The following is a 144,179-nucleotide window of genomic DNA, read 5'->3' on the forward strand; positions in this document are numbered from 1 at the left end:
CTCTGCAATGAAGAAAGTTATCCTCGGCTTGGCCAATATAGAAGCAGGTTTTGACGAGGTGGAAGAAGCCGACGTCACACAACTTCTACAAACTCACGGAGAAGAGCTAACCAATGAAGATCTGAAGCAACCAGAGATAATGATATTCAATTATTTGTTTAAAATTATTTAAAACTTCGCACTTTTTCAAGAACACAAGTACAATATTAAGCGGGCACCGACTGCACAAGTATATTTTGCTATCAATTATATTCCGGAATATATTCAAACATGAAAGTTTTCCGTTTGTTGGATTCTTGTATCGGGTTCTGAGAACTTTTTTAAACTCCCCACCGAGAACACAGTCTGTGAGTGAGAAGTTTCCGGTAAAAACCATCTTTTTCTTCATCATGATGGACATCTATCTATAATTCCAGCAGAGTGTGTGTGTGTGTGTGTGTGTGTGTGTGTGTGTGTGTGTGTGTGTGTGTGTGTGTGTGTGTGTGTGTGTGTGTGTGTGTGTGTGTGTGTGTGTGTGTGTGACCGCTGTTTCTCGACAACCACTGGTCCGATCTAATTGAAACTTGCCAGGTATATTGCTGGGGACCTGAGTATGTGCCTTTTCAAGGTTTGATATTAATCGGATAAGTGGTTCCCAAGTTATGGCCATTTGTTTACCAAACCAAGGACACGTTGCTGCATAGGCGTGGCCGATGGGGGAAAGGGCGCCATTTAGTTAACAGTGACAGGACACGTTGCTTGGTGTTTTGCACCCAGCGCGTTCCCCATTACGGGTTACAACGTACGGACTTCCAGATTGTGATGACGTACTGTATTCTAATAATTTCTCGATTTCTTATGTGCATTTTTGATAAACACAATGCCCCAATCCAGTCGTCATTTACGAGAGGGAAGGAATGGCCTGTGTTGTTCTTTGAAAGTTTTTTTTTTTTTTTTTTTTTTTGCATGTACGGCCACGCACGTACGGCCACGCGAGAGCAAAGTAACGGCCTGTGTGGTTGTTGTTTCTGGCACGTGGTTTGAAATGTTTTTTTTTTGGTTTTTTTTTGCATGTACGGCCACGCACGTAGGGGAACGCACTAGTTTATCTATCTACAATTCCAGCAATGTGCGTGTGCGTGTGACCGCTGTTTCTCGACAACCACTGGTCCGATCTAATTGAAACTTGCCAGGTATATTGCTGGGGACCTGAGTATGTGCCTTTTCAAGCTTTGATATTAATCGGCCAAGTGGTTCCCAAGTTATGGCCATTTATTTACCGACCAATGAAAGGACACGTTGCTGCGTAGGCCGGTGCACGGCCGGCCGACGATGACGTCACGTGCCGTGCCGGTTATGATGGGGATCGGTGCCTTAGTTACCGTGGCGTAGAAGTGGCAATGGTCAATAGCAGCGAATGTCATGGCAAGCAAAGACAGGGAGGTAAATTTGATTTTAATTTGGATATTAATTAACTCTGTGTGTGAAAGTATCACAGCAGTTGTTACTTCCAATGCAAGCGATAATTCGTGGAATGCATGTGAACATTCCGTACGGGCACGCACCACTTCCGGATAGTGAGGACACTGTATTCTAATAATTTCTCGATTTCTTATGCGCATTTATAGATAAACACAATGCCCCAATCCAGTCGACGAGAGCGAAGGAATGGGCTGTGTGGTTGTTTGAAAGTTTTTTTTTCTCTCTCTCTTCTCTTCTCTTATCTTTGTGTTTTTCCTTGTGATGACATTGCGAAAAGGCAAAATACGTTGGCGCTAATTGAATATATAATTGGCCATTAAAAATAAATTGCGAATAATCGTAACTGCGATATGCGAACTTCTGGACAGTAAGGATTTACTGTATTCGAATAATTTCTCGATTTCTTATGCGCATTTATAGCGAACGCAGTGAGCTTCATACTTAACACGTGCACATGAGAGAATAGGAAACAACAACACAATACCCCCTGACGATTTGGAATCGTGTCATTAGCCATGACCCTTTTGCTTCCGGTTGTTTTTAAACGCTGTGCGGTGTATAAACACGATTGGGTTTTATTTCTATCTTGTGAATATTACTTAACTCGGGGCACATGAGAGAATAGGAAACAACAACAACACAATACCCCCTGACGATTTGGAATCCGTGTTGTTGGCTATGACCCTTTTGTTTCCGGTTTTTTTTAAACGCTGTGCGGCGTATAAACACGATTGGGTTTTATTTCTATCTTGTGAATATTACTTCACGCGTGCACATGAGAGAATAGGAAACAACAACACAATACCCTGGCAATTTGGAATCCGTGTTGTTGGCTATGACCCTTTTGCTTCCGTTTTTTTTTGCTTCTGGTTATTTTTTGTTTCCGGTTTTTGTCATGGGGAATGATGCATGCCGGGAGATAAAGGCATCGTCGGAGACATGAAAGATCCAAATAATATCAGACATGGTGTATATTTCCTCCACTGATTTTAATAAAGATATCTCCCGCATTATCAAAAAATAATTTTTAATCGTGATTTACATTATTTCATCGCTGATCCTGAATCCAGGCCGAAGTAACCGGAAATTGCGTATACAGTTGTGAACAAGTTATAGGTTAAGTCAGAAGCGAATGTAAGAAGAATACTACGTTCACTTGTAGTATTTTTTTTATATGAGATCCTGTTCTAGGCGGTGTAGTTGTCGTTGTGGAGGCAATGTTGAGGAATTTTTTTTTTTCTTTCAGATGAGATCCTGTTCTCGGCAGTGTAGTTGTTGTGAAGGTAATGTTGAGGTAATAGGTAAAGTCAGAAGCGAATGTAAGAAGAATACTACGTTCACTTGTAGTATTTTTTTTAGATGAGATCCTGTTCTAGGCGGTGTAGTTGTCGTTGTGAAGGCAATGTTGAGGAATTTTTTTTTTCTTTCAGATGAGATCCTGTTCTCGGCGGTGTAGTGAAGGTAATGTTGAGGTAATAGGTAAAGTCAGAAGCGAATGTAAGAAGAATTCTACATTCGCTTCTAGACTTTGCCTATTCCATATTAGTGAACGCAGTGAGCTTCATACTTAACGCGTGCACATGAGAGAATAGGAAACAACAACAACAACAACAACACAATATCCCTGGCAATTTGGAATCTGTGTCATTGGCGATGACCCTTTTGCTTCCGGTTTTTTTAAAACGCTGTGCGGTGTAGAAACACGATTGGGTTTTATTTCTATCTTGTGAATATTACTTAACGCGTGCACATGAGAGAATAGGAAACAACAACACAATACCCTGGCAATTTGGAATCCGTGTTGTTGGCTATGACCCTTTTGCTTCCGTTTTTTTTTTTTGCTTATGTTTTTTTTTGTTTCCGGTTTTTGTCATGGGGAATGATGCATGCCGGGAGATAAAGGCATCGTCGGAGACATGAAAGATCCAAATAATATCAGACATGGTTTATATTTCCTCCACTGATTTTAATAAAGATATCTCCCGCATTATCAAAAAATAATTTTTAATCGTGATTTACATTATTTCATCGCTGATCCTGAATCCAGGCCGAAGTAACCAGAAATTGCGTATACAGTTGTGAACAAGTTATAGGTAAAGTCAGAAGCGAATGTAAGAAGAATACTACGTTCGCTTGTAGTATTTTTTTACATGAGATCCTGTTCTAGGCGGTGTAGTTGTCGTTGCGAAGGTAATGTTGAGGTAATATTTATTTTTTTAGATGAGATCCTGTTCTAGGCGGTGTAGTTGTCATTGTGAAGGTAATGTTGAGGTAATATTAATTTTTTTAGATGAGATCCTGTTCTAGGCGGTGTAGTTGTCATTGTGAAGGTAATGTTGAGGATTTTTTTTTTCTTTCAGATGAGATCCTGTTCTCGGTGGTGTAGTTGTTGTTGTGAAGGTAATGTTGAGGTAATATTAATTTTTTTAGATGAGATCCTGTTCTCGGCGGTGTCGTTGTCATTGTGAAGGTAATGTTAAGGTAATATTAATTTTTTTATATGAGATCCTGTTCTAGGTGGTGTAGTTGTTGTTGTGAAGGTAATGTTGAGGTAATATTTCTTTTTTTAGATGAGATCCTGTTCTATGTGGTGTAGTTCTCGTTGTGAAGGTAATGTTGAGGTAATATTTATTTCTTCAGATGAGATCCTGTTCTATGCGGTGTTGTTGTTGTTGTGAAGGTAATGTTGAGGTAATATTAATTTTTTTAGATGAGATCCTGTTCTAGGCGGTGTAGTTGTCATTGTGAAGGTAATGTTGAGGATTTTTTTTTCTTTCAGATGAGATCCTGTTCTCGGTGGTGTAGTTGTTGTTGTGAAGGTAATGTTGAGGTAATATTAATTTTTTTAGATGAGATCCTGTTCTCGGCGGTGTCGTTGTCATTGTGAAGGTAATGTTGAGGTAATATTAATTTTTTTATATGAGATCCTGTTCTAGGTGGTGTAGTTGTTGTTGTGAAGGTAATGTTGAGGTAATATTTCTTTTTTTAGATGAGATCCTGTTCTATGTGGTGTAGTTCTCGTTGTGAAGGTAATGTTGAGGTAATATTTATTTCGTCAGATGAGATCCTGTTCTAGACGGTGGTGTTGTTGTTGTTGTGAAGGTAATGTTGAGGTAATATTAATTTTTTGCAGATGAGATCCTGTTCTATGTGGTGTAGTTCTCATTGTGAAGGTTATGTTGAGGATTTTTTTTTTTCAGATGAGATACTGTTCTCGGCGGTGTTGTTGTTGTTGTGAAGGTAATGTTGAGGTAATATTAATTTTTTTTAGATGAGATCCTGTTCTCGGCGGTGTAGTTGTTGTTGTGAAGGTAATGTTAAGGTAATATTTATTTTTTCAGATGAGATCCTGTTCTTGGCGGTGTAGTTGTTGTTGTGACGGTGATGTTAAGGTAATATTTATTTTTTCAGATGAGATCCTGTTCTAGGCGGTGTAGTTGTTGTTGTGAAGGTAATGTGAAGGTAATATTTATTTTTTCATAGCAAAAAGACTTTAATTTGATATATTTAAGAAGCGAATGTAAGAAGAATTCGACGTTCGCTTCTAGGCTTTGCCTATTCTATATTAGATAAACACAATGCCCCAATCCAGTCGTCGTTTACGAGAGCGAAGGAGCGGCCTGTGTGGTTGTTTGACAGTTTTTTAATTTTTTTTTTTGCACGTTCGGCCACGCGAGAGCGAAGGAACGGCCTGTGTGTTTGTTTGTGGCACGCGGTTTGAAAGTTGTTTTTTTTCCATGCACGGCCACACACGTATGGGCATACACTGGTATCATCAACACGCTTAACGGACACCTTCCGTGACGTAATTTGCGGCACCGGTAAAAACATGCGTGTGCTCGACGTTATGGAGCTGTGAGCCAGAGCTCGTACCCGAAACACGGTCCGATCCGCAAACTGACCCTCACTTACTATGAGCTCGTCAAGCCTCGAGCGACCAAGCACACACAACTCGTCGCCGAAAGTCCCGTTCGCTCCTCACTTGGCCCCTTGCGTCCCCGGGATCAAGGATTCCTTTTGCTCCATCGACGAACCGCTTGAACAACACGAGAACGCAAAAGGAGGAAACATGGAAATCACATGAAAACGAGCGGATGGATGCACAGAAAGGCGACGAGGAACAGTCGTCGAGAGGAATAACATGAGGACGAGGAATACATATATATAGGGAGCGAGAGGGAGAGTGTTGGGTAATGTGAGGAGATGACGTTTCACTGAGACGGAGAGAAGAAGAACACAAGGGGAGCCGATCAGCGCTCCCACAGCACGAACAATGGCCGTCGGGATTCCGGGTCAGAGGTAGTTTTAATAATCGTTGTTTTTGTCGTCGCAATGTATTTAAAATCGACATTATATTATTTCATGATATTTCGATACGTTTCAGGGGTTAAAGGCCGTTTGTCGAAAACGTTTTCAATCGGGGAATGGTTATGGTTTCCTGACGAGACCGGGTTAAAAGTACGTCATGACGTTGATCGACGTCACGGGTTAAAAAAGTACGTCATGACGTTGATTGACGTCACGGGTTAATGTACGTCTTGACGTTGATTGACGTCACGGGTTAAAATTACGTCATGACGTTGATTGACGTCACGGGTTAAAATTACGTCATGACGTTGATCGACGTTGCGGGTTAAAAGTACGTCATGACGTTGATCGACGTCACCGAGTATAAATAAATGAATAAATTCCTCTGTGTGGGATTGCCTGATGTTGTGAAATTACTGACGGGAGGGTGGAAAGCCGTGTTTGGATTCCCGAAAGATGACTGATTTCATTCAGGGGGAACGAAAACGTTAAATTATGCAGCAACTCAGTTTGGAAACGAGCAAGATGTCGGGCTTCGCTGAGGGAAACCATTTCCAAGTGTGACGTTTGCAAGGCCAGAACCAGAAGTTCCTTTAACAGTCGAGAACCGCAAAAAAAAAGACGGACGTTCTCGAAACTTCTTCCAAACATTGATAATTGTCTTTATTTACAGCAATATTCATGAAAAATACTTTTATTTTAAATATTAAAGGTTGTGGAGGTGCAGTGGGAGAAGCTAGTGGTGGAGGTGCAGTAAAAGAAGCCAGTGGTGGAGGTGCAGTGAGAGAAGCCAGTGGTGGAGGTGCAGTAAAAGAAGCCAGCGGTGGAGGTGCAGTGAGAGAAGCCAGCGGTGGAGGTGCAGTGAGAGAAGCCAGTGGTGGAGGTGCAGTGGCAGAAGCCAGTGGTGGATGTGCAGTGGCAGAAGACAGTGGTGGATGTGCAGTGGGAGAAGACAGTGGTGGATGTGCAGTGGGAGAAGCCAGTGGTGGATGTGCAGTGGGAGAAGCCAGTGGTGGATGTGCAGTGGGAGAAGCCAGTGGTGCATGTGCAGTGGGAGAAGCCAGTGGTGCATGTGCAGTAAAAGAAGCCAGTGGTGGATGTGCAGTGGGAGAAGCCAGTGGTGGATGTGCAGTGGCAGAAGCCAGTGGTGCATGTGCAGTAAAAGAAGCCAGTGGTGCATGTGCAGTAAAAGAAGCCAGTGGTGGATGTACAGTGAGAGAAGCCAGTGGTGGATGTGCAGTGAGAGAAGCCAGTGGTGGATGTGCAGTGAGAGAAGCCAGTGGTGGATGTGCAGTAAAAGAAGCCAGTGGTGGAGGTGTAGTGGGAGAAGCCAGTGGTGGATGTGCAGTGGGAGAAGCCAGTGGTGGATGTGCAGTGGGAGAAGCCAGTGGTGGAGGTGTAGTGGGAGAAGCCAGTGGTGGAGGTGTAGTGGGAGAAGCCAGTGGTGGAGGTGTAGTGGGAGAAGCCAGTGGTGGATGTGCAGTGGGAGAAGCCAGTGGTGCATGTGCAGTAAAAGAAGCCAGTGGTGGATGTGCAGTGGGAGAAGCCAGTGGTGGATGTGCAGTGGCAGAAGCCAGTGGTGGAGGTGCAGTGGGAGAAGCCAGTGGTGGAGGTGTAGTGGGAAAAGCCAGTGGTGGCTGTGCAGTGGCAGAAGCCAGTGGTGCATGTGCAGCAAAAGAAGCCATGGGTGGAGGTGCAGTGAGAGAAGCCAGTGGTGGAGGTGCAGTGGGAGAAGCCAGTGGTGGATGTGCAGTGGGAGAAGCCAGTGGTGGATGTGCAGTGGGAGAAGCCAGTGGTGGATGTGCAGTGGCAGAAGCCAGTGGTGGAGGTGCAGTGGGAGAAGCCAGTGGTGGATGTGCAGTGGGAGAAGCCAGTGGTGGATGTGCAGTAAAAGAAGCCAGTGGTGGAGGTGTAGTGGGAGAAGCCAGTGGTGGATGTGCAGTGGGAGAAGCCAGTGGTGGAGGTGTAGTGGGAGAAGCCGGTGGTGGAGGTGTAGTGGGAGAAGCCAGTGGTGGATGTGCAGTGGGAGAAGCCAGTGGTGGAGGTGTAGTGGGAGAAGCCAGTGGTGGAGGTGTAGTGGGAGAAGCCAGTGGTGGATGTGCAGTGGGAGAAGCCAGTGGTGCATGTGCAATAAAATAAGCCAGTGGTGGAGGTGCAGTGGGAGAAGCCAATGGTGGATGTGCAGTGGGAGAAGCCAGTGGTGGATGTGCAGTGGGAGAAGCCAGTGGTGGAGGTGCAGTGGGAGAAGCCAGTGGTGGAGGTGCAGTGGGAGAAGCCAGTGGTGGAGGTGCAGTGGGAGAAGCCAGTGGTGGAGGTGCAGTGGGAGAAGCCAGTGGTGGAGGTGCAGTGGGAGAAGCCAGTGGTGGAGGTGCAGTGGGAGAAGACAGTGGTGGAGATGCAGTGGGAGAAGCCAGTGGTGGAGGTGCAGTGGGAGAAGACAGTGGTGGAGATGCAGTGGGAGAAGCCAGTGGTGGATGTGCAGTGGGAGAAGCCAGTGGTGAATGTGCAGTAAAAGAAGCCAGTAGTGGAGATGCAGTGGGTGCAGGCAGTAGTGGATGTGCAGTGGGTACAGGCAGTCGACGATGTGCAGAAATAGAAATAGGTAGAAATGAGGTGTGGGAGTTTTTTTTGGGTGATGAGACAATTAAATCTGAAGATTCTTCATTCTGCAGGAAGACCTAACAGGCTTTAAAGTGTGTGTGGGTGTGTGTGTGTGGGTGTGTGTGTGTGGGTGTGTGGCATGTGTGTGTGTGGGGGGGGTGTTTGTGTGTGTATGTGTGTGGGGAGGGGGTGTGTTTGTGTGTGTGTGTGGGGGGGGGTGTTTGTGTGTGTGTGTGGATGTGTGTGTGTGTGTGGGTGTGTGGTATGTGTGTGTGTGGTGTGTGTGGTGTGTGTGTGGTGTGTGTGTGTATGTGTGTGTGTGTGTGGAGGGGTGTGTTTGTGTGTGTGTGTGTGTGTGTGTGTGGGGGGTGTGTCTGTGTGTGTGTGTGTGTGTGTGTGTGTGTGTGTGTGTGTGTGTGTGGAGGGGGTGTGTTTGTGTGTGTGTGTGTGTGTGTGTGTGTGTGGATGTGTTTGTGTGTGTGTGTGTGTATGTGTGTGTGGAGGGGGTGGTGTGTGTGTGTGTGTGTGTGTGTGTGTGTGTGTGTGTGTGTGTGTGTGTGTGTGTGTGTGTGTGTGTGTGTGTGTGTGTGTGTGTGTGTGTGTGTGTGTGTGTTAAACAAAAACAAACTGCAATCAAGATACAGAGACATTGTTACAATGGGGAAGGCACAAGTACATGACCAGGAACACACACTTGACTATTTTGACGAAATAAATAAAATACTTCGATTCAATAACCGATCCAAAGCTAATTTTTACCTCCATCATTGAAGATGGAAGGAGGTCATGTTTTCACCCGTGTCTGTTTGTTTGTCTGTTTGTGTTCAGGATATCTCTAAACGTTGTGGACGGATTCGGACGAAACTTGCTGGACATGTTCGTTTGTGACAAGGACGAATTCATTCGATTTTGTTGAAGGTCTGAATCCGGATCCAGAAACGATAACTTTTTAATCTTAAACGTGATTCTTCACCATTGTGAGATTGGGCCAAAAACGATGTGTCGCATGATATTTCAAAAAAAACCTCTTGCCCCCGATATGTTCTACTGCATGTGTGGGCAACGAATCAGCCAATGGCCATATATGGCCATTTCCCAAAAATGTGTGGCCAACTCGTTGAATCATCAATCATGTGTTTTTGTTTTGCGCTGGATTACAAGGTTTTATCTGAAATGGTTTGGCCATGTAACTCACCAAAGACAAAATCTCCCGTTAGCTCATAATATAATGCATGGAAGAGTGGTGACGTTTGCTGACTATAAAGCTACATTCATCATGGCGACAAAAAACCCAGAAGAAATAGTTTGCGGATGCAGAATTAGGGCAAGAAATCATCATCTCAGTGATGGAAATTTTGCTGCAGGACTATTAAAACAAAAGTGAAAGCCAACATAATGCAGAAGGTGCAAAAACCTTCCACTAAGTCGGAGAATGATTGTTCGAAGAATTCAGGATTTGGCTGTTAATTTGGAAAATCAGTTGTGTGATCAATTGAAAAAGGGTGTCCGTTATTCGTTAGCGTTGGACGAGTCAACAGATGTCAGCGACACTGCGCAGCTTGTTTTCTGGATTTGATGTGTGTCAAGTGACCTCACAATACGCAAAGAAATGCTGGCGATTTGTGCTCCGAGAGGCCAAACATATGGGATTGATTTGCTCAACACTTTCCTGGAGGTAGCGAAAAAAATTGACCAAGTTGGTTTCAATCACAACAGATGGGGCACCAGCAATGACTGGCAAAAAAAAAATCAGGGTTCGATGCGCTTCTGTATAACTACTTGAAAGATCTTGGCAGCATTGTTTCCAGCGGTACCCTGCCATCCTTCCACTGCATACTTCATCAAGAAAGTCTCTGTGCACAAATGTCTATAAATCTCGACTTGATGAATACAGTGCTGTCATTAAAATCGTCAATTACCGGAGCAGCAACAGACCTCTTGTTCATTGACAGTTCATACAATCACTCAAGGAATTGGATGACTGCGATTTCGAGGAAGTCGTTTACTATACGAATATACGATGGCTAAGTCATGCCTGATGTTAGCTGACTGGTTAGGGTGGTGGGCTTTGGATCCTCGGGTCCTAATCCTAAGTTCAAATCCTGCTTGGCTGTTAAATTAATACCAGCTGGGGTTGGCTCAGCCTGTCATCATTCTGAGGTCAGCAAAATGAGTACCAGCTTGCTGGGATGATTGAGCCATTTGAGTATCCTGTGTCAGAGTGGTGACCTGTCCAAGATTGTGCCCAATAGCCCAGCAGACTGCTTTGGCAGCACTGCTGCTCCACACAGAGTATGGTCCTGATGGATAGATGGATGGATGGATGGATGGCTGAGTCTTATACCTGCAAATTCATGAGTTTCTGGTGGAAAAAGGGCAGGCTGAAAGGTTTTCAGGTATTGAGAGTAAAGGATGGTTTATAATTGATCTTGACTGTCATTAAAAACCTGAAAAAAAAATTTGCAATTTTTTTTTTCTGTTTTCTTAATAGTGTGGCCATTTGTGTGATCAACTGGGCACATCTATGGCCAGGAAAAAAATTGGTTGCCCACCCCTGTTCTACTGGATCAGGCATTGCGTGGCAGAGGTATGCGCTCTTCCAAGTGCCCTTCTAGTTTTTAACCTGTGACTTGTCTCAGGTCTGCAAGAGTTCAGTGCTGATGCTGCTGCTGCTGTTGTTGTTGTTGTGGTTCTTGTTGTGGTCGATTTTTGAAATGTGCAACCATTGGTCGGACAGCTTCCGCACCACACCCACATTGGTCACTTGACTCCACCCACCATGGCACACAGACAAATTGATATGGCCACCATCATGGTTTTCTGGTGAGCCTAACACATTCGAGGTATGAAGCAAGCTCAGGTGCAACTACTTTCCTTGAGTTTGGCCAGCCTTTCCCGATGTGGGCACGCTGCAGACACAATTCCGGGCAGGTTTCACAGGCAGCAGAGAACTCGGTTACAGACAAAGCAGTCAGGGCAGCCAAATAGAGGCAATCAGCTCAGGTTCATCCTCTACGTCACAACTGGTAGGCAGAGGCAGTCTCGACAGACAGTCTGCAGTGCAATTTTGTTTCCCAGGGCGATACGTCACATCATAAGAGAAGCAAAGGAAGTCGAACAGACCATCTGGCGATTCACAGTCCAGCACAACCGATGCCTTTTGGAGCCAACAGTGTGGTTAGTGCTTGGTGGTCAGTTCGAAGGGTGAAGTGACGTCCCCAGAGGTACGTCCTCCACTTTTCCACAGCCCAGACGCAGGCTAGAGCTTCCTTCTCAACTGTCGAGTATTTCCTTTCAGCAGGAGACAATGTGCGGGACGTAAAAGCCACTGTGCACTCAGTATTGTCAGAGTGCAGCTGAGTTAACACCCCCTCACCCTACTGAGCCTGAAGTCATATGGCATCCGTTGAAACAAATGTGGGCAGGTTTGGATTGAAAAGAGCAAGAGCAGGGCTCTCGACAATCAGTGTCTTCAAAGCAGTGAAACTCCGCTCAGCTACAGCAGTCTAGGTAAACTTTACGTCACTCCCAGATCGAAGCAGTGTGCGAATTGGTTCAATAACAGTGGCATAGTTTGGTGAGAATTTACTGTACCAAGAGGTAAGTCTCAAAAAGGAGCGCAAAGAAATAATGTCGAGAGGAGCGGGTGCCTCAACTATGGCTTCAATGTGGTCAAAATCAGGAAGGAGACCATCTTTTGAAATGAAATGTCCCAGAAAACATAGGCTGGTTTGATTGAATGAACACTTTTGAGTGTTGAGTTTTAGTCCTCTCAGTTCAGCAAAAAGTTCCTCCATGTGAGACAATGGGTGACAGTCCATGATTATTACTTTGTTGGGCTCCTGGAGATCAACACACATCCAAATCCCCCAGATTTCTCATGAACGATAACTGTTGGAGAAACCCAGGGAGAGGAATCAACTTTCTCAATTATACCCATCTCTAGCAGTTGTTTCAATTCATCTGAGACGGCTCGTCTCACAAAGAGTGGAAGCCATCATAATTGTTGTTGTACAGGAGCAGCATCATTTCGGACTTTAACCTTATGGACGAAGCCTTTTGCACATCCCCCAGGTGTATGCATTTCAAGTACAGGAACGCTTCGTTCTGAGGTTAGCACAGAATCACCTACAATGTGACATCGCAACGCTTTGATCAAGTCCATCGTTAGCAGTGGTGAACCACAATTAAGTCTGTAAAATATGGCCGGAGCCGTAACACCATCATGAAAAAGGGTGACATGTAGACATCCCAGTACAGGTACTGTAAGTCATCTTTTGAGTAAGTGACTACTTTGACACGACTGTTAGTCAAAGGGCAATCGGCAAAATGTCTCTGGTGCAGCTGTTTTGGCAGAATCGAAACTGAGAAGCCAGTATCCACGGCGAGTTCTACGTTGCAGGTATGCCCAGTAGGTGCCCTAATTTGTATATTACAGAGAATTTTGTCCTTTGTAGGGACAACATCATTCAGGTAAAGTACGGTCAGTTCAGGAACTAAAACCTCATGTACCTCTTTCTGAGCAGAGCGGTAGACTTTTGGGACGCGTCCCACTTTCCCACATGCATGATATTTCGCCTTTGAAGCAGGGCAAGAAGGCGCATTCACTAGGTGGTTTGCAGTCCCACAATCTGCAGCGGGAACGGTGAGTTTTCGTGGATGAAGCATCTGCAGAACGTGTTAAAGGTGAAGTCGCAGAATGGAATTCCTTCTGATGAGCGGAGTTGATCGCTTGCACTGAAGCTGTATCGGACAGCAAGGTTGCATTCAGCAGTTAACTGCTTTTGTCAAGGTAAGCTGCGGCTCTCACAGCAGTCTTTTCACGAATTCTGTTGTTTGAAACACATTCCGCCAGTTGATCACGGAGAATCTCCTCCTCCATTCCTCTGAAATCACAAGAGGCAGATAGTTTGCATAAGACCACAATGACAGTCTCAGCAGACCTCTGAGCCCTCTGACAGAACTTGTGGCATTCAACAACCACATTGATGTGTGGTATGAAGTGCTTTTCTAAAGCAGCGACAGCAGCCCCATAAGTACTACCTGTGTCCGGAAAGTTGTAAAAACGTCGTTGTCCCTCCGTCTCCAAGCAATGAAACAGGACGACATGCTTTCGGCTCACAGACCAGACCTTACCAGTGGCATCCATTACAAGCATGTAGTTCTCAAACATTTTCTGCCAAGTAGGGAACAGATAGGAGATTTGCCCACGCAGGGCAGAAACGGTGCATAAAAGGGAACAGAAACGGACATCCTGGTCGCCAAAATTGTTGCATTTTGAGAAGAATCAGGTTCGGACCACACGAGTACAACAACACGCCTTATTCCATCTCTGCCATATCGCTCTAACCTCTTCTCCCTCACCCAATACCATATCACATTGTGAAACGCCCTCAAACGTCCAACGTGAAATTAGCATTTTCATCATAATCAGGACACAACAGAAGTGATAATCCCAGTGATAAGACTCAGCTTTATCATGAGAGATTCCAATAATCTTAAAGGCCTTGGTTTCCACGGCGTCGAGCTGAGCAATATGCGAGGCAGGGGAGCCAGGCCAGAAAGGAACAGTACTCCATCAAGCTGTCGATGAAAGCCTTGTTGGTGGATTGGAGTTCAGATATGCCAAGGAAGGACTTTGTATGAAGGAGGATGCCCATTTGGCGGTTGGGTTTGGAGGCCAACTTTGAAGTGGGATTTTCCCCAAGAAAGATCATGGCCGATAGTGAGAACCAGGAGATTGAATGACTCTATTTCCTCAAGATAATTATTTAGAAAGTAGACGGGAGGGTTTGCCAGATGGTCTTTTCAGAGAGAGATAGTGAGTGAGAAATGTTAGGATTGAAAGACATATTCCAAGTGCTTGACCAGATTGTGATTATGTCAAGGTCTGAAGAAAGGGAAGAGGCTGCAGTCTGCTTGTCTGAAGAATGAGCGATGTCAGAGCGAGGTTGGAGTCATCAGAAAATAGATAAACAGGATTTTCTTGTGAGTCAGTGAGATCATGAAGCCTGGTGTTGGCTTAGTGGTTCGGGTGGCGGCTTGGGATCCAAGGGTCCTGAGTTCAAGCCCTGTTGGCTGCTGAATTAAAATACACCAGGAGGTTGACTCAGCCTGGCATCCTTCCGAGGTCGGCAAAATGAGTACCAGTGTACTGGAAAGGGGGACACTGCATCAGCGACATAGCCGTGTCCCAACCAATGATGCAACCAGCAGCCACACAGAGAGAGAGAAGAGAGAGAGAGAGGAGAAGAGAGAGAGAGAGAGGAGAAGAGAGAGAGAGAGAGGAGAAGAGAGAGAGAGAGGAGAAGAAGAGAGAGAGAGAGAGAGAGAGAGAGAAGAGAGAGAGAGAGAGAGAGAGAGAGAGAGAGAGAGAGAGAGAAGAGAGAGAGAGAGAGAGAGAGAGAGAAGAGAGAGAGAGAGAGAGAGAGAGAGAGAGAGAGAGAGAGAGAGAGAGAGAAGAGAGAGAGAGAGAGAGAGAGAGAGAAGAGAGAGAGAGAAGAGAGAGAGAGAGAGAGAGAGAGAGAAGAGAGAGAGAGAAGAGAGAGAGAGAGAGAGAGAGAGAGAAGAGAGAGAGAGAGAGAGAGAGAGAGAGAGAAGAGAGAGAGAAGAGAGAGAGAGAGAGAGAGAGAGAGAGAGAGAGAGAGAGAGAGAGAGAGAGAGAGAGAGAGAGAGAGAGAGAGAGAGAGAGAGAGAGAGAGAGAGAGAGAGAGAGAGAGAGAGAGAGAGAGAGAGAGAGAGAGAGAGAGAGAGAGAGAGAGAGAGAGAGAGAGAGAGAGAGAGAGAGAGAGAGAGAGAGAGAGAGAGAGAGAGAGAGAGAGAGAGAGAGAGAGAGAGAGAGAGAGAGAGAGAGAGAGAGAGAGAGAGAGATATATATATATATATATATATATATATATATATATATATATATATATATATATATATATATATATATATATATATATATATATATATATATATATATATATATATATATATATATATATATATATATATATATATCATTGATGAACATCAGGAATAGGACTGCACCCAGAACACTGCCTTGGGGCACTCCAGCTTTGATAAGGAGAGGAGATGAAATGATTCCATTGAGTGCCACACGTTGGCTACAAGAATAGAGGAAGTCAGTAAGTCATGTGTGCAGTTGGCCTTGGATTCTACAGGCAGAGAGTTTGGAGAGTACAGTGGGATGCCAGACTGTATCAAAAGCACGATATATGTCCAGAGAGATGGCCCTGATCTCGTGTCTGAAACTGAGGGCTTCCATCCATTGTTGGGTGAGTAGAAGCAGCATGTCCAAGGTGGAATGACCCAGTCTGAAATCAAATTGGTGATCTGAGATGGGGTTGTTTGAGAAAAGGAAATATTTCATATCAATTGTGATGATGGATTCCACGACCTTGCTGATGATTGGAAGTAAGCTGATTGGTTTGTAGTTAAAGGGATCCGTTTTTGCACTTTTTTATGTGGTGCAGTGATGTTCGCTGATTTCCAAGCAGATGGAAGATGACCTAATGCAAATGATAGGGTGAAAATGGCAGAGAGTGGATTTGCAAGAGCATCAGAGCAGGTTTTAATGACACATGAGCTGATGCCATTCGGTCCAGTGGCAGAGTCAGAGTCGAGGGTTGAAAGAACCTTCTCCACCTTCTCAGGTGCAAAAGACACAGAATCTTGCAGCAGTTGGGTACGACAGGGAAGGATGGGTACCGAGAGTGCAGGAGTGGTTGAGGGCACAAGATTTGAAAGCAAACACAGAATTGAGGCAGTCGGCTTTCTCACGAGCAGAGTCGGCTGCGGTGCCATTTGAAGAGAGGGAAGAGGTGGAAGAGGAACATATATTGGAGACAGACTTAACAAGGTACCACCAGGTTTTAGAGGAGGGAGACAAGTTTGAAAGTTCATTCTTGAGTTTGGACAGATGTTGTTTTCTGTACGATGACAGATGTTGTTTCCTGCAATGTATGAGGATGATTCCCCAAGCATCTCATAAGATGATCACCATCATCTTCTCGGCTGACGTCTGAGTCTGAATGCTTTCACTGTGTCACCTGCTTTTTCATTTCTACATTTAAGAAAGGCAACCATGTTTCATCCATAGTCACAACAGTGTTTCACAAACTGCTCCCCCCACTGGTCTCAACCTCCCCTCTCCCCACCCCGACTCATTGTGTTCTTGTTCACTGTGTTCTCAGAAATGGAGATATGTATGGATTTTGGTCGTCCATGATCACTCACAGACACTTGACTTTTTGAGACCGGTGTACAAAATCTCTCCCACGGAACCATTTTATATCCCAGCGGTCATGGCAATTTCTTCCACTGTTAATCCAATATTGCTGATCAGCAATTCATCGACATGTTGAATGTTTCTCATTGAACGATCATTGAACATTCCCACATTCAGGAATTATGAATTTGCAGATCTTCACATTTGAACACACGTGGTATGTGGTAGGTAACACACCTTTCAAGGCAATTCTTCATGTTTCCGCATGTCTTTAGAACAAAACAGCTGACCTGAGATTTCCTCTTTTGCCAGCCAATCCGTAGGTGAAACTTGACCTCATGGGTGTATGTGGTTCCTTTTATCTCTGTTCAGAAAACGTTCCAGATTGTTACATCCCCTCTCCCCCACCACCCCCACATTATTACTCTGACATAAGTGGAATGTCCCAGGTGGGGAGAGCACCGTCCATGAGTCTCTATCTAACTCGTTCATTCCTTCAAGTCCTCCTGAGGAACTGCATTTGCCCACCTTCCAGAATACAATGAATGGACTTTACCACTTGTTGATTTCAATTACCCACAGGTCTTCATGGTTCGGTTCAAACGAGACTCCTAAAAAGACAAAAATATTTGACAATCTCATTTCAGCAAGTACATGAATAAGTTACAAAAAGTCATTTATATATGTTTATATACTGTATCACGTACCGAGTCAAAAGGCACTGACTATTAACACTGCATACTTTATTTTAGGAGAAAAGTTTGTCAATGGCTTTGGATAATTCTCTTCTTATTTTGATGCCAATCAACATTTTCAAAGAGCCTTGAGCCTGAGTTATCATGGCCTGGTAAAGCAATGGAATCACAGTTGGCGAACACCTGTTTGATCCCATTGGGTTTATCTTTTACCAGAGCAATTATAGAGACATTTTGATCGACTATATAAGAATAATTCGTTCAAGGGGTCCTCGACAGTTGTTTTTTGAAAACTTCTCGGTCTTCCATATACCTGGGCGTTCATTCTTTGCTCGTGATCATGTTTTTACTTTTTTGTTTGCCATTGGTTGCGGCAATGTTCACCACGCTGCAAGGTAAGTGAGGATTTGCACGCGTGGAAAGCAATTTGTTTGTTGGTTTGTGCTCGTATACTGAGGGCGATGGCATTCTCAAGAAATAATCATGTGCTTTTGCAGCTAATGAAGTTTGCTATGAACACCTTGGATGCTTCTCTGACGATTACCCATATTCTGGGACTGAACAAAGACCGATTGCCAAGCTCCCCTGGCCACCGGAGAAAATCAACACTCGGTTTTTGCTGTTTACTCGTCAAAACCAAAATGCCTGGCAGGTGCGGAAACAACTCTACTCCTTATAAGCCTCGTAACCACTAAACTATCCCATCCACACTACCAGAACTTTTACCCTTGCCAGAGCCAGAGGAGAGGGTATTGCATTTGGGTCCGTTTTTTTTTCTTTGTTTGTTTGTCGTTTGTTTGTCCACACAGAACATGAGTGTTTTTTTTTTTTTTTTTTTTTTTTTTTTTTTGTATACCTTGGTCGAGGCTCGTATGAGAGCTAACACACAACTCACAGTTTTTCTCGGATTGAGACGAAATTTTCACCATTGGAGTGACGACTCATGTAGAATGTTTTAATGATAATTATGATGCCATCACAAGGTCATGTGATGTGGCAGACATGTTGGAAAAAAAAAAGAAGAAAAACTTTGGAACTCTGTGTCTCCAAAACTGCACCAAGGGAAAAATTGAAACTTGGCACATGGCAAGTATTTCTTGTGGGGAATAAGTGTGATTTTTATGTCATTGGTGCCTTCGCTACGTCATTATTGCATACATAGAACGCTACATCCGATCAGTATGAAAAATTTTGAGGGACATCTCGGGATAAATTGGTCCACAGAAAAAACATTGATGATGTCTTCGGTCACGTGGTTTGGCAGCCATATTTATTATTTTTATTTTTTTTTAAACCTTCAAAAATCTTCTTCTCTGAAACGGCTGAACAGATCGAGGCGAAACTTCACAAGTACGACCGTCTATCCATGAGGAACAAAAAGTTCACACATATGACATCTTAGGTCACATGGTTTGGCAGCTATATTGGATTTACTCTAAAACCTATAAAAAAAATCTTCTGCAAAATCGGCTGGTTAGATCGAGGGGAAACTTCACACAAATGTTCCCCAAGCCTTGGGGATACCAGGGTATTCACAATTAATTGATAGGTCACATGGTCTGGCAGCCATATTGGATTGAACAAAAATCTTTAAAAATTTATTTCTCTTAAACCACTTCATCAATCGAAATGAAACTTCACAATTATGATCTCGTAGTGATGTGGAATATACGTTTTAAATTTCAATCTGATCGGACGCATGGTGTGGCAGACAGAATTTTTTTCTTTTATTTTTGATCTGGGTTCTTTTTCTTTTTCTTTTGAATAAGGCTCACTTGGCTGCACCTGGATGGGTTTGAGGGCAGATGAGTCGCAGCTGAAACCTGAATCTTATCCAGGTTCCTCCTGATGACTCCATCTTTGCTTTTTGCTTGCTTGGGTTCCTTCTGATGACTCCAATGCAGGACTGGACCTATTTTGTCTTCCATTTTATTTAAATTTAATTTATATTAATCCCATTCAGAATTCAATTGAATAATAATAAATGCCATGGGTCAGGGTCAAGTGCCCGTTCAAAGCAGGATGTCTTCCTTCCTCACTCCCCCACCCCGCCTCACTCCCCCTCCTTCTTCACTCCCCACCCCTCCTTCCTCGCTCCCACACCCCTCCTCGGATTCCCTCCCTCTTCTCTCCATCCCCTCACTCGACCGTCCCTCCTCTCTCCTTCCCCTCCTTCTTACTCCCCCCCCTCCCTCCTTAATACCCCTGTCAGCGAAGCAACAGGTTGAATTTACCAGTTGAATAATAATAAACACCTTGGGTCAGGGTCAAGTGTCCAATCAAAGTGGGGTTGCATCAAAACGGGACGTCTTGGGAGCCGATCATCACTGCCAGCAGTTATAAAATGGCACTTCTCGTTATGTCCATTATTAATTACATAATACACCAGTACACAAACACCACACAAAATACACCACACAAAACTACACAAAACAAGTCATGGCGAGGGTCTCCAATCTCTGATTGCTCTTTTTCTTGTTTTTATCTGCAATTTTTATGTTTTCACATTTTTTTCTTTCAATTTCACACCTCTTTCAATGCAGTTCCTCTGAAAATATTATATTTAAAATACATGTGTTACATTTCACAGTCAACATCATGATTTCCCTTTATGACTGAAGACAGACATGTGACATGTGAAAAATGAACAATCTAGGTATGTGAAGTTTTTATAGTGTCGGAACGACTAACTAAAGAACTCCACTTTGAGATGGCAATCATCTTTCCCGCGCTTTCGAAGAAAAGCGGGAATATTGTGATTGCCTCCGCCGTCCGTCCGTCCGTCCGTACATCTGTCTGTCTTACCCCGTAACTCCTCCTACCCTGTAACTCCTGTAACCTGTAACTGAAGCTGTATGCATGAAGCAGTATGTTTGAAATAGAAACTTGAAACTTTGGGACAGAGTACATATATGTATGGGGAAGTGCACAACACTTTCGGATTTTTGATATGACCCCTCGGGGCCAGGCCAGAGGGGTTGGGGTCATGGGGGTCGATTAAAAAAAATTTTGTCTTATAGCTTTTTAAATCAAACATATTCATGAGTTATACATTTAACAACATATTTTTTTTAAACACATGATGATCGGAGGGTGCTTGGGAGGTAGGGGGTGCTTAGCGGATAGGGGGTCAAAATAGCTCCTCCTACACTGTTTGAGATAGGAACTTGAAACTTTGGGACATAGTAGAAATATGTATGGGGAAGTGCACAACACTGTCGGATTTTTGATATGACCCCTAGGAGCCGGGCCAGAGGAGGTGGGGTCATGGGGGCTGATTTTTTTTTGTGTATTTACCATTGTACATGGTAAATTCTTTTATAAAGAACTTGCTTATGTGGCCCCCATGAGTGACAGTCACAGGTTTTACTGTATTTATCTAATTGATTATGAATAATTATAATTAATATTATACACAGTTCATTCCTATGATTAAATTGATGCACAGTTCTATATTGCTGGACAGTGTTAAATTAATGTTTCATGAAATGTTCATATGCTTGCAATGACTTCTCATTTCGTAAACATAGTAAGTCTTTGGTCATAAAGCACATCAAATAGAAAAGAATAGTCAATCCATTTTGCAAGATAAAATTTCACCTTGTATTAATGGGACAAAGGAGTGCACGCAGGAATATGCGATGGTGTGCCATCGACAACGTAGTTCTAGTTGTAACCTGGTGTCAATGCATATAAACTTTTCTGAAGTATTGCTGAAACTTTTCGTCCTAACCTGATCTGTGTTCTTGGTAATCTGATGGCAGATCAATACATTAATGAGATCTTACAGTGACATGTTGCTCACACTGGCAGTCCAGCAACAATAATGTTCCTGTTCACATGGCCATTCGAACAAGGAACATTCTTGTCACTGTCAATGTTAATGTAATGATACCCTGGCCTGCCATCTCGCCAGATGTAAATCCAATTGAACATCTCTGGGATATCAATGATCATTGCGTTTGAATATTGCCAAGGCAGTCACAGACCACAGACCAATATCCCAATGTGACAATAAAAATGTTTATTTTGAAGGAGGCCTAAGTCAGTCTCTCCGTCCGTCTGTGTGTAACATTCTAATCCTTCCATTGGTTGAACAGTTCACCTGACTCCACCCACAATTTCAACAATTTTAATCAAATAACTGACCAAATACACCACCAGAGTATAAGGAGGAACCCAAACAGATAAAGACAGAGTCATCAGGAAGAACCTGGATAGGATTCGGGTTTCGGCTGCAACTCCTCCACCCACAAATCCATCCAGGCGCAGCCAAGTGAACCTTACAAAAGCTATTTGCAAGATTCACCCCTCCATAGACAAAGAAAAAGAAAGAAAGAGAGATGGAGGACAAGAGTAAACCATGCACACGAATAGAAAGTGCACACACACACATATTATTATTCTTTCACACAACTTCCAATGCTACGGAAACCTGTTTCCACGAAAACCAACCAAACTTAAACAAGAGATTACAATGACATCGAAAACATTCTCACATGACCTCATCAAACTATTAGTACAATAACCCCTCTCTAACATCATGGATTACATACCGGGCGTAGTGGCGTGCGCCTGTAATCCGGCTACTCGGAGGCTTGGGTTGGAGGATCGCTTGAGGACGGGAGCTCTGCACTGGGCCGAGCTATGAGAGGGTGTAGAGCAGCCTGGAATCATGGCGAAACCCAATCCTTATCCCTGTGACGTAAGAGGCGACCAGGGTTGCGTCAGGAAGGGCATCCGGCGTAAAACCGATGCCAAATCAGTATGCTGATCATAACGGATGATCCGCTATGGCGACCCCTAACGGGAGGAGCCGAAAGACGAACAACAACAACATCATGGATTACATCTTCTTAGCACGAACCACAAAATAATCCTTAACAGAACAAATTCTAGCAAATGTAATAAGCTGAGAAGAAAACACATTGTAGCCTATCTTAACCAGTACATCACAAATCGGAAAAATATACAAAACAATAGGAAATCTAAAATAGTCAACTTTATGATATATATTTGTACTGAAACAATTATTTCCAACTCCATTAACACATCCAGATATGCCACGACACTGTCATCATTACTACTCTTATCTGTTTTTAGGATTCCTGGATAAATCCTATGAATCGACCTTTCAAAGAAATCGACCTTTTCGACCTTTTCTAATTATCACATAAATATCATCAATATAATGACATGTTGAAGATAACATTTCAGCTAAGCCTAACTTCTTCTCCTTCATCAACTTCTGCACAAATGAAAACTTACAATAAACAAGGAAAATGTCCGCTATAGGGGACTGCACGTCCCTCCCATTGGAATGCCTTTTATTTGTTGAAATATTTTCTGACCAAAAAACACAAAAGTATTTTACAAAATAAAATTAACAGCATCCTTAAATTTTTGTTGGTCAAAACAATTAAAACCCATATATTATTTCTTAGAAAAGAATGACTGAACAAACCTAATATATAAAAATTTATTATGAGAGCTAAAACTTTACAAATAACACCAAAGAGTGCATCCTTAACCAGTGCTGAATCAATCTAAATTTGAATACAAGGTAGAAAAACCCAAAACATCAACAGATTTAATATTGAGAATCTAATCCTATCTTAGAACTCTAAAGTGGAACTAATACTCCAGAAAGTGTTACGACCAGAATTCTTACGAATTGCTAAACAGTATTTTCTAAATTTCTCCATAACCACTCGTAAACCTGAATTAATCATCATTGACAATTGTTTCAAGGTACATTACTGAGCTCCCGCTATAAAGCTAAACTTATATGGGGTTTTATGAAGCTTAGGGATCCAGAAAAATATGGGAAATCCATAAATTTACCTCCTTACATTTAATGTTAAAATTATTACCCAAAACTTCCTGATGCTCAGCGATAATGTCTTGGAGAGGCTTTTGATATGGAGCATATATGCTATTTCCTATACTTGTAAAAGTAACTCCATCAATACCTAACTCCATTAATAAAACCTCAATGTATAACTACTTACAAACCACCACAAAAATTATAAGCTACTTTATCTGCTGGAGCTAAAACATACTTTTCATGCAAATCCTGAACATCTTTATGAACATTAAGCTTACTCAATAATGGTTTTGACAAATCCGGAGGAAACAAACCTCGACAACTAAAAAACTTAATTCTGTTGTCCAAAATTTCCACAACCAGATCACACCATGTACTAAAACCATTTTCAGATAACTTAAACTTTTTACACATTTTACTAACAAAATGAGAAACAGAATCAACTAGAAGGGCACTCAGTAGAGCGCATACCTCCGCCATGCAATGCCTGATCCATGAAAACATATCAGGCCCAGTAAATTTTTGAAATATGATGCGATATATCGTTTTTGGCCCGATCTCTCAATGGTGAAGAATCACTTTAAAAATCAAATAATTCTTGTATCCAGATCTGGATTCGGATCTTCACCAAAATCAAATCAATTTGTCTTTGCCACACCTTCAAACTCTCCCCCAAATTTTTGTGAATCCGTCCACAATTTTTTGAGATATCCTGCTATATATCAGTTTATCCTGATCTCTCAATGGTGAAGAATCACTTAAAAATTCTAGTAGTCGAATGCAGATCTGGACGTTCACCAAAATCTAATCAGTTCGTCCTTGTCACACATCCAACCTGTCCACAAATTTTAATCCGGGTCTGTCCGCAACTTTTTGAGATATCCTGCACAAAAACAAACAGACAGACAAACAAGCAGACAGAAAGGGGTTAAAACATAACCTCCTTCACCTTCGGTGGCAGAGGTAACAAGAGAAGATATAATACTCCATGGCTGTATTCCATCTCTATCTCCATGGCTGAGTCACTGGTTCCCCATATTTGATTCCCATTTTCATAAGATCCCCGATATCACTATATATTTGTTGTTTTTGTGTTTCCATGGCACGAACGCGGCCGGTTTCGTGTCCGGGTTGGGCATGATGAGGTGTTGGATGTGCGAGTGTCTGGGTTCTCGTTGAGTGTTGTGCATGTGTGGATGTGGTGTTTGGGATTGAGTGTTGTTTGTTGCTCACTTTATCCAGCAGTTTGCACCATCCAGTTTTCGCTATTTGCATCAGAGGTGTGTATTGTGTGGGTATGTATTGTGTCAGGAGACGGTGAACTATAGGTTTGCTGTCCGTCCGTCTGTCCTTCACACCTGTGGTTATTCTGAAGCTGTACGCATGTTTTTGCTTCATGTATGTACAGTGGAGAATTTAAAATATCACATCGGGAGGGGACATTTATTGCAAAGGAATACTCGCTCTTGTAATGAATGGCTTAGCTTATATACAGTGCCTAAAGAAAGTCTACACCCCCTTTCAAAATTTTCACCTTTTGTTGCCTTATAGCCTGGAATTAAGTTTAATTAAACCAGACTTTTCCCACCTTTATTTACATATCATAACCCACAACTTCCTTGTGAAAAAAAATTTCTACAAATTTCAGAAAATTAATTAAAAATACAAAACGAGAATATCTTGGTTGGATAAGTATCTTGGTTGGAATATCACCCCCCCCCCCATATAATAGCAATTTTAAATTTGCTCAGGTGTAACCAATCAACTTCAAAATGACACACCAGGTTAATTGCTCACCACTTGTGTTAAATTGTAGTGATTCTGATTATTGCAGAATAAAATCTGCTGTTCCTGTAGGTTTCCTCTGCTGGGTAGTGCATTTCACAGCAAAGATTCAACCATGATCACCAAGGAGCTTTCAAAAGTCTTCTGGGAAAAAGTGGTGGAAAAGCACAGATCAGGGGATGGGTATAAAATATTTCAAAGGCCTTGAATATCCCTTGGAGCACAGTCAAGACAAACATTAAGAAGTAGAAGGCGTATGGTACCACCAATACCCTGTCTAGATCAGGCTGTTCTTCCAAACTGAATGACCAAATAAGGAGACTGATTATAGAGGCTACCAAGAGGCCAATGGCAACTTTGAAAGAGCTACAAGCCATTTTGGCAGACTGGTCACTATGTGCATTTGACAACAATATCTCAAGCAGTCCACAAGTCTGGTCAGTACGGTAGGGTGGCAAGAAGGAAGCCATTACACAAAAAAGCCCACCTTGAGTCCCGTTTGAGGTATGCAAAAAAACACTCCAGAGATTCTGAAGCCAAGTGACAAAAAGTTTAGTGGTCTGATGAAACCAAGATGGAACTTTTTGGCCGAAATGCAAAACGTTATGTTTGGCAGAGACCAAACACAGCACGTCACCCAAAGAACACCATCCCTACTGTGAAGCATGATGGTGGCAGCATCATGTTATGGGGATGTTTCTCATCAGCAAGGACTGGGGCATTTGTCAGGATAGAAGGGAAAATGAATAAAGCAAAAGAGAGAAAAATCCTCGAGGAAAACCTGCTGCCCTCTGCAAAAAGCTGAAATTGGGATGGAAGCTCACCTTTCAGCATGATAATGACTCGAAGCACACAGCTAAAGCTACACTGGAATGGCTAAGGCCGAAGTCACATTTGCTCTACGGCGAGGATACGGCGGCCGTACGCCCTCTGAATTGAGAGAAACGTGCGGCGGCCGCAGAGTTTCTACGGTGGCCTCAGGGTGGCCCTACGTCGTTTGGCTATCTTTTACAGGCCGTAAGGTCGCCGTGGAATTGTAACGGGGAGTTATAACTTTTTTTCATTTCTACGTTCGCCGTAGTAATTCGACAAGCCGAAAAAAAAAACTGGTAAAAAAATATAAAATTAACCCATTTGTTACCGTCCGTCTGGCTGCACATTCGCCTTAGGGCCCCCTGCGGTCCCCCTGCGGTCGCCTTGCGGGCACCTTGCGGGCACCTTGCGTCTGCCTTGAAAATTCTATGGCCGCCGCAGGAACGCCCTCAGGTCACCGTGCGACATGAAATCAAAGACCGTACGGCAACCCCACGTTTTCGGTCTCCACAATTTATAAATACGCCGTGCAGTCCCCGAAAAATAAAAACATATGTGACTGCTGCATTGTGTGACCGTGGAAATACTGCGGCCGCCGTATAATTGGTAGTGGCCGTAGATTTTGGAGACCCCACGGCCGCCGTGGCAAATGTGACTTCGGCCTAAGGGACAATAAGATAAATGTCCTTGAGTGGCCCAGTCAGAGCCCCCGACCGAAATCCAATCGAAAATCTGTGGCATGACTTGAAGATTTCTGTCCATCAACACTCCCCATGGAACTCGACTAAGCTTGAACAGTTTTGTACAGAAGAATGGGCAAATATTGCAATCTGGGTACAGGAATTCCACAATTTTAAATGGGTACAGAAGAACGGACAATCAGAAATCAATAAAAGATTAAAAAAAAAAAATTTGATTTCTGGTTGGGACCAGTTTATCATTCCACAGCTGTATTGGAACACTGACTGGTACTGCGAGTTGGTTTTCGGCTTTGATTTTGTTTCTTGGAGAGAGATACGTTTTCAGGATCAGCTTCATTCTGCATAGGTATTCTTTGGTGTTTGTTTTGTGTATTTGTTTGTGACATATTTGGTGACCCTCTTCTACTCCAAGATATTTGAATGATGCTTCGTTTTCTTACTGCTTTATTGTTGTTTTAAGGTCGTTTTATGTTGTCCGTTTTTGTTGGTTTACCTTGTACAAATGTGCACTTGGTGCACTTATCGAGTCCAAATTCTATTGGAATGTCCTCACAGCACCGTTTTACTAGTTTTAGCTGTTCTGTCAATTTTGTCACTCGGTGCAAAGAACTTGAAATCATCCATGTATAGTATGCGTGTTACTTTTCCTGTTTCTTTGGGTGTTCTTCTATTGGTTGTTAGAGTGTATCCGTGTCCTTGTTTGTTGACGAGGTTACTCAGTGTGTCCAGAGCCAGACAAAACAAGAGGGGGGGGGGGAAGACTGTCTCCCTGGAAGATCCCACGCCGCATCTTCACATCTGGTATTTCGATATTTCCTTCTGAGTGCTCTAATATCAATGTGATATTCCAGAGCTCCATTGCTTTCTCAATCAGTTTGATTATTTGGGGATTTCTTTGGTATATTTGCATTCATTTTATCATTCACGAATGTTGGACACTGTTGAAAGCTTTCTTGTAGTCCATCTTATTGTGTGTGTGTGTGTGTGTGTGTGTGTGTGTGTGTGTGTGTGTGTGTGTGTGTGTGTGTGTGTGTGTGTGTGTGTGGCATGTTTTTTGTGGAGTTTTACTGGAGCTATCTGATGTGGAGTGTGACACACTGAAATGATCATCATGATCTCATGAGTTTATTAAGCAAGTTAACTATAAAGAATCCGGAAGAATTCCCATTTTGAGAAGTTTAATATGTCCTTCCATGGCACGGCATTCTAATAGCAAAATAAATAACAAAAAGAATGATAACATTGTCCCAAAGCATTTATTAATACTTATAATATTAACAACAATAATAGCAGTCACATCATTTGGCAATAATAATAATAATAATAATAATAATAATAATAATAATAACAACAAATGCATAATTCCTGCCCTGGCCCAAGCACATCTGGGCTTGGTGAAAGTCAAGCTAATGCTCAAGCAGTACAGCAAGCAGGTAAGTATACAACAAGGTCATGAAGACCAATGAAAATTTGTCCAATGGACCAATGAGCCCACTACTACTGATTAAAAGAAACAATCAGTCAATTAAAAATTCCCAAATTAAAGAGCACACATGCCACCGATATCAATGCAGCTATGAATTAACTCACGACTTTCAGGGTGGTAACTTATCTCAGGTAACCAGTTCATAAAACTAACTTCAGCAGGTTACAAATGGCTGTCTCTGAGACACCAGTAAAGGCCCTGTCACACCTTGACGATTTAGCCAGCGTATGCCGACGTATGAAAAATTGTCTAAAACGCTGGCACACGTCGAATACGTTATGGGTAAGTTTGGTATACGTCGTAGTATGCTGGCATACGTCGTAGTACGCCGAGCTGTCGACAAATTTTAACATGCTTGAAATTTTTCGACGTATGCCAGCGTATGACTCACACGTTCCGCATAAGCTGGCCATAAGTTGAAGGCACGTTACGCGATCGTTGACACACGTCGACACACGTTACTTGTAAGTTACTCATAAGTCGAAACACGTCGAGGTAATGTTTAGCGTCAGTGTTTCAGACTCCATGTTTTTTTTTTGTTTGTTTGTTTTTTTGTTCTTCGGTATGAGGGTGATGTTGACACTTCGATTTATAGTGCGGTTATAATATAATATAATTAATAGGCTGCCGCTCAACGACTTAAATCATAACCGCACTAGAAATCGAAGTGTCAACATCACCGTCATGCCGAAGAACAAAAAAAAAAAAATCATGGAGTCTGGAACATTGATGGATTCCTCCTGTGTGAACCCCATTTTTATATACGAATTCCCCTAAACGCTGCCAATACGCCATTATACGGTAGCTGTAAGTTAGTAACACGTTCAGTAAGTTCTGTGGTTGTCCGGAAGACGTCAAATACATCTACATACGTCAATGGGCGTTGGAGATACGTTACACATAGGTTCAAAGCACGTTACTCATAGGTTCAAAGCATGTTACTCGGGTACGTTAGAAAAGGTTAGAAATAAGTTTCGGGTATGCTAAACATTACCTCGACGTGTTTCGACTGATGAGTAACTTACAAGTAACGTGTGTCGACGTGTGTCAACGATCGCGTAACGTGCCTACAACTTATACCAGCGTATGCAGAATGTGTGCGTCATACGCTGGATACGTCGAAAATTTTTCAACATGCTGAAAATTTGTTGACATACTCGGCATACTATGACGTATGCCAGCGTGCTTCAGCGTGCTCTTAACGTATACAAAACTTACCCATAACGTATTCGACGTGTGCCAACGTATTCAGCAAATTTTTCATACGTCGGCATATGTTGGCATACGTTGGCATACGTTGGCTAAAACGTCAAGGTGTGACAGCGGCTTGACACTTCGATGTCTAGTGCGGTTATGATTTGAATGGTCGAGCTGCAGCCTTTTAATAGGATACGCCACGTGATCGTTGGCGATACGCTGCCGCGCGCTATGCATAAGTTAGACTATCGTTGGGCATAGGTTCTGAACGCCGCCAACATGCTCAGCATTCGTTGGTATAAGTTATCTATATGTTATCGAAACGTTCTGTGTACGTTACTAATACGTTATGAATACGTCCAACTCGTTATGAATACGTCCAAAACTGGAAAAAAAACATCAATAGTTCAGAGTACGCCAGCGTTTTACATACATTTTGATACCTTGCCATACGCTGGCTAAAACGTCAAGGTGTGACAGGGCCTTAAGGCAGTAGATTCGTCGAGTTCTGACCAGTCGATAAGAGGAGCTAGCTTTGTGGGGTGATGCTGTGTCTTGTCAAGGCTTTGGAGTCACAGAACCAATCTTGATTTGCATTCAACACTTCCCTCTTTGCTGGTAGAGCTGGATTTTAAAATGCAGTTTGCCAGGAAGTACTGCACTCAGGTACTGCTGCTCTCTGATCCCATGTCCCACTCCTGAAGCTGCAAGGCGAGCTGCCCATTATTTACAATCGGAGCTTGAAGGTCAGTGTGGGATCTGGTGTTGAACGCATCCAGATGTTTTCATTCCAACATCCACTGCAGAGGTCTGTTGCCATGGTTCAGTTCTGATGCACCCCAACATAATTTTATAAGCAACTATAATAATTATTTTACCCCTTACATAATTATTTAATGTGGGAATACAGTTATCAAACCATTCAGTCAAAGCCTTGGCAATGTTTGGTGCGATCTGACCACAACTTTCTTCAAAGCACATTCAAATTCCTATCCTCGGTGCCCAGCCCCGCATTACAAGAAATTGCCTTTCAACACAGTTGGACTGAACTGAACAATTAACTTTAACCTGCTTTTTAACCACATTTTAAGTACCTTTTACCTACAGCTCAAGTATGTGTTATAATGATCCATAACAATGTAGAAAGGGCAGGTGAGGCTTTCCACCTTGTTCAGGAGTTCAGAGAGAAGTGGTTCCCAAACTTTTTTGTCAATGACCCAAAATTTGAAATCGGTCGCCTCACAACTTAAATGGTGCCAGTACCTACTTGGTACCGGTACCTACAATAACAAAAATTGTCGGAGAAAACGCTTTCGACGTGAATAGAAAACCATCAAAAACTGGCATTTTGAGGGTTTCCTTTTCAAGTTTGGGTTGCAACCCTGGGGTTGGGAACCCCCTGATCTATGAGGACAACTCCAAAATCAAAACCTGCATCCTTTCAGCTGATTGAATTTGTGGCACACGTTGCACTAGTGTAGCATTAGCTTCCTCGGAGAGGAGAGTGGGAGAGGCTCTGCACAAACCTCATCCACTTAATTACACTCAATGTGCAGGCTGTTCAGTAAATCAAATCAACCAACAAATCAGACCACAAAGGTCTGTGGTGATGGGGAAGTGGTGAAGTGGGCAGGTAGAGGATGCTACCTGCAGTCTTCAGTCACAACCTTGCACATAGCGTAGCCTCAGGGTGGTGGTCACTCTCCTCAGATCGGGGCAGATATGGAGTTCATATCCTCTTAAGGTGACAGATTAGACATTTTGAGGTGCAGTGCTGCTCTTCCCCAATTTGGGGAAGGGGAAGAAAAGGAACATTAAACACAGCCGCCTTCCTTGCATATACCTTCCAGCTCACTGTTCCTGGCTGGTCATCCAATCACTGCGGTCAAAATTGAAGAAAACTCAAACTCAAAGGCTAACTAACCACTGTATGACACTCGGCTCATGGAATGTTAGAACACTTTTAGATAATAATTCAAGACCTAAGAATGGAATAGCCCTCATAGCCAAAACGCTGGCCAGGTATAATATTGATGTAGCCACCCAAAGTGAAACAAGGCTTGCAGAGGAGTCTCAGATTGAGGAAGCAGGTGCAGGTTGCACATTCTACCGGATTGGCAAGTCCAAAGACCAGCCTCAACAGTTAGGCATGGCCTTTGTTATCCGATCTGAATTGGTACGTAAACTCGACTCATGGTATCAATGGTACTTCGAATGAATCTTGCTGAAAACCAGTATGTAACACTCATCAGCGCATATGCACCAATGATGATACACACAAACGAGGTCAAAAAAGTATTCTACAATGATCTCAGCAGGATCATCAGAGGACTACCTCATTAGGACAAACTCATCATCCTTGTGTGTATCCACCCCTGTCTGTTTCTTGGCAAAAGTATTTCGAAAAATATTTCGCTAAGTATGTTGTTCTGTTGCATCTGTTTGTCACACAATTTTTGTCCACAATTTCGAAGCAATCGTTCTGAAATGTTTTTGTGTTTGTTGGTGACCGGCCAAGGACAGCAACACACATTTTTGATCAGGATCCAGATACTATAATTTTTAAGTGATTCCTCACCATTGATGGATAAGACCACCAATGATATTGAGCATGACATCACAAAACGTTGTGGATAGGTTATGACAAAATTTGGTGGAGGAGCTGGGTCGGTGACAAGAATAAGCTGATTAGATGTTGATTAAGGTCTGGATGGAGATCCGACTCATCAGTGGGATAGAAAACATAAACTGTTCAGCCTGGTGGAGGTATGTGTCCAACTGAGTGCCATTCCAATTACCTCTGCCACCAGATGTGGGTGGAGGTTATGTGTTCACCCCTGTCTGTCTGTTTGTCTGTGAACAGGATATCTCAAAAAGTTGTGAGCGGTTTCGGACGAAAGTTTGGTGGACAGGTTGTGGTGTGTCACAAGGAAGAAATGATTCGATTTTGGTGAAGATCTGGTTCTGGATCTGGATACAAGCTTTTAAAAAACGTTTTAAGCGATTCTTCACTATTGAGAGATGGGGCCAAAGACGATAGAGAGCATGATATTTCGAAAAGTTGTGCACAGATTGAAGCAAGATGCACGAGTTGTTTAGGCGACAAGAACAAGGTGATTAGATATTGGTTTAGGTCCTGATGCAGATCCGGCGTACCAGTGGGATACAAAAGAAACTGTTCACCTTGGTGGAGGTATGCACTCTACCAAGTGCCGTTCCAGTTGTAACTGTTTTTTATTGTCTGATGGGAACAAAAAACTGCTATTCTTCATTAATATGTTGAATTAATACCTCGTTTAAAAAAAAAATTTTGGACTCTTTTGCAGCAAATTGAAGCACGAAATCCTGGCACCATCAACTCCTCTAACTTTGAAGAAACAAGACAAACAGCATTTGTTGTGCATGGATTCATTGACAAAGGGGATGAATCATGGTTGGAGGACATATGTAGGGTAAGAATCCTTGAGTAAAAAAAAAACAAACAAGAAGCTAATGTCAGAATTGTTTAAGCTTGAAAAAATGTAATTGGGGAAGAAGGTGGGAGGATGTTGAGTGCCGGTAAACTGGCATCTGGAGAGTGAGAAAGTTCTTCAGACTCAATGAATCCAAGAATAAAATGAAGTGAAGTATGTATATGAGAAACAAGTGATGAAGCAGGGTAAAGATAATATAATTTTAATTCTCCGAGAGCATATGGATGGAATATTGTGTGCTCATCTTTAAGAAAAGTAATGTCGATCAGATTGTGTCAATCTATTGCTTCTGTTCACTAAATTATTTGAAAATTTTGCGTGTCCATTAACACTGCAACTGTAGGTTCCGTATAGTGTCATATATATGCTTTTGTGTTACTCGTTTAGGCAATCCAAAAGGATATGTGGTTACCATGTACTGCTGATTTATTCTTATTCTGCACCCTTTGTTCTTATCCATCTCTACATCTATCTTCACTCACTGTCTACCTTCCTCGCTCCCTTCAATTCATCCTCTTTCCATCCTTTATTCCAATAATCACAGCTACTTACAATTAGTCTACGAGGTCTTTGTCCATAATTTACTGCATCAAAGTTATCTTTGTTGTAATTGTAGAACAAGACATAAAGGGTATCCTCATTACTGGGAGCATCATTGATCCTTTCAATGGGGTGGTTGATGCTGACATGTTAATGATTATCTGATCCTGCTTTGTATCTCTTCCAGGCAATGTTTTCTCGGGATGATGTGAACTGCATTTGTGTGGATTGGGTGGGTGGATCTCGTACATGGTATAGCCAGGCTGTCAACAACCTAAGAGTGGTTGCTGCAGAGGCTGCTTTCTTAATTTCAGTATTGCAGGTGAGCTATTCCTAGTTCTTTCAACACAATGAAATGTCATCTTTGTTTTTTTTTTAAATGAAACTTGTTTCTGTTTTTAATAGCTGTTAATATGACCATTATGTACAAATTCATGAAACAGTGCTCTTTTTGTCTGATATTATGCTATAATGCTGCACCAACGGGATGGTATATTTTTATTTTTGGAGAAAATGATCAATATTGTACAATCACATTAACTACTATGTATTTATTGGTAATTTGGTAACTGGATAACCAAACATCATGAAATATTGGCACATCATTGATCGGATATTGAGTTATAAAACTGTTATACATATATGGAAAGGAAGAATCATTTTTTGCTATTCTGGTGGTAAAGTCAAAACTTTTTTCTTTTTCGAGCAGTCCAGTGCAGCTCTATAATTTTGTTCAATAACACCATGAAGATCGATTCCAAAGTGAGCCCCAGTCACATGGACAGCATCATGCATATCATCCCTTTTCCATTAATAAATATTAGTTTCTACTTATCAACAAGGAAGTAAATTCTGAACATGTGGAATGTAATCTGGTTCCGTATCAATAAATGCGTTTTTTGGCAGAAGCTTATTTATTTGTACTGCCTTATCCAAATATATTTATTCAGACCGTTCCGGATAAGCCGGAGAGAGACACCATAACAACGCACTCATAGTTATCTCCACCACCCAAGGTGGAAGGAGGCTATGATTTCACCCCTGTCTGTCTGTTTGTGACTTGGTGAAAATTGTTTTTTTGACAAGTATGTTGGTCTGTTGCGTTTGTCTGTTTGTCACAGGATTTTGGCCACAGTTTTCAAGCAATCATTCTAAAAAAAAAAAAATCTGTTTGTGCAGGTGACCGGCTAAGGACAGCAACGCTTGATTTTGGTGAAGATCCGAATCCGGATCTAGATCTGAGAATTTTTAAAGTGATTCTTCACCATTGAGAGAACTTGGGCCAAAAACAATATATAGCACAATATCTCAAAAAGTTGTGGACGGACTCGGACGAAACTTGGTGGACACATCGGGTGTGTGACAAGGAAGAATTGGTTCAATTTTGCTGAAGATCCGAATCTGGATCTAATTATTTTTTAAGTGATTTTTCATCATTGAGAGATACGGCTAATTTAACCAATATATTGTCGCGTCCAGGGGGTTAAGTTAATTATCCCAATCTCCCGACCCAGTTGTCATGGACGGGGCAGTTAACACCGACCTGGATGTATAGCTGAACGATTTCCCTTGGATATTATGGCGTGCGTGGGATGGGAGGCAGTGAAGCACGTACCAGAGGCGTTCACCAGGATGGAAGCACAAGGGTTTATACTCAAACCCGTAACGAATAGACAAACACAAGCAAATTTAATAAATAAGGGTTTAATGAACATAAATAAAATATTTATAATGGAAATAACTCAAAGCATGATAATAAAAACGTGAAGTAAACTAAACCTAAATTTGAGACGTCTTCACACAGATACAGAGACAGGCAAGGGCAAAGATAAAATCAAAGAAAATCCTCCCTTTATTCTGGCACTTAGCTGTGTGTCCAGTGATGATCTTTTAGGAGCTTGGTGATCGAACTGCATAGTTACTGCATCGGAAACCGCACCCAAAATGGCGCCAAGGCGCTCTTTGCGTGGGAAACGTACATGAGGTAATTTGTGTGGCGGTATTCAACGCCAGCGCTCACCAACCGCCGTACAGTCTTTTCACAAACGAACTTGCCACACCATTCCTCTCTAAGCACCAGGTCTGCTCACAACCATGGCCTGCCTTCTTCCTTGAACATGCAATGGGATAACGCCAAGTTATCACTTATCGGCTACAATCTTTAGATATTGATGATCCTTTTAACAGTCGTTTTGGTTGTTTTACACTGAATAAAAAAGTTATAGGGCATGGTGTTTGTGAATATCAGACTTCCGAAGACGTCTTTAGGCTTAGCATAGCACCAAAATGGCGGATATATGATTTTCCTGCTTACAATTGTGGGTGGAGTCAGGCCAGCTATCCAGCCAATGGGTTTTGACTGGAAAGCTTCAGACGCATGCAGCCTAATTATGTTTTTAAGTTATAGTGATGTTTTTGATTTTATGAAAAAAAGTTTAAATGCAAAATACTATTACAGTTCATAAAAGGTTGTGTGATAGTCTTCATTTTTAGCTCGCCTGTTCGAAGATCAGAGAGCTATAGCAATACCCCCGGCATGAGCGTGAGCGTGAAAATGTTAAAAGTTTTTGGTGCAAGTTATTTCCTTTCTAATGTTTTTATCTACCACACTATTTTTTACTGATTACAATACATAAATACATATATTGCTTTAAAATTATTTGGATCAGACCACTGCAATGCTTTATAAAAAATATTATTAGACTAATCTTTGAGCGTCAGCGTGAGCGTGAAAATGTTAAAGTTTTTGGTGCAAGTTATTTCCTTTAGAATGTTTTTATCTACCACACTATTTTTTTACTGATTACAATATACAAATACATATATTGCTTTAAAATTATTTGGATCAGACTTCACTGCAATGCTTTATAAAAAATATTATTAGACGAGTCTTTTAAAAACAGAAAACGATAAATGTATAAACAGGCGAGCATTGGGTGGCTTTGACACCACTCTGGTTATGTGTTGTGGGCAGGATACATACGGATATACTGCAGATCAAATATATCTGGTAGGACACAGCTTGGGTGCTCATATTGCTGGAGAAATAGGAAAACGCATTCCTGGTATAAAGAGAATCACAGGTAAGCCTCTTGATCCGACTATGTTAAATGAGGCAATTCTCTGTATGTATGTATGTACATCTGAAAATCATAGGTCAAAAACAGGGCTGGCCCGATCTGCATCAAATTTGCACATGTTAGGAGTACCCAGCGTTAAGTCGTAGATGTAAGAATGTAAATTCCAACTCAGTCGCAATCTGTAAACAAGAAAAACAGAGAACTGCCCACTACTAAATGCAATGCTAGTTTTGTGACTGCTCTTAGTGCACAGAGTAGATTCCCTCAAAATTTTGAGCTGGCAATCTATGCTGTTTTTTTTTTATTATCATTATTTTTTACAGGATCTGAGTCTTGTAGTGGAGCTGCCACATACACATTTCACACACATGGACATACAAACAAATACACGAGACACAACACAGGACTGTTGGATGAGACAAACAGCCACTGAATTTGGAGGAAGTGCCGTCACTTCCCAGGGCACTCTGGATTAAGTGAAGCCACAACAATGGCACCACCTTTCTCACCACACTCAGCTGTACATTTCCTCTTCCTCATGGATGTCAACCTATGGGGATTGTCCATGCCCTTTCAAATGCTGAGCGTGGTCGAGCAAGGAAGCAGCATTTACCCTTTTTAAAGTCATTGATACGACTCAGCTGGAGTTTGAACCACCGACCTCCCAGACTCGGAGCAGACCTTTAACCATTACACCACAGTTTTGTCGGATAATATCTAAATCTCCACCCCCAAACTGTTATGCAATCTTGAACCCATGTGCAGCTTCACAGTCATGATCCCATCTCACCATATAGGTGTTGGACCCTAACTCCAAGTTGATACTATCTGCAGGCATTGAGAAGCAACTGAGAGATGCCTGGTGAATCGCGTAGAAATCATCAAAATCATGACAGCAGTGTGCCTTTCAGCATTAATGATGAGGACACCAAGAAGAAGAGACATGATTAAGAAGAATAAAAATAGGACTGTGCATCCTGAAGCTCATCTAGATCAGGAGCAAATCACTCAAAGACCTACCCTACACCCTGATTTTTTGTTTTATGCCATGAACAAACTTTGGTACATCAAGGGTGATGAAGGTTGTGGTCAAGTTTCATCGACATTGTGTGTGTAGTTTCGGAGAAGAGAGCAAATACCTATTTTGAGGGGTCAACCCCCTCCCCCACCCTCGTAGACACCCTTAATGAGCGCAGATTTTGATATGGTCAATACACCTTCGTTCGACATCAGATATGAAGCTTGTGGCCAAGTTTCAACAACATCATGTGTTTGGTTCCAGCGATAATGACAAGTATTTACGGACTGACTGGCTGACTGACTCACCTACAGACACTGCTCAATCACATAAGCTCACCGGACTAAAGTCCAGGTGAGCTAAAAATTAAATAAAATTCAATTATGTTCTCAATTTTCAACTCAAAAATATATTTTTTGTGCTAACTGTATGTGCATGCAAGCACGTGTTTATACAGGTATAGGGCATTCAAAATGTTATATGAATGAGAGGCTCAGAATATTGCAAGACATACCAACTTTTCAAACTTTCCAATATCAAAGAAAAAAAAAATCAAAACGAAATAAATACTCCCTTATTAATTATAATCAGCCTCTTCCCTCTCTTCAGACCATGATAGAATCACAAGATAGTCAAACACTTGGAATATTTTCAATCCTGACATATCTCACACTCTCACTTTGTTTCTCCAAAAATACCATCTAGCAAACCCTCCCATATACTTCATTAACAATCCCCAGTCACTCAAACTTTTGGGTCGCACTCAGCCATGATCTTTCTTGGGTAAACCACTTATCAAAGGTGGCCTCCAAAGCCAGTCGCCGACTGGGCATCCTCTGTCATGCAAAGTCCTTCCTCGGTACACTTGATCTCTTATCCACCTACAAGGCCTTCGTCTGCAGTTTGATGAAGTGCTGCTCTCCCCTCTATGGCTGGCACCCCATCTCACCTTGCTCAGCTTGATGCCATCAAAACCAAGGCATTTAAGATCATTGGAATATCCCACGATGAAGCAGAGTATGTGGGCCGATTGTTTTCACATGGCAGACAGGTACGTGGTCGTTCTGTCTTCTCGCACCTCCTTTCTGGTCTTGTACCCTCTGCTCTTCCCATGCTTTGTCCGCCCTAGGTTTCTACAGGCCACATGCGATCCACCAGCAACCCTCTTCTGGTGAAAGTCCCAAAATCTAGAATCACTGTCACCTCCACTCATTCGTTCCTCTTTTTTTCCCCACCTGTGGAACCAACTTACACATTCTCTTGAATGTCATTCTTCCCTCCAGGTATTCAAGACAGCTGTTCACAACAATCTCAGATCATCCATCCCCCATCCAAAATCAAGATAATTTCTACCCCAAGTAACCCTCGCATGTCCATCTCTTTCCACGGTTCCAGTTTTGCCGACCTGAGAATTTGCTTCTGCATCCACCTTGTTCATCTCATGCATTCTCCAAACATCCATCCATTGGGACCATACTCTGTGCAGAGCTTTGGTGCTGCCTAAGCAGTCTCCTTGACTATTGGGCACAATCCTGAACAGGTCACCACTCCGGCACAGTATACCAGCAAGCTGGCACTCATTTTGCCAACCTCAGAAGGATGACAGGCAGAGTCAACCCCACCTGGTATTAATTCAACAGCCGAGGGGGATTTGAACTCAGGATCCGAGGATCCCAAGCCCACCACCCAAACCAGCATCCTCCCCTACCACTCATTCTTCCTCACATCTCTTATTTGTCCAAGTCTCCCTCTATTTTGTCTCTCAACCCTGCTGTTGGTGTGTCCCCCCCCCCCTCTCTCTCTTTCTGCTGTTCCTTTTGTTCTGTTATGTCTTGATCCATTTTATCTGTGAGCTCCTTCATGAGCCTTGACATTGTATCCAAACAAAAACCCAAAACCAAAACACTTCTATTTTGGAAAAAAAAGAAAAAGAGTTGTCCCATTGGCTATTCCGAGTATCCCATTTACAGAACATTTTGAATATCCCTTGTATGCTGCAGCTGCCTTTGAATTGATTATTTATTGATCTCGATCTCCAGCTCCCCTCAACTAAAATTGGATTCTGCTCCCTTCTTAGAATACCATTCCAGTGGCCTTTTGATGGAGGACAAAACCACTCCATTCTACACTAAGGATTGCACCACTTATAATTGGAAAATGATACTCTTGCAAAACAGACAGCGGAGGGGGGATACATGGGTAATTTCCATGCTCATCAGCGACAGGCTTGCTCCTGCGAGCACAAAATAAAGTGCTGGTTTGTCCAAAATATCTAGTTGATGTGATTTGCAACATTTTGCCACACCAAATAGCCATGTTATCAAGCTTAGGCAGAGTTTTATGTTGTTAATGTTTGCCAGAAGCAAGGGAAGCTCAGCTGGCAACCCATCAAGCTTGGAGATAAGAGGACCTTTAGTGACTAAGGATATTCGTCCTTGACAAACCACGTCACATTTATGGCTTCGGAATGGATTCCTCCAGAACCTGCTAGTGACTCAATATACTCTGGTTATTTCCCCCAAATATCAGAAAATTGTGCCTTATTCTTCTGAATGTCGTTTTGTGATACATGGCCACCAAGACCAACGACAGCCAAAAATAAACCTTTCCAAGCATTTCAACTCTCACTCAGATTAACCTTGGAAGGTTGTGCCAAGTCACTGGAAAACCTCTTTAAACCTCTTTTATGAATGTCCAAATGCTGTGCCCATTGTGAGGCATGTGAGAAATGCATTCCATTTCACTTCAGGAACTATGGTCAAAGAGAGAAAAAAAATCGACCAAAGTTTCCGTGTCCACCAAATAAACCATAACAAAGATTGACCTGGAGACACAGCATCATAAATGATTGAAGTGCTAAGATGGAAACACTAAACAGACCAACTGTCACAAGTGAAACGGTATTTATCTTTCTGAAATCACAAAAGCTAATATTGATGTTATGAAGCAAAATCTTGCCACTTGTCATGTTATTTCTTACGAGCAGAGACCCGCAGAACATCCGCGCAATGTAAAATGTGACTTAAAATCTTCAACTCTCCTTCCACCCTCCCCTCACAAACCCCAAGTCTTCAAACTCCACAGCTCAGGCCAACCCAAAGTCCTTATCTGTCCGCCTCCCAAACGCAAAGACATCAATCCCCTACCCACTTCAAGCCTTCAAACCCCCTCCTCTGTCCTCCCCTCTTCACCCTCATCCTGCTCGTAAAAGCGGACGGGCATTTCCACATCGAAACAGCGGAATATTTAACGCTTTCCCCTCCCATGCTATCATGCTTCACTGACTTCACAGAACCGCATTTGAAACGGCTCCGCCGGTCTACAGGTCAAGTTTTATCAAGGTCGTCTGTTCAATTCACAGTCCCGCGAGATATACGGAAAAGATATGCGACCATGAGCAGGTTAATTGTGCCAATAAACGACCCGAAACCAACTATTGTATGGACACATCATGAAAAGTAAATAATATCCTCAGATAAAGGCTTTTATAACGATATTGTCGCCGGGTTTAAGCCCTGCTTAAGATAACGCCACATAGTTATTTGGGTGGTGCATAAGACAACATGTATAAGACCACTGCCTCGATTGCTGAGGCCTAACTTCAAAAGGACCGTGACGCCTATCGGCATCCTTTTAAACTGCTGCTTTGATTAGTTTATAATTATGGGAAAACTTGTAGGGAGGGCATGGTGATTGTGAATATGACACCTCTGAAGAGTTATTTGACTTTGCATATCAGTAAGCCCTCGTCAGGCAAACTGTCCAACCAATGGGTGAATGTACATATGGACAGACACACGGACAAGCGTGTTATTAAGATGTTATAATGGGGCTGGCAGGAAGGCCGAGAGGTACGCACACTCGTTTCTAAGCTGTCTCGCCTTGATTTGAATCTCGGCCCAGCTATAAACTATCATACCTGTGTCTCACAGGCAGGGTGATTCATCAATGTGTGTGCCGTCCCCTTGGATGGAAGTTAAACTTGACATCCCATCTGCTGGCATTAGTTGGTGAACGTTAACAATCCCATGGTGTCTTTCCTGAAGAGTAGCTGACCTGTCGACAGCACCATGGCCAAATTACAAACTAATCCTGCCTTCCTGAGTTGGAATGGTGACCCAGCCAGGATTGTATCCGAGTAACTGCTTCTGCAGCACCAAAGCTCTGCTTAGGACATGGTGCATGATGGTGATGACGTGACATACATTTACGTCAACAGGTTTTACTCAAAAGTTTATTTTTCTCATTAATCACACAGGATTGGACCCAGCTGGACCTTTCTTTCAGAACTGTGACCCTTTGGTTCGCTTGGACCCTACAGATGCTGACTTTGTTGATGCAATCCACACAGACGCCGCTCCAATGATCCCGGACATTGGTAAGAAACAGAAATGCATTCACAGAACCTCTGGGTGGATTTATTTCTGCATACCGCAAAGCAGAACGTGTTTTACAAAGATATGTTATTGTGACATATTAGACACCGATGAACTGCCAGCTTTGATGCAATAGGACAGTGTGGATAATAACATCGACCAAAATCATAACACACAACTTCCCATCTCACTGCAATGATCTGAAATCAGTTTTCCAGAGCACAGACTTATTCCCAAACAAATCACTCTCAGACATCTTCGAATGTTGATTGAAGATCAGTGTCTGCCATTGAACTTGCACTTTCTCTGAAGGAGAAATATAACAATATTTCTTGATATGTAACAAAATAATGTGGTTCCTTTCATCTGCACATGTCTTTAAAGTCTGGTGTGGGCTTAATGGTTAAGGTGGCTGGCTTAAGATATTTGCATGTTGAGTTTGAGCCCCTGTCATGCTGCTAACAAGTAGGTTGGCTCAGCCTGTCATCCTTCTGAAGTCGGAAAAATGACCCATTCAAGTATCTTGCATCGGAGTGGCGACCAATCGAGAATTGCGCTCATGAACCAAGGAACATTGCCTCAGCATCCCCATGCCTCTAAAGACATGAAAGTATTGGTGCTTCTTCTTAATGTATCCTGACTGTCACCATACTTTTGGTTACATAGTTTTCCTGAACAATCTCCCTTTTTTGCAGCATTTGGAATGAAGCAGCCAGTGGGACATGTTGATTTTTACCCTAATGGTGGAGAAGAGATGCCTGGTTGTGAAAAGAACACTCTTTCAACGATTCTCGACATCGAAGGCCTCTGGGAAGGTGAATTATAACATTTTCAGATAAATTGATTTTTTTTTTAATCGAGCTCTTCAAGACTTGTTCATCATCCATATGGGAGAGGCTATTTTCATCATTTTGTGTGTCATTGTGCAATGGGTCTATACTACACATAGATCTACTTAATATGGATAAATAATCTTCAGATATATTGCAATCTATATACCCCGGTACTACTCTGCAGTTAAAAGCTCTTTCTGATATTTGCATTAATAAAATTAGAATAACATTGTTTGATTCAACGATAACAAGTGAAGAAGGCACAGGTTCTGTGTCAGCATCTGGGGCCAAAATAAATTGTGTTTCAAGATAACATTTGCAGCATATCTCTCAGGCCTTGCAACATATCCCAGACCATGAGCTCAAGTAGCACACCTGGGTGGCCTTCGACACAGCTTGACAAAGTTATCAATTTAACCTTTACAATTCAATCTGTAATTTAACCATAAATTGATTTGATACATTGGATGTGCATTATGCTCAAGTTAGCCACAACCATTCCTCAGGATGTGTTTGTCAGCAACAAGATTTACTGTGATCTAAATCGTCTATTACAAGGACATAGAATAAACTTCAATTTCAGAGGAGGCCATTCGGCCCATTAAGCCTGTGCAATCGGACCAATATAAAAGTAACCGCTCCCTCCCCCAATCACCTTCACCACTACTTCTAGATACCGATCTCAATTTTAAAACTATCTTCTGTTTCTGCTGTCACTATGGTACCTTTGTTGGGAGACTTCGATGCATTTACGACACTAAGTGCAAGATCCCTGCCTTACGACAATCCCAACTCTCCTCTTCTTTACTTTAAAACTGTGGCCCCTGGTCCTGTCAGTGTCTATTCTGCTGAAAAACTCATCTGCACTTATTTTGCCTATACCCTTCATTATCTTAAACATCTCTGTCAGATTAAACATCGCAATCGCCTCCTTTCTAACATCACCTTTCACTTCCGGTTCCGGTTCTTGAGCGACGGCGGCTGTTCCTCTTCAGGGTCTCTGCCAACTTTCTCAAAGATAAGTTTTCTGGTCGTTTTTGTCACGTTTTTACTGTTATTTTGTTAACCTCCGCCATCCAAGATCGGAGGTTACTGTTTTCACCCCTGTTTGTTTGTTTGTTTGTGAACAGTATTATGGAAAAACTCAACGGATTTCGACGAAACTTGGTGGGGGGGGGGGTTAGGTATGGTCCAAGGATCATACCATTAGATTTTGGACTTGGTCCCCCCCCCAAAAGAAATTTGAGAAAAAAAAATTTTTTTTTTGCATTTCTAAATGTTTTAAGTGATTTCCAACCCTCCCCCCCAAAAAAAATTGTTTAAAAAAAAAATTTTAAACTTTTTTTTCAACAAAATTTCGATTTCTTTTTTTTGCATTTCTGCATGTTTTAAGTGATTTCCAACCCCTCCCCCCCCCCAAAAAAAAAAAATTGGAGAAAAGAACTATAACTCTGTCAGCACTGTTGACATCATATTTAATGAATAAGATATAAGGTTCACTTGAGTGACCCAGCAGTATTGGCGGTGGAGGTTTTGCACTCTCCCGAGTGCTCCCCCTCGAGTTGATGGCGGAGGTTACTGTTTTCACCCCTGTCTGTTTGTTTGCTTGTGAACAGTATTACGGAAAAACTGGACGGATTTCGCCGAAACTTGGTGGGGGGGGGGGGTTAGGTATGGTCCAAGGATCATACCATTAGATTTTGGACTTGGTCCCCCCCCCCAAAAGAAATTTGAGAAAAAATTTTTTTTTTTGCATTTCTAAATGTTTTAAGTGATTTCCAACCCTCCCCCCCAAAAAAAATTGTTTAAAAAAAAAATTTTAAACTTTTTTTTTTCAACAAAATTTCGATTTCTTTTTTTTGCATTTCTGCATGTTTTAAGTGATTTCCAACCCCTCCCCCCCCCAAAAAAAAAAATTGGAGAAAAGAACTATAACTCTGTCAGCACTGTTGACATCATATTTAATGAATAAGATATAAGGTTCACTTGAGTGACCCAGCAGTATTGGCGGTGGAGGTTTTGCACTCTCCCGAGTGCTCCACCTCGAGTTGATGGCGGAGGTTACTGTTTTCACCCCTGTCTGTTTGTTTGCTTGTGAACAGTATTACGGAAAAACTGGACGGATTTCGCCGAAACTTGGTGGGGGGGGGTTAGGTATGGTCCAAGGATCATGCCATTAGATTTTGGACTTGGTCCAAAGTCCAATATGGCCGCTATGGCAGCCATTTTGAAAAAAATATTTGAATTTTTGTTTTTCATTTCTACATGTTTTAAGTTATTTCCAACCAAAAAAAAAATTTGTTAGAGAAAAAAAAAAATTTTGCAACTTTTTTTCAAAAAAAAAAAAAACTCGATTTTATTTGAAAAATATTTGAATTTTTTTTTTTTGCATTTCTACATGTTTTAAGTGATTTCCAACCCCAAAAAAATTGTTCGAGAAAAAAAAAAATTCGATTTTTTTTTTTGGCATTTCTACATGCGCGTCAATCAGTTTAGTTTATTCAATCGTGGTTCAGTAGAGTCTGATCCGTTTTCACCTACAATGACTAGGATATCAGGTTCACTTAAGTGACCCAGCAGTATTGGCGGCAGAGGTTTTGCACTCAACCGAGTGCTCCCCCTCAAGTTATCTCTGTGTTTACTGTGTGTTTCTATTTCAGTCTTGTGTTAAAACAATTAATTGTTGAGTTTTTATCATATTTTCATGTCGGGTTTCCTTGAGGCCTACCCTTCTTCCCGTTTGTGTGCACGATCATGTTTATTGTATTTTCTCCTTTTTACAATCAGTTTTTATTTTCGCCGCTTTTCCCTCCACCCTCCTTCCATCCTCCCCAACTATACGCTCTGTTTTATGTCTTAAAAAAAAAACAACAAAAAAGCTTCTCTTCACGTACCCCACGTAATCACGTGACTTCCGGTACCGACTCTTCTTCCTCCATCTTCTGCTGATCTACCATCTTCCCCCTACTTTAGCCGATCCAAATTCACCATACACCTTCACGCATTTTTCTTCAACCTTTCCTTTACTGAACCTTCAACAAAATATATATTCTTTATTAATTTTAACCTCTCATGTTACACCTCCCGTAACCATGTGTTTCTCCACCCCCCCCTCTTCTTCTTCCTGAAACTTTCGTCAAACTATGTAGTCTGGGAGCTAACAGATTTGTACTACATCTCGAGTACAAAAGGTTTGAGAGCAAAGTCATTAGATGGTGGGATGGGGACCTCCGAATGGGCATTCTTAAGTTTTCCAATTGGTGCATTACGTAGGGGGCGCTGCTTGAAGTAGCCGCCAAAATCCGTTTAAATTACATTTTGAGTACATGAATCAAACTGGTGCCAAGAGTTTAATTTTGGCACTATGATTACCAATATGTAATTCTTAAGTGAAGGATTTGGTGTAAAATACATTTAAGAACGGCCTAAAAGGGGGCGCCACTGTCACGTTTCAATTACATTTTGAGTACATGAATCAAACTGGTGGTAAGAGTTTAATTTTTTTGGCACTGTGGTTACAGATATGTAATTCTTAAGTGACGGATTTGGTGCAAAACACATTTAAGAACAGCCGAAAGGGGGCGCCAATGTCACATTTAAATTACATTTTCAGTACATTATTGAAACTTTGGAGAAATAATGTTGAGACCAATCTGATGAAGGATCAGTAATTCTTAAGTGACGATTTTGGTGCAAAACCCATTTAAGAACGGCCTAAAGAGGGCGCTATTTTTAGCACATTTAAAACACATCTCAAGTACATCAACAAAACGTTGTGGAAATATTCTTTTGACCTTCATAATAAAAGGATCACTAGTTCTTAAGTGATCATTTTGGTGCAAACCCCATTTAAGAAGGTGTCAGATGCAAATACTTGTTTTCATGACATTAAGATCAATACAAAGCAGGTGAAACAAATGTCATTTCTTACTGAGTAGCCCTCTGGCTCTGGGGCAGCATGCGAGAGTTACCACATGTCTGAGCACTTAGTCTGGAGGAATATTGGTTTTCCAATATAGCAGAACATTGTCATTTCCAAGGTTGTGACAGTATTACTGGATTATTTTGAATACGTTGCCTGATATAGCTGAAATACTGCTAAAGGCCCGGTCACACCTTGACGTTTTAGCCAGCGATGGCAACGTATTAAAATGTATGTAAAACGCTGGCTGACGTTGAACTTTTGATGTTTTTTTTTTAAGATTCGGACGTATTCATAACATATTAGTAATGGACACAGAACGTTTCGTTGTGTTATAGATAACTTATACCAACGAATGCTGAACCTGTTGTCGGCCTACACAACCGATGCCCAACGATAGTCTAACTTCGGCATAGCACGTTGCACGCATCGCCGACGATGTCGTGACGTAGCCTATTAAAAGGCTGACGCATAACGATTCGAATCATAACTGCCGTAGAAATGGAAGTGTCAACATCGCAGTCACACCTTGGCGATCTTGCCAGCGTATGCCGACCTAAGAAAAATGTGTCTAAAACGTTGGGGGCACGTCAAATACGGTATGAGTAAGTTTGGTATACGTGAGTAGAACGCTAAAGTACGCTATCATACATCGTAGTAAGTAGAGTACGTCAAGAAATTTTAAACATGTTCAAAATTTTACGACGTACTCGGCGTATGACACACGTTCCGCATGCGATGGGGATAAGTTTTACACACGATATGTGGACGCTTACACACGTCCACAAAGGCTACTTATAAGCTACTCATAAGTCGAAACACGTCGCGGTAATGTCTTTTTTACGCGAAACTTATTTCTAACTTATGTTTGACGTGCTTTGAACCAATTCTTTACGTAGTCCCAACACACATCGACGTATGTAGACGTATTCCAATGACGTCTTCCGGTCGACAAAAATAAATAAATGAACGTGTTTCTAGGTTACAACTGCCATATAAAGACGTGTTCCCACCAGTTTTGGGAATTGGTATATAAAAATGCTGCTCATAAAAGGGAACCCAACAGTGTTTGAGTTCCTTTTTGAGTCGATGTCCATGTCAGCAGTAACAGTATCAGTATTAGTATTCGTATTAGTATTAGCAGTAGTTTGTTCATGTTTGCAATAGTAGGTGAGTGTGAGTGTGAGGGGGAGGGTGTGGGTTATGATGGATCGTCCTTGCGTCCGCGTGTCCACGGGTAGGTTCATAGGCTGCCACTCAACGATTTAAATGGCTGCATCTCCACTATTGAAAGTAGACGCTTGCCTCAACAATTGGATTTTTTTACACTCAACGACTTTTAAAAACGGTACCACTCAGCTATTTTCATTGTTTACAATGAACGATTTAAATTGCTGTCACTCGCCTTTGTTTTTTGACGCTGGCGCTTGGAAATTTTAATCGTTTCTATTGAACGTGCTAAATCGCTCAAACTCCACTATTGAAAGTAGACGCTTGCGCTCAAAAATTGGATTTTTTTTACACTCAACGACTTTTCAACGGTACCACTCAGCTAGTTTCATTGTGTACAATGAACGATTTAAATTGCTGTCACTCGCCTTTGTTTTTTGACGCTGAGGTTTTGAAATTTGAAGCGTTTCTTCTGAACGTGTTAAAACGCTCAAACTCGACTATTTTAAATAGACGCTGCCGATGGACAATTGGAATCATAGCCAAGATAGACATCGAAGTGTGAACATCCTCGTCATGCCGAAGAAAAGTTTGAAGAATGCTGCAAATAAATGTCCTGGCCGTGGCCGTGGACGCTGACGCAAGGACGATCCATTATACCGACATCTTTCAGCCTATGAGTAACTTAAAAGTAACGTCTGTCGATGTGTGGCAACGATCGCGTAACGTGCCAACAACTTGTTAATCATAGGTTAGAAATAAGTTTCGGGTACGCTAAACATTACCTCGGCGTGTCTCAACTTATGATTAACTTACAAGTAGCATGTGTTGACGTCTGTCAACGATCGCAGACCGTGCATACAACTTGTGGCCAGCGTAGCGGAACGTGTGAGTCATACGCCGGCATACGTCGTGAAATTTCAAGCATGAAAAAATTTGAGGACAACCGAAAAGTACAACGTTTAAAGCCAGCGTACAACGACGTATGGCAGTGTTTTTCAGCGTGCTCTCAATGTTATCAAAACTTACCCATAACGTATTCAACGTGTGCCAGCGTTTTAGAAAAAAAATTCAAAAATCGGCATACGTTGGCTAAAACGTCAAGGTGTGACCGGGCCTTAAGTCGGGCGTTGAAATCTAATCAATCAGTCAGTTAATCATATCGGATACATGTATTCACAACTAAACCAGTGACGTGTAAAATTCCATCAGACATAAAGCTTTTCATTACATTCCGAATTAAGACAAATTCTGATAAATTATGGTTAAAATCCTATTTATGTTCTCTGCTAACATCATAAGACCATCTATACTTTTAAGACATGAAAGATTTAAAACATATAGAATGCATTGAAATTTGAATCTGATAGAATAGAAGAACAAAAAACTATCAATTTTAACTTTTCTATCAATTACTTGTATTTCAATAACAAAATCAAGTGTGACATGTAGCTATGGCACGGATACATGGGAGGAGCACGAGTGATCGGTAAAAGTATTTGGACCTTGTCATTTTCCCGACACATTCAGTGCATATGGAACAAGCATCGTGAAAAATGAAAAAATAAACAGTTTTTCTACTTTAGGCAAGAGGATGTGCCACTAAGTAGCTACCGTTGTAAAACACTTGTATTGAATTATATGTTGCAAAAGAACACTTACATGAATATCTTTGAAGTCATTCTGCTCTTTGGAAACAATTTTTTTGTTATGTATCAATTCTTTTGATGTTCATATCCATATCATGCTAAATTTTAAAATGATATCAGTGTATCCCTAAATCTTACGAGACAAAAACATTAAAACTGCTGATGAGTCATACGCATACAGCCAGGCAAAAGTTCTATTCCTATACTGTGAAGACGTCCACAATTACGAGTTCACTCGTAGTTATTATTATTGGTATAATTATGCCTCAGTCTGCCTGTCTGTTACAAGATTCTAGTTATCCTCATCAGAACTGTTATCTTCATATGATGATGCTATTTCCATGTCATATAACATGAAAACATATCTATGTTATCGGGTATCAAGGGACAGATTAGCGTCAAGGTGGTCTGAATGTTTGGGTTCTCCTTTAATGATGGAGTTCACTGTACTCAAAGGGATAATGAGTGACTTTGAAATCTTCTTATAACCCTCTCCTGAACGGTGCTTCTCCACCACTTCATGTCTGACTTCTTTGGAAAGCTCCTTGGTCTTCATGTTTGCCTTGTTGGTTGACCAACTCAGTTGAACTTTAAAACTCCTTCGATAAGTGGGAAGCTTAGTTATTTCAGTTAAACCACTAATTTCATACAGGTGAAACCTATTACACTTATTTTGTAATCTTTCAAACAAATAATTTACTCCTGAAGTGATTTAGGGTTGAATTAGGCAAAGGGTTCGAATACTTGTGCAACTCAGAATCATCTGATTTTCTCTGTTAATCAAACTTATTCACATTTTATCTGCATTTTTTTTTGCCTTTTCACTTTGGACTAGTTTGGGAAGACTCTATATTAAGTTTGATTTGAAAGTATCATGAAATAAGCTCAGGTGGCATCAAAATGCGAAAACTTTTTAAGGGGGGTGAATACTTTTGCATGTCACTGCATATACATTCTCCAGCGTGTGCATGTGCATGCACGCAGACACAAGCAAGATGGCCTGAAAGTATGCACACTCACCTCTGAGCTGTGAATCCTGGATTCAAATCTCGACCCAGCTATAAACTGTTACCCTGGTGTAACTTGATGCCGTGCATTGCATGGATGATGAACTGGGTGGCCTGTGTGTCAGCATTGGAGTGGTGACTCGTCCATAATTGGTTCTTGCTTCGAAACATACCCTGGAGCTGTATGAAGAGTATTGGCTGTAATTAACAAAACTGTAAAAATAATCAAATACTACATGAAAATTAATTTTCAATGAATATCCAAACATCAATCCATCCATCCACTGGGACCATACTCTGTGCAGAGCGTTGGTGCTACATAAGCGGTCTCCCAGGCCATTGGGCACAATCTTGGACGGGTCACCACTCCAACACAGGATACCAGCAAGCCGGCACTCATTTTGCCGACCTCGGAAGGATGACAGGCAGAGTCAACCCCACCTGGTATTAATTCAACAGTGAGTGGGATTTTAACTCAGGATCCTAGGATCCCAAGCCCGCCACTCTCACCATTAAGTCAACACCAGGCATAAACATCAATTTAGCTTCATAATATCATGACTAATTTTTTATTTTTACTAATAGTAATGACTAATAACCAGAAGTACTTTTAATTCAATGTCTTCACTGTGTAATTCCTTACACCGTTGCATCAGGAACCCGGAACTTCTTCGCCTGCAACCATCTTCGCAGCTACAAGTTCTATACAGAGACCATACAGATCCCAGAAGGATTTATAGCTTATCCGTGTGACAACTATGATGACTTCACTCAGGTAAATATGCTTATTTTCTTTTACTGGTCATTGTCTATTGTACACCCTTTGACATCTACCGTATCTCTTTGTTCTGTTTGTTAACCTCTAAATAATTATATTTCACCTTTCACATGATTATCACCTAAGAAAGGTGCAAAGATTATAAAGGTTCAGTAATATCAGGTAAAACACTTTTTATTGAAAACTACAATTCACCTTTCAAAGTCATTCCCAACAACCAACTTTCCAATTCATTGGTTATTTTGCAAGTCTCGCAACTCGTATGTCCATCCTCAGGCTAGCGCCATAAAGCATCATCTGGGAAACATTAAACCTGAACTTTCCATCCTGTGTCCTTCCTCAAATTCCTGTTGGTGCCTTGTTAAATCTTTCTCTGGTGTATCACCCCATTCCCTTCCCTCCTTCGCCTCACCTTCACAGCTGACTCCACTCTCGACAAGGCGGAACGTCTTAAGCTATTGCTATCCTCTTTAACTCGTGTACTGGAATAATCCCTGTATATACCCCACTTACCCCCTCATACCTACTGCCTCTTGACCCTGTGAGCTCTTTACCTGGCCAAAAAGGTAGAGAAAATTATGACCAGCATTCTTCTTCTTCTAATTATTATTATTATTATTATGATGTTGCCACACCACATGCTTCCATGCTTGGAACAGGTGCGACATTGTTGGGGGCTTTTACTGGGAGTCACATATCGTCGGGTTGTTGCTGTATCCCCACTTATTTAGGGATACCTCACAGCATCCTAGCCTAGCACGCATGTGGTTAAGACATTGCCATTTTTGCCAGGACTCGTTTGATCCTGCTGGCTTGCCTTTTGTGGGCTGCACATACAGTCTGGCGTTGCCATAATCGCCGATCAGCCTTTTGCGCCACATTTGGATACTTGTGTAAGCTGGGTCCAAATCGAGTGGTTGCGTGGTGGCGAGGAAACCCTTTCTTAATTTCAGCCTGCTCTGCGCCGGCAACTGATTGCGTAGTGGATGCCTTGCATCTTTGCTCGGCTAAAGACATTCCCTTCTGCTGGTGACTGCTCTCCTAGTGTTGGGTGGACTGATGCCAAACAGAAGATTACAGGCTTTTTACATTGGTTGGTTTTAGACATCAGGCAACACAACAGCTCATTCAGCCCAGGATCAAGTTTACTCACATATGCTTATCTCTCCCATACTGGACATGTATATTCTGTTGTTGAATAACAGAGGGCAAAAGCAGTGGTCTGTAATGTTGAAGGATGAGTCCCCCAATTTGAATTACCCCGTTTGTGCAGAGTGCTATTTTGGATATTTACCTTGGGCTTCGCTTTCTTCATGTGATTATTGCACGTCAAATGAGCGGGCAAGAATGACCCCAAGGAATGCGAGATGACGTTTTGGCTCACGAGTCAAGTGGAACGCGCATAGCTGAGTCTTGGTGGGGTTGGCACGAACAAAGGTGCAGACTTGACTTTCATACTTGAAAGACTTGACTGTCACACAAATACAGCTGTTAAGACTGGGAGAAGTGACGTCATTTCCCAGAGCACTGTGGGTATGTAACCAAGTTACGTGTGGGCTCTCTACTTAAAGAGAAACAGACAATGATGAATTAGATCAACAGTGACGCAAACCAATTTCAAGATGGTGGCCATATTGAAAATCGCAGCACGGCACACGCACGCACACACACAACACCAGATCAAGTGCAAGTAGAAAAAAAAAGAAGGAAAAAAAAAAAGAAAAGCAGAGCACCCCATCTGTGATGTCATTTGACATTTATTTTTGCTTTGCAAAATAAAATAAAAAATAAAATCAATCTGTCAAGTCGTTCTCAAGTTATTGTCCGGAAACCAATTTCAAGATGGCTGCCATGGAGGCCACATTGAAAATCGCAGCGCGCCCATTTTTGAAAAGAACCTTCGTCTACTCAACCCCAACATACCCTGCAAAAATGGATTTAATCAGACAAGGCGTTCTCCTCGAAATTGACGGAAACCAAAAGTTGACAGACGCCCGGACAACGCCTGTGACGACAATACCCCTTAGCCAATTCAGGCTGAGGGGTAAAAAAAAAAAACAGAGAGTTGGTGTCAAAGCCACCCAATGCTCGCCTGTTTATACATTTATCGTTTTTAAAAGACTAGTCTAATAATATTTTTGAGAAAGCATTGCAGTGAAGTCTGATCCAAATAATTTTAAAGCAATATATGTATTTGTATATTGTAATCAGTAAAAAATAGTGTGGTAGATAAAAACATTAGAAAGGAAAAAAAACTTTAACGTTGATGTGCTTCAAAAAGGTTAAGTTCAAAACAGGTCAAAAATTAAAAAAAATTGAAAATATTTTTTAATTTCAACTTCACTACATTAATAATATACCCCAAAGGAACCTCCATGACAAATATCAGCATCCTCGTACACATTTAAATGAATGGCAAGCTTCTAAATAACTTGCACCAAAAACTTTAACATTTTCACGCTCACGCTCACGCTGACGCTGACGCTGACGCTCACGCCGGGGGTATCGCTATAGCTCTCTGTTCTTCGAACAGGCGAGCTAGAAACCACACAAACATCCATTTAGTGATTTGCATCGAATAGCCAGTGCTGCAATTAAATGCTCACAATGTAACGACACCTGTTACATGAAGTCATTACATACTCTAATGATGTTTGGGACATTGTTTATCAGTATGTGTAACATCAAGTAATCAACAAATTATACCACCTATCTCAGAAACCCCCAATTCCATAATTCCATACGTGTTAAACAATCCATGCATGTCGTGATATGGCTACTGTACTACTACACACATCCATCAACCAAGATTTGTAATTTATCTTACATGGAGGAATGATGTCTCTGAACCATGGCAATCAACATAACCGCAACAACTCGATCCCTGCTGCATACAAGTACCACCGGCCACGATAGCGATAATCACCTGACACATCCCGACTAGCGTCTGGAGGTCGATGGTGTTGGTGTTACCAGGACTCGCAATCCCCTTCAAGTCAGAGGCCAAACAGCTTCTCCATGAATGGTCTGAGACCACAAGGAAACCCAAGAGAATTCTCCATACAGGCGGTCACTTCCGTCGGCAGAGTCTAACCCCTGGTGACCACACGTACATTCCTAACTCGATGCAAATGTCGACGACGAGCACTCGCACAAAATGGCTCGCTTCTTCTCTGAACCGTGAACCGGAAATCCAGACACACGCTCAACCGCGCCCCCTGTGCCATGAATCATTACAGCATCCAGCCCAAGGGGAAAACAACTCCTCCACATACCAACAACAACAAGTCACGTGACCCCAAAATGACCAGCACTATTCCTCACCCGGCCACAGGTACCAGCGTCATCATTTTTATGACATCGCTTTTCTGTCTGCACTCAGCGAGAAATCAAGGAGGAATTTCCTCAACCCCATGGATGCTAACCTATGGTATGATCAGTGACAAAAAAATTCAAATTTAATAAATCTTAAATTCAGGTTGTAACACAACAAAATGTGACAAAAGTCGAGGGGTGTGAATACTTTCTGAAGGCACTGTAAATTTATTGTCAATTCTTTCATTTAATCCTCATGGGTATGCAGTTCTTAATTACTTAAGCCAGAAAAGTTATCCACACTTATGTAGTTGTGTAATTGCTTTATCTTCCATCCCATCCTTTTTGTGGCCATTACCTCGATCTTATCAATACCTGAACACTGAAGCTCACTTTTTTTCCAGTATCCATAAGTAAGGTGGGGCTGACGCCTGACAGGATGGCCTAGACGTACGCGCCCTCGCCTCGAAGCTGTCCAGACTGGGTTCGAATCCTGACCCAGCTATAACCTGTCATCCCAGTGTTTCACAGTCAGGTCGATTGATCAATGTGTGTGCTCTCCCTCGGATGAACGTAAAACAGGGCATCCCATCTGCCGGCATTAGTTGGTGGACGTTAAAGATCCCACTGTGTCCTTCTTGAAGAATGGTTGAACTATCGCCAGCACCCTGAAGAAATCCCAAATTCCTATCTAGACTTCCTGAGTCGGAGTGGCAACTCGACCAGGATTGTAACCTAGTAACTGCTTTGGCAGCATCATAGCTCTGCATCAGGCATGGTACATTATGATGATCATCATCATTATCATCATAATATCGTTACTTCCATAGATTGGGATAAATGCTTTCCCATTGGCAAACCGAAAATGGCCACCTCCGACAGCCAAATAGTGAGGGTGTCCATGAGTAAACTACAGCATTACCTTGTTGAGGAACATAAATCCTCTGAGGAGGGCCAGTCCTCAGGGAGGCTAGTTTATCTGGGGACTGCCATGCTTCACCTTTCATTGTCTTTCAAAGCATTGTATGCTTCATCATATCTGGATCCCAACAGATTATGATGGTTTATTTTTTTTTAATCTCTCCCTCAACCTCATATATTTTCACAATTCTATCCCACCTTTAATCAGGAAGAGCATCTTGATCTCCTGCTACTCAGAGCAGGGTTCAGTGTCGCACCACAAGATTACCCCACATTCGTGAAGCAAAAAGTGGGCTTGAGCAATTGGTTCACTTTGTCTGTGCAGCTGTCTGTTTGTCTATCTATAGATGTCAAGGAACCACTTCATTTCAATTGAACTCTATATTCTGAACACTGTAGAACATGAATCGGAACACGAACCTACAGTTTAGTAGTACTTTGGCTCTGAATTTGGCAAATTGTACGGACTCTCATCCTGAGTGCGCATGCGCACTCGCAGTACAGCAATCGTTTTAGCCTGTTTGTCTGGCAGTCAAACAAAATTGAAAATCATTCCAAGCAGGAAACGTACTGTTTTAGGGACGTCATAAAGGACACAAACAAAAGGTATGAATAAATAATTTAACGTGTTAAATATGGTGGTGAAGATACGGTGCATCAACGGTGGTAAACTTCCAGAAAAAGGTTTTTTTTCTTCGAGCCTTTAAAACCTTTGTTATTTCAATCAAATTATATAGGTACTTGAATATTGCAGAACACAAACCCCCTTATTGGCACTTACTTGGAAAAAGCAGTACTTTGAAAAATATTCACACCATCCCATGCCCTGAGGACAGAGTAACTGTGAGATTCATCATTCAGACAAACATGGCGGCACCTAGCGCCATTTGATGAGAGCAAAATGCAAATCACCAGTTTAAAAGACCCTTCCCATGTCCTTTTTCTCAAGTCTGTGTGGGGTCAAGTGTTTCATGAACTCTCTAGTTTGTTTTGTGTTACACAAGAAGGAAAATTTTTATTTAAAATTTAAACAAATTGCTTTTCTTGTAGAATTCTTACTTTTCAATATTTGGTCACCTTTACAAACAAACAAAAAAACGTTTTTTCCCCCCTTTGTGAACATTTAATATACTACTGCATGCCCGTACGTGCATGCCCGTACGTGTGTGGCCGTACATGCAAGAAAAAAAAACTTTCAAACCGCGTGCCAGAAACAACAACCACACAGGCCGTTCCTTCGCTCTCGTGTGGCCGTACGTGCAAAAAAAAAAAACTTTCAAACAACCACACAGGCCGTTCCTTCGCTCTCGTAAACGACGACTGGATTGGGGCATTGTGTTTATCTATAAATGCGCATCACAAATTGAGAAATTATTAGAATGTAGTGTCATCACTATCCAGAAGTCCGTACGTTGTAACCCGTAATGGGGAATGCGGCTGAGGGTCTCTTCCCCAACGGCCACGCCAATGCAGCAACGTGTCCTGTCATTGGTTGGTAAATAAATGGCCATAACTTGGGAAGCACTTGTCTGATTAATATCAAACCTTGAAAAGGCACATACTCAGGTCCCCAGCAATATACCTGGTAAGTTTCAATTAGATCGGACCAGTGGTTGTCGAGAAACAGCGGTCGCACGCACGCACGCACGCACATTGCTGGAATTATAGATAGATATTGTGGTGGTGGTCGTATGGCAGCTTCGCTGCCGGGGTAGCTATCATTTCTTGAAGCGAGACTGAGTCGCTGATGCAGTGCCCCTCAACCAGTACACACACTGGAACTGGTACTCATTTCGTCGACCTCGGAAGGATGACAGGCTGAGTCAACCTCCTGGTGTATTAATTCAGCGGCCGACGGGGCTTGAACTCAGGACCCGAGGATCCCAAGCCACCACCCTAACCACTGAGCCAACACCAGGCTATATACATATATATATATATATATATATATATATATATATATATATATATATATATATATATATATATATATATATATATATATATATATATATATATATATATATATATATATATATATATATATATATATATATATATATATATATATATATATATATATATATATATTGTGACGTCCACGGGCCTTGAACAGTCCCGCCAACGTAGAATGAGCCGAAACGATGGAGGCGGTTTATTTATTTATAACCCAAAGATGGCGGTTCTAATCGCTCTACCGCAAACGGGACGAGGAAGGTGGCACGAGTCACTTTTCACTGAGTTGATGATGTTTATTTGTTTTTATTATTAACCAGAAATAATAAAACTCGGCAAGAAGAGGGATCCGGGGCGATTCGACGGGATGGTGTGGGATCGGGCGTGGGGAAAAACACAGTTAATTCCAATGAATATACAGATCTCAAACCCTCTAAGGCGCCAAGTACACACACACACCACACACACACACACACACACACACACACACACACACACACACACACACACACACACACACACACACACACACACACACACACACACACAAACACACACACACACACACACACACACACACACACACACACACACACACACACACACACACACACACACACACACAAAACGTAGCTATTTCTGGTGGTCAGGCTGGACCGTGGTGTGGACGCAACTGTCCCTGGATCAGCGTCGGACGAGCTGGCCTTGCTCACGTCAGGGGGCAGGAGAAACCGTGGTGCTGTCGACCTCCTGGTCTTGGCCCAAGTCCGCTCACAGCCGCCAGGGAACCAGTTCTGGCGCCAAATTGCGAGCAGGAGAGGGAGGCAGGTCCGCCCGCCGTTCGACCCCGTACTCCGAATCAGCAGAACCCCAGAGCCAACCAAGGTGAGGCACGAGGCTCAGCAAGGCTCCAAGACACGATGAAGAACACGATCGAATCAGCACAACAACAAGTACGCTTCCCGCGCAACAGCCTCCACACCAAAAAAACACGATCTTTTTGTCCCGATCTTCTTCTTCTTCCTCTTCCTCTTCCTCTTCCTCTTCCTCTTCCTCTTCCTCTTCCTCTTCCTCTTCCTCTTCCTCTTCCTCTTCCTCTTCCTCTTCGACCCCGAACAGAACCTTTTTATCCTCCCGTCCTCGTCACTTCCAATCGAGCCGTTTTATTGGCCCACCGCCGTCGCCTTCCGCCAATCGTGATCACGGGGCGGAGCCATCCGCAGCCCTGTCCTGTGACGTCACGGCCAGCCTCCAGGGACTACTAAAAGGGGTTTACGCAGACACACTTACCCTATCCCGTGTCCCTATCTAATTACGTGACAATTATCATTTCCCCCTTTAAGAAATGAACATTTACTAGACAACTTATCACCACTGAATTGCTACTTATTACATCGAGATCCTGGTAAACTCGAACAGCATGGCATACCTCATTAAACATCCTAATTACCCTTTGAATGCATACCCCCCCCTCCAACGTAACAATATATATATATATATATATATATATATATATATATATATATATATATATATATATATATATATATATATATATATATATATATATATATATATATATATATATAGCCTTAGCCTGGTGTTGGTGCAGTGGTTAGGGCAGCGGCCTGGGATCCAAAAGGTCCTGAGTTCAAGCCCCGTTGGGCCACTGAATTAATACACCAGGGGGTTGACTCAGCCTGCCATCCTTCCGAGGTCGGCGAAATGAGCACCAGTGTACTGGGCCGGTGTATGCCCCGGTTAAAATAGGTGTACCATATCCCTGTGTCGTAAGACGTGACCAGGGTTGCGTCAGGAAGGGCATCCGGCGTAAAACATGTGCCAAATCACTATGCGGATCATACGGATGATCCGCTGTGGCGACCCCTAACGGGAGCAGCCGAAAGAAGAAGAAGAAGATATATATATATATATATATATATATATATATATATATATATATATATATATATATATATATATATAGTGAAACTGAGTATCTTCTTTTTGACCATTTAATAATTTGTAATATTCATGAACACTAACTTTAATATTTTAAGCACTATTAACATGGTAGATGAGTTAGTGGTTTATTTTATTTTTTTTGCCCCCAAATTTGAGGTATGCTGCAGCACTCCACGTGAAAATATTAGGCCAAAACTGACGTCAGATGAAAATTGAACGTTTTGTGATTTCCTTTGTGAATTTCACTTCACAAAGGGTGATCCTCTACTCACAAAAGTTATATCACTTCTGTTAGAAGAATAGACAAGAGGTTGTCCACGTTGCAAATTTGACAAGGTTGTCCACGTTGGAAGTCCATGTTGCAAATTTGGCGAGGTCGTCCATGTTGCAAATTTGTTTGAGGTTCTCCATATTGGAAGTCCATGTTGCAAATTTGGCGAGGGTGTCCATGTTGAAAATTTGGCGAGGGTGTCCATGTTGCAAATTTGGTGAATTTTTTTTAATGCAAAATTATGGCAATATGGTTCAAAAAATAGGCTGAAAATATAAAATGTACAATGAAGATAATTAAAAAAAAACTCTTAGGTAGTGGGAGAGCATGCCTCAAGCTGTCGTAGTCAACCCACTTGCATTTCTGCTAGACACTCACTGATTATAATTTGTAAATTTTGTTCTTACAACAAATCTAATATTTGGTCTTCCTTTATTCTGTTATTCACTCGTATATTTATTTTTTGTAAAAAAAAAAAAAAGTTGATGTTTATGAATCATTATTAAGCATGCTGCTTGCGATCTTGTTTACAAACAACATGAGATTCAAAAAATATCTTTAAAAACAAATCTGAGTGTTTAACTTTTTATAGGTACAAAGAAAACATGGGTCTTTGCATCTTAGTGAACCCAACAAAAAGGAGCAACAAATCAAATTGTTTTCGTCTCTTTCTGTTGCAGGGAAAATGTGCCACTTGTCCTGATGGGGGCTGCCCAAAAATGGGATATTTGGCAAATACATATGCCATTACTCCTGGAGTTGTGAATGAATTATTCTACCTGAACACTGGAGCCAAAACCACCTATTCTCGTGCGTATACTTCGTCAATTTCACACCAAATGAGCATTCTGTAAAACATTCTCATTTTAGTCACCTGCATTTGACATGGGAATACTCCACTTTGTCAAGGCTGGTGTTATTACCTCCGCCACTGAAGGTGAAGGAGGTTATGTTTTCACCGATTTCTGTCTGTTTGTCTGTCGTTTGTCTGTTTGTGTACAGGATGTCCCAAAAAGTTGCGGACGGATCCGTATGAAATTTTGTGGACAGGTTCGGTGTGCGACAAGGACGAACTGATTAGATTATGGTGAAGATCTGGTTCTGGATCTGTCTGCGAGAATTTTAAAAGTGATTCTTCGCCATTGAGGGATAGGGCCAAAAACGATATATCACAGGATATCTCAAAGAGTTGTGGACGGATTTGGATGGAACTTGTTGGACAGGTTAGGTGTGTGACAAGGAAGAATTGATTCAATTTTGATGAAGATCTGGATCTGGATCCGACTCCTAGAATTTTAAAGTGATTCTTCACTATTGAGAGATAGGGCCAAAAACGATATAGTACCGTCTAGCATAATATTTCAAAAACGTATTTGGCCTGATTTGTTCTTGTGGATCAGGCATTGTGTGACGGAGGTATGCACTCTACAGAGTGCCCTTCCAGTTTTATTTCTGTGATGAGGTCTGAGTCAGTGGACAGCTCAAAAGATAAGTTTTATCAACTGAAAGTTGACAAAGGAGTGTTAACTGAATTGGGAAGCAAAGTAAATACGACGTTATTCAATGGCTTTGGATCTCAGCAATAGCACTGTCAACCTTTAATTATGTCTTGAGGTGAATGTCCTGCTATCTCCAGACTCGTTATTAGTCAGCACTATGCAACACAGGATTTATTTAGTCTCGCATCCACCTCATGATCAATTGTTGCTGCAATTGTTTATGATGCTACTGAAGTAAGTGAATTGCTCGACCGGTTTAAGAAGACTAAATCATCAAGCCTTATTGAGGGCTCTTGGTTGGGGTGACAAGTAGCTGGTTGATAAAGGACCTCTGTTATGCCATGGCTGTTAGTAAGGCCAAAATATTTTGCAGCTCTGGCAAAATTGTCGAAAAGGTTCTGGAAGTCTGCTTCCGAATGGGCCACCAGTGCACTGTCATCTGAATACAACAACTCAATAGGTGTTTCTGTGATTTTTGGTGTTTGCTTGCAGTTGTGCAAGATCGAAAGGTTTCTTGTTCTTGAAATGAATGGCGACTCATTCAGCACAGTCTTGCATGGCCTCTTGCAGCTGGGCTGTGAAGAACAGTACAAACAGGCGAGGTGGCAGTACACAGCCTTCCTTAATCCCACTGATGATACGGAAGACTCCTGACAGCTCGCCTACTTTGCTGAAAAAATTGGCAGCACAGTCAAGTTTGCTGTGGATTTTCCAGAGTGCAGGACGGTTTACAGTATTAAATGCCTTGGTTAAGGCCCTGTCACACCTTGACAATTTAGCCAGCATATGCCTGATGTATGCAAAATTTGGCTAAAACGCTGGCACACGTCGAATACGTTATGGGTAAGTTAGTATACGTTAAGAGCACGCTGGCATACCTCGTAGTACGCTAGCATATGTCTTTGTACGCTGGCATATGTCATAGTACGCCGTGGTGTTAGACAAATTTTCCATGCTTCAAATTTCCCGACGCATGCCAGCGTATGACTCACACATTCCGCATATTGCTGGCCATAAGTTGTAGGCACGTTAAGCGATCGTTGACACACATCGACACACGTTACTTGTACGTTACTCATAAGTCGAAACACGTCGAGGTCATGGTTAGGCCTAAGTCACATTTGCCACGGCGGCCGTGGGGTCTCCAAAATCTACGGCTACTATCAATTATACGGCGGCCGCAGTATTTCCACGGTCACACAATGTAGCAGTCACATATGTTTTTATTTTTCGGGGAGCCGCACGGCGTATTTATAAATTGTGGAGACCGAAAACGTGGGGGTGCCGTACGGTCTTTGATTTCATGTCGCACGGTGACCTTAGGGCGTCCCTGTGGCGGCCATAGAATTTTCAAGGCAGACGCAAGGTAGCCTCAAGGTGCCCGCAAGGCGACCGCAGGGGGGCCCTAAGGCGAACGTGCGGCCAGACGGACGGTAATGAGTGGATATATATACCACTTCTTTTTTACTGAAATAAAAATATAACAGTTCGGAATATACCAGTACGTGGTGCCCCCAGAATCCGAATTGAATTTGTCCCAGGAGGCTGTTCGGATTGCATAAAGTTTGATTCCCAAACTATTTTCCCAATAAGAAATAATGGAGTGCATTAACCTGTTCCTGGACCCCAAGAAAACCCACCTTCAAGACACTTTAAACTGAAATTCCCCATGTTTAAGGTAAAATAAGATGAGTAAATGACCTTCGGTGGCGGTGTGTTGTATGTAAACTGGTACAATCACCACATCCAAAGGTCCACACAGGCTCAGGCTCCGGCCTGGGTTCCGATCGCTCGCGCACTCTGCGAGCGCTGCCCCCAGGGCAGCTCATCAAACATGATGCCCCCAGAACCACAATCACTTTCATCAAACGCATCGGGCTGAGGTAATCATGGATATTCCAAATTACAACCGTTTTTTCTGTGAAATTAAATCCTTGCCCGACAGTCCGTCACACCACGTGATCGGATTGCTTTTTTGTTATTAATTAAAACACAAGATGAGTAAAAAACAAAAAAACAGCACAAATCAAGGTGAAAACACGAGGTAAAGCAGCGATCAACACACGAGAGATGCTTTCACGAGGACTTTCACCGACGAACTGAATGAACAAAGCGCGAAGATCCGGGTCGAACAGGTGGGGGAGACACGTGAACAAACATGAACGCCTCGTTGTGTTCGGTTTTTTAAAATGTGTTCGGTTTTTAGGGCAAAATTCATTTTTCATTGATAAGAGACTACGGCAGCCGCACGAATAACGCAAGCCCACCGTACGCCCTACGTACGGTCGACGTGGAACACAACTACGTCACAACTACAGCACGTCGAATTGCTACGGCGAACGTAGAAATGAAAAAAGTTATAACTCCGTGTTATAATTCCACGGCGACCTTACGACCTGTAAAATATAGCCAAACGGCGTAGGGCCACCCTGAGGCCACCGCAGAAACTCTGCGGCCGCCGCACGTTTCTGTCAATTCAGTGGGCGTACGGCCGCCGTATAGCAAATGTGACTTAGGCCTTAGCGTCAGTGTTCCAGACTCCCTGGTTGTTTTTTTTTTCTTCTTTGGTATGACGGTGATGTTGACACTTCCATTTCTAGTGCGGTTATGATTTAAATCGTTGAACGGCAACCTATTAACTATATTATATTATAACCGCACAAGAAATTGAAGTGTCAACATCACCGTCCTATCGAAGAAAAAAAAAACAACAACCAGGGAGTCTGGAACACTGACGCTAAACATTACCTCGACGTGTTTCGACTTATGAGTAACGTACAAGTAACGTGTGTCGACGTGTGTCAACAATCGCGGAACGTGTGTCATAAGTCGAATATGTCGAGAAATTTTCAACATGCTGAAAATTTCTCGATGTACTCGGCGTATGACGACGTATGCCGACGTATGCCAGCGTGCTCTTAACGTATACAAAACTTACCCATAATGTATTCGACGTGTGCCAGCTTGGTTTGGCAATTTTTTCATACGCTGGCTAAAACGTCAAGGTGTGACAGCGGCTTCACACTTCGATGTCAAGTGCGGTTATGATTTGAAGCGTCAAGCCGCAGCCTTTTAATAGCCTACGCCACGTGATCGTCGGCGATACGCTGCTGCACGCTATGCATAAGTTAGACTATCGTTGGGCATAGGTTGTGAACGCCGACAACACGCTCAGCATTCGTTGGTACAAGTTATCTATATGTGATTGAAACGTTCTGTGTACGTTACTAATACGTTATGCATACGTCCAACACGTTATTATACGCCCAAAACTTGAAAAAAAAACCATCAATAGTTCAGCGTACGCCAGCGTTTTACATACATTTTGAGACCTTGCCATACGCTGGCTAAAACGTCAAGGTATGACAGCCCCTTTAGGTCAACAAAGGCTGTGTAAAACGGCTGATGGTGTTCCATGCATTTTTCTTGTATTTGGTGAGCAATGAATATCATGTCTATTGTACTTCTCTGGAGGTATAAACCACACTGCGTTTCAGGAAGTACATTATCACAAATCCGAGAAAGAGGACTTGTAAGGAGGATTCAGGAAAGCATCTTCCCAATGACCGAGAGCAGATAAATTCCTCGGTAACTTCCGTAGTCACTCCGAGATACTTTGTTACTTTCTGTCTTTATAATGTTGGCATCTTTCAGTTGCTGTGGGATTGTCTCCTGTGCTTAAATGTGTTAAAATCGCAGTTGCAAGTATTGAGAGCATTTCCACCCTTTTCAATTACCGCAGCAGGTACCTCGTATGGGCCACGTGATTTGTTGGGTTTTTTTTCATCTCACGAACTGCTTAAAAAAAAAAAAAACCTCATGAATGTGAGGATCACCAAGATCAGCAGGAGGAGGAGGAAGCTGGGGTATCTGGCTTAGCGATACATTAGAAACAGTACATGGTCTGTTCAGGAGCTGAGACAGAAGTGTTCCCTCCATTAATTGGGCATTGCTACTTTCTGTGAGAAGAGGGTACTTCCATCTTCACGAGTTATAGGCATGGCTGTAGACCATGTTGGACTGTAAACTTCTCTTATTGCTTCATGGAAGCACTTGGTGTCATGCTGTTCAGCTGCTAACGTCTGCAATTCATCTGCTTTTTTGAGAAAAACAGTCATTTTTCATTTGATGAATTATCCACATGAATTGGCGACACAATGCTTTACAGTGAATTTAAAATGATAAGTGGGGTCAGATAGAGAAGCGTTTCATGCTTTCTGTTTAATTTCAAGTAAGTATGACATTTTTGTATCATTTTCGTCGAAGCACTCCTGCATGGAATGGTTTTGTATAGCCTATGCATTCAACTGCAGTCATAGATCATATCCTAAAGTGCATTCCACGGTGCAGTAACATCATCTGCAATGTTAGTGAGTGTCTTCAGGATGAGTGGAGAACTGCTCTGCTGCCTTTGGATTTTTAAGATCTGCAAGATTTAGTCATCACCTTGACCATGCCATGCAAATGGAGAGGCTTGGGTTTTGCGCATTTTGAGATGATCATTGATTCCATCCATCCATCCATCCATTGGGGACCATACACTGTGCAGAGCGTTGGTGCTGCCAGCAACAATTGACCGAGTGCTGCCAAGCAGACTCCTTGGCTTTTGGACACAATCCAAGACGGGGTCGCCACTCCGACACAGTATACCAGCATCCTGGCACTCATTTTGCCGACCTCGGAAGGATGACAGGCAGAGTCCACCCCACCTGGTATTAATTCAACAGCGAGTGGGGTTTGAACTCAGGATCCCAAGCCCACCACCCGAACCATTAAGCCAACACCAGGCATGATCTTTGATTGCACGAATGATAAAGGTATAGCTTTGATCACACGAGCCCGTGTGACCAACAATCGACTCCATGAAGAACATGTGCTATGGAAGTAATGGAACATTTTGCAAGTCTCTTTGTTAATTCAGTTAAGTACAGAATCAATCATATGACAGCGGCGAGAGCATGGATGCATCCACGTGACCTTGTGCCTGCCTGCCTGTCTGGAAGACAGAATACTGTGTTGGTGATATACCAGTTGATTTTAAACACACATTAAAATTAACAAAAGTCCATTTGTGTTCGTCTTTCCAATGCCATGTTTTCCTATTATGCCATGCCAAGTGGTGCAGTCCTGGCCGACACGGGCATTGAAGTGTCCTCGGACGATCAACTTGTCCTCTCTTGGAGTTCAGCATATCAAGCTGCTGAGATCTGAGTCGAACATTTCCTTTGCCTCCTCAGGATTTGTCATGGTTGGAGCATCGTTGCTTATCAGTGTAACATAATCTGTTGTCCCAAAGTGGAAAAAGTGGCTTCATCAACCTGTTGTTGACACCTGGAGGAAAGCTTTCAAAATATAGACCAGTTCTTTGTTGATCACGAATCCATTGCCTGAAATGTGTGACTCTTTCGTGATTGACCTTTCCAGAAGAAAGTATAGCCTGCTTTTTCCTTTGTCAGCTGACCCTCATCTTCAATCTTAGTCCCACTCAGAGCTGCCACACAAATATTGTAGCCCCTCAACTCGTGTGCTGCTCGTGCTGTTTGCCTTTCTGGACGGTCAAACTCGTGTGGTCTATCTTGTAAATTGCAAACATTTCATGTCGCATTGTTTACAGTACTTTTCTTTTGAGGCTTCTTTATGTTTCGTCCACACATGGGGCAGCCTCTGGTTGGACTACATGTAGGATGAGCTTTGTTTAGGGCAAACTTTTCTAGCCCCCTCCTGAAATTGAGGTCGGGCAAGCTGTGCTATCCCTAAAAAGGGCAGCTGAGTCGGTACAAGTTGCTACTGAGCTATGATGTCATCCAAAATCAGCACAGAACAACCAATATCTTGATCCGCTTATGTGCAAGTTCATGGCTGTGACTCCCAGCACTGTCCAACACCGGTCACTTTGCTAATTGCTCATCGCCACAGGACCTTTGGTGGTGCACATATTGCTGTCAAGACATTAAAAATTGCTGTCAAGTCACAAAAATTGGTAGTCATATGGAGGACTGGAGTACCTGATTGATTGATGCAAGCTGTGCGGGACTTTTTTCAAGTGGACGAGTTCATACTTTCTTGGCCAAACAAGCCTGGTTTGGAATGGAAAGGCAGTTCCAAGACAACTGGATGGCTTGTAGGCTGCAAAAAAATGTGGATGCCATTAATTAAAGAAGTATTTCGTTAATCTGCCTTCTGATGACATTTCCTCCAACAAGGGTCCCACTGCATGACTTCTCCCCCCACCAGTGGGGTGCTCATTCGCCTGATGCCATTGGCACTTTCTGGGGGTGGTCAGTTATTTAACTGCCAACCAGCTTTTGGCATTGCTCTGATAAGAGTACAAGAAGCATGGTCACCACGAGCAGATTTCAAAGCACGAACCACTTTCCGAATAAGACCTCTCAAGGCAGCATCCACGGACATTTACTGAATCTTTTAGTATTTGCATGGGTAAGATACAGATAAAGGATAACACAGATCAGACAAAAGTATGTCATCTTATTCAGCAAACGCATAAAGCAAATTGTTTAACGTAAAATCCATCTGTCTACACACAATGTATAAAATCAATAAATCGGATCACTCGCACAATGTCAAACATTCCCTTTCTCCACCCCAAGCTCATAACCCTTTATTTAATGAGCCAAGGAATACACACTGTTCTGTTGGGGGGGGGGGGGGGGAGAAAGTTTTGTGTGGTCCAAGAAAGAAATATAAGAGAAAGATCCAAGAAAGAGAAAGAAAGTCTCCACACAATATAAGTGTGGAGAATGTTTGAAATCGAACAACAGAGAAGGAATTTGAGAAAATAAAATGGAGAATTTTTTTGTTGGATGTTATAATATTAGAATCTTCTGTGAATTTCTGGTATTCTACAGTTGGTGAAATTTGGGGAAATTTTTGATGTGTATGCAATGATCCGATATTTTCAAACCAGGCTGGAGATATGAAGTTTCAGTAACCCTGACGGGCTTGAGTAATGAAGATGGGACTTTTAGAATTGCTCTCTATGGCCCAAATGGAAACACCAATGAGCACCAGATGCCACCGTAAGTTTTCTAAATTTACCTGTTGTTGATTTCACCGATTCTAAAAGAGTTCCAACAGTAGTTATTGTGTCCAAGGGGTCGAAAGGGTCTAATCTCTCAAGCATATAAAAAGGGTCTGAAAAGGTCCAAGTGGTGTAAAGCTCCAAATGGTCAAGGGTCTAACCTGTCTAATCTGTCAGAAGGGTGTAAGGGGTCTAAATTGTGTTAAGATTTAAGGGGTGTAAAGGTCGAAGGGTTCTCAGGGTCTAAAGGGTATAAAAGGTCTAAAGGGTGAAGGGATCTAAAGGTGTCTGAAGTGTTAAAAGGGTTTTAAAGGTAAAAGGGGTCTTAAGTATATTTCTTAAGGGCCTTCAAATATCTAAGAGGTCTCAGTAGTCTAAGGGGCCAAAAGTTTTGAAAGTTACATTCCAATCCATCCATCCATCCATCCATTGGGACCATCCTCTGTGCAGAGCGTTGGTGCTGCCTAAGCAGTCTCCTTGGCTAGTGGGCACAATCCTGGACGGGTCTCCACTTCGACACAGGATACCAGCAAGCTGGCACTCAATTTGCCGATCTTACAAGGATGACATGCAGAGTCAACCCCACCTGGTATTAATTCAAAAGCTGAGTGGGATTTGAACTCAGGATCCTCGGATCCCATGCCCACCACCCTAACACATTCCAATAGTACGTATTAATAGACAGATGTACGTGTCGTCGGTGCAACTGACGTTCAAACAGTATGTAATTAATAGACATAGTCACATGGCTTCACAGCTACATGGATGGCTTCACGGACAGATGGACCATGTATGTATATATATATATATATATATATATATATATATATATATATATATATATATATATATATATATATATATATATATATATATAAAATCAACAAGATTTTCGAATTGAGTGGATGAGGGAAGTGCAGTGGATCTGGTATGTCGAGATTTTCGGAAAGCATTTGATAAGTTACCACATGGAAGGCTGCTAGCTAGCTCGCTAAGGTGAGTGCTTACGTCATGGATGGTCGGGTAGTTAAATTGTGGAAAACTGGGTCCGTAATCAGAAGCAAAGAGTGGTTGTGAACGGGAGGATGGCTGACCGGGAATTTGTAAGTCGTGGGGTAATTCGGGGATCAGTACTTTGAATGCTGTTATTTATAATCTGCTTCAACGATTTGGACAGTGGGGTTTGGAGTCGGCTGTCCAAAATTGCAGATGAAACGAAGCTTAAAAAGGCAAGGTAGACAGCAGAAAGAGGTGTAATTTGATTCCGAAAAGCCTTGATATTTCGATTGGGCAAAAGATTGGCAGATGCAGTTTAACACTAGTAAAAATAAGGTACCTCGGATTGGTTGAAAAAAAAAAAAAAGATATGGGGAATAAACAATGCAATGGGCAGTCTTGGAACTTGCAACAGGGAAGGATCTCAGTGTGGGATAGTAGATGAAGCAAGTAAATAGACAGCAGCTATGGATAAAGTTAAAAGAGTTGTGAGTTGTTCGCAGGGGGATAATGTCTAAATTAAAAGAGGAAAGTGTTAGCAAAGTACAGGAATCTAATGAGTCCTTGTGTCCACGATTGTGTGCAGTTTTGGTCACCACAACTGAAGGATAGACATAGCTGCAATCGAGAGGCTCAGCGTATCGTGACTACATTGATTCACAAGTAGCTAAACAAGGTTTTGAGGAGTGACTGAATGAGACTGGTTTGAGAAAGATGGGAATTATGATAGGATCTGATGGAGATGTTTTAGGTAATGCAGAGTAAAGTCAGAATAGATTTTCAGCGGAATGGACAGAGACAGGACTAGGGGTCACTGCCTTAGGTTCAAAAAGAAGAAAGCCAGGGTGGTATAAGGTGTGGGTGGTGGCAGCAGAAACAATGGACAGGTTCAATCAGGAATTAAATGGATGCCCACAAGCATTGAGGAGAATGGACGACGTGGATATTGGAAGGACTATTCGGTGGCTTCGGCATGGATGGGTGATTGGATAAATGTCGAGTAAAAAAGTTGAAAATCTCTCTCTCCACAAGGCTGCTGCTGTTGCATATCAAAATTTAAGTCTGCATGCAAAAAATTGGACAGCTTGGACCATATTTAGTCATCGCTATCATTTGCACTTTTTTTTGCTTTAGAAACCAAAAAACAAAAATTTTCAATGCTTTCCTTCAAAATCCAATGAGTTGACAGCGCTATCATGAACAAATGAATTAGAACTCTCCACAGTGTCAATGCGTAATACAACAGCACTGAATCCTCATTTATCCGATAAAAAACACCGTCACACCTATTATTTATTGATCCTCAGAATCAACTTCTTCTGGCCCTTGAACAGGAAGGTCTTCAGTGAGGAGATGGCCTTTGCCATCCACTGCGTGTTGTGCATCACGCCGGGTGTGCAGAGGCACGGCTCTCCATCGGAGGATCCCCCAAGGAAAATGTGGCAGAGCTGAAGTAGCTCTCTATAGTCCTCTTGTGGGGTTTGGCTCTTGATCAGTCCACATCGATTGATGTCATCTCCTGTTGCAGGTCACCCGGCATGCCAAAGAAGAGCTAGTCACCGGCAAGCCATAAGTTTGCCTTGTTGATATAGAGCCAGCTCTTCTGGAAGCGTTTTAAGAGCCCCATCTCAGGCCCATCGGTTGCTCCCAGGACGATGGTGAACAGGACCAACAACATCACTTAGAATACGTGATGGAGGCACACAATTCAGACAAGCTCCTTGTCCAGGGCCTTCTCAAGGAGGGTGCAGGTACCCATCCTCAACCGTCATGTCAACAACCAGTCCCTGGACCATGGGCTTGAGCTTCCAGTCCTCCAGCATGCAGAACCTTATGCCACTCCTCTACAACATGGATACAATAGCTTATAATGAACCTGGGACATACATGACCACAATCAAAGATGGAGACTGCGACATTGGTGGCTCTGTTACTGGCAGAAAGTGGTATTACGTTCTTAAATGAAAACGAGAAGGACAGTCTTTGACATCACAATGTCAACAGACCTGCCTCTGCCCACATCATCATACATACCAGCACCAAGTTTGATTTAAATCCCTGAACGGAGATTCAAAATATTAAATAATTCTGGTTGCCAGACTATGCGTCCGAGCAGGTCAGGTCAGGTATGGGAGCATGCGCCGGAGCAGCGCGTCACTGCGTCCACTTTCTGCCAATACTCCAGGGGCCTCTGTCTGGCCATCCCCCCAGGCAGATGCCTGGCCCATCCCCATCTCCTTGCGATGCCGATCAACCTGCTGCAACCACGAGGCACGTGGTCGGCCCATTGGCCTCCTCCACTCAAGAGGCTCCCTCGTTGAGAGAATCTGGTGAGCAGGATCAGTATCAGGAAAATGAGCCACATGTCCATACAGCCGCAGCTGACGCTCACAGACTATGCAGGTAACACATCTCATTTGAGTCCCTCTCAGCAACCGCTCGTTGGACACAAAGTCCAACCAGCGAAAGCCAAGGATTCTCCGAAGAGACCTGGTACCAAAATAATTAAGTCACCCTCTCAGATTCCTGGTCAGAGACCAAGTCTCACATCCATAAAGCAAGACTGGAAGCACCAAGGACCTGAAGACTCGGACTTTCATCCTCCCGCACAGGTACCGGCAGTGCCACATTCCATGATCCAGTGAATCCATGACTCCCCAGGCAGAGATGAAATCCCTTATCCATGAAAATAAGTCAGAGATGGTACCACCACATCTCACAGCACTCTCAGTGCTCGAGTATAGTTCAGATATCAGATAGATCAGTTTTGGTGGCACCCCATAAAGACCAAGAATCCTCCAGAGTGCATCTCAATTCATTGAATCAAACGCTTTACAGAGATCAACAGAGGCTGCAAGCGGCCTCTGCCAAAACTGTCATCTGCGTTTGGTGTGGACACGAAGAGCAAGGATATGGTCAATTGTTGACCTTTTTGGTGTTAATCCTGATTGCTCTGGATGCTGCTGCTCAAACGGATGGTGGCGAACCCTATCAAGAATTATCAGAGCAAAGACCTTGCCCGGCACTGAGAGCAGTGTCACCCCTCGGTAGTTGTTGCAGTCTTGGTGATCACTCTTCCCTTTCCAGAGAGGGACAACAAGCCCCTCTTCCAGTCAGTTGGGATGATGCCTGTGTTCCAGGCGGAGCATAGAACTGCATACAACGACACGAGTGCAGCATTTCCACGAGCCTTGAGAAGTTCAGCATAGATGCCACAGATCCCAGGAGCTTCACCCCATTTCAACCGGTTCACCGCAGCCTGTGTTTCCACAAACGAAGGTGGACCACAGTTGATTGGAGGGTCAGCAACAGGGATTGCAACACCCCTGATGTCCAACTCTAGAGCTGGTGGATCAGCCTAGTACAGCCGCTCAAAGTAACCGGCCCAGAGGACCTTCACTTCGGACTCCTCTGTCAAGTGCCTATCACCCTCTGCTCTCACTGCAGTACACCGAGGGATGGGCTTGGAGGAACGCAATGCGCAAATTTCCCTGTAAGCAGGACAAGAATCACTTGACTACAGGTGATGCTCTACCGCCTCACAGATTCCTTGCACATCGGCCTCCTTGTCCACCCTTAGTGCACGTACAGTTTTATGCCTCGGCTGAACAGCTCAGCTCTGCCATTCAGCCTGGCCCTGTGACTCTGGTCAATGGTATCCAGTGTCCCTTGAGAGACAAAATTCTTCTTTGCCCTACGGTGAGTTCCAAGACGTCCACCGGCAACATCAAGGACTGTGGTTTTGAAGGCACTCCACAACTCTTCAGGATCTCCCAAAGTACCCAGACCGCCCAAATCTCCACTAAGTCTGTTCGCAAACTCCTCAGCGACCCTCTCATCCTTGAGCTTGTCAACATCGAGCCAAGGCTGAGATGGTACCATTATCCTGGATTGACACCGCAATATCAGAGTTGCCACAACAAGCTTGTGGTCGATATTGAGGAGCTGAGCACTCCGGTCGACCTTGCAGTTCTGGATCATCCTTCAGCAACCATCAACGAGCACATGGTCAATCTCCCTCCTTTGAGACAGCACCAGCGTTAGAATACCAAGTCCAGCGAAGAGCATGTGGGCACTGAAACCATGAACCAGCCACCCTAAGTCCATGATTTCTTGCAAAGTCAAGGAACTTAGTGCTATTCTGGTTCACAATTCCAGACCCATGGGGACCAACAAATGTCTCATAACCATCCCTATCAGTTCCAGTCGATGCATTGAAATCCCCCACGATGAGAAGATTATCTCTCCTGGGGCAATGATCAACCACAGACTCAAGCCTGGCATAGAATGCGTCTTTCACGGTGAGATCACTCGCCTCATTTGAAGCATACACAGAGACCAGCGAAATGACACTCAAGGAGTGATGAATCCTTATTCTCATAATACGCTCGTTGACCGGTGTTACCTCAATTTTCATTGGAGTCAGCTTATTGGACACATCTACACCAACTCCTTGGGCATGGTAACCACCAGAGCGACCAGACCAAAAGTCGGTGAAACCACCCATCACGATCTCGCCGCAATCCGGTCTCCAAACCTCAGAGAGTGCTGCAATACTGATGTCCAAACGCTTGAGCTCAGATGATAACAGAGACAGGTGATCATCCTCTCTTAGGGATAGGACATTCCAGGCACCCACCCGTAGGGACCACCTCAGGTTAACCCAAGGAGACTGCCATCTGGTGGACGACACCTCAACACCACCCCGACACACACTACCGCAATCTGACCCAGGTAGGTTACCTCGTGGTTTCCCTCCTGTCATCAAAGATTGGGGGTCCCGAAGGCTTTGTCCCAATTCTGTCATCTGGCGAGCTGCTCTGCGAAGGGCAGCTGCACAGGAGGTACTCCCATGGAGTGCCTTTTCAGATTTTTAAAATGCTTTTCGAATGTTTTGCGGAATGAAGGATTTTACGGTGAGCAGAGTGCAAATCCTGCCACCAACCTCCTCATAAAAAGTAACTCAACTGCCGGAGGACATCCGCAGACACAGTTGGGCACTAGATATGGATGGCCGTTGGCTCATAAGGAGCTCCTCTGCCCTTTGACAGGTTTTGTTTTTAATCCTGCTGGGTGTCCATATCCAAACACCCTCCTCACCAAGTGGGGGAGACGGTTTAGTCCCTGACAACCCGACCAGGGAACAGGTTAGTACAGGTTTACACGGTACCTGTAGCAAGCCACAGATCTCATCTGACCTGACCTGACACATAATTTTTATTTTATGTTTAATATAATTTTTATTTAATCATTCATGGTCGAAAACATTTTAAACTATAAAAAAAAACTTCCCCTTTGAACCAGGAACAGCCACAAATTGATAATATTCTCCTCCTTGTCCCCATTGTACCAATTCGCCGACTTTGGTGGTGTCGACATTTGCGGCTTTTTTCATGAAGAAGGAACCGCCACCAACCTAGAACGTTGCCCCCCTTGTCTCCATTGTAACAATGACAAAACACTCGCGGATTTTACCCCGACATTCACTGGTTGGAAAATCCCCAAAACCTATCCCCCCATTTCCCATTGAAACAATGCCCCCACATTCACGGTTTCAACATTTGCTGGGTTTTCCTGGAACGTATCCCCTGCGGATGTTGGGGTCCTGGTGTGTCTGTATGTATATGTATATATGTATAGACCCAATCATGTCTCTCACCCATAATTGGAGGGAATAACCAATCAGCTCTCACCTCATCAATTACTCCAGGTGGAGAAGATTTCCACAATTAATTTTTTTTTAGGTTCTGCTGCCTCAACATTGCATCGGCTTTGCCTACAAGGCATGAACTTAGCAAAGCTACAGCCCCCTACATCTCCACAGGATTATACTGTAGCCAATAGCAGGAAGAGAATTTAATTCTCAATTTTATAGACCAGTCCACCCCAGAGAGGGAACATCCATGGTCATGTGTTTCGGGCTTGTTTTCCCTCATTAGCGTAGAATAAAAGCTCCTCCCCAGAGTGAACAGGATGCTCTAGAAATCACTCCTAAATGTAAAATAAGTAATATTTATTTTTGTAATTTTTTTTATTTTGAAAATATAGTCAACCAATCGCTTGAGTGTTGAATTATTTCATGAAATACTTAATTATTCAACCAATCATCTTACCTATTATTAACATATTTAATGTAATCTTAATTTTTTTATGTTCCATCATGAATTCTGGGACACCCTAGATATATTTTAGCACCTTTGGTGATGTCCACACTCTAATATGGACCACACTTACCCACACCCTTCACCCAGTGAAATTAAATTGACAAAATGAGAGATTGAATTAATCTGGTATCTGTTGATGGAGAACAAGCCTGATTAGCTAAATTGCTTCCTCCTGCGTCAACGTTGAGAGTATATTATTTTATATACCTGATTCACCATCTGAGCATGAAATCTTTCTGAATATATCTAGGGTGTCCCAGAATTCAAGCTGAAACCTGAGCATCTCAGGAAATCTTTTAATCGTTGTGTTAAAACTCTTATACATGATTCACAATAAAAAAAAATGGTCCAGAAAATAGCCAGGGTATTCGTATTAACTTCCTTTTTGCATTGTCGAAAATTGAGCCGTGTATTTGTGCATACGTAAATCCTTTCTATTTGTTTCATCGTGTTGTCAAATTGCACAATCAACTCTTAAAATTCTTATTCAATCAAAATTTGAAGTTGGATGGGTTGAATGAAATGAATGTCATTATCTATATTAAATTAATTAATAATTAGCTGTCTCCTAACTCAAAGAAAAAAACAAAACAATTATTTGAGAGAGCATAATTTTAATCTAAAGATCAATTACCTAGGCTGTTCTTTCAGCAATGCCTCATTGAGATGCTCTAATGTCTGTTTGCATTTTATCATTTGTACCAGGTCTTATGTGAAACTCATTCCCGGTGAGACATACACTTACTCTTTGGATGCTGAAATCTTCGTCGGTGAACCAAGCAAAGTGAAATTTCTCTGGCAAAGAGAGCACTTCAGCATCTTGCCATCCAGTTTTGGTGTATCATCAATTTCTGTGGTTGCTCTTTTCAATGGAAATACGTAAGCTATGCTTTCTCTAATGTACTTCATTCAAAAGCAAGGAGAAAAAACAAACAAATCGTTTCTTAGTTTCTGAGAAAAATGTTTGCACTTTTACTTTTACAAGCATGTGTATGGTATCAAAAAATATATATTCCTCAAGGAATCAGAGGTTACTGTTTCAGGTCGAGTCTGTACTGTACTGGGATGGGAGATGCTTAGCAGGCAGACACGAAGCGGAGGAACAGTCGAGCCGGGCTGTGTTGCACGAGTGCGAGCCAGGGCGTACTGTGCCCGCGGCTCTCCTTTATTCCGTACGCGGTACACTCACGAGCCGGCCGACTCCAGTATTACTACGACACCTCAGACGGCGTGCACACCTCATATCCCTCGCCGAACCCCACGGCCACTCCTCCACCATCACGCCCATCATGCATCATCATCATGCCCCTCCCCGTGGGCCTGACTACACCACAGAGTCTCCCTCTAAATGCCCCGATATACCTTTACCCTCACATCTGTAAAGTAGTAACTTGTATCACACGTAGAGTATCATCACCATTTGTCGTTGTTCCTCATTAATACCTGTGATCAATACTACTCCGGTTAAATTGGTTGTATGTATCCGGTATGCCCTGTACCTTTCAGTTTTGTAATATTCTTATCTCAGGATGCTAAATATATTTCTTTATTCGTTTAAATTTTCCCTTTCGATTTTAAAACACACAAAAAAAAAAAACTCTTCGGCAAAATTATACTCCGAGCCCTTACAAACTGCCTGAATGCTTCAATGTTCGATTACAGACTCAAACTCTCACTTAAATATAAACAAATTTTGAGGCGGATGAAAGAAATAAAGATGTGCTGCATAGGAATATTAATCTCTGATGTGAAGTTGGACAAAACTAATTTGAGATGAGAAGAAAGAATGAATATTGTTGTCAGCTACAGGCCTTTGTAGCACTCCAGGGTGCAGCAGGCTGGTATTCATGGCAAGCATGGTTGCTAAGATGCCTGAGCAGAAAGGCTTCGAGCCTTAGAGCAACCGAGTTCCAACTGAGCAATCTTGCATGCCTTTTCCCAAAAAGTCCAAGCAAATCTGTTAAAAAAAAAGTACCGGGAAAGTAGGTCCGGCAAAGATCTATAGAACTCTGAAATTCAAATTGAAGAAATGAAGACACAACAAAGCATGTAAACATCAAATTAGGGAGTTGTTATAAAGAGGCATGACTCAGAAATATGAACCATTTCATTAATAGCCAGATCTTATGAAAATACAAAACATCTTTTTTTACATTATCAAAGGCAGCAGTGGAGCTTTTACATACACAGTCTGGAGGACACAAATAAGTGAATGTCAGTGTACTTTTCCATAACTTACAAGGACATTAGTAGACAATGGACAAACACTTATGGTATATGGGTTCATGAACCTGGGTTCGCTACATCACGAAAAACATGGTGATGCAATATTAGAGTCCAGGAAGTGCTCAAAAAAGAAGACAGAAGGTTACAAAAAGTGGTAAGAGTAAAGATCCTCAAAATAAAGAAGATTATAAATGTTTGAAGGTAAGAAAGAAGGAAACAACGACAGCAAAGAAGGTGTATGAATAATGGGGAAAAGGCTCAACCACATTAGAGGAAAAAATACATTTTTCAAAATAGCTAGTCAGATTGTCAAGGACAAAAGAGATTTTTCTTTTTCAGATGCAGTCGAGGCTCATGCAAGAGCGCGGACTAGTACACTGAACGGGGCAGGATGCAACAGGTCAAAAGGAACAGCAGAGAGAGGGGGGAAACACCAAAAGCAGAGCTGAGGCCAAGACAGAGGGAGGCAGACAAACAATGGGTGTGAGGAGGAATGTGCAGCGGGAGAGGATGCATGGGGCGGACAAGATGGATACAGAAGGAAACTCTCAGGAGGGAAAAATGGAAATTTGGAAGGAGGGATTGGGGGTGTGGAGCTGATGGAGGTAGAAAATATCATGGTTTTTGGATGGTGGATGATCTGAGATGGTTGTGAAAAGCTATCTTGAAGACCTGGAGGAAAGAATGAGATCGAAGAGGAAGTGGAAGTTGGTTCCACAGGCAGGAAAAAAAATAAGAGGAACGAATGAGTGGAGGTGAGCAGTGATTATAGATTTTGGGAGTTTCACCAGAAAGGGTTTGATGGTGGACCGAGTGCGCCGTGCAGAAACATGTGGGCGAATAAAACACAGAAAGAGCAGAGGGTGCAAGACCAGAAAGGAGATGGTAGAAAACACCAAGACCACCGACCTGTCTGCAATTGGAAAGGAACAGGCTCATAGACTCAGCTTCATCATGGGAGACTCCAATAATCTTGAAGGCCTTGGTTTCAATAACGTCAAGTTGAGCAAGATGGGAGGCATTACTCCATGAAGTTGCATTTGAAGGGGTTTTAGGCAGACAGAACTTCAGGTATGCCAACGAAGGACTTTGTACAATGCAGGATTCCCAGTCGGTTACTGGCTTTTGAGGCCAACTTTGAAATGTGGTTTACCCAAGAAAGATCATTACTGATAGTGGGATCTCAGAGTTTAAGTGACTGAACTTCCTCAAGAGGATTGTTGAGAAAGTAGATGGGAGAGTTTGCCATATGTTCCTTTTGGAAAGAGAGAGAGAGTGAGAGTGTGAGAATTGTCTGTCATCAAAGACATAGCCAACTGTTTGACCAGTTTGTGATTTTGTTGGTCTGAAAAAAGGGAAGAGGCTGCTGCCTGCCTATCAGAAGGATGAGGAATGTTACGGCAGAGGGTGGAGAAGTCAGCAAATAGATAAAGGGGATTTTCCAGTGTCAGAGAGATCGTTGATGAAGGTTAGGAATAGGACTGGGCAAACAACACTGCCTTGGTGATCTCCAGCCTTAAGAGGGACAGGAGATGAAAGTATTCTGTTGAGAGCCACACATTGGCTATGAGTGTCGAGGAAGTCAGCAATCCAAAAATGAAGTTGGTCTTGGATGCCATAGGCAGAGAATTTGGAGAGCAAGGTGTGGTGCCAGACTGGATCGTAGGCATGAGATATGTCCAGAGAGATGCCCTGATCTCATGTCTGACATTGAGGGCCTCCATCCATTGTTGGGAGAGGAGCATCAGCATGTCCATGGTGGAATGACCTGGTCTGAATCCGAATTGGTGATACGAGATGAGGCCGTTGGAGAAAAGGAAGCATTTCATATCAACTACGATGATGGATTCCATGACCTTGCTGATGATTGGAAGTAGGTCTTTAGTTATCGGTTTTTGCACCTTTTTATGTAATGCTGTGATGTTGGCCAATTTCCAAGCAGATGGAAGATCATCAAGCGAAAATGACAGGGTGAAAAGAGCAGAAAGAGGATGTGCAAGAGCAGCAGAGCAGGGTTTGAGGACACTCGAGCTGTTGCCGCCCGGTGCAGTTGCAGAATCAGAGTCGATTGTTGCCAGAAACTTCTCTGTGTCTTTCGCACATGCCAATGTAGAGTTCAGGAGCAGTTTGGTGCAATTGGGTAGGATTAGGTGGGGGGGGGTGTGGTGAGTGGGGAGAGACAGAGACAAAGAAAGAGACAGAGAGGTTATGGGACACAAGATTTTGAAGTGAACACAAAATTCTCATGAGCCTTGTTGGCTGTGGTGCCATTTGAAGAGAGGGAAGAGATGGATGGGGTAGCACATACTAGAGACAGATTTAACAAGGCCTCATCAGGTTTTAGAGGAGGGAGACAAGTTTGAAAGTTCATTCTTGATATTGGACAGACGTTGTTCTCTGACTCTCCTGAGAGTGGACACACACTTGTTGCAGCATTTATGGAATGAGCTGAGATTGCCTTTGGTCGGGTTTTGATATACGAGGAAGAGAAGGAAAGTTGTTTCAGAGCAACTGCCTCACCACAGCATTCAGTGTACCATGGGCTCGAAGAAGGGTAGGATAATTGAAGATGAGATGGGATGGATCTGTGCATAAGAGAGAGCATGTTTCTGTGGATGAATTTCGAGGCTGAGATAATATCATGGACAGTAGATATGGGAGACCGGTCCTGAAGAGGGCTGGCTGTTTGTCATCTCTGGCAATATGTTTGAGTGGTCAGAATTGGCAGAGGGATGTTGACTCTCACAATGTGATTAGATGAACCAATTGGAGCAGAGGAAGACGGGAGACATTTTCAGGGAAGTTTGTCACCAATTCCAGAAGGAAGGATTTGCCATTGGGAGAAATCTGGTTCAGAAAGTTCACAGATTGAGTCAGTCCAATGGAGTTACAGAGGTCCTTTGCTGAAGTGCCATGGCTGGTGAATTTGCATAGAGAAAATTGAAATCACCACATATGAGGAAGAGAGAGTTGGAATGAGTGGTTAAAAGTTTGTGTGTGAGAGAGAGAGAGAGAGAGAGAGAGAGAGAGAGAGAGAGAGAGAGAGAGAGAGAGAGAGAGAGAGAGAGAGAGAGAGAGAGAGAGAGAGAGAGAGAGAGAGAGAGAGAGAGAGAGAGAGAGAGAGAGAGAGAGAGAGAGAGGAGAGAGAGAGTGTGTGTGAGAGAGAGAGAGAGAGAAAGAGGAGAGAGAGAGAGAGAGAGAGAGAGAGGAGTGTGTGTGAGAGAGAGAGAGAGAGAGAGAAAGAGGAGAGAGAGAAAGAGGAGAGTGTGTGTGAGAGTGAGAGAGAGTGTGAGACAGTGAGAGAGAGTGTGAGAGAGTGAGAGAGAGTGAGAGAGAGTGAGAGAGAGTGAGAGAGAGTGAGAGAGAGTGAGAGAGAGTGAGAGAGAGTGAGAGAGAGTGAGAGAGAGTGAGAGAGAGTGAGAGAGAGTGAGAGAGAGTGAGAGACAGTGAGAGAGAGTGAGAGAGAGTGAGAGAGTGTGAGAGAGTGTGAGAGAGTGTGAGAGAGTGTGAGAGAGTGTGAGAGACAGTGAGAGAGAGTGAGAGACAGTGAGAGAGTGTGAGAGAGTGTGTGAGAGTGTGAGAGAGTGTGAGAGAGTGTGAGAGAGTGTGAGAGAGTGTGAGAGAGTGTGAGAGAGTGTGAGAGAGTGTGAGAGAGTGTGAGAGAGTGTGAGAGAGTGTGAGAGAGTGTGAGAGAGTGTGAGAGAGACTGACAGAGAGAGAGGTACAGAGAGAGAGAGAGAGAGAGAGAGAGAGAGAGAGAGAGAGAGAGAGAGAGAGAGAGAGAGAGACAGACAGACAGACAGACAGAGAGAGACAGAGAGAGACAGAGAGAGACAGAGAGACACAGAGAGACACAGAGAGACAGACATCACTATTTGGAGGATGGTACAACACACAGACAAACTGGAGGTGGGGGAGGAGGGGAAGTTGCAGCTGAAGGTACTCCTTGGGGGTTGGGAAATGTAAGATCAGAACAAAGTCAGTGAAAAATTAGAGTTTTTGATGTAAAGTACAACATCGTCACCAGGGCAGGGTTCAGGCCTGTCAAATCAGAGGAGACAATAGTCGGGGAGAGACATTAAGGAGTTAGGGACATCTTGTGGGAAGAGGATTCTGTTAAACAGATGATGTTGGGTTTATCGGCAGTGGCCTGGATTGTGAGATCTGTCAGGTTGGAGTGGAGACCTCATATGTTTGAGGTCCACAAAGTTTGGGACAGGGGAGGAAGCGTTGGCAGAGTGAAGGATTGGAGGGGACGTTGCAGGCATTGGGGGAGCAGGAGGCTTTGAGGGGGTGGGGTGAGGGGGGAAGGCTTGATTGGGTGGGATGTGGGGGAAGGTTTAAATGGGTCTGGTGAGGGGGAAGCATTGAGAGGGTGGAGTGAGGAGGGATGCAGAAAGGAGGACCATGAAGCTTTGAGGGGGGTAGGGTGAGGGGGGAAATGGAAAGAGTGGACATGAAGTGGAGGGATGGTGATTCCAAATTGATAAATGGAGATAAAGATCATCATGAGATTGGAGGTAATAATTTATGTTGAAGGTATGGAGAAAGGTCATGTTGTAGGTGAGGGAGGACGGTTGGCAGACCAAATGCTTAACTGTAAGAAGTTTTGGAAAATGATCTTTGCAAAAAAGAAGAAGAAGAAGAAGATATGGGGTAATCCTGGCAGAGAAATAAGGAAAGTGAAGCATTTAAAAATGTTTTTAATGGAAAAAGGAAGAAGTGTTTTATATTCCTTGCAGATTCAGTTCGGAGATGTTGAGATAAGGAAGAAAAAAGAATGCTGTCCAGGCAGAAGGAAATTCAAGTAGAATGAGATCGTTGTGGAGTGGAGAAATAAAGGATTTTTTGTTGTTTTTATTTTTTTTTGAAGCGAGGAGGGGAAATGTAGGATAACGTTGAAGAAGAGGTAGAAGTAAAATATTTGTGAAGAAAGAAGAAAAACGAGGAATACAGAGACAAAAGGGGCACATCATTTTCACAGCTGCTGTCATTGGAGCGGCGAAAGTCGGCCTTGAACAACACGAAAATTAATTCAACATACAGCACAACAAGGTACGATTTAACACGGAAAACTAGACAGAAACACAAACAGCAACACAGGGATAAAGATCCGACAGAAAAAAAAAAACGACAAATCCAGTTTGGGAAATTTGGCTTTAATGAGGTTGAAGTTGGCATCTCCTGCTTTGAGGCTGAGTCTTTGGGCCTCTCACTCTCTCACCGCAGGCAGGTCGGTGGTCTTTCTGTCTTCGCCTCTCCGGTCTCACCCCCCCCTGCTCTGTCTGCGATTTGTCCCCACCAAATTTTCACAGGGCGCTCAAGGTCCGCCAACAACCCCCTTCTGGTAAAACTCCCAAAATCATGAATCACTGCTCACTTTCACTCTTTCATTCCTCTTTTTTTCCCACCTTTGGAATAAACTCCCTCACTCCATTCAATCCCATTCTTCCCTCCAGGCCGTCGAAACAGCTGTTCACCACCACCACTTATCATCCCCCATATAAATCCTTGATCTTTTCTATCCCCGATAATCCACCCAAAACCCACCTCCTTCAAATTCCCTGCTTTCCTTCCTGAAAGTCCCTGTAGTGTCGTTCTTGTACACCCCATGTTCCCCACCCCATCCCTCTCCCTTCCACAGATCTCCTAATGTCTCGGTTTCCCACTGTTTTGTCCTTCCCACGCCCCTCCTGTCTCATGCCCCCCTTGCTGTGCGTTGTGTGTTCGCTCTCACACGAGCCTCGACAAGGTATACAAAAAAAAAAAAAGTGGCAGCTGCGGATTTGACAAACCTGTGGAAAAATCCCCGAACCGGAAGTCATCGACGCAAAGTGTTGTTCCAAGTAAATCAATTGTTAGCTTTCCAATCGTAATATTATTCTACGACAACAGGAATCATTTCGAATAAAGCATGATGGACGCACACGGATGCTTCTCCTTTTTTTACTAATACATTGTGATCTGATGATGAAACATCTCACGGTTTATTTTTTTCACGCTTGTCTTTTTCTGTCAGGTACAAGTTTTGCGGTGGTGCAGGAATTCAGGTTTCTCAAGAAAGCCTTCTGACAACCCTTCCTTGCTGATATGTACAAACACCAATAAATGCAACTGAAATCCATACTTATCGAGTCATTATTGGACCGATGAAAGTACAACTGGCATGTCCCAAAATTGAAATCCACAGAAATAACTTTCATTTCAAACAAGAGCTTCCCTCTGCAGCTTGGGGCAGTGGATAAAGCCTCTATGAGGGTGCAGGTAGTGAAGTAAACCCTTGAAGCATTTCACTCACTGTTATAGAATCGATTCCTGTGGCAGTTCAGCAGAAATTTACACACCCCTGAAATAGAGTCAACCTGTCCAGGATCGTTTCTGAGCTACACAAAAGTTCACAATTTGTTGGGGAGACCATAACACTGTTGAGAGGATGGGCCTCCGCCACCAAAAATCTCCATTTACGCAATTCAACACGTGCAGGCCTCTCAATGATTTATTTGAAGTTAAAAATATTAATTGTTAAATGTGCAGTGGAGTGAAAGGACAGCTAAGAGGTAACTCACTCACACGTCCTGTGTACCCTCAGTTCATTTCCTGGCACATATTAATACTGTCAACCTGATGTGGCAGCCCAGGCATTGTTTCAATGAGGATTCTGTTCTTTTCCTGTGACTTTAAGCTAGCTTTCTCATTTGCTCGTGTTCCCTTTGGGACATGAAAAGTTACAAGGTACCTTTTGAATAGAGTAGGCCATCGTGTGTTGGTACCTTCGCCAAAATCTGATGTCGCACCATGCTTGAGGGTGACTTCGGCAGAATTCTGCATTGGAGTGGTGACACGTTGAGTTGGAAATTGTACTGCAATGGAAGCATTATGGAAATGTTAGCAATTGCTCGTGTTTGTGCAATAATGCATCCCGGAGGAGCATGAACAATGTCTTCAAGAGTTGAGGTCCGTGCAAAAATTGAGTGGAAAAAAAAAAAATTCGATTGTATAAAAATAATTTGGAATTGCTTCATGTTGCTTAACGTGCACTTTAGTTCACACTTGTGATTTTAACTTGCAATTCTGAAGCAATTGGGTCTGCAGTGATGCTGTTACACTGTGAATTGGCATGGTCAAGGCTGCTGGTGAGCAAGAAAAGCGTTCGTAAGTTCAATCCAAACTAACATTTGTAAATTGCAAGCAGCATTGTTCAATCACACTGGTCTTTTCCAATACAATAAACCTTTATGAGTTTACAACAAACTGGGTTCAGAGATTCAGCTAATGTTGATACGTACAGGGTCGTCCAAACTCCAGGTGACCAAGATAAAGTGACAATGATTAATACCTTCAACAGAGGAGAGGGTGTTCCATTTTGGTGCGTTTGTGTGTCTTTCTGTCCTAAAGGGGGACTGATCTGCCATGGAGAGAAGATAAGCTGACGTTTTGGGCATTACCCTTCATCAGAGCAAAACAAACAAACAAACAAAAAAACTTCTGTTTTTCACTCTGATGAAGGGTAATGCCCAGAACGTCAGCATCACTTCTCTCCATGGCAGATCAATCACCATTTCAGGTATTTTATTACCCCACGCATGCAAAGCGAAAAGCAGGATTAAGCAATTGGTTCATGTCCATCTGTCCTTCTGTCTGTCTGTCTTATCAGTTTATGATCCATGAACAACTGATTTAAATTGAATGGTATATTTTGAACAGGGATCGGAACATGAATGGGAAGACAAATTTTTTGTTTTACCGTACTTTGTCTCCCTAAATGCACATGCACAGAGTAGTGAATATATATATATATATATATATATATATATATATATATATATATATATATATATATATATATATATATATATATATATATATATATATATATATGTTACTCTGTCTGCCCGATACTCAAACAAGATTGAAAATCATTCCAAACAGGAAATTTACTGCTCTTCATGACATCATAATAGACACATCCGACAGGGACGAAGAACTAATGTAACATGTTAGATAAGGTGATGTAATAGGCATGATGGAAAATGGAGGTAAAAGCTGAATTTATTTATTTATACAACATCACAATCTTTATTTTATTTAAATTGAATTATATGCTTGCTAATCTGGAGGCCATTCACAAAAATGTAACCTTGACATAACATTTTTGTTACAAGCTACCAACAGAGGTTTTTTTTCTGAAAGAGGAGACCTTCCTGAACCAGAAAAACCATGTTGCCACCTTGGGAAATAATTTGGAGCCGAATTGTCGCCAATTATGTAACACTATGTCAAAGACTTAATTGAGCCCATTGTTGATGTTGAAACTACTATCCACTCACATATCCATTGATAAAGGTGTCATATTGGGTTGTATCATGTATTTCTATGTTGTGTTGTTTGTATGCCTTGTGTTAATACGTCGTTTAACTCCATAAACATAACAACAAATATCATCTCCTTATCATCGATCCTATTAAATGTCAGAGTGTCAGTCAGTCAGTCAGTCAGTCACAGTGTGTGCGTGCGCGTGTGCGCGTGTGCGTCCTCCATAACTCCAAAACCATGAAACCTAGCAGCCTGATACTTTGCATGCAAACTAAGGGAACTTGAAGAGAGTGCAAGAGTGAAAATTGGGTGTTTGGGTTAATCAAAACATCCCTTTTGAAGATAATTAACGACATTAATTATATCCTTGATCAGGTGCTTCTTCGGTCACCTCGCTCTTGATGGGAGTCTTATGGCTCATCCTCGGTTACCTTGCTAGGGTCTAAATTTACCATTTTGTTCGGCCTGCTCAACAATGCCTTGAGTTGGAACAGGCCGCAATGGTTTATTAACGATAAAGCGCTCAAAATGTTGTTTGTTTTCTTCCACTTTCCTTACTCATGTCATTTAATGCCTCATCCACATACCTACAAATGGCTGTGTACATCGTTTTTATAAGTAATATCGTTTTTAAATTAGGAGCTCGGAGCGATTTCATGCATTTTATGATATAATTTTCCCCGATCTACTCTCACCGACTCATTAAAGTAATTCATCGAAATATTATTCGAGTTTGGAGGATCCGATCACATGGATTAAATAACTCTAAATCTGGAGTAAAATTTGAAATGAAGAAATTGGCGATGTTTAGTTTTTTTGTGGGTATGTGCCTTCACCAATCAGTTTGCTTTCGCTTGCCAAGCCAGCCGTTCCTTATCAACCATTTAATTGGAGTGCTTGCTTGAGTGCTTAAGCCACTTGCCGAGTACCCTCCAGTCAATAGCGGTCCAGTTTGTCTCCCGATTGGGATGTACAATTGGCAGTTGCTACAATCAAACGGACTGCCAAGAAGGAACCCGAATAAGTAAAGAACAAAGATGGAGTCATCAGGAGGAACCTGGATGGGATTCGGGTTTCAGCGACTACTCCACAACCCTCTAAAACCCATCCAGGTAGAGATCCATATTTAGGTCGATTTGGATCTGTAAAGGGAATCTCCATGGGTGGGTGTGTGTGCATGCATAAGTGTTTGGTTCCACGCGCCGTGGTGGCAAAATTTCATCCCGTATCTTATGATGATGATGGGTGGTGGAGGTCTTAACTTCAAACCTCAGCAGCATACAAGCGATCATGTTTTCCTTTGTCTACCTGACTGTTTCTAAAGCAATTGCTTATTTTATATGACTCGGTGCAGTGCTTTACAAAGGTTCAAAGGTTATATAGTTTCTCTTTGTGCGTTTCAAAACAAAATATATTTGATAACACCGGATTTCCAAGCTGTTTGCTACATTAACATGTTTTATAAACTACTGAGCCAAATTTTTTTCCACCCATCACACAATGATTGCCAGCTGCATATGAATGTTAATGTTTTGCACATCTCCTTGAAACATCTATTTAAATGCAATGTTGTTTTTTTTTAATTTGTTTATTGAAAATTCAAGAGTGAAAGATACTCAAGGTTTTTGGATTGTCTACAATACGTACTGTAGTCGGTGATCACACCAACTTAAATCTGTCGATTCCCGAAAAATTTCCGATATTGGCCAAGCACCAAGATATAGTGTGTGCGTGTGCGTGTGCGTGTGTGTTCATAAAGCATAACATTTTCTTTCTGCTAACTCCCCTCCCCCCACCTACCCTCTCTGTTTGTCTGTCTCCCATCCTTGCTCCATCCCCTCTGAATACAGTGCAGCACCCTCCACACATCTCTCTCTGTCTCCAGACGTGTCCAGGTGTTGTTTATGTCCTGACGACGTTTCATGGTGACGTCCCCTCACTCCTCTCTCCTCTCTCTTTCCCCCTCCACCTCTTCACTCTCCCCCACCCCTCTCATTCTCCCCCAACACTGAGTATTCCCATCAGCGAAATTTGCTCGTAAATAATAAATTATATAAAGGAGATAACTACACAGTCACCACAATATGGGAGACGTACACTCATTTGCTTGAAACTGATTTCAACATTTGCATTGAGGTGTGGGTGATCGCTTGGAAAGACTAAAGTTTCAAAATAAAATGAAGAGATCCCTTGGTGGACAAGCTGGCTTTGTGCAGTCCCTCAATCCACAGGAATCAATGCTAGTCATTCCTGCAGTATCAGCTGGTATTGCTGTCCCAAGTCTCAAGGAGATGACTGATGAAATTGCCATGTAGTGAGGTTGAAGCCACCTTCTCAATGGAAGATAATTTACACTATCCTGCACATAAAGATCTTGAACTGCTAAGCTGGCTCTCACATGCTTCGATCAAAATCAAAGCGACATGAAATCCACACCAAGCCACACCTACATTGGGGACATAAGCAGTCAAAGTGCAGAAAGTGTAGGCCATGAGAGTTTGTATCTATTTCTTTGACTTCTCTGCTCTGGGGATGACTCGGATGAGGAACGTGATGCTACTGATCACCCCACAAGATTACTGAGGATTGCGCAGGACATTGTATACTTGACCTCAGACGGCCACAAGCACACTCCTAAACACCATGGTCTTGGACTGACGATTCACCAGCCAACTAGGTCCAAAGACATTGTGGAGCTTTTACATTCAGCAGGTCACTGTGTAAAGGCCCTGCCACACCTTGACGATTTAGCCAACGTATGCCTGACGTATGCAAAATTGGGCTAAAACACCGGCACACGTCGAATACTTTATGGGTAAGTTTGTATACGTTAAGAGCACGCTGAAAAACACTGCCATACGTCGTAGAACGCTGGCTTTCATCGTTGTACTTTGCGGTTGTCCTCAAATTTTAGCATGCTTGAAATTTTACGACGTATGCCAGCGTATGACTCACACGTTCCGCTACGCTGGCCATAAGTTGTAGGCACGTTATGCGATCGTTGACACACGTTACTTGTAAGTTACTCAAAGGCGAAACACGTCGAGGTAATGATTAGCATACCTGAAACTTATTTATAACCTATGAGTAACGTGTTGTAAGCATGTTATGCGATCGTTGACACACGTTACTTGTAAGTTACTCATAAGGCAAAACACGTCGAGGTAATGATTAGCGTACCCGAAACTTATTTATAACCTATGAGTAACGTGTTGTGGGCACGTTACACGATCGTTGACACACGTCGAGGCACGTTATGCGATCGTTGACACACATCGAGGCACGTTACTTGTAAGTTACTCATAAGTCGAAACATGTCGAGGTAATGCTTAGCGTACCCAAAACTTATTTCTAACCTATGAGTAACGTGCTTTGAACCTACTGTATGTGTAACGTACCTCCAACGCATATTGACGTATGTAGACGTATTTGATTGACGTCTTCCGGACGACCACAGAACTCACTGAACGTGTTTCTAATTTACAGCTACCGTATAATGGCGTACTGGCAGCGGTGAAAAAAAACAAAAAAACAACAACAACAATAACTTCCAATATTTCGTCACGTGCCGTTACGTCACGTCCGATTGCCTCTTCAGTTTGCTCATGTCTTATTCTTCGTTCCTCCTCTGTGAATATTTTCTGTTTGAGGATATTGTCACGTCGACGTCGAAACTTAAAAGGAAATGTCCGAATATATTTTAAAATTCGTGATATAAAAAAAATTATAATAATAATAAAAAACAACAACAACAACAACTTCAGATATTTCGTCACGTGCCTTCACGGAGCCAAGGAGAAAAAAAATAAAATGTGCCTTGACAGAGAAAATAAGTTTCGGGTATGCTAAACATTACCTCGACGTGTTTCGACTTATGAGTAACTTACAAGGAACTTGTGTCAACGTGTGTCAACGATCGCATATCGTGCCTACAACGTATTCCCAGCATAGCGGAACGTGTGAGCCATACTGCGAGTACGTCGTAAAATTTTCAGCATGCTTGAAATTTCACGACGTACTTCATCGTTTTTCAGCGTGCTCTTAACGTATACACAACTTACCCATACCGTATTCGACGTGTGCCAGCGTTTTAGACACATTTCTCATAGGTCGGCATACGCTGTCTAAATCGTCAAGGTGTGATTGCGATGTTGACACTTCCAATTTTCAGGCAGTTATGATTTAAATCGTTGAGTGGCAGGTTTTTAACAGGCTACGCCACGAGTTCATCGGTGATACGTGCAGCGCGCTATGCCTAAGTTAAACTCTCGTTGGGCATAGGCTGTGAACACCGACAACAGGCTAAGCATTCGTTGGTATAAGTTATCTCTAAGACAACGAAACGTTCTGTGTACGTTACTAATACGTTATGCATACGACCAACATGTTATGAATACGACCAAAACTTTTTAAAAAACATCAAAATTTCAGCGTACGCCAACGTTTTACGTACATTTTTACACGTTGCCATTGCTGGCTAAATCGTCAAGGTGTGACAGCGCCTTAAGCTATGAGTCAGGCATGCTGACACAGCATTTGCAAATTCAGTTCTGGCAAGATATGTTAAAGAAGGAAACAATCACCCCAATGAACTTCACAAATGCCTAATTTGCTGGCTACATCAGTTATGCCAGTGACAACACAGACATTGTTGAAAAAGAATTGATGGAAATGACACATTCCATGTATCTAAAACCGCTGCCTTCTACAGAAGTGTCCCAGGGGAGGAGATACCGAGGCTGAGCATGGAATCAGGACATTCTGGTGTTCCTGAAGACTATTCTGTCCTCAAACATTGGAACCAACAAGCCTGATTTCCAAGAAAATTCCAAAAAAATATTGAAGTGGACAATGCTATGGACATTACCTGGGTCACTGCCAGACTTCAACATCTTGATAACTAGCATATGCCCGGTTGGACAAGACTTAACCAACTCATGTCAAACGTCAATCCCACAAGGCCAACACTTTATTTTTGGATACCTTGTCGAGGCTCGTATGAAAGCAAACACAAAACGCACACCAAGGGGGGCAGGAGACAAGAGGGGTGGGAGAGGGAAGGACAAAACAGTGGGGAACAGAAACATTACTATTGGTCCTGTGCCAATTTTAAATGAGCCTGCAAATGCTTTTGACACTATCTGGACAGTGATTCAGAATTGCCAAAGAATGATAGCTGCCCTGAGACAGAGATTTACAGTCGTTACTTTTGGCGAACAGCTAAACGTATTTCAAGTCCAAAATGCTGCAATGATACAAACCAAATGATTGGGCAGCACATGGTGGATTCTGACTTGAAGGACATCCTTGTGTAAAGTGGAGTGGACGGAGAGAACACTGCTGAGAACATTCTCAAAGGCAATGGAACCGCGTAATCTGTGCTCACAAACTCACACTTGAGGCGCTATGGAGAATCCTGCGGCAATCTATGTTACAGTGGGTACAGGATAATCAGATGGAACGTGATGCTTCGGTCATGCACCTGAAGTGTATGAAGGATTCCAGTCAGGTGACTTCATTGTCAAATATAATCAAACCAGAGATTTAACGAATTACTTGATGAACTTGGACTTGAGCATGTCAACAAAATGTGCAAAATAGCAGGAGGGCTGATTGGAATAACTTTCTCTGATTTAGCACCAATCACTGGGGACTGACATACATAGGGCGAGCCAAGCTGGCTGATGACGCCAAAGAAATGCTTGGAATGAAAGATGATGATGAGGAGGAGGGAACACACAAATAACTAGGAAAGGCCAGAGTACAAAGAGATGAGGATGATGCAGCAAATATGGCGACTCAGTTCCAGGAATTACAGGTCTTCAACAAGAAAATGTCAGGGCTAATTTGTCTCACTGCTGGTGACATTCCTCAAGAATGGAATGTACAAGAACTGCAAAATGCATGACAATTAGGGCAAAAAAATTGGAGAGGCATTTATCACAGAGCAGTTAGTGGAAAAGAAAAATAGCCTTCATGCACCCATTCCAAAGAAAAACAACTAAAAACAGATAAACCAACACAAAAGACTTGTTTTCAAGGCTGATCGAGATTTGTTCTGACTCCTCATTGTATCAATGGAAGCGGGTCGAGAGATTGATGGAGAAAATTGAGAGCAACAAACAAAGCTCAACAACTCCCTCTTTTGGAAGAAGATGTTTCACAGATAGGTCTGCCACTATCCCAGATAACAACACGCACGGTGATTGAAGGCACATGGCAGTGGTTGAAGCTATGGGAAAACCGAAGGGTGCCCAGACCCTTTGAGAATATTCTGATGCTTTTGTTGTGATGATCAACTCAAATTTCAAAGAGCCATGTGCCAAAGTAGATGTCGTGTTTGACCGCAACATACAAAACTCAATCAAGGATGCAACCAGAAAACACAAATTGGGCAAGGTAGAGGGATAAGATGGGAAATCAGCAGCAGGGACCTGAAGTTGCCTGTGAGGATGGAAAACCTTCGTTGATCCAAATGAAAACAAAGAATCCCTTGCCGCATTCCTCAAGAATGAAGTCTTGCAACAAGCACCTCCTGGCAAGAATGAATTGGTAGTCAGTGGTGGGCATGATTGTAATGCTGCATTCTCAACAGGAAGAAACGTGGACCACTTTACTTCATCCCATGAGGAGGCAGACATCCACATGGTTCTGTATGTGTTTGAGGAAAAGCCAGAAGGCTATGAGAGAATCATCGTCACGAGCAGTGATACAGATGTTCTATTGCAACTTATGTCCTCGACTTAGCAAAGAGCTCTGAATGAAAGCTGGCACATCGAAAACACATCATCATTACATTACAGTGCACGAGGTAAAATGCCCAGTCTATGGAGTCAAAGAGACTTGGGTTTCATGCCATCACAGGGTATGACACCACAAGCCAGTTTTCTGGAACCTCAAATAAATCAGCTTGGAAGATCGTCTGTAAGGATTCCTACTTTCAGTCCCAGTTAGGGGTAGGACACACACTAGATGCACATGTGCTGGCCAGATGTGGGGAGTTTGCATATAAACTATATGAATCAGAAGGAGACACAAAGTCAATTCGCAGTCTAAGATGCACTGAGTTATGAAAGGGCAAGTGCAGGCTAGAAACTCTGCCAACAACCCACGATGTCCTACTACTGTATTACAATTTGCAAAGCACACGACCAAGCATTGGTGCGGCAAAACTCTTTGGTGTTAAATCCAGAGCTTCCTAATCCAACAACATGTGGTTGGTACCTTGATCAAGACAAGCTCCTGCCTCTACTGATGACCGAAGAAAGCCTTTCTGCTGAGTGTGTAGACATCACGACTTGTGGATGTACACCATCTGGATGTCAGTGCAGATCAGTGCAATGTTCTTGCAATAGGTTCAGACTAAAGTGTACAAAAGATTGCAAATGTCATGAATGGTGCCTAAACCCCTACAACAATGACTGATAGCAACTAGCCTGATTAGAATATTAAAGGTCAGAAGTGTTATGTTTTAGAATGTTGCATTGAACTAATTTGTGAAACGAAGCATGGTGTCGGCTTCGCGGTTCGAGTGGCTGACTAGGGATACTAGGGTCCTGAGTTTGAGCCCCGTTGGCTGCTGAATTAATACCAGGTGAGGTTGACTCAGCCTGTCATACCGCTGAGGTCGGCAAAATGGGTGCCAGAGTACTGGGAATAGGGACACTGCATCAGCGGCATAGCCGCGTCCCTAACCAATGATGCAGCCAGCAACCATAAGGCTGCACTCGAAAGAGAGAGTCTGTGAAAACCCTTTGCATAAAGTAAATAATTTAAAGACACATTGCATGTATATACTGTATATCCTGTATATATGTGGAGTGGCCAACAAAAGTATTCACCTCCCTCTGAACTTTTCATATTTGATGCCACCCGAGCTTATTTCATGAAGGTTTCAAATAAAATTTAATATGTAGTCTTCACATTAAGTATTCCAAAGTGTTAAAGCGAAAAGAAAATGCAGATAAAATGTGAATAGGTTTGATTAACAGAGAAAAATCAGATGATTCTCAGTTGCAGAAGTAGTCAACCCCTTTGCGTAATCAACCCTAACCACTTCAGGAACAAATTATTTGTATGAAAGGTTAAAAAAAATAAGTGTAACAAGTCTGAAGACGACGATGGTTCACGAGCGGTATTTGACGATGTAGATTGTTTCAGAAGTCAAGGATGAGACAATGTGATAATGTTTGACCAAGTTATAAAAATGATCAACATGATGTGGTACGAGTGACAGGTTATTAGCTGCAAAATGTCGAAAACCCGGTTTCGTTCAACAACTTTCAAAATTTGACCTTTGCATAACCTTTAAACGTCACAAAACAATGTTGTGGATATTAAAATAAGGAAACAGGATACGTGCTATAGCTTATTGGAGTTAGTTTGTCGAAGAAGGTCGAAAACCCGGTTCGATTCCCACAACTTTGAAAATTTGACCTTTGTGAACTTTAAAGGTCAAAGGTCAAGGATTATGACCTTTGGTGCAAAACTTCCTCTGGAACATTCCAGGAACAATATAACATCATATCGGCTATATGGCATTTCACACTCATCGGATTATCCAGACTTTTATGAAATCAGCGTAAAAACAAACTTGAAAGGGGCGCCACGGGCAAGGTGTTCGAGATAGAGCAAAATGGTTTCAAGACTTTAGGTGGGGAATGACCTCAAGATTATGCATAAAAAATATTGTCATTGTAGCTCTCAAAGTTTGGGCGGTCGTATGATTTTTATGTCAAAATTAGAAATTATCAAAGTTCGTGACCTTGTGACGAAAATGAAAAATCCAGCTCCGTGGGGCTATGCAGGTGCCATTGGGCTAACCAAATACCGAAACCCCTGTCAGATTCAACAAACCCCCGAGGAGAAGATGCAAATTGAAATCGGCTGCCCCCTAAAAACACGTTTTTTGGGCGTGGCTCCGTCCATAATGGGCGCACCACGCCCAATTTCAGGAAAACACAACCAGATCATGATATAAACCTCCCACCAAAATTGTCAGGATCAGATCAAAACCCACGGAGCTATGCTCGGGACAGACAGACAGACAGACAGACAGACAGACAGACAGACAGACAGACAGCAATAACGAATATAGTGGTCACTTATTTTTTTGTGAAAATATTTTTTGGTGAACCAATAGGTTTCACCTGAATGTAATCAGTGGTTTAACTTAAAAATAGGAGTAATACCCCTGGGTGCTCACCTGGTAAAATAATGAGACTGAGGAGGAAGTCAATGTGGGACAGAATCAACAAAATGTACCAATGTTACAGCAAATAACTATTTTGGGGAGAAACTGCTCCCCTCCGCCACCCCCCCCCCTTGAACCGCCTTAGACCTCGATTTTTTAAATAGCGTGAACAAACTTTGTACATTACGGGTGATGAAAGTTGTGGTCAAGTTTCATCGAAAATGTGTAGCTTCCGAGAAGATAGCAAATACAGTACATTGTTTATTTTTTTTTGGGGGGGGGGGGAGGGCAACACCCCATAGACTCTCTTAGATCCCGATTTTTTAAAAAAAAATTCATAAACACACTTTAGTACATCATGGGTGGTGAAGGTTGTGGTCAAGTTTCATCGGAATTGTGTGTAGTTTCTGAGAAGAAAGCAAATACCTATCTTGGGGAGGGTCAAGCTGAGTTAACCCCACCTGGTGTTGATTCAACAGTTGACAGGGGCTTGAACTGAGGACTCTTAGGTCCCAAGCCAGCCACTTTAACCACTAAGGCAACACCAGGCTAAGCAAACCCCCTTAGACTCCAATGCTTTTAATGGTGTGAACAAACTTTGGTACATCACAGGTGTTGAAGGTTGTGGTCAAGTTTCACCAAAATTGTGTGTGTAGTTTCGGAGAAGAAAGCAAACATATTTTTGGGGGGAAACACCCCCGTGGACTTCAATTGTCATCATTCCAGTTGGCTGGGTGTGGGTACCTCCCTCACCTGCCATGGCACTTCAGCAAAAGACTTCTGCGACTCATTGGGACTGACACAATCAGTCAACTTCCTGACCTGAATCTCAACCAATGGTACTCTATCTCTTCTTGATCTGATTTGTCCGATTTCCATGAAAATATCTGCTGTTCTTCCCCTGGTCCAATCGGTTCTTCTGACCACATGATTGTCAAAGTAGACATCTCTCTGGCTGTTATGAGAGAGCCACATCAGTGCCGTTGAGTCTGGCATTTCACTCAGGCTGACTGGCAGGGACTTCAAGCAGCCATCAAACTTCTAGACTGGTCTCCGATCTCTACTTCTTCCGACATCAACTTGTCCTGGGAATTTTTTCATTGAAACTTGTTCTCTCTCATGCACGGATTTATCCCATCTTGTCTTCAGATGTCCTACCCTTCCTCCCGCCCATGGGACGCTGAAGCTTGTGGCGAGGCAGTTCTCCTAAGAAATCTTACCTTCGCCTCATGGAAGGCAAATCAAATGGAAGGAAATCTCATTTCCTTCCACAAAGCTCGGAACATGTGTGTCTCCCCTCAGGAGAGCCAGGAAACAACATATTTGTCCTGTCAAGTCTGAACTCTCAAACATGTCTCCTTCCTCCAAATCCTGGTGGTGTCTGGTTAAGTGTTTCAGGTGTATGTTTCCCCTCCATCCAGGAGTGCACTCCTTGCCAATGAAACTGCCTCGACAGCCCGATGTGCAGTTCTGGTGTGAAAGCAATGGTGGTATTATTATATCACAAGTAAATACCACCCGTCGCTTCACTGACAGGAATACTAAAGGGGGGAGGGAGAAAAAGAGGGGGGAAGATTGAGAGAGAGGTGGGGGAGAGAAAGGAGGGGTGGGGGAAGGCAAGGCAGATGTGTGGTGGAGCATTATCACCCGGACATGTCTGAAGACGAACACCGCCCGGACGCGTCCGGAGACCGACACCTCCCGGACGCGTCCGGAGACAGACACCTCCCGGACGCGTCCGGAGACAGACACCTCCCGGACGCGTCCGGAGACAGACACGTCCCGGACGCGTCCGGAGACCGACACCGCCCGGACGCGTCCGGAGACCGACACCGCCCGGACGCGTCCGGAGACCGACACCGCCCGGACGCGTCCGGAGACCGACACCGCCCGGACGCGTCCGGAGACCGACACCGCCCGGACGCGTCCGGAGACCGACACCGCCCGGACGCGTCCGGAGACCGACACCGCCCGGACGCGTCCGGAGACCGACACCGCCCGGACGCGTCCGGAGACCGACACCGCCCGGACGCGTCCGGAGACCGACACCGCCCGGACGCGTCCGGAGACCGACACCGCCCGGAGACCGACACCGCCCGGAGACCGACACCGCCCGGACGCGTCCGGAGACCGACACCGCCCGGACGCGTCCGGAGACCGACACCGCCCGGACGCGTCCGGAGACCGACACCGCCCGGACGCGTCCGGAGACCGACACCGCCCGGACGCGTCCGGAGACCGACACCGCCCGGACGCGTCCGGAGACCGACACCGCCCGGACGCGTCCGGAGACCGACACCGCCCGGACGCGTCCAGAGACCGACACCGCCCGGACGCGTCCGGAGACCGACACCGCCCGGACGCGTCCGGAGACCGACACCGCCCGGACGCGTCCGGAGACCGACACCGCACGGACGCGTCCGGAGACCGACACCGCACGGACGCGTCCGGAGACCGACACCGCACGGACGCGTCCCGAGACCGACACCGCACGGACGCGTCCCGAGACCGACACCGCACGGACGCGTCCCGAGACCGACACCGCACGGACGCGTCCCGAGACCGACACCACCAGGATAGGATGCGTCCGGAGACCAACACCGCCCGGACGCAAGCACCGCCCGGAATCAAGCACCGCCCGGAAGCAAGCACCGCCCAGACACAAGCACCGCCCGGAATCAAGCACCGCCCGGAAGCAAGCACCGCCCAGACACAAGCACCGCCCGGCACAAACACCACCAAGACGCAAACACCACCCGGACGCAAACACCGCCCAGCACAAACACCACCGGGACGCAAGCACCGCCCGGACGAGTCTGGAGACAAACTAACGTCCAGACATAACTACCATCCGGAGACAGAGACAGAGAGAGAGGGAGTGTTATGCTTTAGGAATAACACACACATACACACACACACACACACACACACACACACACACACACACACACACACACACACACACACACACACACACACACACATACACGCTTGACCGATATCAACAAGAACCCAAAAACTTTGAGTAGCATTCACCGAAAAAACAACGTTGCATTTATATAGATGTTTCAGGGATATGTTCACAAACATTAATCTTTATAAACAGTTGCGTGTGATTGATGGAAAGAAAATTTGGCTCGTTAATTTTGAAAACACATTAATACGGCAAACGGCTCAGAAATTGGGTATTATTTCACAACGCGCTCGGGGTGACGGAGCACGAACCATTTGCTCGGGGCAACAGAGCATGGACCACTTGCTCAGGGCGACGGAGCATGAACCACTCGCTCGGGGCAATGGAGAACAAACCACTTGCTCGGGGTGATGGAGCATGGACCACTCGCTCTGAATGACATGGGGGGAAAAAACGTCCACAGTGAGTGAGCGATTCACTCAGATGGATGTACCGCTTGCGACTAAAGTGTTCGGCAAGTGGCTTAAGCACTCATGCAAGCACTCCAATTAAATTCTTGATAAGGAAAGGTTGGCCAGGCTGTCACTGTATATCGTATAGGATCCCTTTCACTGTAAAGCCAGTCTTCACTGTGCATGCAACAATTAATGAAATAAAATGAATTCGTACAAATAATGACCTTATCCACAAAAGAGTTGCAGCATAATGCAGAACAACCCTGGAGACATTGCAAAGTTCAATCACCCATGAAATAAACATTGCCGATAATCCGCCATCTTGCGTGCTCGTCTGTGCACGCGTCACGTGGTACATCGGTTTGGGGTCCGTGCAAATGTTATAACCTTATTTTAAAACGTCCGTTTTTCACCAGATTTGCTTTGAATCCTTGTAGAGCACCTCGCAAAACTTCTGAAAATATGGACACAGATCTGGCAGACACTATGGATAGGCAGTCCCTCTGGCAGACAGGGCACGAGGTCTGGCAGTGAATGCATTAAATCAAAAGGCTCAATGAAGCAAGTTCATTTTGACATATTCCTAAATTTTTTGATCACTCAGTATAATTCTCCAAACAGTAGAAAAAGGTAAGTTTGATGCTTTTGAAATTTCCCATTTTCTTGTGTATCTATGGAGAAGGAGGGAATATAGCCTTGCTTGCTGAAAGCAAACAGGTATATCAGCTTAGTGATAAGACTCGTTATTTATTTTCCGATTATCAGATTTCACAACAGATTTCGACACTTGTTTAGTCCGGATGATATCCGATCCTTAAAACCGAAATAATATTTTGACGATATACTTTAACTAATCTGTGAGAGTAGTTTTGGAGTTACGGAGGAGACACACACAAAGGTATATGCATTAATCCCCTGTTTATCGCGGGGGTTACGTTCCAAACCTCCCCCGCGATAAGTGAAAATCCGCGAAGTAGCGACCATATGTTAATTTTATTATTTATATATATTTTAAAGCTTTATGACCCTCCCCACACTCTTATTAACCTTTCCCACACTCTTATTAACCTTTCCCATACTCTTATAAACACTTCCTATACTCTTAAACAGATTCATTGATGCCGTAATGGCGGCCTACAGCAGCGAAGCTTCTCCCTTGCCTCAACATGTTGAGAAGTTGCACTTTTTCTACGATGGTTAGCATCTTCCTCTGCTGCTTAGGTTCAGTGCCAGTTACTTTAGAAGGTGCAGAACGTTTGGGCGGCATTGTAGGGGTTGAAATAAATTAAAAACTTTCACAGATAATTCACACAAACACAACACTGCAGAGTAACACTACGAGTAGCGATCGCACGTCGATGTGAAATGGACAAGGCGAGATGCTGAATGCATGCTATGCGCGGGAGATGCAGAGAATGATGCTACGGTCGCTGAGCCAATCAGAACCCAGGATACAGAACACCATGCTCTGGTTGGTCGCCTCCCATCCATCAGCCAATAGCGTGCTGTGTACGATCTCACATGGGTAAACTAGCACAAGTGGAAGCGGCCGCATCTGCGTTTTCCATACGCACGACTCTTTGTCTACTCTTCTACTGTACTGTACACTATGTACAGTATTTTATTTCTTGTAATATGTTTTAATTATTATTTTTAGAATTTTTTACGTTTTTTAATTTTTTAGGCTAGAAAATGCTTATTTTACCATAAAAATAATTAAAATAATAAGTATATAAAAATACATTTCTACCGCAAAATCCCTTGATATAGCGAAAAATCCGCGATATAAAATTAGATATGTAAGAGTTAAAATCCGTGATACAGCGAGACCGCGAAAGGTGAACCGCAATATGGCGAGGGATGACTGTATATATACATATATATTTTTTTTCCATTTATACAAAAACATATACATATATTTATACACACACACACACACACACACACACACACACACACACACACACACACACACACACACACACACACACACACACACACACACACACACACACACACACACAGAAAAATAAAAAGCTATGACGTTTCTTCAAGTTGTTCAAGGAACCTTTGGAATGGCATGTTACCACAAGTGGGTAATAATATAGAGGCCATCGATATATTCTCACTTTGTCCACGGAGGGGCAGTATGGAACTAACACAATGCAAAAAATGGTGTTCTTATCGACTTCAGAGTGGGCTTTTCTGCTGAGATGCCAAGCCCAGTTAGTCATGCTGATACAACAGGAATTGACAATAAAATGTATGTTTCGTGTTGTGTGGTCAGGTCTGTCCAGCTTTCTCTGGTTGTCAGGATGGAAACAAGCCAGGCTGCTTCATCTACATTCCCTTCCGCACATAGCAATAGTCTGTTTGCAACCGTTATTCGAATACAGTGCCACTTCCATATCTCAGTGAGTTTTAGGTTAAATAAATTTTAAAATCTTTTTTTGTTGTTGAATATAATAATTGTGTAGAGCTGAATAAAAATGATGCAGAGATAAACCAATCAACATTGGGTTACATTGTGTGCAATTAACGCAATCGACAGCACGTTCAATCAACCTGGACATAAATCTTCCGGAGACATTTTCCAATACCACTTCTTCACTTCAGCAAACAACGCTCAAAAATCTACTCAATTGTAAAACTTACAGCACACAATGGATTGTCGCTTTCCGCTTTATCGTGCTTAGAATTATGCAATGAGCTGAACATATGAGCTCAAAAATCGCAGATAAATCTCCAAACGGTTCTCTTCACACTGCTGGTGGATAAGCAGTAAAACAAATATTTAACAATTTTATCTCACTTTTGAGTGCGACTCTTTTTCATCACCTTTGCCGAAAGGCGAAAACCGTTCTTGCAAGCACCTCCCTCCTGCTTGCTCATTGCCCTCCCCTCTACTCTTGTCCCATTCTGCATCACCCTGTGTGAACACTGGCCCAGCCAGTCCCGCAAGGCCTCCAGCAACAAACTGAGATCTCCAGTGGATGCAAGGACAACAAAAATACCTGAACACCAAGCGACGGCGAATCGCACTGGGTTAAAACAGGAAAGATCGTACATTGTGGAGGACGTGGTTTGAAGAAAAACCACGAGCTGTAGACTTGGAGTTTCGACTGAAGTTTTTTTTCGCCTTTCTTCGACTCAAGTTTCTTTGACAAAAAAACAAAACCCGCACCTAGTTGAGCCTGGAGAAATGCTGTCTGCGAAACCGATGGAAACAAATTGTTTGCACGGACTTATCGGCAGTTCTGCTCTCACTTTACAGACTACTGAGAGTCCTTGTAGCACATCTCTTCCATCTACACTATCTTTGTACAAGAGAGTGGGGAGTCAAGGAGTGAACAATACGTCTGTCTCTACTGCCACCCCACACAGCATAAAGGACATCCTTGGAGGACCCCCAGCCTTGCATGGCAACCTGGCGGCAGGATTCCCTGCAATTCGAGCAGTATCTGCGCACCCTGCACTTCTGCTGGGAGCAACACACTCTGTCCTTTCTGCATCAGACTTATGCAAGGTGCTTTTGGGACACCCATCAGAGAACCAGCCCCTTGATCAGACATCTAATCGACTGCCGTTGCTTTGGCCTGGGATGCTAGCGGGTTCTATGTGGAGTCCCGCTGTTAAAACTCCACTGACAGGTAATGTACACAGCGGACCACGGTATCTCGTTTCTCTGGAATGAATATACGTGGGGCGTTCATCAAGTTTTACGAACAAGATGCTCACAAGTCCAAAGCATGCCAAAAATGTACCACGAATCTTATCTATAAATAAAATACAGTAATATGTTTTCTTATTACCTCCACTTCCATCACCAAAGGTGGAAAGAAGTTATGTTGAATTCTATAAATATTGAGAAAGACAAAAAAAAAATAAAACCTTGGTGTCTTGCACTATTGTATCTCGTTCATAGAACATTTTGGATGCCTTTTGTACGGTCATTTATACAAGTGAAATTTAAAAGTGACATCTACGTCCTTATTCCAACTTTCGAAAGGTTATATGAATCAAAACTTCTGTATTGTTGGCTTGTTATAATTTAGAAACTTGTGAAGCGAATTGTGCATTCTTCAAAACATATGAGTGACTCCAAGAAGGTTTTGCCTAATGCATACATAGTTCTTGTGTTGTTGGTTAAAATCCAGATTTGTTACATAATTACTGTAAAAAACAAACAAAAAAACAAACACACACACACACACACACACACACACACACACACGCACGCACGCACGCACGCACGCACGCACGCACCAGAAGTCATCCTTAATGCAATCTGAATATTTAGTTGAATCATTATGTACAGTTAATCCTAACATGTTCATCAGTGAATAGGTGAAATGAAATTAAAACATTAAAAAATATATAACACTTAAATTGATTCCTGACCTCTCCATCGTCCCTGATTCCTGTCCGTTCCAAAATCACTCAACATCATGCATATCATTTCACCCTGCTATGTAGATGCTCATGCGGTAACAGGAGACGGGGATAGTATGAGTAAGAAGAAACAGACACGGCCTACATTCTCAGGACAGCAGATCTTTGCACTCGAGAAAACCTTCGAACAGACAAAGTACCTAGCGGGCCCTGAGCGGGCACGTCTTGCCTACTCCTTGGGCATGAGTGAGAGCCAGGTGAAGGTGAGGTAGGGCGCCATGTGTGTATCACGTTTACGCTATACATTTCTCCAAATTATTGCACAGATATATGATTCAAAAAACGACGTTGTTAAATTGACTGTGAACTAAGCAACCGTAATGAATTTATTTTTTGTATCTTTGTCACAATCTGCAAAAAAAAGTTGTTATAATATCAATCAAAATTTCATGAACTATTCCTTGCAAACATTCCTCATGTCAAGTTCATAATTGCCTTTTTCTTTAAACATATGGTGAAGAGTGTGTGTGTGTGTGTGTGTGTGTGTGTGTGTGTGTGTGTGTGTGTGTGTGTGTGTGTGTGTGTGTGTGTGTGTGTGTGTGTGTGTATGTGTGTATATGTATGGATAGATTATATAGATAAATAACTATACTGTATTTTAGAAGGTGCATACATCATCCTATATAGTTCATTTTTCGTTTTTAATTAATAAAAAAGAAAAGAAAATAAAGGAGATGCACTTTGTACAATAAAAGCCAGATGCTTCACAACTTTATGAAATTCTTTTCAATGGCTATATAGCAATATAAAAGAAAGTACTCAATTGTTTTGCTTCACAAGTTCACAGAATCTGAATAGAGTAAATATTCGGTTCTGTTGTAAATCTGAAAAAAAAAAACCGGAGTTTGCGAAGCTTCTGACCGTTTCCTTCTCTGATGCCTAAACATTTACCCCGTCAGGTTTGGTTCCAAAACCGTCGGACCAAATGGCGCAAGAAACATGCGGCGGAGCTGGCCACCGCCAAGCGGCGTCAGGATTGTGAGACGGCACGTCTGCACGTCTACTCGGACGCAGAGCTGGACTCGGACTCGGACTATCGGCCGCTGGAACCGCAGATTGCCGATACAAAGTTGCATTATATTCTTGGCAGACACCATGGCACCATCAGGAACAGCAAATGCTGGACTGAAAGTGGCGTGGGAGTTGTACACAGAAGTGATGAAGCATTGGAAGCGGGACAAACAGGCTCATATACGGGAGAGAGCAGCAGCGAGAGCGAGTGAGGCGAGAAGGAATGGTGAATAACGAGGAAGTGTCAACAGGGAAAATAATTGTGCTTTTGGAGCCGCAGACAAAGCACGAATTTTTGTTGTTCTTGTGTTGCAAACCAAGAGGAATATTTTTATAGGAGTGTATAACATATTAAATAGTATACAATGCTATTATAAATTGTGTTCTGTATGTTCATATAAATGTCGGGTATACTTTCTTAATATAGGCCTAAATTACGTGATCTTGTGTGAGATATACATATATACACACACACACACACACATACACCTGGTACTTGATTGAAAGAAAAAAGTGTCAGGTGTATCTTCGGTAAGTTGTTTTTAATTCAGAACAAAGCAATTGTAACTCTGAAACCTGCTGATTATTTATATTGTTACACGATAGCATATGCCCCGTGAAGTGGTATCTCATCTGTACCCCTTCAGCATGATCAGTTATATTTTTAGGGCTGCACGATGTAGACAGAGATGTTGAAAACTTACGTGGGCAGTGTACTGCTCATGAAAATGCAAAAAAAAAATTTTTATATTTGGCCTTCTGCTGTGATTTTTCTTTATGTAAACGAAGACATTCGTACGTTTCCATAATCCAGAGAGACTTCTGACGTACAATGTCTGTTTGGTGGTAGAATGCTTCATTAAATAGTTCAAGAAATGTTTCATTACTTGTGCTATTCAAATGCATCACCAAAAAAACGTGGTTTCACCTTGTCGTTTTGTTAAATTTTCATGTATTTCACATCACTTGATCAGAAACTTGTTTTTAATGATAGTGACACCTCATTAATTTTGAAGATAATTAAATCATTGAAGAAGTGTGTTTGTGCTTTGGGGCCATCGATTTATCACATCTGCATGGAGGGTGTGTTAGTTTGGGGGTGGTCCATACATGGTGTGGACAGGGGAAGAGGAGGGAACGAGCTTTGCCGATGTGGGAATCACAGTCTTTGATAGATTTATTTGCCGTGATGTCGACAATTTTTCCCGTATTTTAAAGTATTTATTTCAAATAAATGTCAATTGTACTTATGAGGCGATCATGTTTCCCTTGATACCCTGTTAATAATAACCCTGTTAATTTGATCAATTTACTTAACTTATTGTCATACCTTTATGCCACACACCTTTATGAGAATCATATTCATTTTCAGCATAAAAAAACAGACATGATACTATTCCGATTATCACAATGGATTACATTTTAATCATGAATAAAAAATAAATTATACAAAAATTAATGGATGTATGGGTGACTTTTGTGACAATGTAAAAATTATTTCAAAAAAAAAAAACAAGGGTAATGCAATGTTGGCATAAATACTTGACGGTATCTTTTTTTTCCTTATCCATTATAAACGCTAACAAAACTGAGTTTTCATGTCGAGATTAGGAAGCATACATACTTCATCAACATTTGGAACCACTAGAAGAAGTAAAAGCAGTTTAAGACATTCACTTAAATAAATCTAAACTGTTTGTCTCTTGATATTATGAAGATACAACGATACAAAGCGAGACAATTTGATCACAATTTCAATTCAGTGAATTGAGAGCATTGGATCAAATGATGCAGTTTGACACACTTTCACATTCTTTGACAAGATGATGCGAGGTATTATGTAATTCCACAAGTTAATGTAAATTTCGAATTAAAAGTCCTTTTCTACAAATTTATGATACTGCATTACCATTCTATCTTTGTTTCTTTAGTTTTCTACAAAGTGACAATGGTTACCCTTACATCAATGAATTTTTGAAGAAAATTTTTATTCACTTATTTCTGACATTTTTCTAGGCCTGATAAATTATTGGTTTGTCATCAAACATTTCTGGGACACAGATCTTATAATGACATTGAGTGATAGTTAATTGAGGAAAGTATTATTCTTACAATGGTGTTCTAAACAACATTGAAATATTAAGAAAATGAGTAATTATTATAACATAAATGAGGAATGTCAATGTTTCAACCCAAAATATATCACAGCCTAACACTACATGTACATCTGTAGGATGCTTCGCAACTTCTATTTCAAATATCTATGTAATCTACTGATATTATTTGTCCAAGCTTTATCCTCTCAAAGCTTAGTATTAAGCAAAGAAGGAATGCATAACATTTTTAATGTCTCTGGTATGACTCGGCGACGGTCAGAATTGAACCACCGACATAGCAGATCCAAAGCGGATACTCGAACCAGAATTGCCACTGTGTCTGGAAGGAGGACCCGACTCACAGTGGAAGCTAACCTGACTCTGGTATTGTTGTTCTAATATTTATGGAATATGCAAGTATTTGTTGAATTGTATAACTCGATAAGTTAAACATTTTCTTTTATTAATGTTGTAACAGTTGCGGGTCTTTAACACCGACTCATTGCAACAAAGGAAAGGGATGAGAGGTCTCCGCATCTGCCCGGATGATTTTGGTGTGAATCGGTGTTTCAAACACATGACTGTGGCGAATTTGCAGACAGGAATAGCCGAGTAGAGATTTGTCAGCAACTCACTTATGGATGCGCTATAATGCGCAAATCTGAAACTGCCCGACTTAATGGGTTATTTGCTAATTTTTTAGATGCTATGAAGTCCGTTTCCCAATGACCACACAATGTTCATCAAAACCAAGGATTTTTAAAGGGAAATGGGGCGGGGAAAAAGAAGAAGAGATGGCGGCTCATGCAGTGAAACAGACTGTAACAGATGAATTAAAAATAACCCATGCGGAATTTAAACAATATATGGCGGAACATGAGAGGGAGAGGGAGAGGATAAAGATGAGACAGGGATGAGAGAATGAAACCTGCCCCACGTGGTAATGATTGCCACACAGTGGGGGCCTTGTACAGCAGTCTATTCCCTCCCATGTGCTTGCCGCAGCATGATGTGGTCCTATGTGGCTTATCCTTGCCATGAATCACCATGTTCTGTGTGCCCGGCCGGAGAGAGGGAGAACCATCATGCGGTGCAGGACCACCATGCCAGTGTGGAAGACAATGGCAGTGGCAGAGAGCGAGACCCAGGGAGAGAGAGAGGAGCTGTTTTAGCACAACTCGATTGGACTCCTCTAACCCCCTTCCCATAGGGAGAGGCCACCAATTACTTCGTATTGCATGGTCATTGGTCATGCTGTGGGGAGGGGGAGAATCCCCAGCTACCGTGCAACATAACCCCCACCTACCAAATCAAGCCATACAGCCTCATAATTCCTTCTCCCACATGAGTCACATGGCCTTATATGTCCTCCTGTCTTTTGAGCCATGTGTCCTAACGTGTTGTTCTGTCGCTCAAGCCACATGGCCTTGTGTGCCCTCTGTCGATTAAGTCACATGGATTTCTCGTCGCTGCAGAATAGAAGTTTACACATAAAGACAGATCACATCTGGGGATGTTGCAGAATGCAAGAAAAGTGTGGGTGAGGGGTGGGGTGGGGGGGCTTAGAGACAAACATTCTGGCAGGGGAGGACAAGGGCTTCCTCAACATTTCACTCAACACTATCTCTTTAATTACAGCAATTACATTACACTTCTGCTAACATGCATGATGAATTAACTATTCTCATCTGTCCTCATTTATCCCCTCGACCAGATCCGTAACAATACTTGGCCTTATTATATATTTATATAAATGTATTAAAAGGTGCAATTCTCTGGTCAAAACTCTTTGCGTATGGACTTTTTTTTCTTCTCTGAGATAATGACCTCAAAAGCTACGGATAGCATTCAACATTTGTCTCATAAAACTGCTGCCGATTACATAATCTATAATCCTGGCCACCTGGGGTAATTAATTAGGTGACAGATAATTGGTCATTCCCTCCAGTCATAGGTGAGAGCCATGATTGGGTCTCTGTTTTCATATACTATGTGTGTAGAGCAGGCAGTCTGTGTGTGACATGGTCACATCTGCAGCAGGAAGTCGCCAGACAGAATGCAAGAACACCTGACAGCCATCGCTGCACGACGGAGCCCAACTATTACTCACAGGCAATGTTGAGCAGTTGCCACAGGCATGTAAGCTGCTGAGGCTATTCCCACACCTTTATCATATAAATTTGCAATAAGTTAACTCTCCAAGCAGCCCGAATGATCCAGTATGTTCACGTGACGAAATGGTTGCAACACGAGGCAACCGATTTCTTAAGACGTTAAAGAAATAATTTATTCACAGAATGACACAATAATAACCATAACAATTAACACGATAAAACCCCAAGAAATCACTGTGTTCTCCTGGGTGCCAAACACACTCAGTCACTCCCACAAACATACAGTAGTAAAGGATACGGCAGCATCATTCTGGACGCAAGACACTACAGTTGCAGCAAAATGGTCGCTGGTGGGAGAGGACTCAGTGAATGAAAGGCATGGTGGCTGGAGATTACATGACTGGCATTATCAAACAGCATTGCAGCTGAAAACCACCACCAGCATGAAACATCCACCTGGGTGTGCAATGCCATCTCGGGCATTCACTCTCCACATGTTCTCAGCATTCTCTGCATCACTGTTGGTCATTCTTCTTCACCAAAACCGAGTTGGGGCTTTTATCCACCCACTCCCCACCCCAAGGCCTCTGAACAATCCTTACCTACAGCCTTCCGCCAAGTCCAAGGGCCAGGTCCTTTCACCAAGCGTAATCCCTGGAATCTGCCAAATCTCCGTACGCTGATAGGAGTTAACAATCAAATGGTGTGGTGGAACATCACACGTTCTCCCACACACCGCTTAGCTCACCATATTTTACATCGGAGTACATGAGATAAGACCTTGAGCAATCTATTTCTACAAGCAAAACCTCTCATCGACTTTGACAGGAACATTGTAGATCGACTCTTTACCATAAACACTTCCTTAATACAGGGTAAGAAATTTTAAAAGTATACAGTAATATACATGGCATTTTGGGCAGTTAATGATGTCATAAAGTATCGAAATTTTGTTCATGCACAGATTCTGGTCACGTGATTGGTGAATGGAAGCTCTCTCGATGCCGATTACAGCAATACATTTTTACAGGTTACAGGTCATGTTTTTGGCTGAGTGCATGGCTGTGCTGCTGACGCAACACCCGCTGTAGATTAGGGAAGAATTTTTTTTTTGTTAGCGTTTAGGCCCAATTTCAACTCGTTATTGAGTGCAGATTGTGATGCGGTCAATACACCTTCGTTCAACATCAAATATGAAGCTTGTGACCAAGTTTCATCCAAATTATGTGTTTGGTTCAAGCAATAATGACTGAAGTGTTCACAGACTCACCTCACTGACTTACGTACGGAAATGCTCGATCGCACAAGCTCACCAGACTAAAATCCAGGTGAGCTAAAAACGATATATAACACAATGTCTCTCAAAGTTATGGACGGATTCGTATGAAACTTGGTGGAGAGGTAGGACGTGTGGCAAGGACGAATTTATTCGATATTGGTGACGATCCGAATCTGGATCCGGATCCGATAATTTTTTTTTTAATTCGTCATTGAGAGATGTGGCCAAAACGATATATTGCATGCCATGCCAAAAAGTTGTGGACGAGTGATGACAAAACTTGGTGGTTGAGTTTGTTCGGTGACAAGAACAAGCCGATTCGATTTTGGTTCAAGTCTGAATCCAGATCCGGCCGATCGGATCCAAAATGTAAACTTTTCAGGCTGGTGGAGGTATGCAGTCTACCGAGTGCCGTTCTCGTATATACTACTGTGCAAAATTCTTCCACACATTCAGGAGTTACAATATATATGGATGTTATGAGCATGAACAACTTACTCAAAGCCTCCACTTGTGTTTTCTGCAATCACTGAGTCGGTGTAGGGATGGCACTTAGCGTGTGGGGATGGCACATGGCCATACAATTGGCCGAGGGCCAATCACACCTATATGGGTCTGGTTAACGGTGGAGTGTTAGTGCTGCCGATCTATATATTGTTGCGGTTCTGCGAAACGGCACTCCTCAAGGAAAATGCACCCAACATATAGTGGTCACCAGGGAGTTATTTCATGAGTATCCATTTCAGATAGCCCTTCCCTTATGTCTAGTGGGTTAATGGGACAAAATGCATTGCGAGGGCTTTTAGTTAGTTCTTAAATTCCATTCATCTATTTTAATTTACTTTGCATACACGAACTCTTCTTCAAGCAAGTACGCACACCACAGACCGAACGATGATGTGAATAGAGAGCCTCATGAACATATGCCGCTTCAGCCCCGTTCAAACTGCGTGCCATTCCTCAACGGACATTTCATTTCAGACTCCTCAGTACTCGAACCACAATGCAACAACCTTCATATGATCACCACAATACCTTCCTAAAAATCCCCACAATAACTTACACTCGACCTCATCACCACAAATACCTCCTCATGACAAATGCTTTAATCACCTCACCGCAACTGTTCCAACCGCTTTACACCCCATGTTGATCTTGGAGCTCCGTCGCATGGCCAGGTTTGGAGGTATCATTTTCATCTTCGGACCCTCGCGGGGCAGGGATACTTTTTGGGGAGGCGTCTGTGCACCAATGGGAGAGCTTAGATATGCCTACAGAGCGTTTTGATCTGACTTATGGCTCCTTCGCCCAGGCTCTATAAAATATCTTCAAAAGGATCAGTCAGTAGTCTTCGCCAGTCAGTGTCCACCACAATCTTGAGTCAGCCAGTCTCCACATGAGGTCAGAGAATCTTCTCCTGGGTGTGAGGCGGCTGCTTCTGAATGCGGAGGGCTGGACGAGGAGGATGGTAAAGACCTTAACAGTAAGCCTGGTGTTGGCTCAGTGGTTAGGGTGGTGGCTTGGGACCCTAGGGTCCTGAGTTCAAGCCCCGTTGGGCCGCTGAATTAATACACCAGGGGGTTGACTCAGCCTGTCATCCTTCTGAGGTAGGCGAAATGAGTACCAGTTCCAGTGTGTGTACTGGTAGAGGGGCACTGCTTCAGCGACACAGTCGCGCTTCAAGAAATGATAGCTACCCCGGCAGCTAAGCTGCCATATGACCACCACCACCACCTTAACAGTGGCACGAGGAGAAAGGTGGAGCGAAGCGCTGAATAGGCGGAATGCTCGACCGACAATAGACAGAGTAATTACACATGCAGACTTTCTCACACGTTATGTCTCTCCCACCTACCGTTTCATCTGCTGTGGATGCACAAAACTAAAAGAGCAGCTGCAGATACGCACCTTTTCACTCTCCCTCTTCTAAATTCAATTTGCGTCTCATTACACCTCATTTTGCACCTTCTCACTCGTGCACCATAAACACCCCCAGTTTTCTTCCCTCCTAAGCAACTGGGTTGTGCTGGTCCATCGACCACGCCAGATATTCTTGAGGTTGCTCACGCCTCAAACTTTCTCTCATCTCTCTCACCACTCTAATTTCCTTGGGTGTGCGTCTGATGATGCCTGTTACGTTACATTAAAGATAAGATTGTAGAAGTTTAATATCAGTTTAGCTCTGCCCAGTGTCTTCTCTTTTGTAAATAACTGTTCTTCTTCAGCCACACTTCATCAACCCTTGCTTTCCCCTGCTGTACACATTGCTTCATAAACACATTTATTATTGTGCCACATGACCTTTCCACACCCTTGCTTGATGAATAAATTGCCCTCATTACAAATGTACCCAGCTCATTCTGTCTTTTCTTCCAGCATGGAAGCATGGTCTGCACGTAGTTAGCCGGGAAGTTCTACCCTATTAATTGGCTCTTAATAGCCGATGCGTACTTGGCAGCTCCGCGCAGTTGCACATGACACGGAAAGTTCCATGCAAGTACGCATTGAGGGAATGTGACCCCCATTAGTAAGGCCGTCCACAGGTAAGGTATCACGCGGAGTCTTGTAACCCTGCCTGGATTGGCAGGACCAATGGGTGTTCGTGGTTGCTTTGCAACCTGTTGGCGCACGGAGTTATCTGTGCCTACCGGCCTCAGGACCGGGTGTTCGGTTGGTTTCCGAGTGCTTCCCCTCGTGGCACACATCGTACCCTGGATCCGCAACATTATATAATAGGGCTAATTCTGTTTGGTTGTCTGTCCCACTCTGAAACACGGAAATGCTCCTCGGGAAGAAAAAATTATTAGGTAAAAGTTGTTTCAAATTAATCCAACCCCCTGGAAAAATTAGAGTTGTTTTCAAACGAAAAATTGAACCAGTGCGGTGCATAGGTATTAGCTGCATCAATCACTAAAAAAATTTCTTTCCTGTTAAGAAATATATTTAATCATATTTTTGAGCTCTTTCAACTAGCGCAAGAATAATAGGCTTCCTTTTTTTTTATCTCGTGGTATTTTTACCACATGCTTTTGCTCGTTATATAATAGTGTTGTTGTTCGTCTTTCGGCTGCTCCCGCTAGGGGTCGCCACAGCGGATCATCCGTTATGATCCGCATACTGATTTGGCACAGGTTTTACGCCGGATGCCCTTCCTGACGCAACCCTGGTCACCTCTTACGACACAGGGATAAGGATTGGGTTTCGCCATAATTCCGGGCTGCCCTACACCCTCTCATAGCGCGGCCCAGTGCAGAGCTCCCGTCCTCAAGCGATCCTCCAACCCAAGCCTCCGAGTAGCCAGATTACAGGCGCACGCCACGACGCCCAGTTGCTCGTTATATAATAGTATGACTCTTTAATGCAAAATGTTTTCACGAATAATTCACAAGATAATATTCATCATGCAATCAAAATAAATTCTCCAGCATGTAAATGCATTCTCCAGATGGTCACAAGAAATCATGTGAAACTATCCCTACATCTTTCTTTGAACAATGGTTGTGCCTGTAAATGACATGACACATAGCTCTCGATTTGGGTGCACAATCGTCACAAACCCTTGGTCAATCTGATCATTATATTCGCTACTGTGGTCCCGCCAACACTCCACACCTACATGGAGGCCTAATGCTGTGAGACGTCACGTTAAATCGCCCGATGCCAGACAGCGCTGTGCAATGTTTTGGCAGATGGATCAGCTCTCATGACTGGACTGAAATGACTGGAGAAGATGATATCAACGATTAATCTGAATGTTTTCATCAAACCTTCAACCCAGCGATAGATTCATTACACCCAGTTCAGAGTTAAACTGCATTTACGTGACAAGTCGTGGATTACTGCAAAAATAAAACCCCCTTATACATTCTCGGCAAATCGCTTTCTATAGAGGAGGTGCTAGTAACTGAAAGCGACTCAGAAATAAGGTGAAAACAGACATAGACTAGAGGGGGAGCACTCGGTAGAGTGCAAAACCTCCGCCGCCAATACTGCTAGGTCACTCAAGTGAACCTTATATCCTATTCATTCAATTTGACGTCAACAGTGCTCACAGAGTTATAGTTTGCAACTTTCCCTTTTACTTTTAACTTTTACATACTCAATTCATTCGTCACAACTAGATTCCTTGAGACAGAAATTGATTTTACGTGGGTATATCCACCTGAAGTTCCAAAATCAACCGCAATTATAATTTTGGCATGTTTTTTTTGTTGGAAATCACTTAAAACATGTAGAAATGCAGAAAAAAAAATCGAAATTTTGTTGAAAAAAAAGTTGCAAAAATTTTTTTTCTCTAACAATTTTTTTTGGGGGGGCGGGGGGGGGGGTTGGAAATCACTTAAAACATGTAGAAATGCAAAAAAAAAAAATCAAATATTTTTTCAAATTGGCCGCCATAGCGGCCATATTGGATTTTGGACGAAGTCCAAAATCTAATGGCATGATCCTTGGACCAGACCTAACTCCCCCCCCCACCAAGTTTCGTCAAAATCCGTCGAGGAGTTTTTCCGTAATACTGTTCACAAACAAACAAACAAATAAAAAGCGTACCTTGGCCTTAGGCCAAAGGTTATCTTGCCAAAAGACCTTGATTTGAGAGTTTCATTTTTTATGAAAAATCAGTTTTTTCGTCATCAGGTCAGGTATGGGAGCACGTGCCAGAACAGCGCGTCGCTGCGTCCACTTTCCGCCGGTACTCCAGGGGCCTCCGTCTGGCCATCCCCCAGGCAGATGCCAGGCCCATCCCCATCTCCTTGAGATGATGGTCAACCTGCTGCAACCACGAGGCACGTGGTCGGCCCACTGGCCTCCTCCACTCATGAGACTCCCTCACTGAGAGAATCTGGTGAGCAGGATCAGCGTCAGGAAAACGAGCCACATGTCCATACAGCCGCAGCTGACGCTCACGGACTATGCAGGTAACAAATCTCATCCAAGTCTCTCTCAGCAACCGCTCGTTGGACACAAAATCCGACCAGCGATAGCCAAGGATTCTCGGAAGAGACCTGGTACCAAAGGAATTAAGTCTCCGTCTCAGATCCTTGGTCAAAGTCCAAGTCTCGCACCCATAGAGCAAGACTGGAAGTACCAAGAACCTGAAGACTCGGACTTTCGTCCTCCCACACAGGTACCAGCAGCGCCACACCCCATGATCCAGTGAATCCAAGACTCCCCAGGCCCGACCCAGACGTCTATTGACCTCCGGCTCACAACCTGCGGAGACATGAATATCACTGCCAAGGTAAGTGAATCTATCTACGACCTCAACATCCTCACCACAAACAGACACAGACAGGACAGCAGCATCCAAGATGTCACCGAAAGCCTGGATCTTAGTTTTGACCCAAGAAATCCGTAATCCCAACGGCTCCGACTCCTCATTCAGCACGTCGAGGGCCCCCAAAAGGATATCTAAGGTCTCCGCAAAGATGACTGCATCATCTGCAAAATCAAGGTCCGAGATCTTGACATTGCCAAACGATGCACCGCAACTTGATCTCTCCGACATCCTCCCAAAAATCCAGTCCATACAAGTGCTGAAAAGTGTGGGGGCAAGTACACATCCGTGACGAACTCCAGTAACAACTGGAAATAAGTCAGAGATGGTACCACCACACTTCACAGTACTCTCATTACCAGAGTAGAGTTCAGACATCAGATCGATCAGTTTTGGTGGCACCCCACGAAGACCAAGAATCCTCCAGAGGACAACCCGATTCACTGAATCGAACGCTTTACAGAGATCAACATAGGCTGCAAGCAGCCCCTGCCGAAACTCTCGTCTGCGTTCGGTGAGGACACGAAGTGCAAGGATACGGTCAATCGTTGACCTCTTTGGTGTAAAGCCTGACTGCTCTGGATGCTGGTGCTCAAGCAGATGGTGGCGAACCCTATCAAGAATTATCCGAGCAAAGACCTTGCCCGGCACTGAGAGCAGCGTCACCCCTCGGTAGTTGTTGCAGTCTTGGCGATCACCCTTCCCTTTCCAGAGAGGGACAACAAGGCCCCTCTTCCAGTCAGTTGGGATGATGCCTGTGTTCCAGGCAGAGCACAAAACTGCATGCAACGACACGAGTGCAGCATTTCCACCAGCCTTGAGAAGTTCAGCATGGATGCCACAGATACCTGGAGCTTTGCCCCATTTCAACTGGTTCACCGCAGCCCGTGTTTCCACAAGCGATGGTGGACCACAGTTGATTCGAGGGTCAGCAACAGGGATTGCAACACCCTTGACGTCCTACTCGACAGCTGGGGGATCAGCTTGGTACAACCGCTCAAAGTAACCGGCCCAGCGGGCCTTCACTTCAGACTCCTCTGTCAAGAGCCTACCACTCTCTGCTCTAACTGCAGTGCTCCGAGGTATGGGCTTGGATGAACGTAATGCGCGAATTCCCCTGTAAGCGGAACGAGAATCACCTGTCCACAGGTGATGCTCTACCCCCTCACAGATTCCTCGCACATAGGCCTCCTTGTCCACCCTCAGTGCACGTACAGTTTTACACCTCAGCTCCCTGAACAGCTCAGCTCTGCCATTCAGCCTGGCCCTGCGACTCTGGTCAATGGTATCCAGTGTCCCTTGAGAGACAAAATTCTTCTTTGCCCTGCGGTGAACTCCAAGGCATCCACCGGCAACATCAAGGACGGTGGTCTTGAAGGTGCTCCACAACTCTTCAGGACCCCTCAAAGCACCCAGACCCCCCAAGTGTCCACTCAGCCTGTTCGCAAACTCCTCAGCTACTCTCTCATCCCTGAGCTTGGCAACATCCAGCCTAGGTTGGGATGGTACCATTCTCCAGGATTTAAGGTGCAGCTTTAGAGTTGCTACAAGCCTGTGGTCAGTATTGAGGAACTGAGCACTCCGGTAGACCCTGCAGTTCTGGATCATCCTCCAACGACCGTCAATGAGGACATGGTCAATCTCCTTTGCCACACCGCCAGCGTTGAAATACCAAGTCCAGCGATGAGCTTGTGGGCGCTGAAACCATGAACCAGCCACCCTAAGTCCATGACTTCTTGCAAAGTCAAGGAACTTAGTGCTATTCTGGTTCATAGTTCCTGACCCATGGGGACCAACACACACCTCATAACCATCCCTATCAGTTCCAGTCGATGCATTGAAATCCCCCAAGACTAGAAGTGTATCTCGTCTGGGGCACTGATCAACCACAGACTCGAGTGTGGCGTCGAATGTGTCCTTCACGGTGAGATCACTCGCCTCAGTCGGAGCATAAATAGAGACCAGGGAAATGACACCTAAGGAGTGGCGAATCCTTAATCTCATAATACGCTCATTGACCGGTGTTACCTCAATTATCATTGGGGTCAGCTTATTGGACACAGCTACAGCAACTCCTTGGGTATGGTAACCATCAGAGTGACCAGACCAATAGTAGGTGTAACCACCCACCATTATCTCGCCGCAATCCGGTCTCCGAACCTCAGAGAGAGCTGCAATCCCGATGTCCAAACGCTTGAGCTCAGATGATAACAGAGACAGGTGATCATCCTCTCTTAGGGATAGGACATTCCAGGCACCCACCCGAAGGAACCGCCTCAGGTTAACCCAAGGAGACCGGCGTCTGGTGGACAACACCTTTTTCGTCATGACGTCATCAAATGACGTCATAACGACGAAATTTTTTATATATCCGAGAAACACTCTTCTTGGCCTTCAATTTGAGGTATTACTCGATATTGCTAGTCAAAGATTTAAAAATGACCTTCATGAAGGTCAACTTAGACCTTAGGCGCTAACCATGAAGGTCAAGGCCGATCGCCACCAAAAACTAATCAGCTGAGCGCCTATCGATATGCTATATATCCACCAAGTTTGGAGATGATCCGATAAAATTTACTCAAAAGCTAAGGGTTTCGTTGATTTTGATGTTTGACCTTCTGGTGACCTTGACCTTTGACCTTGACCTTCGAAATTTTGGGCGTCAAAAGCTATTGCGCTCATGAGTATACATGTCAAGTTGGAGAGCCATTGCTTTAGAACTGTGACTTAGAGAGCAAGTTGAATGTTGAAAATCAATTGTAACAGACAAATATATAAATATATAAACAAAAAACAAACAAACCGATCGAGTAATATATCTTGCTTTGGCAAGATAACAAACAAACAAACAGAAAGGGGTGAAAACAGTAACCTCCATCCATCTTCGATGGCGGAGGTTAATAAAGCGAAAGTAGACTACTATTATTCCCGCATACAGCGTCTGATATGTAGGAACCAGTCTGCTTGGTACCATGAAATGGGTGTCCTAACAGGAGGTACGTATTTGGGATCAGCTGCCAATTCAGGTTCCGGGATTATCACCTACCACTTTGTTGTGGTTACCACCTGGAGAATATGACCATCTGGAGAATGACAACGTGATCAATGACCATTTTGTAGCGGTTACCGCTGATTTAGCACCCCTTAAAGTGATAGAACTCCCTTCGTACCTACCTTCTCCAAAAGAGTGCCCCAGAGTTTATCCCCCGCAAGTTCATAAAGAACTTCAAGTTCAAGTCCAGGGTACAGAAAGCAACGGAGATGAACCGACAGGATTTCTGTGAGGCTCATCCGCACTTACTCCATTGAGTTAACACCCCTTACTCACATCATTGACACTTCCTTTCAGCAACGAAAGGTTCCTGATGAGTGGAAATGCACCATCGTAATACCAGTCCCAAAAAAACCCCACCCTCCTATAATTGACAAGCTCAGACCCACATGGTTAACAAGTCAATTTTCCAAATTAGCCGAAGGACTCATCTCAAAATGGACATTAGAAGATATGACACCGAAATTACACTCAAGTCATTTTGGAAACCAGAAATCATCATCAACAAACCATTATGTAATCAATATGTTACATACATGCAGAGAAGTCCAGATCGTCCTCAACTGTCATCCTTATGGGTTTCAGAAAAGCATTTGATTGCATTGATCACATGATTGCGATTTTGAAGTTGATCAATCTTCAAGTTTGGCCAGAAATTATCCCATGGATATGCGATTTCTTATCATTCCACGAAAAATGTGTCCAGTACTATTCAATGTGTTCAGATTAGTTGACGTTGAATGCTGAAGTCCCCCAAGGTACCAGATTGAGTAGCATTATCTCTTTGTTTGGCAATAATAAACAATGAAAATCCGTCCATTGGAAACATGTTCTTTTAAATACTGAACGTGCATAATTTCTCTTTAGTCGAGTGTCGAGACTCGAACCAGCCTTCAAACATTCAACTGGCTGTCAATAACCTCGCCAAGTGGTCCAACACAACTAAGATGACATTGAAGCCATTAAAATGTGTCACAATGAAAGTCTCATTTGACCGTAAAATGGAAATGCCCAGCAGTTTTAATCGGAAACGAAGAGTTAGCGAATGTGAGGTTCACCAAGATTCTTGGCCATCTTTGTCAACAATACCTTAAATAGGTAAAGCATGTAGATAGTATTGAAAAGTGTGCAAACAACAAACGACACACTACGCCTGTTGAAATGCCACGGCCTTCCACGTCAGGATTTGATAACCATATTCACGGGCTACATTCGGCCAATTACCGAATACACAGCACCTACTGTATGTGGAATGGGGGCTCTCACAAAGAATCAAACTCTTTTCATGGAAAGAGTTCAAAAACGAGCTCTTCAAATTGTACTTGGACCAGAATACACTACATATAATGAAGTTCTCCCTCAGTGCTCACTTCAATCACTGGAAGATCGCAGAAAGTCTTTGTGTACATCGTTCATGACAAAAAGTCTTGAAAAGTACTTCCCGATTCAGAGACGTTCTACCCACAACGAATAACACGAGGACTCTTCGACGTAATGCGAACATTCAAGAATTCTGTTGTAAAACCAATCGCATGAAAAAATTCCATATGTTGTCCGTGCAATCGATGAGGTCTGAACGTGGTAAATCATTGTCTAAAAATCACACAGGTACCAACGTTGACGATGATTTATAAATAATTTCCACCCTTTGTTTATCTATTTTTGTTTAGTTTCCTGCTTCTCCCCAAAATTACTTTATACTAGTCCTTCTTCTTCCTTCACCTTTCCTTTCTATTTTTCTTCTCTTTCTTCTTCTATTTTGATATTTTTTCCCCCTCCGTTTTCATGTCCTTATTACGATACGCAAGGAGAGTAAGGCACCGACTTCTTATTTACACTATATATTGTTTTCAAGTCAATACCTACAAGTGAGTGCAATATATTTTATGCTGATACTATCAAATTTGTATATCCTTGGGTACCATTGTTACTAATACCTGTTCTTCTTTTGATCATTCCCCAATACTTCTGATCTTATTTCCATGGTGTGTATTCTTGGTGGTCCTCATAACGTTAATGTTTCATTTGATTTGATTCTCTACTTGTTTGGTGTTGTAAAATTAATGTATGATGGACATATCTTGTAATTACCAGCCACCGAAAGTGGATAGAGGTTATGTTTTCACCCTGTCTGTCTGTCATTTTGTTCACATACAAACAAACAAAACAATCTCAAAAAGTTGTGGACAGATTCGGACGAAATTTGGTGGTTGTTTGGGTATCTGACACTGACAAAATGATGAGATTTTGGTGAATATCCGAATCCGGATGTGGATTCGAGAATTTTTTCAGTGATTTTTCACCATTGAGAGATAGGTCCAAAAACGACATATAGCAAGATATCTCAAAAAGTTATGGACGGATTTCAACGAAACTTGGTGGATAAGTTGGTTAGGTGACAGAATAAGCAGATTAAATTTTAGTTCAGGTCTGAATGCAGATCCGACCTATCAGTGGGAAACAAAACGTAAACTAATAAACTAATCAGTCTTGTGGAGGTATGCTCTCTACCGAGTGCCCTTCTAGTTTGTTTGTTTTTTGTGTTGAATTATTATAGATTCTTCTAATATTTTAATAAGAAGCAATTTAACAACGTTTTACTTATTACACCAATTAGTATGCACATTACAGATTTTTGTATCTTTTTATACTCTGCATGTATTTTATGTAAACCATGTGCAATTCGGCTTATTGCCGCGATATATTGGAAGAAATGAAACCATTTTTTGGTTTGATTTGAAACCTGAACTAAACCCAGTGTATATGTGTGTATGTGTATGTGTATGTGTATTTGTAAATGTATAATAACTGTTGAATATTTGACTAGTCAGATTCAAAAATGGAAACAATCAAGATACACCATCATTGCAAATAGATGCATGGAGGGACAGGGAACAAGCATTATTCCAATAAATATGTAGGGATGGTTTCATACGATAATTTATTGCGATCATCCATATATTGTTTACATACTTTTTGGCAAACCATCCTTACATCCTTTTGCATTAAAAAAAGTGTTTTTTATTCCTCGTTTTAAGAACATTGACTGCTATTAATACAGCTTAGTTTGGATGAGGAGAAACCAAGCTTGATATTTAGCATTCCAATTAATAATTAATCAAACACTTCAAAAACTAGTGATCAAAACTTAAAGTAAATTATATACAAGAAGCATATTTGAAGTTTTGTAGTAGCTAATCAATCACATTTACCAATCAAATCTAATTGATGACTCATTGTCAGGTATTCCTCATAAACATAAGGTGTTCCCTCCACACATTAATTAAGGTTATAGCCCACTTTTCATAGTTCAGAATACAGATCCATCAGGATTAATTGTTAGCGAAAAACAAAATGGCTAAAATATCAGGAGAAGATCGCCATATTATTGTGTTTCAACATAAAGATTTCGTGAAATAGCTCACATCACTTAATTTTCAAAGTGTGGCATCCGAAGCACAATCAACAAGTACAGAGAAACATCATCTGTAATGGACCAACCCAGGACTGGAAGACCCAAAAAGCTGTTGAACAAGGATGAGCAATACTTGAAGATAATATCCTTAAGGAAGAGAAAGAAGAGAAAGAAGACTAGCGTTGAACTGACAACAGAATTGGCAGAAGGCTCAGGTGTCGTTTTCCAAAGTCAGTGAAATGAGTACCAGTGTACTGATAATAGAGGGCACCGCATCAGCAGCACTGCCACATCCCCAGAGAATTATGCAACCAGCAACCACAGGCTGCACACGATAGCATTGGGACTATTTGGACAAGGAAAGAGGAAAAAAGAATCCCAGCAACTTATATAAATTGCCTTTGGGAGGGTCTTGGAAAAAGTGTGGAACACAATTCTACAATCGTTTACAACAAATATATTTGAAAGTGTTCCTTGAAGAATTTCAATGGTTTTGAAGGAAAAAGGTGGAAATACTTGCTCTAAGTTCATATCCAGGTATATTGTGTATGAATGTGGTGATTTGAATAAGATTTTCTTTTTCATGAAGGTGTGCTTGCATTGAACACAAAGTTTTAGTTTTCTTAAGCATCAGAGTGGAAAAATGCAAAATGTAGTCTCGGACCCATATCCAGGATTTTAACCCGAGCCAATAAACTGCTTCGACAGAACCATATGGTACATGATGATGAAGAACAAGGACATTTGTAAACATCAGTGTACTTTTACAGGTCAACTAGAGAGTTCATAGAACACCTTACCCCACGCAGTCTTCAAAAGCAAGAACATGGGCGGGATCTGCGAGCGGCAAATTTGATTGGTCGTGATGACGCAAAATTTCATCATATTTTGTCAAAGTACCGCAAAACACAAGGGTTTTGAAAGTGCCAAAAAGGCGATTTGTGTGGGTTGTTTTTTTTTTGTATACATTGTCGAGGCTGGTGGAAGACCTCGGAGTATGAGTACACTGAACGGATCAGAATGCAATAGGACAAAAGGAACTGCAGCAAAGGGGAAAAACACGAAGAGCAGAGCTGAAGGTCAAGACAGAGGGAGGTGGACAAACAATGGGTGTGAGGAGGAATGGGGGGGGGCAGGAGAGGATGAATGGGGTGGACAAGATGGATACAGAAGGGAACTCAGGATAGAAAACTGGATCTTTGGAAGGAGGAGGGATTGGGGATGATCTGAGGTGGTGGTTAGTGACTGTCTTGAAGAATGAGATACAAGTACAGTGTTCAGTTATATAATTAAACTGAAATAAAACAGATTTCAAAATCTGTAGAAAAAAGTTTTGGAAGTTTACTGCCGTTTATGCATTCATTCTTCGTGTTGCATCAGCGTCTTTTACACCACCTTATTTAACGTGTTACATCATTTTTTTGTGCCTGTTGTTTGTGTTCTTTATGACATCCTAAAATACAGTAAGTTTCCTGTTTGGAATGATTTTCAATTTTTTTTGACTGCCAGTCAGGCAGAGTAAAAATAATGCTCCTCTCTGCATACGTGCGATCGGGACAAATTCAGTCAAAGTACTGCTAAACTACACGTTCCTTTTTCGGATTCACGTTCCAATTTGTGTTCATAATATATAAAAAAACAATTGCAATGAAGTTTTCTCTCGATCATAAACTGACGTTTGTCGACAAACAGGAAGAAAGACAAAGTAAACCAAATGCTTAACCCTGCTTTTTACTTCGTGTGCATGGGGTAATACTAGGCAAACACATATGGCGTACACCATCTGGATTTCCAATCTCATGAGTGAGGGGTTCAGAAGGGAATGCTACCAGGTGAACTTTGATATTGCCTTTCCATCCATCCATTGGGACCATACTCTGTGCAGAGGGTCGGTGCTGCCTAAGCAGTCTCCTGGGGTAGCTATTGCACACAATCTTGGATGGGTCACCACTCCGACACAGGATACTCAAACGACATTGCCTTTGTAGCATTAAAAAAAAGATTTAAAAAAGTCCAACTAAGAATATACCATTCATGTTTGCCTACATGATATAATGTCATAATTCTTGTAAAAGTGCAGTGATGGCTCACAAAAGTTAATTTTGTCCTCCATGGTGTATGTGCACAAATTCTCCCATGAGGCTTGAACACGATTTTTAAAATAAAAATAAATAAACAAATCATTTTGTGTTTGCTACATGTATCCGTACATGTTTTCAAATACAGTAAATGCACATTAATTGGATAAGTAGCTCCCATAAAGAAAGTGCAAATCAATATGGTTTAGCAGTTCACTATTACCCTTGAAAAACAGCTCTCAGCCTATAAAAACTTTATGGATTTGTTCCCAGGTTTATTTGAACAATCACAATCACAGCTTTTTCGTGTGTGTGTGTGTGTGTGTGTGTGTGTGTGTGTGTGTGTGTGTGTGTGTGTGTGTGTGTGTGTGTGTGTGTGTGTGTGTGTGTGTCTTCACCAAAGAGTGGACTTTGTTCAGTACCAAGGTGTGGTGGTGTTGGAATGAAAATCTTAGTCCTGTGTTAACATCAAGGGTTTTGGTCATTGCAGTGCAGCATATGCTTTTAAAATAGTGACAACGGATTTTTTTCAAACCAGCCATTCTCATGTTCCTTGGTTGGAGGCATTTCAAACCAGTGCCAGCGAGGTACTCACGCTTGGTACTGAATCTCCGAAGAAGCCACAAGCTAGATAGTTTCGATCTCCAGCAGAGCTTCACCACCAAACATGACTCGTATCATCTTTGCTTTTGGTATCAAGTGAAGGTGTGTTTCTACAAAATTTAAGATCTGTTTTGTGTGAAGCCGTGTATTGTGGCACCTCAAACAGCTTTGCAATCCAGGTGGTGTTGTGTCACAATGAGCAATCGGAACAGAATGAGTGGCGGAATGGTTTACCCCCACCCCCAGTACATTTTATGAATATATGGCTCCAAGTTTAATATTTTTCTTGGTTTTAATGTGATAAACATTTTTTAATCACTGGCATTTCACAAACGGATTTCCTAATTCACCAACTATTGACTTTCTGTAAAGTATCAACAAGAATACGTTTCATCTTGGATGCATCCTCTCAAATTGCTACGAGGGGAAGGGCAGGAAAGAGCACAAACTATAAACGAAAAATTCAGTCTGAATCTAAGTACGAATTACTTCTTCTTTAATGGCCACCATTATTCCCATCATTCTTGTGGGGTTGGTCGGGGGGACGTTTGTGTCCCAAATCTTTCACGAACATGCTGGCTTTCACGAACACAGGGAAGATGTGGAAGGTCCATGATTAAAGGAACACTTCTGGCGAGCACAAGTATGGTGGGGGATATTAGTGCAGAAGTGTGCACATCCGGATAAAAGCGTGAATTTTGGCACACAAGTAGTTTCGACCTTAACAATCAAAAAAATTGATGGAAGCACTTTGACACCCCCCTTTTATGGCGGCCATCTTGGATTTCAAGATGGCTGCCATCGAAAACCTATTTTATTCTATATCTCCGAAACTAAACCAGCTAGAGAGTTCATTTCAGTGGCTACACCCACATTTATGGGGTCTTGGAATCATATGGACTAACTCTGAAAGGGCTCAGGTGGCAGCCATCTTGAATAAGTTGAAAATTCAAAATGGCCGCCATTCACGACTAACTTTTAATGATATCTTGATAACCAAACAAGCTAGGAAGATAAAATTGGTGTCTACACCCATATTTGTTGGGTCCAGGAATGTGATGAAGTCAATTTTAAATAGCACAGATGGAGCTGTATTGAATTTATAAAAAAAAAAGTCTCCCATTAGCAACATAATACAATCACATCTCAATGCCTGAGCAATTCGCTTATCTTAACTTGATCACCAAACAGGTTAGGAGGATAAATTTGGTATCATTCATATTAATTGAATCCAAGAATATAATTATGTAAATTTTAAAGAACTCTGCTGATAGTCACATTGACTTTTTAAAAATTCAAAATGGTTGCATTTGCAAAGTACAATTGGTAATATCTCAATTACCAACCAAGCTGAATATTCAATCTGGTGTCTATACCCATATTTCTCAGCTCAAGGAATTTTAGATAAATACAATATTAGGAAGTCGAACACATTCAATTTTGTCATCATCTAGGAATTAACCAAGATGTCTTCATTTTATATTTTTCAGGGCTTTGGTCATGGTGTAAAGTACAGTTTTCTGCTGAAAAGTAAAGGTAGTACATAATGGAAGCTGCATCTAAAGGGTCCTTGAACTGGAAGTTGTGCTGCTTGTGTCAGCAAGAGACTGATGAGGACGTTCGATGCCCTGCCAATCAGAAGCGATTTCATACTTCATATGAGACATTGGAAAAGGACTTTTATGATCTCAAAAATGCGAATGCACTGCCAAAGGGTATGGAAGTGCGAAAGGCCTCCAACATGCTGTCTAACAAAGTTGTGCTTCACAAAAGCTGCAGAACGAACTATAATCAAACAATGGTGAAGCGTGCTGAACTCAAACTGAAAAGAACTTCTGAGGCACAGGTTGAGGTGCAGAGCCCTAAAAAGACTAGGTCAATGGTCACTGCAACTGTTAGTCGTGTTGAACCGGAATGCATTCTGTGTAGAGAGAATATTGAGGGGAAGAGACTACACAAAGCTTCAACAGATGCTGTCGACTCAACTCTCAAGTCTTGGGCAACAAAAACCAGAAATACAGAACTCTTGGCCAAACTAGCCACAGCTTCAGATTTGCATGCAATGGACGCCTATTACCACCGAACTTGCAATGAAAGACTTGAAAATGCTGCATGATCAGTGGAGCGAGCTGAATCTACAACACAGTCTGAATCTGAACATTCTTTTAATCCACTTGTTGTTGCAGAGTTGGCGGCATTATTATTGAATCAAAGCGTGTTTTCCCTTTGAACGAACTGAAAGACCTATACACCGCTAAAATGAAGAACCTTGGCAGAATTGTTGACCCCAAAAGCATTCACTCCACTAGGTTCAAAGAGAAGCTATTGAAAATTGAGCCTGAAATAATTGAAGCCAGTCAAGGAAGGGGTCGTGTTCAAAGGAAACTGCTGGGACGGCTATTGAGACTGAACTGAAAAGTAAAAATGAAGTGGGCGACAATGAAGCTCGCATGATTGTTCAAAATCTGATATTCTGGAATGTCTGAAGATTCCAAAGGTTTCTGCGGGTCCTGATTTGACAGCTGAAGTTCTAGATGGTGCAGCAATAGTTCACATGGTGCAACCAACCAAGGCAAAGACATTTGATGATTATGTCACCCGCCACTTCATACCCTACCTCTCATCTTCAGCACAAGGCAATGTGAGGAGATTGGACTTAGTTTGGGACACATATCCAGAAGATAGTCTCAAGCTGCAAACCCAAGAAAAGCGAGGATCTGGATCAAAGGTTGCCCGCACTGTTGTAAAAGGTACAACTCCAGTTCCATGCAGTTGGAAGCATTTCCTACAAAACAGTGAAAACAAATTTGGCCTGTTTCAATATCTAAGCGACGAAGTCACACATGCATCTGCAACTATCCCTGGGATACATTTATATGCCACAAAGGATGACAGAGTGTTGGTGAGTGGCACTGCTGACAGATTACAGAGTGACCTACAGAATATTTCACCTTGCAACCACCACGAAGCAGATGGAAGAATGTTCCTTCATGTTCGTGATGCATCACGTGAAGGGGATTCCAAGGTGATTGTTCGTACTGTTGACAGTGATGTGGTTGTTATCGCCATTAGCATATTTGAAAGACTTGGACTCCAGGAACTTTGGATAGACTTTGGTACCGAAAAGAATCGTCAATTTATTCCAGTGCACACAGTCGCTCAAATTCTAGGACCACAGAAATGCCACACTTTGCCTCTGTTCCATGCCTATACAGGGTGTGATACCACCTTACCCTTCTTCGGTATTGGAAAGCGAATTGCATGGGCAACATGAGAGGCCTTCCCGCAGATCACAGATACCCTAACTGTGCTGATGGCTCATCCAGAGGAGCTAAGCATTTATAGTATCCACATGGAGCTCTTGGAAAGGTTCACGATCTTGATGTATGCCAAGACATCAAATGCTTCTCGTGTCAATGTTGCTCGTTGGGAGCTTTTTTCCCAAGGAACTCGAACACCTGATACCATCCCACCTACCCAACAGGCACTACTGCAGCATGCTTTCCGTGCCCTTTACCAAGCGTCTCACATCTGGAATCAGTGTCTCAAACCACAGCAGGACTTACCTGATGCCTCAGACTGGGGGTGAGTGAAGGATGAAAAGAGCAACATGTTTGCTCCACTCTGGACTGTACTACCAGATGCAAGTAAAGTATGTGCACTGCTTTTTCATTGTGGGTGCACTAAAGTTTTCAGGGGCAACTGCAAATGTTCAAGAGCAAGTCTGCGATTTACACTCTTCTACCGATGCCAAGGTGGTTGCATCAATAATGATACCATCTAATGGTAGTTGACATATGTTGGAACTGCATCTCTTTGTCAATGATGATTCAGCCGACCAGAGTCGGTCAATATAACCGTCCGACTATTTAATTCAAAATGTTGTGCAAATGATAGCCGATCAATGATTCGAATAGTTGTCATACTTGAATGTGCTCCATTGATACTGAATCTAAAAACCCGGTGTTAAAGCAGATTGATGTAAGGTACATCATTACCTTTTGCAGACATAAATGTTTTAAGTAGGGAATGTCAGTTGTCTTTGATATTGTAAATAGTCAGTGAAATGTTATCATGCCAGACATTTTTTCATTCATTGACCTTATTAGCTTGCATCTTTGACATATCATTAAAATTATGGCACATGTAGCTGCCATCTTGATTTCCCATATAAAACTGTATAACAATCAAACAGCTTTTTAAATTTGTTTTGATTCCTTGACGGAACAAATATGCATGATGATACTAGATTGATTTTCCTAGCTTCTTCAGGTATTGGGGTTTCATTGAATTCTGTTGCTTATGGCAGCCATTTTAGAAATTCAATATGGCTGCCACCTGAGCGATTTAAAATTGACTTCATCACATTCCTGGATCCAACAAATATGGGTGTAGACACCAATTTTATCTTCCTAGCTTGTTTGGTTATCAAGATATCATTACAAGTTAGTCGCGAATGGCGGCCATTTGGAATTTTCGACTTGTTCAAGATGGCTGCCACCTGAGCCCTTTCAGAGTTAGTCCATATGATTCCCAGACCCCATATATGTGGGTGTAGCCACTGAAATGAACTCTGTAGCTAGTTTAGTTTCGGAGATATAGAATAAAATAGGTTTTCGATGGTGGCCATCTTGAAATCCAAGATGGCGGCCATAAAAGGGGGGTGTCAAAGTACTTCCATCAATTTTTTTTGATTGTCAAGGTCTAAACTACTTGTGTGCCAAAATTCACACTTTTATCCGGATCTGCACACTTGGGTTGGGTTTGTGCACTAAGATCCCCCACTAATATGAAATCATTCCTCTACTCCAACAACCCCATCTCAAATCACCAATTTGATTTCAGACCAGGTCACTCCACCGTGGAGATGCTGCTTCTACTTTCCCAACAATGGATGGAGGGTCTCAATATAAGACATGAGATCAGGGCCATTTATGTTGACATATCTCATGCTTTTGATACAGTCTGGCATCCTGCCTTACTCTCCAAACTGTCTGCCTATGGTATCCAATGCCAACTCCACACATGGCTGACTTCCTCTACTCTCATAGCTAACATGTGGCACTCAATGACATTCTTTCATCTCTCTGCATGCCAAGACTGGAGTGCCCCATGGCAGTGCTCTGCCCAGTCCTATTAGTGATTTTCATCAACGCCTCTCTGGAAAAATCTTCTCTATATATTTGCCAATGACTACCCCCTCTGCCGTGACATCCCTCATCCTTCAGACAGGCAGGCTGCTGTAGCCTCTTCCCTCTCCAGAACTTGAAAAAAAATCACAAGCTGGTCAAATACTTGTAATACGTCTTTCAATCCTGACAAATCCCACTCTCACTCTCTCTCTGAAAGGACCGTCAGACACCCACAACCCCCCGCCCCCGACCCCTATCTACTTTCTTAACAACCCTCTTGAGGAGGTTCAGTAATTCAAATTCCTGGGTGTCACTATCAGCCATAATCTTTCTTGGGAAAACCACATTTCAAAGTTGGCCTCCAATGCTAGCCGCCAACTGGGCACCCGTCATCGTATAAAGTCCTTCCTTGGAACACCTTAACTCTGAGCCACCTGCAAGGCCTTCATCTGCAGCTTGATGGAGTACTGCTCACTCTTCTGTGCTGGCACCCCTGCCTCACACCTTGCTCAACTTGAAGCCGTGGAAACAAGCCTTCAAGATTTTTGGAAGTTCTCCCATCGAAGCTGAGTCGATGGGCTTATCACTTTACCTTCACAGACACATCAGTGGTCTCTGTCTTCGACTGCCCCCTTTCTGGTCTTGCACCCTCTGCTCTTTCTGTGCTTTCTCCCTCCCCCCCCAGGTTTCTACAGGGCTCATACAATCCACCATAAACCCGCTTCTGGTGAGACATCTTAAATCCAGGATCACTAGTCACCTCCACTCATTTGTTCCTCTTGTTCCCCACGTGTGGAATCAACTTTCACATCTTCTTCACTATCCAGTCTCATTCTTCCTTCCAGGTATTCAATACAGCTGTTCACCACCATCTCAGATCGTCCCCAATCCAAAACTACCCATTCTACCCTTGTTAACCCCATCCAAATCCCTTCTAATTTTCCACCTTAGAGCTTCCTTCTCCATGCATGTTTTGCGTCCTGTTTTTGTCTGTTACGCCCTGATCTGTTCAGTGTGCTAGCTCTTCCACCAGCCTCGACGATGTAAACCAAAAAAAATCCTCTTGCTTCTCAGAAGGTCTATGAATGTGTTTAAGAGTGGTGACTCGAATCGAACTGGCGACCCTTGTCATTGGAAAGAGTTGATGGTACTCTGAACATGGACACCCAATGCGAAATTAAGGCACGGGCTGTCGACTCGGTAGAGATGTCTGGATTTGATATAGCCTCCGGCCAGTGAGGGAAATGGTCGATGCATGTGTGAATATGTTTTAACACATGAAGGATGGAGTGAGCTTACAATGTGAACATGTACGTGTTGAAATCTGGCATCTGGTGTTGCAAAGGTGCATAGTGGTGGTCTTATGTGATGATGTCCTTTTCAGCATTGACATTGCAAACAAGTCTTAGCCCATATTCTAACATAATCGGTTCATGCCTGGCCAGATATAATGTTCAGTCAATTAATGCTGTGCAGCTCTGATGCCAGGGTGAGATCAATTGTGCAAGGCAATGAAGAGAGCAAGGCAAAACTGAACAGGGATGTAAGGGTGATAGTTTCCTGTAGAAGTGTCACAGATGATGGTGTCATGAGAAACCACAACCAGGTCACGTAAGATGTGTCCCGCGAACATGATACTTCGCTGGATGGAACTCCAATTGATCTCTTCGCAAGGCGGCGTGACAATATTAAAAACGGCAATGACAATATTAATGTTAAAAATGACAATATATTAAAATGGAGTTCAATTCCCGAACGAGCTATCTCCATTGTCTTGTCAACAATGCGAATGTTGGACACCATATTTTATAACAGACAGGACACCATGTTTTCGCTGGATATAACTCCAATTTGGTGGGAATAGGAACTGAGCTCTCCGTAGGGCTGCAAGACTATCAACAAGAGTGAGATTGCTTCGCAATCCATATTCCCTACTGATGTGATAGTTTCTAAGTCCAAAAAGGGCATAACTGTGAAAAATTAACGAAACACCCTGAAACTCGAACTTGTTCTGTAGGTAATCAAAATAAAGCCATTTACCAAGTTTCAGTTGAATATGTTGAAGGGTACGGGGAAAGTATGAAAAAAATATCACAAGTTGGACGGTCAGATGGAGAGCAAAGCTGTCGTCCCCTGCAGTTAAACTGGTAGGGGACCAAGAATGACAACGACAAGATTAATGTTAAAAATAACAGCATATTAAAATGGAGTTCAATTCCCAAACGAGGCACCTCTGTTGTCTTATCGGACACTACGAATGTTAGACACCGTGTTTTGAAACAGACAAAATTGTCAAACATATCGTGACATTTTAGCATGAAATGCTGCCGCCGTTTCTTTAGTCCACTATGAGTCTGGCAGGATAGCCTAGCCAAGAGGAAAGCACACTCAACTCTGAGACCTCTAGCCTGGGTTGGAATGTCGGCCCAGCTTTCAACAAGCTATCACCTGCATTATGAACAAATTCCAAATTAATACTCTATTCGAGGTGGGCACTGCATCAGTAGCACAGCCACGCTTCCTAATAATGATGCAACCAGTAGCCACAATCTGAATTCGAAATTAATAAAGAAGCTCTCTATTAAGAAAACGATTTCTTGTCGGTATCTGCGAGTGTATCTCAGAGGGTAATGTAATGGAGACAATTGCCAAAATTATCCACTTTTGCAGCAAAACGATATCATTGGAAGGCAACAATGTGAAGCCTTGAATTATGCCAGACACCAAATTACGATTTGCAATATACATTCACACATCCCTGATGTGTCATGCACTTCACACTCGTCTCGAACACTTTGTCAAATTAATTCAAATAATAGGAAGGAATAAACGCCTGCAGAGGGCAGAGAAGTGTGTGGCGCCAGAATATCGACCCAGAACAGGAGCCACATGCCCAATGAGTGCATTTGAGGTTCAATTTAATTTCTGAGATGGATGCGTGTCTCAATGTTAATCAAAATTAAAACTATTGATCGCTGATCAGTGAGAGTGCTAAGTTGACAGATTGACACACAATGCAGTAAAGCTGGCAAGGCAAGGGTTGCGTGCTGGGCAGACATTTTGCCTCGCCGCCGTTTTTGACACTTTCACCATTTCATACTCTTCGCTTGCAGTAAAAACGTCACACCAACTTAAATACTGGCGCTTCATAAAAAGCGTTTTTGTTTCATGGCTCAATGTAAAATCGGTTTTTGTAGAACATTTTGGAACATTCAGAATAAAGTGGAACAATATTTCGACGAGGTACGTTCAAACATGATGACGAATGAGACAAAGTAGAGGACACGAACTTCAGTTTAATTTTTCAATACATAGGTTTATATTTTAACGCCACACATATGTAGAATAAAGGAATGATGCAAAAGATTGAGCAAGGTTCAATCATTCTTTAAGTATCGCAGGAGTTTTAATTATGATCGGCTTTATCATGATGATAGGCAACAAAAACATTACGAATGGCAATAGAGGGGGGTAAACACACACATTATATATTTACATATATGTATATATATATATATATATATATATATATATATATATATATATATATATATATATATATATATATATATATATATATATATATATATATATGCACGCATGCACACTCGCAAGGATCAGCTCGCTACACTCGCCTCACCACACGTCACAACATTGGAATGAACACCACTGCGTAATGCAAACACCTCACCCCACCACATAATTCACGTCGCTAAAGAAACAGGCTTGGTTAAATTGAGGATAAGTGCGAGTTGCCGTGTTGTCATGATTTACACAAATCAGAATTGAAATACATATTTTATAAATTCATTTGTAATATTCATGATATTACATTTTTAAAAGCAATTGAAGTTAAACAATAAATTTTTTTTTAAAACAATTTTAAAAATATTATTTTTCAAAAAATTTCAAAAACAACACCCTCACTACCACATACACATGGGAGAGGTAGGTGCAGCCCAGAAGTTTGGTACATTTCACAAAAGTTTGAGGGAGTAGTTCAGTGACAATATAGGACAGACGCTATATATATATATATATATATATATATATATATATATATATATATATATATATATATATATATATATATATATATATATATATATTGTTGTGGTTGACGAAATTCGCAAACCACCATTCAGGTCCCGTAGGTGAGATATCTCTAAGTATATGTGTAGTTAGGCCCAAACCCGTTGTTTAGAGGGAATAAATGTTATTCATTCGGGCTGCGACCCTTCTAGATAGCCGTTTTTCTTTTACTATCTTTATTTTGGACCAGCCGCCATTACTCCACCACAACCACCACCAACCACGTCTCAACAGCCATCACACAACAACCACCAACCGCAACGCCGCTTCACAACCACAGCCACGACCCTTACCGTCACATCTCGCTCTCGCAACCATCGCATCACCGCCATTCCCGCGCCGCTTGTGGGCGCCGATCCTGGACTCGTGCAGGGCGCGCACCGAGCAGCGGGTGCAAAAACACCAGCCTTTCCGAAGAAATCGGATCAAAAACGATTCACGCCCACTTCTGTTCCGTCCTAACAGCGAGCGTGGGGCGATTTGGCCCCGCCTCCAGGTGCGTCGGAGTATAATCGCAATATGCAGATTCGCGGATCAAAAATCATTCACGCCCACTTTTCCTCTGTCCAATGGGGAGCCAGCCAGAGGTGGAGGGTCGAAGGTGAAGGAGCGAAGCCCTGGGGGCTATAAAGGGCCACGTTCGCTCGCAGTAGTTGAGTCAGTCAAGGAGAGTTGAGAAGAGAAGAGAAGAGAAGAGTCAGAGAAAGCAGTTGGACGGAGCTGAGAAGAGTGGAGAGTGGGAGAGTTGGAGAGGTGGCGGCGGCGAAGGCAGTCGAGAGGGCGCTCGTGTCAGAGTCGGGGAGCTGCGGAGAGGGGAGGCCGGTAACGCGACCGAGGTCGCGGTGGAGACGCTCGTCGCGGGACCCGAGCCAGCGAGATATCCTCATTCCCCCGAGCATCAACAACCCCCTCCTGTTTACCCCCGCGCTGAGATAGTGTGAGAAGGGGGGCCCCGTTCCCACCCCATTTCCAGGCAGTGCCAGCGAGGCCCGCGGAGTCGGGGCGCCACCGCAATTTTGCGGCTCATCACCAGACGGGTAGGCTCGACGCGGTCTCGGCCCCAGGCCCGTCTGCCCCCCTCATAGTGGAGGGTGGTCCCTTTTTCTTTTGCTTTGAGTATATGTGTTGTCGGCGCCGTCTGTGAAGTAAAACTGTATAAGTGTTGCCGTGTGCTCGGTAGTCGGTGGTAGATCTGCATTGTTGCATTTGCTTTTTGTGCAGAATTGTGTGTTTCTTCTATTTTTACATTTGCTTTTGGTGTATAATTGTATATGTGTGCTTTCCGTTTGCCGTGGAATAAATGTGCTTTATGTTGAACTGTTTTTCCCGTTTCGCTTCGTCTTTTCTTTAATTGAATCTCCATCTTACTTCACGTAAAGGGTTGGTCGTGGGCTAAATACGCCCAATAATTAATCGAACCGTCGAGGCCGACGATAACACCGCTCGGTTATCCCGATAGTACGGAACGGGTCGCTTAAAGTGGCCCGTGTCCGAAGTCGACCTGCGGCGAGGTGCGATCGCCCGGTCTACCCTCCGTGTGGGTACTTAGGTAGGTCGAATTTGGCGAGCAACCCTATCCCACGCGGGGGGCCGATTGGCACGATCGTGGTGAGGCCGAAAGGCCCACCCGTGACTAGTTCCCGGCGTTAGTCCGAGAGGGTCACGACGGGATTGTCCGTCCGGTGGGCGACGTGCCGCGATTCGAGTTACGTGGCCGTTCGCACGCCGGCGGGCGCGAATCCGCAACAATATATATATACACTGTATATAAAAATTCATATACATACTAGTGTGGATCCGCTCGCTGCGCTCACCTCACGACACATCGCTACATTTGGACAAACACCGCCACATAATTAAAAACACCTTACCACCAAATTATTAAAACCTCACCACCAAGTAACTGCAACATTATTAAAAACGCCTCATCTACACGTAATTCAAAATACCTCACCACGCGTCACTATAGAGACAGGCTTATTTTAACTGCAGGATAAGTGTGCAAGTTGTCATGAGTTACACCAATCAGAATTTAAACATTTATTTTGCAATTAAATTTGTAATATTCGTGATATTACATTTTTATAAACAATTGAAGTTAAAGATTTAAGTTTCAAAAAAAATTTTCGAAAATTTTTTTAAATTACCCTGAGGACATACACAAAGGAGGGATAGGTGCATCCCAGAAGTTTGGAATGATTTTACAAAAGTATGAGGGAGTAGTTCAGTGACAACACAGGACGTGACAGACACTGCACAGATATATAGGTAGTATAGATACGAGAGCATGGATCGGCTCGCTCTGATCGCCTCACCACACGTCGCTTCAGTGGGACAAACACCATCACTTTATTAAAAAAACACCTCACCGCCGGGATATTAAAAACACCTCACCACCACATGATGAAAAACACCTCACTGCCATGGTATTAAAGACATCTTACCACCACATAACTGCCACGTTCTTAAAAACACCTCACTGCCACGTTATTAAAAATAGCTCCACAAAGCAGGCATAACCCCTCAGCCCCTTGACGCAAACCAATTTCAAGATGGTGGCCATATTGAAAATCGCAGCACACCCATTTTTGAAAGGAACCTTCCTCTACTCAACCCCAACACACCCAGCAAAAATGGATTTAAATCGGACAAGGCGTTCTCCTGGAAATTGATGGAAACCAATTTCAAGATGGCTGCCGTGGCGGACACAGTGAAAATCGCAGCATGCCCATTTTGGAAAGGAACCTTCCTCTAACCACTCCCATTATACCCCCATGAAAATAAAATCAATCTGTCAAGCCGTTCTCAAGTTATTGTCCGGAAACCAAATTCAAGATGACTGCCCTAGCCGCCATATTGGATATCGCATCGCACTGATTATAATCGAAACGAACCTTCCTCTACCCAGCCCCAATAAACCCTGCAAAAATGGATTTAATCGGACAAGGCGTTCTCCTCGAAATCGACGGAATCCATTTTCAAGATGGCTGCCATGGAGGCCACGTTGAAAATCGCAGCACGCCCATTTTCGAAAGGACCCTTCCTCAAATCAACCCCAACATACCCTGCAAAAATGGATTTAATCGGACAAGGCGTTCTCCTCGAAATGGACGGAAACCAAAAGTTGACACGCCCGGACGGACGCCCGGACGGACGCCCGGACGCCCACCGGACAACACCTGTGACGACAATACCCCCTAGCCAATTCAGGCTGAGGGGTAAAAACACCTCACTGCCAGGTAACTTCCACATTTTTTTAAAACACCTCACTGCCACATAATTCAAAACACCTCACCACATTATTAAAACCTCACCACCAGGGATCTACCATGTTATTATAAAAACACTTCACCACCACAGAACCGCCATGTTATGAAAAACACCTCACTACCACGTAAGGCCTTAGTTATTTTATAACTTGGTTTATGCAGTTCTTCAGCTAAAATGTAGGGTCGGTAGGTCGAAATATAAATATAATTTCAATTTTTAGAAATTATATATTATTATGATTTTTTTTCGGATGTTCCATGGAAAAGACAAGGGTAGGTGGGGGGGGGGGATATAAATCCTGGACCAGGAGGATCTAAGACAACATTGAAGATGGAAGACCATTCAAATGCAGGATGCCCATGTTCACTATCATCTGATGTGAAAAACAATAAAGAAGGATTAAAACTTGTTTTTACAATATAGTCTGGCATGTTTTCCTTATAGGAACCTGTTTGATCATCAAACAAATGGAAGCAATGCTGAGAAAATTACTGTCCAAGTCGTAGATGTGTGCGTGCACACCAGTGCATTGTGCTGGATATGATTAAAAACAAAGGTGTCTACTCTGAGTCAACACGCTCAAAACGGTCAATCAGAGCCATAACCAGCTTAGTTTTCAGTGGCCATCTGATCGTACCGTCTCCCCATCCCCATGAGCACATCAAAGGGTGATTTCTGGTCCGTTGAAGGCTGAATATCAGCATCTCGCAGGGAAACTTTGACGTATTTGGCACCGAAATCTTTCAATACGAACAGCGGTGTACAATTTCAATGGGAACAAAATCAGCACGATCGAGAGTAGCGTGCAAATCATCCCTGCTGCTGCACTGAATTGATGCAATAGTTCGGCCAGAATATTCGTCGTCAAGATGTTGTGTGATTTAATCACCAATACAGTCACTCGAATTTATACCGCTGACATACTTCTTAACAACTCATGGCTCGCAGACTTCCTCTCCTGTCGCAGTCACTGTGTGGCCCTAAATGGAGTTCTTTCATCCCCTCTTCCTGTCCAGGCTGGAGTTCCTCAAGGTAGCGTTCTGGGCGCTGTTCTTTTTCTGGTTTTCATCAATGATCTCTCAGACTCTCTGGAAAATCCTCTATATCTGTTTGCTGATGACTCCACCCTCTGCCATACCATGGGTCAATCCCTCAGACCGGCATACAGCAGCTTCTTCTCTCACTGCAGATCTGGATAAAAATCACAAACTGGTCCAACACGTGGAACATGTCTTTCAATCCGGACAAATCTCACACTACCACTTATGTCTCTTCGAAAGGACCGTTTAGAAAATCCCCCCCCCCATCCACTTTCTCAACAATCCTCTGGAAGAAGTCTTTTCTTTCAAGCTTCTGCGTCGCACTATCTGCCATGACCTTTCCTGGGAAAACCACATTTCAAACCTCGCCTCCAAAGCCAGTCGCCAATTAGGAATCCTCCGTCGTGCAAAGTCCTTCCTCGGCTCACCTGAGCTCCTGACCACTTACAAAGCTTTTGTCCGCAGCCTGATGGAGTACTGCTCTCCACTCTGGGCTGGTGCTCCTGCCTCCCACCTTTCTCGGTTTCACGCTGTAGAAACCAAGGCATTTCGGATCAATGGCATCTCCCGCAATGAGGCTGTCTTTGGGCCTCTCACTCATTCACCGCAGGTTGGTCGGTGGTCTTTCTGTCTTCTACCGTCTCCTCTCCAGCCTCGCCACCCCCCCGCCCCCCCCCCAGCTCTCTCTGCGATTGTCCCCACATTTCCGCAGGGCGCTCAAGATCCGCCAACAACCCCCTTCTGGTAAAACTACCAAAATCACAAATCACTGCTCACCTTCACTCTTTCATTCCTCTCTTTTCCTGCCTTTGGAATAAACTCCCTCACTCTATTCAATCACATTCTTCCCTCCAGGCCTTCAAAACAACTGTTCACCACCACCTCTTATCGTCCCCCATCCAAATCCTCCGTCTTTTTTACCCCCGATAATCCACCCAAGCCCACCTCCTTCAAATTCCTTGCTTTCCTTCCTGAAAGTCCCTGTAATGTCCATCTTCTATTCCCCATGTTCCCCGTCCCATCCCTCTCCCTTCCACAGATCTCCTAATGTCTCTGTTCCCCACTGTTTTGTCCTTCCCACTCCCTCCTCTCTTGTCTCATGTCCCCCATGATGTGCGTTGCGTGTTAGCTCTCACACGAGCCTCGACAAGGTATGCCGATGTTAACATTTCGGGTTTTGAAACTTTTGCACCTTCGGCGGAAAATGTATAAATATAAAAGGCTAAAAATGTGTTTTATATTTATATTTCATTTCGGCAAATATACCGTCGGCGGATCCGTAAACAAAGTTATAAAATAACTAAGGCCTAACCGCGATGTTATTAAAAACACCTCTCCTCCACGTAATTCAAAACAGCTCCCACTGTGCAATTCAAAACACCTCACCACACGTCACAATACAGACAGGTTTGTTTTAACTGCAGGATAAGTATGCAAGTTGCCGTGTTGTCTTGATTTACAATCAGAATTCACATATTTATTTTGCAAATTAATTTGTAATATTTGTGATCTTACATTTTATAAACAATTGAAGTTGAAGATTTAAGTTTAAATTTTGTTATTTTTTTTTTCAAAAAAAACTTGAATAAAACACCCTTAGGACATACAGAAGGGAGGGGGTAGGTACATTCCAGAAGCTTGGTACGATTTTACAAAAGTTTGAGCTGTCTGCAGACAAACACTGCCTGGACAGAACCACCGTCCAGACATGTATGGCAATAACCAGCGTCCGGTTACGTCCAGAGAGAGAGAGAGAGGAGGGGAGAATGAGAAGTGTGGGAGGAGTGTGTTGCACTGGGAGGGAGGGGTTGAGCGAGGATGGGACAAAGAGAGAGGGGAGGGGGTAGGGGAGTTAGCAGAGAGAATGTTATGCTTTATGAAAACACACGCACGCACGCACACCTTGGCTGATATCGGCAATTTTTGGAGAATCAGCAGGTTGCAGTCAGTGCGATTACTGACTACAGTACATACTGTACATAACCCAAAAACCTTGGAGTAGCTTTCACCGTTATTTTGGGGAACTTTAAGAAACAAATTTAAAAAAAAACAATGTTGCATTTATATTGACGTTTTAAGGAGATTCGCAAAAACATTAATCTTTATGAACAGCTGCGTGCAATGGGTGTAAAAAAATTTGGCTTGGTAATTTTGAAAACACGTTAATACGGCAAACGGCTTGGAAATCGGGTGTTATCAAATATATTTTGCTTTGAATCTCACAAAGAAGGAATGATATAACATTTGTAAGGCAAACCCGATAACCAATTGCTTCAGAAACAATCACAAGGACAAAGGAAAACCTGATAAAACATCCATAAGAAACGGGATGAAACTTTGCCACCAAGGCACCAGTAACAGACATGGCATGCCCACACACCTGCGGAGAGTCCCTACATATCCAAATCTACCCATATGCATCACATCCAAGTGTGACGTATATTTTCCTCGACCTTGCAGAGCAACTGCCAACTGCACATCCTGATCAGGACATGAACTGCACTGCTGTTGACTGTGGGGTGCTCGGCAAGTGGCTTAAGCACTCACACAAGCACTCCAACGGAACGCCTGCCTTGGCAATCAATTACCAATTGTCGCCAATAAACGCCTGCACCGGGAAACGCCCAAGCAATGTCCGAAATGGACAAATCAACACTTTTTTTAGGAGTTGGAACTGCTGCCAAGTTCAATTCTGGAGCTTAAATGTTGTAATCTGGCTTCGTTTAAGAGATTCTCAAGGCTATTGCATGTGCAGAAATGAAATAAAGCTACAAATGCTTGTTTCCGGGCATTTATAAGCATTGCAATGTACACGATTCGTATATATATATATATATATATATATATATATATAAAAATAAAAACATTAATATAAATAAAAACATATATATATATATATATATATATATATATATATATATATATATATATATATATATATATATATATATATATATATATATATATCATAGACTCCTATAGAGAAGGACTGGAACGTCACGATCTCGGGGTTTGTAACTTCAGTCTGAAGGATTAACTTGAGTCCGGGGCTAAAATGACTTCTAGAAGGGCGAGAGACACGATCTCGGGATCCATATAGGGGTTTTTGAGGACGGCGAGTTCAATAGTGTCATTTTCAACACCACCTGAGGTCGTCAGCAAGGTCAAAAGGTCATATTTCAAGGTCAAATTACTGAATTTTGGTATTTTTGCCCGTTTTTGTGTCTAACTCAAAGAGGAAAACTTTTGTAAAGTCTATGACAAAACATGACATTGTGCACCTACTGCACCGACTTGCTGATTTCTATCATCGTTAACTAATGTATGTTTTGTTTGTTTCTCTTTCAGAAACTGTCCAGCTGATGATCTCACAGGATCTTTGTGTTGTTTCCTGCTTTGGTGACAATATGCCACGTCGTTGCAGCTGCTTTGATTGTAGAGGAAACTATGATGGGACGCCTTATGTAAAGGTCATATCCTTCCCAAAAGATCCTAAGGAGAGGGAGAGATGGATATTGGCAATGCCAAATGAGAAAGAAAGCTTGAGGTGCTTGAAGGAGATATATATTTGTGAGACACATTTCAATTGTGATTGGGTGTCATTTAGGGGTGGCAAACACTAAGAGCCCCCATCAATATTTCCTGGAGTACCAAAATCAGCTTTGAAGCAGGTGACCTCAGCCCCACGCCCAACATAATCTTCTACGTCAGAATCAAGAGCTAAGAAGATGCAGGCAGCTGATGAGGCTGCAGACAATATCCAAGATTTCGACCACTTCTGTGCTAAAATCAGCTCCTATTTTCCTGCCTTTAACGTCATAAAAGACCAGGAAAACCTTTACCTATCAAGAACTGATGCTACTGGATAAACTGTCAAGCAGTTTTCATTTCCAACAAGTTCACTCACCTTTTGGATTTATATTCTTGAATAGAGTTGAGAAAGATGGCATTGAGGTGCCCAAATGACTTTTTCCTTTGCAGAAGAACAGCCTGCTCTCAAAATGGTCCCAGATTAGATCCATAACTGACCAGGTAAATATCTATGAATGCACAAGCAAGGAAATTCTTCAGCTTGTAATAGGCCAGCTCTCTTGGATGACTGAGGCACACGAGCTTCCTCATTTCACCTTCCTTCTGTCGCAGCTGCATCTTACGTTCAAACCTCTTGATCGTCGCCGATTTGATACTGATACTATGATTTTTCGCAATGCAGCTTCACAACATATCACCCAGTGCATATAAAATATTCGTCGATCTGGCTTAATCATTCTACCATCAACAAAAAGGTAAAACAGATGCTTGCTAGTAGTCAGCAGGACTCCAACCTCAAAACCTTGTTCGACCAGCTTAAACCACAGCAGCATTTGGTCAATTTAATGTTTGACGAGTTAAAGCTGGTCGAGACATTGCGATTTTCTGGAGGGCATGTTGTCGGATATGCTCAAAATGCAGCAGCGGGTGGTGAACACGAAATGCTTGCTTCACATGCTATGGTTGTTGAAGTTGCCTGCCATTTCGGTGGTCCATGCTATATTCTACGCATTTTGCCCTGCAAAAAACTAACTGCCGATCAGCTGAAGGAACTCCTTATCAAAGCTGCATCAGCTGGAGTTGGTGCTGGCGGTACTGTGATTTCTTTGATATGTGACAATTGCAATACCAACCGCAGTGTTTATTCAAAACTTGGAGGACCAGGAAGTTGCCAAGTGCTGTCAATTCAAGAGCAATCTATGTTCTTAGTGTACGACTACATGCACATCTTCAAAAATGTTCGCAACAACTGGATGACTGCTGATGGCAAGACACTCTCATTTGTCGTAGATGGTAATGAGTACAAAGCTTACTGGAGTGATATTCAGAAGGTTTATGAGATCGACCGGACTACTCCTATTCGCTTAACCAAGCTGACGCACACCGCTGTTTTCCCCAAGCCCCTTCAACGCCAGAGCGTACCATTGGTATGCCAAGTGTTCAATGACAAGATTTTCGCTGCTTTAAAGACCTTCAAGGATTCACTGGGCATCAGCGAAGGCACAATCATCCTCACCCAGATAATGAGTGAGTGGTTCAAGATGATGAACGTGAAAGACCGTTTCTCAGCTATCCATCTGCGCGACGAATCCAGACAGCCTTGGACAGCAGACTGTACAAGTTTCACTAGGCTGGAGCAGGCCTGCCAAATTATATCTACCTGCGCATGGCAAGGGGGTGGTGGTCGTAAGCTGAAGCTTACTCAGCAAACTGCTGAAGCCTTCACTGTGTCCACACGTAATAATGTGGATGCTGCCAAATTGCTTCTGGCAGAGAAAGACTTTGACTACGTTCTTCCTGCTCTATTTGCTGATGAAGCCTTGGAAAAGTTTTTCGGCCAAGCCAGGCAAAGAAGCGGTGGAAACTTCTACATTGACGTAGTTGACATTATGGCTGCAGCGAAAATTGTAAATTTGCAAACACTCATTAAGCATGACATTATGCCCAAATCAAGTTCTCGTGTGATTGATTGCGACAAGAACTGTACAACTTCCATAAATCCAGATGAGCGAAGTGAACTCATTGACGAGATTACTCCTCAAGACACTCAGGATCTCTTGGGGTCTGACGATTCCCTGAAGCATAAAGTAGTGTATTTGGCCGGACACCTTGTTCATAAATATGGCGATAGCACTAGTATGGAGGAGATCATTGATGATGAAGATGGTAACGAGGTGTCATCTGAGTTTCTAGATAATTTGAATAGAGGTGGATTGAGTGTGCCGACTATGTCAACTGTCTTTTTTTGTACATAATGCCTATAATTTGTATGACAAGACTAAAATGCGTTGCCTATTTCATTTTGCTGAGCTGTTATCCTCTGTAGATGCACCTTTAGCTAATAGTAATGCTGCATGTACTACTTTAGCTGACATTCTATTGAAAGCTCATGTCCTCAATGTAAGTGACAAAGAAAAAGCTTTGGGATGCCTCAGGAGGCAAGAAAAGCTCGCCAACTAGTGATAGACTTTGACATAGTTGTAATAGGCATAGTGTTGCGACATGCATATAATGTTTATGTAATACAATATATGACAATAAATATCAAAGTTTGACAGCTCTCCACACTTGCATCTTATTACAATCAGCCATCGCTCACCGTTTATGAGTTAGACACAAAAACGGGCAAAAAATACCAAAATTCAGTAATTTGACCTTGAAATATGACCTTTTGACCTTGAAGATGACCTCAGGTGGTGTTGAAAATGACACTATTGAACTCGCCGTCCTCAAAAACCCCTATATGGATCCCAAGATCGTGTCTCTAGCCCTTCTAGAAGTCATTTTAGCCCCGGAATCAAGTTAATCCTTCAGACTCAAGTTACAAACCCCGAGCATGGGAGGTTCCAGTCCTTCTCTATAGGAGTCTATGATATAAATATAAAAAAATGAAAATATGTATACTGTATATAAACATAAAAATATAAATATATATGTAAATAAAATAATAATTATATAAATTAAAAATATAAATATATATAAAAATAAATAAAAATATAAAAATATATATAAAATATATAAATATATACAAGAACTATATTAAAAAAAATTATATTTCTACGAAATATATATATATATATATATATATATATATATATATATATATAAAATATATATACAATAAAAAAATATACTGCTGACTGAGTATATGCTGTGCTGAGCTCAAAAAAAAAAAATATATATATATATATATATATATATATATATATATATATATATATATATATATATATATATATATATATATATATATTGTTACGGTTGTGGAAATTCACAGAACACCATTCAGGTTCCCCGAACATCAGTATTGTCGATAAGTGTGTGTCCAGATAGATTTCCCCCACCGATGTCTAACTGGAATTATTGTTGGTTTGGTTGAAGACCTTGTGAGCGACGAAGACCCACAGAACGAGCTCTACCTTGATGACCCAACCAAAGAGTTATACCTTGGAGAAAAATCCTGAAAAAGAGTTTGACATTGATGGTACTCATTGTGACTTAAGACTTTGAATTGAGATCAAACAATATCCACTGAACAAGTTATACCTTGATG

At 42.7% G+C, this 144,179-nt stretch overlaps 3 protein-coding genes, 1 long non-coding RNA gene and 1 pseudogene across 6 annotated transcripts in view; 3 read left to right on the forward strand and 2 right to left on the reverse strand.

The window, feature by feature from the left end:
• The window catches only part of LOC147034751 (fibroblast growth factor receptor substrate 2-like), a 43,814-nt gene extending 37,936 nt beyond the window's left edge, over window positions 1-5,878 (reverse strand). The window contains exon 1 of one of the 2 annotated variants that reach the window (XM_085888202.1): window positions 5,364-5,878. The gene's annotated coding sequence lies outside the window, so the exon portion shown is untranslated. The remainder of the gene's footprint in view (window positions 1-5,363) is intronic. The other variant, XM_085888191.1, reaches the window with a different exon arrangement.
• An 11,680-nt stretch (window positions 5,879-17,558) lies between these two features.
• Window positions 17,559-83,432, forward strand: LOC147034752 (pancreatic lipase-related protein 2-like). Its single transcript, XM_085888269.1, has 12 exons — window positions 17,559-17,696; window positions 17,799-17,953; window positions 32,437-32,562; window positions 33,311-33,445; window positions 36,098-36,206; window positions 41,480-41,599; window positions 42,293-42,412; window positions 50,835-50,953; window positions 60,065-60,194; window positions 67,809-67,920; window positions 75,788-75,961; window positions 83,328-83,432. Exons 1-12 carry the CDS (start codon window positions 17,642-17,644, stop codon window positions 83,395-83,397), a joined length of 1,425 nt encoding a protein of 474 aa, XP_085744395.1. The 5' UTR covers window positions 17,559-17,641; the 3' UTR covers window positions 83,398-83,432.
• LOC147034753 (uncharacterized) lies at window positions 20,920-54,130 on the reverse strand. 2 transcript variants are annotated; one of them, XR_015060053.1, is made up of 5 exons: window positions 53,883-54,130; window positions 50,192-50,358; window positions 24,926-25,054; window positions 21,858-22,104; window positions 20,920-21,055 (listed from the first exon to the last, which is right to left on the reverse strand). It is a non-coding gene; the product is annotated as an uncharacterized LOC147034753 (long non-coding RNA). The 2 variants fall into 2 exon arrangements; XR_015060054.1 differs by lacking the exon at window positions 50,192-50,358.
• LOC147034754 (signal recognition particle RNA) lies at window positions 21,856-21,996 on the forward strand (annotated as a pseudogene).
• A 17,723-nt stretch (window positions 83,433-101,155) lies between the features above and the next one.
• Window positions 101,156-104,978, forward strand: LOC147034755 (homeobox protein Nkx-6.2-like). Its single transcript, XM_085890259.1, has 3 exons — window positions 101,156-101,833; window positions 102,660-102,838; window positions 103,535-104,978. The coding sequence occupies exons 1-3, from the start codon at window positions 101,386-101,388 to the stop codon at window positions 103,856-103,858; spliced, it is 951 nt and encodes a 316-aa protein (XP_085746385.1). The 5' UTR covers window positions 101,156-101,385; the 3' UTR covers window positions 103,859-104,978.
• Window positions 104,979-144,179: the final 39,201 nt, after the last annotated feature.

The sequence above is a fragment of the Eptatretus burgeri genome, chromosome 1, assembly GCF_056783735.1.
Source record: "Eptatretus burgeri isolate ZD-2024b chromosome 1, Ebu_testis_v1, whole genome shotgun sequence".
In the NCBI taxonomy this organism is placed as follows: Eukaryota; Metazoa; Chordata; class Myxini; order Myxiniformes; family Myxinidae; genus Eptatretus; species Eptatretus burgeri.

Coding starts and splice junctions, on each gene's coding strand:
- LOC147034752 (XM_085888269.1), top strand. CDS start 17,642: ATGTTTTTACTTTTTTGTTTGCCATTGGTTGCGGCAATGTTCACCACG. Junction 42,413..50,834: donor CATCGAAGGCCTCTGGGAAG/GTGAATTATAAC, acceptor CCGTTGCATCAG/GAACCCGGAACTTCTTCGCC. Junction 67,921..75,787: donor AATGAGCACCAGATGCCACC/GTAAGTTTTCTA, acceptor CATTTGTACCAG/GTCTTATGTGAAACTCATTC.
- LOC147034755 (XM_085890259.1), top strand. CDS start 101,386: ATGCTGTCTGCGAAACCGATGGAAACAAATTGTTTGCACGGACTTATC. Junction 101,834..102,659: donor TGTTAAAACTCCACTGACAG/GTAATGTACACA, acceptor CCTGCTATGTAG/ATGCTCATGCGGTAACAGGA. Junction 102,839..103,534: donor TGAGTGAGAGCCAGGTGAAG/GTGAGGTAGGGC, acceptor TTACCCCGTCAG/GTTTGGTTCCAAAACCGTCG.